The 113542-nt window shown below is 49.9% G+C and overlaps 2 protein-coding genes and 1 long non-coding RNA gene across 5 annotated transcripts; 1 reads left to right on the forward strand and 2 right to left on the reverse strand.

Moving 5' to 3' along the window:
• Positions 1-3743: 3743 nt before the first annotated feature.
• LOC105613245 (uncharacterized) lies at positions 3744-17918 on the reverse strand. Its single transcript, XR_001044458.5, has 2 exons — positions 17678-17918; positions 3744-6345 (listed from the first exon to the last, which is right to left on the reverse strand). It is a non-coding gene; the product is annotated as an uncharacterized LOC105613245 (long non-coding RNA).
• Positions 17919-18341: 423 nt separating this feature from the next.
• On the forward strand, positions 18342-44097 carry DSTN (destrin, actin depolymerizing factor). The gene is made up of 4 exons (XM_015099645.3): positions 18342-18436; positions 38183-38490; positions 41011-41087; positions 42898-44097. Exons 1-4 carry the CDS (start codon positions 18434-18436, stop codon positions 43005-43007), a joined length of 498 nt encoding a protein of 165 aa, XP_014955131.1. The 5' UTR covers positions 18342-18433; the 3' UTR covers positions 43008-44097.
• Positions 44098-47937: 3840 nt separating this feature from the next.
• On the reverse strand, positions 47938-95376 carry RRBP1 (ribosome binding protein 1). 3 transcript variants are annotated; one of them, XM_042230660.1, is made up of 25 exons: positions 95165-95376; positions 88682-88893; positions 72671-75026; positions 63446-63594; positions 62286-62408; positions 61580-61732; positions 60893-61011; positions 59891-60044; positions 58347-58485; positions 56702-56871; positions 56555-56589; positions 53921-54011; positions 53477-53569; positions 53020-53112; positions 52853-52936; positions 52642-52731; positions 52103-52195; positions 51692-51763; positions 51119-51214; positions 50622-50705; positions 50057-50143; positions 49461-49544; positions 49216-49314; positions 48746-48889; positions 47938-48475 (listed from the first exon to the last, which is right to left on the reverse strand). In XM_042230660.1, the coding sequence occupies exons 3-25, from the start codon at positions 75003-75005 to the stop codon at positions 48440-48442; spliced, it is 4623 nt and encodes a 1540-aa protein (XP_042086594.1). In that variant the 5' UTR covers positions 75006-75026; positions 88682-88893; positions 95165-95376; the 3' UTR covers positions 47938-48439. The 3 variants fall into 3 exon arrangements, with proteins under 3 accessions (XP_042086594.1, XP_027832519.2, XP_027832520.2); XM_027976718.2 differs by lacking the exon at positions 88682-88893; XM_027976719.2 differs by lacking the exons at positions 51119-51214; positions 88682-88893.
• Between the last annotated feature and the right edge of the window lie 18166 nt (positions 95377-113542).

Genomic DNA, 113542 nt, shown 5'->3' on the forward strand with positions numbered 1-113542 from the left:
TTGCTTTTTTCCAGGCAACCTGAGTTTAAAGGGAACACACACATAGTGGACCTGAAGATGCCACTTTGCCAGGATTTGCTACATGAAGTCGAGAGACCTCTAAGACCAATTCCAGGACACCTCAGAGCTAACAAGCCAGTGGTCCCAAGCATGCATTTGAGGCTGCCTCTTAAGAGCTAATAAGACCCAACTGTCAGATTTTCAGGAATTTGAGGAGCAGGGGGACACCTCATTAGTAGATTGAAATTAGCCAGATGGGAGTGTTTACACCACAGTGTGGAACCCTATACCAAGGTCATGGGTGTAAAGCCTTGTATCAAGGTCAACTCTGGACTGAGCCCCATAGCAACTGTTGCCATGAATCCCTCCCCACCTAAACCAGTCAGCTCCCTGATTCCATCTTAGGTAAAAATACCCATCTTATTATCCACCTATAGCATCCTAACCAGTCACCTAATGCCACCCTTCCAGCAGGAATTTTGTCTTGAGGCTGTAAAAATTGGTTACCAACCCATAAAAGTCGTTGGCTCTCGCTTGAGCCAGCCCGCTGTACTAACAGCGTCTCTCGCTCTAATAAACTCTATTCTGAAATACTCTGTGTCTGGAAATTCTTTTCCAACCCACTCACAGACCATGATGCACAGGAACTGACCAACACCATAAAGACACTCAAGGCACGTGCCCCCTGAAAGTCAGGTGTTCAACATTTACTCTATCACATTACCTGTGAAATAATACAGACCCAGCTCTCCAGTGGCAGAAATTCATGGGGAGAAATTTTTAATGTCCTTTCTTCTGGCTCTGCCAACTCAAAGAAGAGAATCAGTCTTCCCAAGTATGTAAAGTGGTACCCTAACTTGAAATGCTCAGTTTAAGAAACAATTAGACCAGAGTATATAGCCTGAGAAAATGGCTTGTTTTCATGTCAAGTTGGCTCAAGAAGTTTCTGAAAATTAATTTACAGTAAATTGCCTTATAGAGTTAAAACAGCTTCCAAAATGTTATGGGGCCATTAAAAAAAACTGGGGGAGTCAGCCAGTAAATTAAAGTGTAGCTCTATAAAGGAAGAAAAAGATAATCTCAAAAATAATGCAGGCCCAGCTGGAGGAATCAGTCTCTATTTTAGTGGAATGGTAGATAGCGATCCTTAGCTAATCTCAGGATTTTTTTCCCCCCTGAAATAATGGCTGACCATTGACTCTGTTGTTTTTGGCCAGATTTTCTAACCAAACAAGAATTTTGCAGCTGCAATGACCTAACTTGGGAAACAATTTGATAACATTTTCTAGAAAACACACAACATTTGTTTTACTCTTTCTGAAGACCAACAGAGGGACTGAGAAGAGAGCATAGTATTTTGCCTTGAAACAAAGAAAAACGTTAATAAGATCAGTGGCTGGAAGAATATTTCAGTTCAAATAAAGGTCATCCGAAGCCTGTGAAACGTTGTCTTTCAAACCAGTAATGAACATGCCTCACACAACCAGCTAACATCCTGGGTCCATTGAACTGGTTATTAGGGCATAAATGGAAACCCTTATCATATGATAAATTGTAAGCTTGGTAGCTAGGTTCGACAAAAACAGCAGGAATGGTGATTAGCTAAAAAAACAGACATGTTTTAGAAAAACCAGGAGAAAATTTATTGTTGTGGTTGGGGGAAAAAAAAAGCAGCTTGCAGTGACTCAGATTTCAGTTGGATGGTAAGAGAGTGTAAAAACACAAACTGTATCAGCTCATCTATCAGCAAAATGCCCTCCCAAAGCTGATTGAGTACTCACGTGCTTCATCCCTAAGCTGGAGACGATATTAGCTCCCAAAAGATGTTGTTAGGGTTAAGTGATATGCTTACAATTGTTGTTACTGTTTAGTGGCTAGGTCATGCCCACCTCTTTGCAACCCACATGGACTGCAGCCTGCCAGCCTTCTCTGTTCATGGGATTCCCCAGGCAAGAGTACTGGAGTAGGTTGCCATTTCCTTCTCCAGGAGATATTCCCGACCCAGGGATTGAACCTGTATCTCCTATGTTGCAGGTAGATTCTTTGCCACTGACCCACTAGGGAAGCCCTTTTGTGCTTACAATGGTAAGTTCTTAATAAATATTAGCCATTATTGTTTGCATGTAGCTGACTTACTTTAAGCATTTGTCTTGGCTTCAGTTCAGTTCAGTTTAGTTGCTCAGTTGTGTCTGACTCTTTGCGACCCCATGAATTGTAGCACGCCAGGCCTCCCTGTCCATCACCAACCCCCGGAGTTTACTCAGACTCACGTCCATCAAGTCAGTGATGCCATCCAGCCATCTCACCCTCTGTCGTCCCTTCTCCTCCTGCCCCCAATCCCTCCCAGCATCAAAGTCTTTTCCAATGAGTCATTTCTTCGCATGAGGTGGCCAAAGTACTGGAGTTTCAGCTTTAGCAGCATTTCTTCCAAAGAAATCCCAGGACTGACCTCCTTTAGAATGGACTGGTTGGACCTCCTTGCAGTCCAAGGGACTCTCAAGAGTCTTCTCCAACACCACAGTTCAAAAGCATCAATTTTTCGGCGCTCAGCCTTCTTCACAGTCCAACTCTCGCATCCATACATGACCACTGGAAAAACCATAGCCTTGACTAGACAGACCTTAGTCGGCAAAGTAATGTCTCTGCTTTTGAATATGCTATCTAGGTTGGTCATAACTTTTCTTCCAAGGAGTAAGCGTCTTTTTATTTCATGGCTGCAGTCACCATCTGCAGTGATTTTGGAGCCCAAAAAAATAAAGTCTGACACTGTTTCCACTGTTTCCCCATCTTGGAGCCCCCCAAAAGCAGACCCTGAGGCAAGGATTCAAATACAAGTATCATTGGCATTCTGCGTCCACGGGCTCCACCAACTGCAAATTAAAAATATTTGGGGGAAAAATTGGAAGGAATTCCCTGGTGGTCCAAGTGGTTAATATTTTGTGCTTTCACTATTGCAGGGGGCCAGCTCAATCCCTGGTTGGGGAACTAAGATCCTAAAAGCCTTGCCATGTATATCATGAAAAATTATACATATTTGTATAGAAAAAATTTACATATATATGAAAAAAGTTCCAGAAAGTTCCAAAGAGCAAATCTTGAATTTGTCCACGTTCAGGCAATTATTTACATAGCATTTGTATTGCATTTACCACTATTTACATAGCATTCTATTAGCTACTATAAGTAATCTGGGGATGATAGAAAGTGTAAGAGAGAAGGTGCATAGCTTGTATGCAAATACGACACCATTTTATAAAGACTTGAGTGTTTGGGGAAGGGGGTCCTGGAACTGCCCCCACCATGTATATTGAGGGGTGACTGTAGTATACTGGGGAGAGGGTCCTGAGGCACCAGTAGATGCTTCTGAAGAAGGGGGATAAAGAGAGAAGGCAGCAAGTTACAGGGATGTTCCCACAGTGACCACGGAGGACAACTGGAGCTCAGTGTGACTGTGTGCTCCAGGAGACTGAGCAGGACCCCCAGAAAGACACCCCACCGAGGGGTGAGGGGGTTGGGTTCTTACCCACCAACTCCCTGTCTCTGGTTGAAGGCTGCTCCTGAGGGCAGCCTTCAGGTTTAGAGGAACAAGTTTAGGGACACGCGAGGCAAGGGTGGGGGCGGGGGGGCCTGGCAGAGCTTCTGGAATCCGCATCCTTGTTTTCTGATCATTAAATGAGCTGAAGTTCCTCTACATATTCAGTGGGTCGATCCTATAGCGATAAGAATGCAACAAAACAACTGTGTTCATTCTCTGCTGGTTTTAATGGAGATTCTAAATAGGAAATAAATTATGTAATTTAAAAACATGTACAAGTTTCCATCAAGTCAATGCAGCATTGAGAATAATATGTGGAGTTTAAACTCCAACTCTGCCTTGAATCGCTTAACATTTCCTCAGTACTTATCACCTGAAGCTAGAAAGTGTGGCTAATATTTTTTCACATTGCTGGGGAATAGCTAAGTTTTCATGAAAAAGAAAAAAAAAATCCCTCTTTCCCCCCCAAATCACCAAGCTTTGCTGCTGCTGCAATAACATGCTTCCCCAGTAACTGAAACCACTCAAGTTTTTAGGAAAAATAACATAAGTTCCCAGGACTTCCCTGGTGTTCTAGCGGTTAAGACTTTGCCTTCCAGTGCAAGGGGTGAGTGTTCAATCCCTGTTCAGGGAGCTAGGATCCCACATGCCTCGGGGGGCCAAAAAACCCAAAACATAAAACAGAGGTAATTTTGTAACAAATTCAATAGAAACTTTAAAAATGGCCCACATCAAAAAATCTTAAAAAAAACAAAACAAAAAAACTTTCCCATGCATCCAGGAAAAGCTTCAGATACTAGAGCGATAATTAACACTTATGAACTCCATTCCTAAACTGAGAAATTTATGTTACATAATCTGATCATTTGTGTCTTTTCCATGTGAAAAGAGGAAAGTAGCTGACATTTCCAAAATAAATAACTGCCTCAGAGAAAAAGAATGAATGATTTGGCCACATAAAATATACTCTTTTGTGCTACAGAAAACCCAAAAAACACCCAAACAAAAAACCTAACGGCAACAACCCCAAAACAATGTTTAGGGGCTAATCAAAAGGGGGAAAGTTTGCATAGTAGATAAATGACAAAGTATTATATAAAGATTACAAATCAATCGAAAAGGACAAATATCTAATAGAAAAGTAGACAAAGATCAAAAGCAGTTGAGAATTTTTTCTGTTACAGAGTCTGACCATTTGTGATATTTTCGAATGAAAAGGAAAATCATATATAAATGGCCTAGGTTTCTAAAGGAAATAAGTATAGAGTTTGATATGGAATGTTAAAGTATAAGGAGGAAGGTGCATGGTCAAAAATATGAAAAGATGTTCAAGCTCATTATTCATCAAATATTGCAAATTTAAAATGAGAAAGTGGCACCTCCCAACAAATTGGTGAAGGTTAGAAAGATCATTGAGACCTACCTAACACTGAAGTGGGGCCAGGGACCCAGACATCCTTACACTGTTCCTAGGAATGTAACAGTTCTAGATGGCAAACTGACAACACGCTTCATATTTCTTTAGATAGCTCAGGAATTTCAACCTAGCAAGTTCTACTCACAGGAATTCAGCCTAAGGAAATAATTGGACAAATGTCTGAGCATATTCTCAACAGATGCTGTGTCAGTCAGGGCTTTTCAGAGAAACAGAACTAATATTATATATATATATATATATGTTTAGAGAGAGAGAGATGGATCTATTTTAAGGAACTGGCTTATGCCATTGTGAGGGCTGGAAGGCTGGCAATTCACCTAAGAGTTGAAGTGCAGTCTTGAGTTTGAAATCCATCAAGGCAGGTCAGTAGGCTGGCAATTCGGGAAGGATTGCTACCGTTACAGCCTTGAGGCGAATTCCTTCTCCAGAAACCTCAGTTTTTGATGTTATAGCCTTTAGCTGATAAGGTCCATCCAAATCAGTAATCTGCTTTACTCAGAGCCAACTGATTACAAGTGTTAACCACATTATTTTATTATATGTTATATCTACAAAATACCTTCACATCTACACCTTCAATACACGAGTATTGAACAAGCAACTGGGCACCACAGCCGAGCCTCAGAGACACATAAAGTTAACCATCGCAGATGGTCAAGACTGACTTCACAGATTAATAGGAGTCAACAAAAGATGCTCTTAGTTCAACACCCCATTTTCCCTTCTTGTGTCTCCTCACTAAAATTTGGGTGTTGACCACATGCCCTTACTTTTTTTCTTTTTAATTTTTAATGGAATATAGTTGACTTACAACGTTGTGTTATTAATAGTCTCAGGTATACAGTACAGCGAATCAGTTACACATGTACATTTATCTACTCTTTTTTAGGTCATTACAGAGTATTGAGTAGAGTTCCCTGTGCTATACAGTAGGTCCTTATTAGTTATCTATTGTATATATAGTAGTGTGTATACACCAATCCAATCTCCAGTTTCTCTCTTCCCCCTTACCCCCTGGTAACTGTAAGTTTGTTTTTTACATCTGCAACTCTATTTCTGCTTTGTAGATAAGTTGATATCTGTCTTTGTCTTCACTCAGTATGATAATTTCTGGGTCCATTCGTCTTGCTGTAAATGGCGTTACTGCACTCTTTTTCATGGCTGAGTAGTATTCCACTGCCTATATGTGCCACATTTTCTTCATCCATTCCTCTGTCCATGGACATCTAGCTTGCTTCATGAACCACTCTTTCTTGGGTCCAAGATACCACGTGCTTCTGGACTTCCCATTTCTTTACTCCTTCTTGGCCTCTTGAAGATATCCTCTTCAAATTCACATCTTTGAATTACTGGAGCTCTTGCATCCGGATACCTGGAACAGGCACCCAACAATAGCTTAACCAAATACAGTGGGGTGTAGAAGCAGGCAGTTTAGGGCTGGCTTGGTGGACCCCAATTCCTTCCCACTCTCATTGTGCTGACCTGGGTTTGTGGCTCTGGTGCCCATGCTCACAAGATACCTGCTGCCCTCTAGCAGTGTCTGCACCCACAGGGTCTACACCAGCAGTGTCTCCCTACCAACTCTTTGGAATCAGATTCATTTATTTACTCAACAGGTGTTCTTCACAACCTACGATGTGCCAACACTCTCCTGGCACTGAGATGACAGAAGTGAAAAAATATATAATGATCCTCGTTCTTGGGGAGCTTATGTTCAAATGAGGGAAACAGAAAGTAAAGAAGATAAACAGATGAAACCTGCCCTGTGTCAGATGGGGGTAGGTAATATGGAGAAAAATAAAACAGGGAACTGCGGCTTCTTGCTGTGCATTTTCACCTGTCACACACAGGTTTAGGGGTGGATTGGACCTAACATTTTGGGGGGAACCTATTTAGCCATATTGGGTCTCTTTTAGCCTTGCTCAATGGCACCCCACTCCAGTACTCTTGCCTGGAAAATCGCATGGATGGAGGAGCCTGGAAGGCTGCAGTCCATGGGGTCGCTGAGGGTCGGACACGACTGACCGACTTCACTTTTCAGTTTCATGCACTGGAGAAGGAAATGGCAACCCACCCCAGTGTTCTTGCCTGGAGAATCCCAGGGACGGGGGAGCCTGGTGGGCTGCCGTCTATGGGGTCGCACAGAGTCGGACACGACTGAAGTGACTTAGCAGCTAAAGCCTTCAGTACTCTCTACTCTTTTTATATGTATATATTTTTATCTCTGAATTTATAAAAGCCCTCCAAAGTGGGTAAAACCACTCCCAGTGAATGGTTTAGAAGGTGTGTTAAGAAATGGAGATGCTCAGAGCTCAACCTCATTGTTTAAGCAGCAAGACCCATCTCCCTACAATCCTCTGAAGGTTTTTACCTGAGTCCTTTTGCCTCTCCAGAGCTCTTTCCCTTCACATGGACCTTGGACATAATTTCTTGGACGTGACTAGAGACTCCCAGGCAGTTAGATCAGTATTAACCAGCTCTCACAGAGGTGTGTGGACATGCTTCTCGTACAGTTTTCGCCCATTTTAAAAAAGGATAATAAAATGTGTTTTTTCTGTAGAATTAAATAATATTAAAATGGAAAAAAACATTAAAAAGCAGAGGGGACAGGAAGGCTGGGGTATGCGTGGTAACTTCACACAGGGTAGTCAGGGAAGTCCTTTCAGAGGAGGTGACATCTTAGCTGAGAACTGAGAGAAGTGATAGGCAAGGATCGGGGTTCTCCCCTGTACTGGGGTACTCGCTGATGATAGAATATGATGCTGGTCGTGGTTTTGAAAAATCATAGGAATGCAAAACTATATCTATCGAAAGATCAGTCGTGTGTGTGTGGTTGTGTAAGTATACAAACTGGAAGATACATTCCAAACCAATGCGAGGGCCTCATCTTGGTAAGGGGCAAAGAACTGCAGGAGAGAGAAATTGAAATTTTCTGTGTGTGTGTGTGTGTGTTTTTTTTTTAATGAGAGAAACTACTCCAGGTAATTTGTATAATTAATTTTTTTTTTTAAATCACCTTCTAAAATTACTGGCTTAAGGCAATGGGGCAATGAGTGGGGAACATTTTCTAATACATTTTCAGAACTAAAAAAGTAAGCCTGCATTTTTAAACAATCAGGAAAAAAATGCAACAAGGTGATTTCTGACCTGTAATTATTTTTACAGTCTTTTGGCCCAGCCAGCAGATGACCCAGGGAAGCTCTTATCAGACTGCCTCCCTCCCACAACGTCTGGCTCTGTGTGGCCAGCATCACCATGGCTAGCTACGGGCACTCCTGCCACAGCCTCAAGGGTGGAAAGAGCTTCCCCCCAGCAGGTAACAACACTTATTAATATAAGATGATGGAGACGCAAAGGGAGAAAGAATGCAATGGGCTGGGCCTCCGGAAGGCAAAGTCCCAGATCTTCAGCACCCATACCCAGCCCGGGGCTCATGTGCCTGATAACCTGGTTCTCACAGCTTCCCTCCCTCCGGGAAACTGGAGATAAGCTTCCTGGACACCGGGGCAAAGGGCAGTCAGATGCAGTGTTTGGCTGCCCTCTTGCTGTGGTCCAGGCCGGTCAATGGCTTCCCTACCAGAGCACAGATAGAGTCACTTCATTGTCTCTCTGCCCTCTGACCTCCGACCTCCCTTACAAACTGCTCCAGGTTCTCTGTCCTGCAGGTCCGCATCAATCCCACCATGGTCTACTCTTCCCAAGGAAGCCTTCGTGCTGGCCTTGCAGATGGACACAGACATCTTTTCAGATCTGTGGCCTTGTCCTGGGTCCCTGGCTCAGGACACTCACATGCTTGACAGTCATTAGTCCATTTTCTCTGAGGCATGGAAATGTAGCCTGAGCTTTTTCTCACTGTTTTTAATTTTGGCAGCACCACATGGCTTCACTTTATTTCTTCATGCTATGCTATGCTATGCTATGCTAAGTCGCTTCAGTCGTGTCCGACTCTGTGCGACCCCATAGACGGCAGCCCACCGGGCTCCCCTGTCCCTGGGATTCTCCAGGCAAGAACATAGCTCCTCCTTATTATGGATTTATGATGACTCCAGACTGTAAAGTATGTGTGTATGTGGAAAGCCAGTCCTGAATAACACTGTTGTTCTTGTTTTTAGTCTCTAAATTGTGTCTGACTCTTTGTGACGCCATGGACTGCAGCCCACCAGGCTCCTCTGTCCATGGGATTTCCCAGGCAAGTATACTAGAGTGGGTTGCCATTTTCTTCTCCGGGGATCTTCCCAACCCAGGGATCAAACCCGAGGCTCCTGCATGTCCTGCACTGCAGGCAGATTGTTTACCACTGAACCACCAGAGAAGCCTCCCTGAAGAACACTATTAGTAAGTAAAGCTGCTCTGTTAATAAACTTACTTTGGTCCTATAGGATAAAGCAGCTGAAAGGAAGATTTAGGCTACTTATTACCAGGTTTTGGCAAGCTGTGACATCAGCCTTTGCACTGGGTATGAATATTTGTATACTTTCTTTAGAAAATATGGAGAAGGGAATTACTACCCGCTCCAGTGTTCTTGCCTGAAGAATCCCAGGGACAGAGGAGCCTGGTGGGGTTCAGTCCACAGGATCGCAGAGTCCGACACAACTGAGGGACTAACACTGTAGATCCAATCAGCTGATGGAAGTTACATAATGCTGACTTTGTTTCACGAGAAATGAAAATCCTACTCAGGGGGAGTCCAACCGTTATTTATGGCTCAGACTTTCTAAGTTTTCCCTGAAACGAGTTGGTATTCTGGATTCCCAACATTCTTCCCAGAATGCTTCGCTGCTTCTACGCTGAGAGATGGAGGAATTTTTACTCAGGAAGGAAAATATTTTTCTTTTTTTTCTGAGAGGAAAATATTTCCAACTGTACCCACATCAATTTTTATGGTTGGTAACGTATTTTCATTATATTAGTCACAAACAGTCAGGCCTAAAGTACAAAACCAAAGGTATCTGAAATGGCTTCCTAGTCAGGAAGGTATCGCAACAGCTCAGTTTCTGGACTCAGGAAAAACACACGAGGTCGTGGCTGGCCAGGAAGGCCACCTCACAAGAGGGCTGACTCTTTTTTTTCTCTGAAAGCTTGGAAGAGAAGTCCCAGTTTATTTGTTGACTACACTGTTCTTGTTTCTTGTAACCATAGCGTCTGGTTTGGTTGAGTGTTTCTTCTGTCAAGGCTCCTGCTGAGCCAATATTTATCATTTTAGAAATTTCCGTGAGTCATAAAATAAACCCAAACTCTACTGTACCTTCTATGGGTATTTCTTTGCTAGAATTATTTAAAATAAAAAGAAAATGCTGGAATCCAACACAGCATTTACCAGACCATATACACACTTTCTTCTGCATTGAGGGTCCTTCTCTGAGACGTCAAAGCCATTTAAGGTGTGCGGCCTGCTGCCTGGACCCTTCCTGCTCACCAGTTCAGAGCCCTGGCTCGGGGGTTGGGGGGGAGAGATTGGTGGGAGGGAAGGGGGCCAGGCTGGGGCTGGGAAACAGAGGAAGCTGAAGTTTGAAGCCAGGAAGTGACTCACTGGCTCACAGCACGAGAAATACAAATGAGCAAGTGATTCCTTCCAGCTCCAGGGTGGAAAACCTTGCCAGGGGACCACCTCTCAAAGACTGAGCCTGAATTTACTGACCAAAAAAATAAAAGTAAACAAATGACTGTATGATGTGACATGTCAGCCTCTCACTGACATGGATGAGTATGTGGACATTAATGCTATTTTCTCCCTTCGTGCCAATCAGCTCCTTCCCCCCAGGTGTGGCTGCCTGAGAGAGGCCCATGAGCCTGGACAATTATAACAATTTATTGATTTTGCTGTAAAAATAGGCCCTGTGTCAAGAGCTCAAGGCCCAGAGTTTCTCAACCAAAATTCAAGGGTCTGCCTTAGTAACACTAGAACAGGATGCTCTACAAATGGCTGATACTGCACCAGATGCTCAATAAATCTTCTGTTTAGTGCAGGTATCACATTTTTGAGCTAAATAAGTTAAACTAATCAATACCTTCAGTTTGCAGGTGAGGACAAGGAGGCCTGGAGAGGGGCACTGTGCAAGGGGTTACACGGCTGGTCACAGCCGGAGCTGGTGACAGTGGTATCAAACACCTCATTGAGAGACTGATGGCAGAAAGACTGGTGTCTTACAGTAAAAGGCCCTCGAATTTCACATCACAACCACGGTCCCTTGGCTGTTTCCTGTGTGGGAGCTGTCATAGAGCCTGCCACAAGCTCCTCGTTGGGCAGACCTGGGTATCTTTGGCTGAATTATCATCTGGCATCCTTCCTCCCATCCCCAAAGGAAGGGAAAACTAGGAAGCACAGCAGAGCATCCCCTCAGAGGGGGAAAAAGTCACATTTCTATCTATCTAGGTATCTTGGTCTGTGGAATCTAACATTTTGGTAGAAAGGCTTGGTGTTCTTTCCTTCCAAACATCAATCTCTGAGCGTCCCCTCTGGACTCGTGTTCCCTAACCTCAGTAAGAAATCATGTTGGGAACAAATGCTTTCTTCATCTCTCTCCTGATGCCTCGCTCATTAAGCTCCAGTAACATCTCCCTGCTATGATCTGCCCCATCAGTGGGAGCTTGAGAATTCCCAAGAGATCCTGGGCGGAGTTTATCTTGGCATCGATCAGTTCACACTCGTGATCTCCTTGTGGCAGGGCCCATGACTTATTCATCTTCTTGTTCCTGGTGGCAACACAGCCACAGCTGGCAAAGAGTAGGATCCAGCTGTCAAATCTAACTGAAAAAAAATTGCAAAGTGGTGTCCTGCTGTGAATGCAATGTTTTGCTTCCAAACACAAACTTTCATTTTTTAACACCTCTTTTTCATATGAGAAATTCGGGTGGTGAAAACAGATGGGATGGTGCAAACATCCTTTCAAAAGGCCAGGCTGCTAGGACTCCTATTTGGTTGGTGTGTATTAGACTGAGCCATAAGAAAGTCCTGTTTTTGTAAGTCAGAGGTAGTTGAGTGCTGCCCATTTTCTTTGTTTAGACTTACAGAAGTAAAAAGAATATAACTGCAGATACATTGCTTTTTACTTTTCACCAGACTCTTGAATGGAGAAGGCAATGGCACCCCACTCCAGTACTCTTGCCTGGAAAATCCCATGCATGGAGGAGCCTGGTAGGCTGCAGTCCATGGGGTCATGAAGAGTCCTACACGACTGAGCGACTTCACTTTCACTTTTCACTTTCATGCATTGGAGAAGGAAATGGCAACCCACTCCAGTGTTCTTGCCTGGAGAATCCCAGGGACAGAGGAGCCTGGTGGGCTGCTGTCTATGGGGTCACATAGAGTCGGACCAGACTGAAGCGACTTAGCAGCAGCAGCAGACTCTTGAAGGGAATGTATAGGCCAAGAGGGATGAAAACTCACTGGTCAGAATAATTGTGTGACATTCTACCCCATTTTCTCTAGTAGTACACTATCACCTGAAAAATACATGCCATAGGTGTTCAAATTTTATGTTATATAGCAATATATGACTTTAAGGATTAACAGAGAAATTGATAGTGTTACCATGTGGGACTATTCTGTTCTCATGAATACACTACAATATATTTAGCGCTTTTCTAAAATAGGCCCTTGGGGCTGCCTGGACCCATAGAACTAGGCTACGATAAAGGAATGCCCAGAATGCCATTTGCCTTGGTTTGTATACCTACCACCTGCTGCGGTATTTCAGTTCAGTTCAGTTGCTCAGTTGTGTCCGACTCTTTGTGACCCCATGAGTTGCAGCACACCAGGCCTCCCTGTCCATCACCAACTCCTGAAGTTCACTCAAACTCACGTCCATCGAGTCCATGATGCCATCCAGCCATCTCATCCTCTGTTGTCCCCTTCTCCTCCTGCCCCCAATCCCTCCCAGCATCAGAGTCTTTTCCAATGAGTCAATTCTTCGCATGAGGTGGCCAAAGTACTGGAGTTTCAGCTTTAGCATCATTCCTTCCAAAGAACACCCAGGGCTGATCTCCTTCAGAATGGACTGGTTGGATCTCCTTGCAGCAGCAAAGGGTCCCCAGTTCTCTTGTTGGCACCACTGTGAGTGATGTCATGTGGCCTGATGATAATAAGCAGACGACTTACTCCTCTGGGCTCCTAAAGACCATCTCCTTCCCTCACCACATCGGTAGAACAGGACTAACAATTGTTTCTACCTGTGCTCATCACCACTGTCACCTCCCAATAGCCATGTTCCCTTCTTCCTCAGGAAAGGAATCCCAGGTTCTTACCCGAGCGCATTGCTGCTAAAAGAAAAGACCACACTTCCAGACTCCCTTGTAGCCATACGACTGAGTTCTCGTTGGTGAGATAAAAGGAGAAGCCCCGCCTGGCACTTCTGGGAAGTTTCTTTAGAAGGCAGAGGTAGATGTCACATTTCTACTTCTGCCCTAAGGAGCCTGGAGGCTGCCACTCTGTCCTAACCACAAGTCAGAAGCTGAACAGACTACTCTCCTTGGATCCGTAAGAGAGAGAACTCAGGGCAAACCGCTGCCCCTCAATGTGGAGACAGACAGAAAACACAGGGAGCTGCGGCTTCCAGATCAGAAACTCACAAGGGGAAACCGCCGTGGGAACCAGTGCCTGGTGGGAAACTCTGAACTGTGATGGCCACGTTGCTGGAGGCTCAGGGTAGACAAGTCTGACAGTGAAAAACTCCAAAGAAACAGTCGCAGGGGGACTACCGCACCCTCTGTTTACCTCCTGGAGCTCCACCAGATTCCCACAATAAATACCAGAGAGAAATTCCCTCCTGCTTGCAGTTGGGGATGGGGAAAGGAGCCACTCTGAAATTCTTCAGAGCAGCGGTCTCCGACCTTTTGGGCACCAGGGACCAGTTTCATGAAAGGCAATTTTTTTCCATGGACTGGGGAGATTTGAGGATGCTTCAGCACACTACATTTATCGTGTGATAAATTTATTTATTTCTACTATTATTACATCAGCTCCACCTCAGATCATCAGGCATTAGATTCCCCAAGGTTGGAGCAGACCCTTGCTCAAGAGCATTTTGTTCTTCTTTTTTAAAATACTTATTCATTTGGCTGCACTGGGTCTTATTTGCAGCATGCAGCGCAGGGGCTTCTCTCTAGTTGCCTTGCGGCATGTGGGATTCCAGTTCCCTGACCAGGGATCGAATCCAAGTCCCCTGCACTGGAAGATAGATTTCTAACCAATGGACCACCAGGGAAGTCCCACTTTGTTTTTCTTAACAAGGCCTACCCTCAGGGTAAACTAGTTAACCAGAGCCCAACCAATCAGGATTGTACTGAAGCCTAACTCCTCTGGGTTAGGGAAATACCTAACTGGACACAGTTAAGCTAGAGAACATAGCAACAAAATCCTCAAAAACAAAAAGGAAAAAGAACTAAGACTGGAAAATACAGAACAGATAATTCAAGGACAGAGGGACAACAGCAAAAGGTAACATACAGGTAATGGGAAAAACCAGGAGAAGAAAAAGAGAAAGGAACAGAAGAAAGAATGGAGACTGAGAATTTCCCCTAAGTATTTTCACCAAACCACAGACCCAGAAAGCTAAGAAAACACTAAGTGGGGTGAATAACAACAACAAAAAACAAAAACCTACATCTAGGTCTATCATTTTCAACTTACCGAATATCAAAGACCAAAAAAAAAAAAAAAAAAAACCACTGAAAGAAGCAAGGAGGATAAATCTGATCTATAGAGGAAGAAAGATAAGAATTACTTTTTCCACAAAACTCATTCAGGCAAGAAGAGGGTGAAGGGAAATATGTAAGTGTTGAGAGAAAAAAGCCCACCAATCTCAAATTCTGTACCTTGCAAAATCATCCTTCAAAAGGGAAAGGGAAGGGATTCCCTGGCAGTCCAGTGGTTAAGATTCTGCACTTTTTCACTGCTGAGGGTCTGGGTTCAATCCCTGGTTAGAGAACTAAGCCTGCAAGCCACGCTGCTGCTGCTAAGTCACTTCAGTCAGTCATGTCCGACTCTGTGTGATCCCATAGACGGTAGCCCACCAGGCTCCTCTGTCCCTGGGATTCTCCAGGCAAGAACACTGAAGTGGGTTGCCATTTCCTTCTCCAATCCATGGAAGTGAAAAGTGAAAGTGAAGTCGTTCAGTTATGCCTAACTCTTAGCGACCCCATGGACTGCAGCCTACCAGGCTCCTCCATCCATGAGATTTTCCAGGCAAGAGTACTGGAGTGGGGTGCCATTGCCTTCTCCTTGCAAGCCATGAGACACAGCCAATAAAAAAGAAAGAAAAAAAGTTAAGGAGAAATAGACTTTCTCAGGCTAACAGAATTTAAGAGAACCTGTTTCCAGTAGACCTGCCTTGAAAGAAATGTTACAAGAAATTCTTTAAAGAGAAGGAATAGAATAGAGGTCAGAAACTTGGATCTATATGAAAAAAGAACATCAGAGAAGTAAGTGAAGGGAAAAATAAAAGGTTTTATTTTTCTTATTCTTAATTTGATCTAACGATCGTCTGAAATAATAGCAACAATGTATTCAATTAAACATGCTTTTGTATATATTATACGCATGCCTATCTGTGAGTATATACAGATGAGATGAATCACAGGAACAATATAAGAGGCAAAGGGCAGCAGGGTTGTTAGTGCCAGGTGCTCCCACTATCTGTCAAGGGGTGTGACTTTACTTGAAAGAAGACCTCACTGTGTGTCTTCTGAGGACCAGTTCCATGTGAATCACCTGGGGCATATGAGACCCCACTTCTAAACACCTGAACTTGCATTTTAACAATATCTTCAGGTGGTCTGGATGCTTATCAAGATTTGAGAAGTGATGAACGGTGGTACTAAGGAAGGACCCTCTTTTTTAAAATTTTAATCTTTTAACACCAAAAAACATTTTGTGTTGGGGCATAGCCAATTAAGAATGTTTCAGGCAAATAGCAAAGGGACTCTGCAATATGTATATGTGTATCCTTTCTCCCCCAAACCCCCCACCCATCCAGGCAGGCACATCATCACATTGAGCAGAGTTCCCTGTGCTATACAGTAGGTCTTTGCTGGTTATCCATTTTAAATATAGCCGTATGTCCATGACCGTCCCCAAATCCCTAACTATCCCTTCCCACTGGCAACCATAAGTTCATTTTCTAAGTCTGTGAGTCTCTTTCTGTTTTGTAAGTAAGTTCATTTGTATTACTTAAGAAGGACCCACTCTTGATCCCTTGGAAAGTGGTCAGAGATCTCCAGACTCCTAGAAACATTCCAGGATGAGACTGGCAGGCCCGTGATCATGACAGAATAAGAAGAGTTCTGGAATGAGAAGTTTAGTTGGGAAGGAAATCGGGAACTTTGCAAGATGTGGGAGACAGGACAGAAAAGGTAGGCTGAAGCCAGAGGCAGGAGGGCCGGACTGACCTGCTGAGATTTCTGGAGGAAGTCATAGAAAATTTTAAGCACTAAAGAAACAGGATCAGATTCTTATTTCTGGACCGAACTCTGGTGGCAGCGTGGAGGACAAAAGACGTAAGAGAGGCCAGAGCAGGCCTGACTTGTGTCCTTAAATGATTCCGTTTGGGACTAGAAAGGAAGTCTTTGAGGACTCAAAGGTGGAGGGTGACTACAAGTCCCAGGCCAACACGGTTCCAGACACAGGCTCCAGTTGCAGGTGGATACAGGTGGGTTCTTTCATCTCAAAGTGCTAATACCCAACAGCCACATCAGCATCACCCAAGAATCCTTAGAAATTCCTGGGTCTCACCTGAGATATACTATCAAGAAACTCTGGGGTAGGGTACACAAATCTGATTTTAAGTTCTCGTTCACGTTGAAAACCACTGCTCTAACCTGCCAAAAATTCTGCAGTCGATGCTAAGACTTAAAAATTGCCACTTTTAAAAACTTTTCCTTAAAAACGAAACAAAGAAAAAAACAGAACAGTGATGAGAAATGGGTTTCTATGCCGAGTGGCCAGAATAAAAAAACACATATAATCTAGACCTTATATAGTGCCCAGGAAAAACAAAAAGCGTATTGATTATCTCGTCCAAAAGCCTAACATTGGGAGAATTAAAATAGTTCCGGTAGAGGCCTGCTGGGGCTTCTCTTGTAGCTCAATGATAAAGAATCTGCATGCCAATGCAAGACGTGCGGGAGCCTCGGGTTGGTACGACTAAGCATAGCACAGCACATAGCTTCCCTGGTGGCTTAGATGGTGAAGACTACGCCTGCAACGCAGGAGACCTGGGTTCAATCCCTGGGTCAGGAAGATCCCCTGGCGATGGCAATGGCTACCCCCTCCAGTATTCTTGCCTGGAAAATCCCATGGACAGAAGAGGCTGCTGGGCTACAGTCCATGGGGTCGCAAACAGTCGGTGGCGACTGAGCACAAAGCACAAAGGATAGGCGTGTTATGCTATGGGGAGCCTAAATTAAGTAAAACGTCATCATGCCGGTTGTAAATTCTCTGTTCCCTTTATCCTCCACTGAAACGCCCTCAGAAAAAAACGTTGAGATTCCTGCTGGCCCTCTGAAAGTGTGTTTCTGATGCAACCGCCCATGAAACAAACGCAATCCCAAATTAAAAACCCCCAAAGCCGGGCAGCGGGGCCGGCGCCACCCTCCCTAGGCGAGCAGGCCGTTTCCAGCCGCACCCTGAGGGCGGCAAGGCCTTCCTTCCCCGCGCTGTTCCCGAAGATAAATAAATCGCTCCTTGTTTTTTTTTTTTTTTTCCAGACCTGAAATTAGCGGTGACTCAGAGCACTCAGGGCTGCCACAGTCGCCTTGGGAAGGAGGAAAAATGCGCAGACTTTTCCCCTCGCCCGAGGGCCTGACATGCCGAGGCTGGGCCAATCACTGGAGGTTGGCGGGAATCGCACCAAAGTAGGTAAAAAATGTGGGATGCGCCCCCCGCGAGGCTGGCGCCGGGCTTCAGCGGGCCCTCCCTGCAGTCTCCTCTGCCGCGGGCCCCGCCCCTCTGCCTTCCTCCGCCCTCAGGCCCCGCCCCTCGGCCCTCCTCGGAACGCCCCCGCCCCCCCGGCCTCGGCCCTCGCCGCAGCGCACACCTGGCCAGGTGGCTACTTCCATGTAAGGACAACGGCAGCGCAGTGGGCGGGGCGCCACGTGCCCCGCCCCTCGCTCAAGCTCCGCCTCCTCGTCCGAGCTTGGGGAGGACCTGGCCCGCGCCCCTATCTGATGAGGGGTACTGGGTCCACTCCCCCGTCTCCGGAAACTGAGGAGGACCCCGCCTGCCCGGAGTCAGAGAAGGATGGGGGATGGAGGTGGGGGAGTGGGGCGGGTCCGCGGGGTCGGGGCGTTGCCAGGCAGTCCGGTTGCCTAGCAACGGTGGGCAGCGCGTGACGTGCGCAGCCGCGTAGGGGCCCGCGGCGCCCGCCCACCCCCGGGAGGCTCGCCCGGGCTGCGGTGAAGAGGACGCTCCGTAGACTCGGCGCCAGCCGGCTCCCTTTCCGCGCTCTGCGACCGCCGCGGCGAACATGGTGAGCGGGGTTCTGGGGCTCCGCCAGGTCAGGGCGGCAGGGAAGGGAAGAAGGGACCCCGGCTTCCGCCGCCGCGACCCACTGGGCCGCGCCCCGGGGCGAGTCGCCGGCCGCCACATTCTCGCTGTCGCCGCCGCCGCGAGGCCTCCCTCGCGGCCTCGGCAGCCCAGCCGGGGCCGATCCCCTGGCGCCCCGGCTTCGCCGCCAGGGCCCGCCTGCCCTCCCTCCAGTGGGGGCCTCGTCGGCGCTGATTTGGCCGAGGCCGGGCGCGGGCGGTCAGCGACTCGGGTGGTTTTGGCCCGGTAGGTCTGTGCACCTAGGGAAAGGAAGGAGGCCTTGATTGAGCCACCTGGGGCCGGGGAGGGGGGCGCGGGATGACCACCCGGCCTGACCCGGGCGATTCCGAACCTGGCCTGTGGCACTTAGCTGCCGCCCCCGGCGGTTCGGTCCGCGGCTCTCCCGTCCGGCCGGGCGGTGGCCTGTCTGGCCTCCCCGTGTAGTCACAGATTTTCTTTTACCTGCAGACAGGTTGGCTCTGCCAGCCCTTGGCGTACAGCAGGGTGGCCCTGACGCTGGGATGCTAATAAAAATAAACGAAAGAGCTTTGTCAAGTCTATCAAGTTATCCGAGTTGCTTAAGAGTAAACAGATGTTCCGCATATTCTAGATGTTGGACCTTTTGCTTAATGTACCTATTTTCCCCTCCAAAGTAGCATTCTAGTTTGCTGTAGAACCGTGGTATTAACTGGACAACCAAGAAGAACATTTAGTCAATTTCTTTAGTCCGCGCACACTGTTACCATTTTTGGTCAGTGATTTGCAGGCGAAGGCTTACCAGACTTTGCTAGAAATATTACACTGTTATTGCATCTGTCTGCCTGAAAGCTGCTAGTACCAGTTCATCTGCATACAAATGTTTTCACTGAGTAACAGTTTGGGTTTTCTTAAGGTATTCTTTCATAGTTATGCCGACTGGCTCATTAGTGGAAGAAAAAAGATTAATCTGTAGTTTCATGATGACTGAGAATACGGAGTAAGAATTTGCTGTTCGATTTTTGAATCTTCTTTGGTTTAATTCTGTGAGCTACAGAGAGGATCAGCATCTTGCAACTTTTTAACTGCTTTAAGATTATACTACTTTATATATTACTCTACACTGAAAGACTTCATCCAACGGCTTTGAGCTTTCATCAGTTTAAGACCATCCACTCCAGTGAAAGTGCTTTGAATCAGATTGGAGCCTGCTTTAGTGCCTTTCGATGTGACATAATTTCATTTTCTGTTTGAAAAAAGAATCAAGCCTTTTTACTTTAGTTAAATGCTTGAATTTTAAAGCTTAACTTCTTTATTTCTGTACATTCAAATAAAATGAACAGTCGGTTTTATTTATGGCTCAGGAGGAGGAGAAATAAAAATCAATCAAGATGGGTGGAGTCTGAATACATTTCAAACTTAGGAAGAATTTATGAACTACTCTTGTTTTGATGCTTTCAATGTGAGTTCAGAATGCAGATGACCATTTCTATTTTTTTAATTGATGTGTAGTTGATTTACAATCTGTTAATTTCTGCTGCCCAGAAAAGTGCTTCAGTTGTACATATATATGTATATACATACACACGTATACATTCTCTTTTTAAATATTCTTTTCCATTGTGGTTTGTCACAGGATATTTGAATATGATTTCTTTTGCTATACAGTAGGACCTAGTTGGTTATCCATTCTCTATATAGTAGTTTCCATCTGCTAGTCCCAAACTCCCGCTCCATCCCCTAACCTCCTCCCCCTTCACAACCATGAACTGAATTTGTTCTCTGTGCCTGAGACTCTTCTGTAGATAAGTTCATTTGTGTAGATGACTATTTTTAAAGGTTACTCTTCTGTTTAGCCTTATGAGCACAAGAGCATCCTCCCTGTTAAAGAATATAGTGAAGATTGAAAAGATTGAAAGTTATTCCAGACTATAGCACTTTACCTCTGTGTTTGAAACTATTTAGATCTGTTGATTAGATGCTTGCTTCCAAGTTTCTTAGCTTTTTTTTTTAAGGATTAAATATTAACTGCTGATGAGTTTGTTCTACATTAACAAAATCACTTCCTGGTACTCACTAACTTCTAGAAGCACTTGGGAATAAAGTAACTTGAAATCAACTCCAAAAATCACCCTGGGCACTTTAAAATGAGATTTCATGTTTGCATAGTCTCACTTTACAGTGCCAAAAAAACCCCAAAAAACACCCCATAAGCCTACCCTTCACAGGAACCATATACACACTCCAAACAGAACTTTGGTGTGCGTGTGTACTGGGTGTGCCAGCTTCCTCATACGAAGATTATTTACCCGCCTACCATCAAATTCCTAGGGTTATCTGCTGAGTAGTTCTTCCTGTTGGGTATGGATCGACACATCACAGGAGACTGGCCCAGCTACTCTTATGATAGTGTAAATGCATTTGCAGCATAGCTGTGTGGCTCTCTGGGGAGTCAGTGTAGTCTTGCCTCCAAAACAGTAAAGGTCTGCATGATAATCGCACCCTTCAGTCGCTTAGTTGTGTCTGACTCTTTGCAACCCCATGGACTGCATGCAGCTCGCCAAGCCTCCCTGTCTATCACCACCCGGAGTTGACTCAAACTCATGTCCATTGAGTCCGAGATGCCATCCAACCATCTCATCCTCTGTCATCCCCTTCTCCTGCCATCCCCTTCTCCTCCTGCCTTCAATCTTTCCCAGCATCAGGGTCTTTTCAAATGAGTCAGTTCTTCACGTCAGGTGGCCAAAGTATTGGAGTTTCAGCTGCAGCATCAGTCCTTCCAATGAATATTCGGGACTGATTTCCTTTAGGATGGACTGGTTGGATCTCCTTAAACAGTCCAATGGGACTCTCTAGAGTCTTCTCCAAAACCACAGTTCAGAAGCATCAATTCTTCCTTAACCTCACCCTGATCAGAACTCGGCTCTAACAAACTGAGCTGTTGGCTCAGAATGAATTATAAGTGTATCCTGCCACCTGATGATTAGCAAAAACGTTTTTACTTACAGCCGTCCAGTAGAAAAGGCTGGTCATGTATTATTCCTATGCCTATTTAACATATTTGAAAACAGTCTGTAAAGGATTAATTGACTTGGGGCCTTTTCTGCTCCATATCTGGTTTTAAAATAATTTAAAAATTAATTTTGAAACATTTTAAGCAGGAAGGTACACAGAATTAACAGGTTCCCTTGTACAAAAAAAGATTAACTTTTTGCCATATTTCAGGTTTTTATGTTAGGTAAATTATACATCTTCTTCATCCCATTTCCTTCCCTCCCTAGAGGTAATGTCTCCTTGTCAAAGAAGTAATACACTTACTGGCCAATTAAGGAGATGATTTTTGCAGGCTATTGCAATTGAGAACATTAATTAAAATGAGGAACGTCTGCAAAAAGAAAGAAACCTGGGGCTGATAAACTGAGGAGTCTTGAGAAAGCCTGGGGGTGGGTCTTAATCTCGGGGTAAGCAAGGGCAGGGTCATTTTGTTACCCTGAACACAAAATGATGGGAGTGGATTTCTTAATCGTCTCTGCTTTCCAGGAGCACAGGGCTCAGGTACAGTTCAACATAGTCACCTGCAGCTGATTCATTTGATTCTCATTGATGTTCCACACTTTGAGCTGTACATGTGTGTATCTGTATTATGTTTCCTTGATGTATTTTTAGTTTTTATATAAATGTTACCATGCTTCACGCATCCTTTTGCAACTTTGAGAAAAAGCTTTGTGAGGTTTAGTTCTAGTTTGCATCCCATCAGCCAGTTTCTCTATTTCTTTTCATTACTTGGCATTATGTGACTTTGAAAACCAATCCAATAGGTGTGAAATAGGTTCTCAATCTTTTAATTTGCATTTCTCTCATTAGCAATAGTTGAGTATATTTTCATTTTTTACATGCATACATTCTCAGTGAGGCTGACATTGTTTAAATACTCCTCATGTCTTCATCTCAGCTCATTTGTGGATCCATAAAGTAAATCCAACCTTAAAAGAATATTAATGAGAGAGTGTCAGAACCAGACCTGCGTAATGAAGACTGATGTCCCTCATCTCTGGCACCTGCTTTAAGCTCAATACTCTTAATTCTAGCCAGCTGCCCTTGTGAGGCTCTGGTAGTGGTAGAGTGATCTAGAAGAGAGTTCCATGTTTGACTGGATGTGGAGATTAACATCCTCTGCTTTATCCATATCCTTTTCTTTCTTTTTTCCTAAGCAGTATATTTAGCCAAGATATTTTAAAAAGAAGAAAGAAAACAAACACGGGGATAGATGGAAAATCTGTACTTTCTGCTCAATTTTGCTGTGAACCTAAAATGTCTCTTAAAAAGTTTATTAAAAACAAGTAAAGCAAAAATAACCATTATCATTTTTCACAAATAGAACTGGTTTAAGTCAAAATGATGTTTTTAGTATATAGGAAGGCTAAACATTTGTGTTTTTGTGACAGTGTAGCTATTTTCTTTCAGTAATAATTGAGCTGAACTCAATTTGAAATTTGAAAAAAAAGGTGAAACTCCTTAAAAACTGTTGTTTTAAAATGTACGTTGTTTTTATCTACAGAGTAAGGCTCTAGTCTGAATAGCCAGGTCTAGTCTCTGCTGGACTCTGGTATTTGCATACCTAAATAATGCTTATCATTTCAGCATCTTGAGCTTCCTACCCACATAGCATAATATTCCTCTCCAGGTTGTCCATGAGAGACATGCCCAAAGATGTGTATTATACGTTGCACTCAGAAATGTTTTAATTCGTTTTTCTTCTGTCCCTACCTCCTTGCCTCAGTGATACAAGTGAGTTTTCACTTGGAATTGTCCTTCTCAAAGCTGTCCCCTATTCATCTTGCTTGAAATTTTACATTGGGAGAAGCATAGAAGAAGAGACGTCAGATTGGTCCATCTCAGTAATGCTTTGACAAACTTGTTGCTTAATTCATCATGGACTCTTCTGTACAAGGGACCCCATAGAGTTAACTCTTTTAAGATTGCCTTCTAGTAGCTGACATTGTAACGCTTATGTGCTCTTTACCCTATTTCATGATGTGTCTGCTGTGTTAAAATTGAAGAATCTATTTTTTGGTAGATCTTTAAAAAATAGCTGATTTCAGTAAAAATGCAATCAAAATTCTTAAAATTCATATTTTAGTTTGTATTGTGAAATAATGAGACTTTGGCTTTATTTATTTTTGACTTGACAAGGGACCATCAAAGAACTCTTACACTGTTACAACAAGGTTGAGGATGAGTGCTTGAAAGGTAGAAACTTCAGTGCATACTATAGCAGGAAACCTAATTTAAAACTAATTTATCTTTGTGTTTGTGCTTTTGGACCACGTTAAGGGAAGACTGTTTACTCCTTTCAACATTTTTGTGTTACTTTATGAGTTGTTGCTCCTCTTTGTCTTATCACAGGAAAGAAAGATGAATTTTCTACCTATATTCCTATCTTGATCTGCTTTCAGGAGATTGCCAACTTGTAAATGTAATTAGTGTTTATTTTTAAATTGTTTCATGTAGCCCATTTTTGCTCATAGTTGTTTTTTTTGGTAGTAATAGAGCTGAAAGTAAAGCATAGGCAAATATGGGTAAAACTTCTCTAGGTTGCTAGGGAGCAATCATGCAAGTCAGTTGTCGAAGCTCTGAGGAATTCTCAAATCACTGTGTTGAGAATGTTTTAAGTCATCTTTAGACCAGTGTTGTTGAATAGAAATAAAATGTGAATTACTTACATAAATAAAATGTGAATTTAAATTTTCCAGTACCTCCATTAGAAAAATAAAAAGGGAAGATGAAATATATCTGAAATATGTCAACATTTAATCAATGTAAAAATGAGACATTTTACATTCTTTTCTCATACAAATTGTTTGAAATCCAGTATATATTTTTATACTCAACACATCTCAATTCAGACCCTCAGTTTTCACTGGACACATTTGGTATGTATTTAGATATAAACTTTACAGTTGAAAAAGTAGATTCACATGCCTAAGTTGCCCCAAGCATATTTAGTTTTCCAGTAATGGAATGGATAATTGATTTTAAATTTTAAGTTAAAGAAAGTAAAAGTGAAGTCACTCTTTTTTGTCTCTTTGCGACCCCATGGACTGTAGCCTGCCACTCTCCTCTGTCCATGGGATTTTCCAGGCAAGAGTACTGGAGTAGGTTGCCATTTCCTTCTCCAGGGGATCTTCACGACCCAGGTATCGAACCCAGGTCTTCTGCATTGCCGGCAGACTTCTTAACGTCTGAGCCACCAGGGAAGTCCCTAAGTTAATTAAAGTGAAATACGATTAGAAATGCAGTTCCTTACCACACTGGCCACATTTAATGGACTCAATAAACCACGTATGGTTAGCGGCTACCTTGATGGACCAGCGTCAGACTTTGTGGATTGGCTTGTTTAATTTGTAAGGGGAAGTTAATGTGGATACCAGCACTTTTGTTAATTCTCTGCATGTTTGCATATGACTGTGCTGAGATAGCACTGTTACTGATTGCACTGTTTTATGGGACTTGTTAAGATTTTTTGTGGAACTGGACTGTTGAGCTCCATAAGATAAGATTTGTGTATTTCAATAGCATGAAGTCTTTGCTAGTAGGCCCACAACAGATGTTGCTGAATGAAAGTGAACAAGAGGAATTCTTCGTTGTGATGGGGCAGGTTCCCATAGAGATGGACTGCTTTAATTTTTATGCTTTATATTCTTCCTTACCTTTTTTAAAAAAATACAGTCGAAATTGAGTTTTAAGTACCTTCTCTTTGTATAGTGTTATAATGTAATTTGAGTCTAAAGTGAAAATCCTTTGAGATAAGGCAAGTATTGTCAGAGTGGCAGCTTTGAAATAATTCTGGCATACAGAAACCCCCTCAGCAGTGCCAGTTCCCTTCTCTTAAAAATGAAATGATATTTGATGCTCACTGAGGCATCTGGAACCATAGAAAAGCACTTGAAAGCTTACCAAATGAAAGAACGAGAAGTAATGCTGTCTCAGATAACTTATAAGTATTTACTGTGTGTCGGGCATTGTGTTACTGTATCTCACTCATCCTTACAGCAGCCCAGGGAAGGGGTATTGTATCATAGCTGTGAGACTACACCGGTTCTGGCTGTCTAGGTGTTTTGACTCTTGCCACTTATTAACTATATGACCTTAGACACATGACGGACTGTGCTGTGTCTCCAGTTCATCATGCTCCCAGATGGGGATGGTGATAGTACCTGCCATCACAGCATTCTGGGTGAGGTGTGTATGTAATAAACTAAAGCATACCTGGCACATGGTTAAGTGCTGCTTATCAGCATTGGCTAAAATAGTCATATTAAACCACCTTTGATCCAAATACACGGATAGTCTCATTTCTTTATATTCTGATTACACTAGTGCATACTTAAGTAATTGTAGATAAAATGCAAACAGTGGGTGAGTGCATTAAAACAGTCTTTTTAATTATTTAAATTCATGTTATTTTACTTGGAATCATTATACATGATCATTTTTTTATAATCAACTTTTTTATTTGACTTTTCAGGTGACTTTGATTCTAAATATAAAAAATCTTGTCTTCCACTCATATTTTTCCTGAAGTAATTAATGGAGATTGAAACACAGTTCTTCTTGGCCCTCAAGGTTTACAATGGAAGTGGCAGTGTTCGTTGCGCAGTCATACCCAGCTCTTAGCAATCCTGTGGACCGTAGCCCAGCAGGCTCCTCTGTCTGTGGGATTCTCCAAGCAAGAATACTGGAGTGGGTTGCCATGCCCTCCTCCAGGAGATCTTCCCGACCCAGGGATTGAACCCAGGTGTCCCGCATACCAGGCAGACTCTTACCATCTGAGCCATCAGGGAAGCCCCAAGGTTTACAACACAACAGTTTATTCAGTAAATACTTGAGAAATTATATGCCAAGAACTGACCTCAGCACTTAGGATACCGTCATGGGTAGAGGGGGATTGTGTTAGGCAGAGGACATTGACAGAAATACCAGAGTTAAGGTGGTGTGTCATTGTGGTTTTGTTTCCCTGATGTTGAATACCTGTTCATGTGCCTCTTGGCCATTTGTATGTCTTTGGAAAAAACGTGTATTCAGAGCCTCTGCCCATTTTTTAATTGAATTTTTTGTTGTTCCTGAATTGTATGAGTGAGTTCTTTACATATTTCAGATACTAACCCTTTATCAGGTACATGATTTGCAAATGTTTTCTCCCAAGAGTTCAGTTGGATGGTTTCCTTTGTTGTGCAGAAGTCTCTTCATTGATATAGTTCCACTATTTTTTGCTTTTGTTGCTTTTTTTCTTGTAGTCAGATCCAAATAATCATCACCAAGACCTTTGTCAAAGAGTTCGCCATCTGTGTTTTCTTTTAGGAGAGTCACCATTTCACATCTTAAATTCAAGTCTTTAATCCATTTTTTGAGTCACTTTCCTTATGTTGTAAGATTCTTTTGCACATGACTGTCTGCTTTTCCCAGCACCATTTGTTAAAGCACTGTCCTTTCCCATTGTACAGGTGACCCTTGAATAGCACCAGTTTGGGTCCACTTAGCCACAGATGTTTTTCAATAGATTTGTGCTGCCACACTACACAATGTGTGGTTGGTTGCATTCACCAATGTGAAACAACGGATTCAGAGGGCTGACTGCAAAATTATATGCTGCTTTTCAGCTGCACTGAGGGTCGGGCCCCCTAACTCCCAAGATATTCAAGGGTCAACTGTATATTCTTGGTTCTTTTGAGGTAAATTAATTGACCATATATACATTAGAATATCAATTATAAGAAAAAAATGTTAATAACAGATGTTGGTGAGGATGTGAAGAAAAGGGAACCCTTGTGTACTGTTGCTGGGAATACAAATTGGTGCAATCATTATGGAAATCAGGCTTCCCTGGTAGCTCAGACGGTAAAGCATCTGCGTGCCATGCGGGTTAGGTCCCTGGGTCAGGAAGATCCCCTCAAGAAGGAGATGGCAAACCACTCCAGTATTCTGGCCTGGAGAATCCCATGGACGGAGGAGCCTGGGAGGTTATAGTCCATGGGGTTGCAAAGAGTTGGACACGACTGAGAGGCTTCACTTTCTTTCTTTCTTTTATTTTTTTCATTATGGAAATCAATGTGGAGATTCCTCCAAAAGTTCAAAAAGAACTACCATGTGATCCACTTCTAGGTATTTATCCAAAGGAATAAAAGATGTATACAAGCCCTTGTTCGTTGCAGCATTCTTTACAATAGACAAGACATAGAAGCTGCCTGTGTTCATTGATGGACGAGTGGATAAAGAAAATATGGCATATATATGTGCACTTATAAATACATAAGTGTAATATTATTTAGCCATAAAAAAGATGTTTTACCACTTGCAACAACATGGATGGAGCTTGAAGGCAACAAGCTAAGTGAAGTAAGTCAAACAGAGAAAGACAAATACCATATGATCTCAATTATGTAAGGAGTCTAAAGAAAAAACCCACACTCACAGATAAGAGAGCAAGCTGATGGTTGCCAGAGAGGATGGTGAGCGAAATGGATGAAGGTGATCTAAAGACACAAACCTCCAGTGTCCCTGGGATGTCATGGACAGCTTGGTGACTGTAATTAATAATACTTACTGAATATTTGAAAGTTGCTAAAAGAATAAATCTTTAAAAGTTCTTATCACAAGACGGAAGATTGTAAGTTTATGTTGATGGAAGTTAACCAGACTTACGGTGACTGTTTCACAGTGTATACAAATACTGAATCATTACGTTGTACTGTACACCTGAAATTAACAAGTTTATCTATTATAGTGCAAAAAATCTTTCAGTTTCACCATCTTTACAAGTACTTTCATGGATCCTTGATGTGATACACAGTGAGTTGTCACTTACAAAATGAAGTAATGTGAAATTTTTCCTTCTTTAAAACTGTTTTTTTTTTTGGTCAATCAGTTATGAGGAACCTCAAAAACATAAAATTTTGCAAACAGCATTCAGAGGACTGAAGTTTTGTGTCTTTAGGAAAAAGGCAAGAATAGCATGTCTCATCAGGAAAAAAACAGTCTAAGGGAGATGAACAGAAATTGCTAGAAGTGTTCTTAAAGTGAAAGTGAAGTCACTCAGTCGTCTTCGACTCTTTGCGACTGTAGCCCGCCAGGGACTGTAGCCCGCCAGGCTCCCCCAGCCATGGGATTTTCTAGACAAGAATACTGGAGTAGGTTGCCATTTCCTTCTCCAGGAGATCTTCCCAACCCAGGGATCAAACCCAGGTCTCCCACACTGCGAGCAGACTTTTTACCATCTGAGCCACCAGGGAAAAGGAAATTTAGAAAGGAAATTCCTTTTTTAAAAGCAAATTTAAAACAAAAATTATTTATTTGGCTGCTCTGGGTCCAAGGTGCGGCAGGTAGGCTCTAGTTCCCTGACCAGGCATGGAACCCAGACTCCCTGCGTTGGGAGTTAAGAGTCTCAGCCTCTGGACCCCTGAAGTTCTGCTTACAAGTTTTTTGCTTTTCTTTTTTCCTTCAGGAGACCCTAAAGTTTTGAGATGCAATCTTTTCATTGGTATAAGAATTGTACTATAAAGGATGGGGAAAAACATCTTGAAGGGCATTTCATGAAAATGGAATGATCGTTTTCCAGAACCTAATCAAGTAGATGATATTGCTTAGGTAGAATAGTTAGTTCTTCCCCTTAAGGAGTGCAGTCTGGAGAAAGTTGATCCCGTCCTTGGTGATGCTGTGCTAGGAATGATAATCCTCTGCGTTGGCACATGGAAGCCTTGAGTCACTCAGGTTCAGATGGTGGTTGAGGGACCAGGTAAGCCTTAGCTTCCCAGAGGAGATGCCTGAGCTGAGCCCTGGGGGCTTTGCCAGAGGAGAGGAGGAAAGTGAAGCACCACTGGTGCGTGTGATGCATCCAGGGAGTCACAGTTGCGCCCGACTGCAGTTATGGGGTAGGTGTCGGGGAGAGGTGGGAAAGGAGACTGGAAAGATGCGGCATAGAGGACTTGGCGTGGCGTGGGCTTATCCTGACGGGAATCAGACGCTTGAAAGAGAGCAGGAAAGCCCCAGGACTGTTTGCCCGTGTGCTCCCGCTCACCTGTCTACATTTTGGGAGTGGGTAGGAGGGGGAACGGGGACTTTTATTTTCTCTGTCAGGTTTATTGTTACTGTTTTTTAGTGTTGTTTTTGGTTAAAGTTTTTGTTAATTATATTTATTTTATTATTGTTAGGTTTTATTTCTCTGTCCGGTTTGTTGTTCTCCCCACCCTCTCTGACTCCCTGCCTCCCAGGTGGGGTGAGGAACCTGTTAAACCTAGTCAGATTGTCTGTATGAGTGCAGGCAATCCGATTAAGAGAGACTGTCTTTTAGCAACTGGGCTTTTATTATGATTAGTCTACTTTGGATGTTGAAATAATTTTTCTGTAAGATTTGTTTTTCTTCTGGTGGGGTTATGGCTGGTGGTTCAGAAAATTTAGGTTTTTGAAGGAGAGATTTTTTTTTTCCCCCCAACAAAGTAAGGTATACCCATAAACTCATTTTTGTGCACCTCTGGACTTTGCCATATGGCCGGTAGAGTTGCTGTTTGATCTCCATAGACTGTCTCAAGGACGTGGCTTGTGTTTTGCTGTAAGCTGAAGAAGGACTTGTACAAGTGGTAATCAACTTAACGCTGTTTGGTCGCCCTGGTTTGGGGGAATGAAGCAGTGAGTTAGGGCAGGGAGTTAACTTGGAACGTTTTCTGGGTCACTGATAGTTTGTGTAGTGACTGTTTAAATGACAGAATGGCCATCCCTTGGGGTGGGGTGGCCTTGGGAGACAGGCTCTCCCACATCGAGGTCCTGTGGGCACCTACCTGTCTTGGCTAGTGGGGCAGGAACTTAATTAGCTCCTCCTTGCGCCCTTGGTCAGGCCCCCTTGAGCAAGGCACAATATATAAAACCATCCTCAGCAGCTCTGGACAGTTTGGACTTAACAAGGGATCAAGGGATAGAGGATGCTGTGTGTTTGCTGGTCTGATCGATACTTACTGGGCAGGGACAGACTGTAGGACAGAAACTGTTAGCTCACCCCACAGGTCCAAGTTTTCACCATTGTGAATTGTGGTTTATTGCTGCAGGTCAGGTTTGTAAGTTTTAAACTATCTGGTGGTTTTGACTTTTTCCAAATTAACACAAAGAATACACCCCTCTCAGAGAGTCTATTATCTAAATTCCGCCCCTGCCCCCGAGATTGCCACCTCACCTCCAGCTAGTTGGCTATAATTACTGAACTCCAGTTGAAATCCTGACCTTTGGAGGCATTATTTTACTGCCTAGTAGAGTAACTGAGGTTCCTGATGACAGGAGGCATCTATAAAGCAAAATAGTTTTTACAAGACAGAAAATGACATAATAGGCTTTATAAATTTGTTTACCCGAAGTGTACTGTTTTAGTACATATTGAGTTAATTTTTGTATGTTGTTTTATATTAAGCTATTTAAAGTCCTCAGTTGCATCAGCCGTAGTTCACACGCTCAGTCACCCCGTGTGGTTAGTGGCTGCTGCGTTGAACAGTGCAGATGGAGAACACTTGTGTCATCACAGAAGGTGCTGTGGCTCAGCACGGCTCTCTGGAACAGTGGACTGCAGAGTTAGAGATGCGTGGTCAGGCTTCAGGGCCTGGTGGTAGAGTGACACGTACACACGGCCACCTGTTTTCTTGTTTTCAGCGTGATAACTGAGCCAGAAAGACTCTTCTGTTGACCCTCGCCAGAATTCCTGGAATGTGGGGTGGCGGCAGAGTGGCGTTCAGGAGGAGACCTGAGGACCTAACTGCTTCTCAGACTTTCATTCATATTTATTTGAACATTCAGTGGCATTTTGGTAGGGAGATAGATGTATGTGTTCAGCACCCTTCTTGACCCAGAATCTGTGAGGCTTTTAAACCTTACATGTAAAAATGTCCCTGACATACTTGTCACTCTCATTTGTTATCTCAACATTATTGCTCTGAGGCACTGGTTGTAGTAGGCAGACGCCTAAATATTTTGTAGTCGGTAATTTTCTGTTTCTCCTGGCCCTTGTGCAAGGATAGTGTAGGTAAAGGATATTCATGAACTCATTTTAAAACTCCCCAATTCCTTTGATTAGCATTTATGCTGGGTGTTAAGAGTTGGCAGGTTGAGAAAGGACGTAATTAATGCCTTTTTTTCTGCCAGGATTTTGTAAATTTGAAATTGTATTTGTCTGCTGTGCAATATCCTACTTTCAAATATTTCAGACTCTGAGCTTAGAGAAATAATTTTTTTTTAATACAGTAATTTTCGGAGGTAGGACAGCTGACATCAAGTTTGGAGCCAGTCAGGCATCCTCCTTGCGTTTGGTGGTGTAGGCATAGACCACTGTGATATTTTGGGGAAAGATGGGCTGCTGTGAACCATCACATTTTAGCTGGTTCAGTTGTTTACAGTAATTGAATCAGAAACTTGAGCTTCTTTTGAAGCTTACCACCCCTCCACTAGAATGGAGAGAATTGATGTTTTAAATGTGTTCACTCATCTGCAACTTTAAAATACCCAGTGTTTCACAGTCTTTGTAGCTTTTCCTTCCCTCTCTGTTAGTAAAGATAAGTTTTTAAAAAGAAGTGTACACTGAGTGAATGTTGAGTATAAAAGGCAGTGCCTCCATGTATTCATCTAGTCTCTGAATCAGTGTTTTACAGAAGCTCTTCTAGAGATGACTCAGGTTTGAGATCCGTTTCAGTTGGTAAAGAATCCACCTGCAATGCAGGAGACCTGGGTTCAATCCCTGGATTGGGAAGATCCTCTGGAGGAGGGCATGGCAAGTCACTCCAATATCCTTGCCTGGAGAATCCCTATGTACAGAGGAGCTTGGCAGGCTAAGCACTCCCATGCTTCAAGAACAAGTTAAAACTGGTAGCCACGTGAGATAAAATACAGTGAAGTTAATCACTTAACAGCAACTATTTTGACATGGGGGTGGAGTTCTAAGAGCAACTGCTAATTCTCCAGTGGTCACTGATACAGAACAGAGAGAAACTCAAATCGTGGATAACATATCTTTTTAAGGTAATCACAAGGCTCTTGTAATAGCAGATCTATTTTTGCTCTCAAGATTTTCTTTCCTAACTGCAGCAGATTTTGGTCCTATTTCAGAGTATCCTTTAAAGGTCTTTATTGTTAAAACTTTGCAGTTGAATAAAAATAACTCTAGAAATAAATTTCCCTTTTTTTTTTTTTTTGGCCTTGCTGGACATCATGTGGAATCTTAGTTCCCCAACCAGGGATTGAACCGGTACTCCCTGCGGTGGAAGCACAGAGTCTTAACCCCTGAACCACCAGAGAAATTAATTTAGAATCCCAACTGAGCTTGGTTTTCCTTTAAAAAAAATAGACTTAGGATTTTTTTTTGACAGCTGAGCAGTTAATATGTTAATAATTAACATTTTAGAAAAGTACTGAAAACTGATACTTATGGGAGAGGATCTTTTCTGTTAGGTAAAAACACAGTAAACAAGAGATTGTGTGTATCAGGGTTACACCTGTTTTGAAAATTCCTTGTAATGTCTTTTTGCGGTACCAAATCCACAGGACTTACTAGTTACAGAAATTCTTAATCATTATGATAGATGAGCCATATTTTAGAATAACTGGCTTCTTTACTGCTGTGTCTTCTGTTTGCAACACCATGTTGAGAAGAGACCCCTTTAGGCTTTACAAAGAGACTGTGTTCCCAAAAATGCTTTGACTTTGGGCCTATTAGTTTTTGTAATGTACTCTTATCGCTACTGCTTCATTATAAAAATTAAACTTGTAGGCAGAGAAGTAAAATAGCAATGAGTGCTAAGATTTTATCATGTTTCTTGAAACTTAAAGCAACAGTGTAGCGATCTTCGCCTGGAGTTTATTGGACATGTAAGAATCTCAGAGTCTGCCGCAGATACAGTGAATCAGAATCTGCACAATCTGCATTTTAACAGGATCCCCAGGTAATGATACTGATCTAGTGCTCGCCCCTGAATAAGTCAGCTGAGGGACTCATTTACTTTGGGGATGTTGAATGGCATGCCCGAGGTGACACAGCTGGTTCGTGGGGAAGCTTGGGTGGGCCTGTTGCTCTCATCATTCTGGTACTTTAACTTCAAGTTAGCTTCTTTTGGCCTCTAAAAAGTTAGTAAACTAGAGTTACTTAAGGATTAGTTTTCCTTTTTTCCATCCCACCAGTCTTTACCCCAGCTTTGCAGTTGGCTCCCTGTTGTCTGCTGATGGAAGGCGGAAGAAGAGCCCTGCTGGTGCCCCGAGGCCGTGGGGAGTGCAGGTGGAGGGCGCAGGCAGAGCTGGTTGGGCTGGAGGAGTGGTTCCCTTGCCTTCTCAGTTGGCCCTTGCGGCTTTTGTTTTAGTTCAGCTTCATAAGAGTCATTATCAGGGGTCTAGGGACCAGTTGTTTAATCTTCCATACCAAATATATTGCAAGTATATGCTAAGTAAACCAAAGTCTAACACATTGAAGCATATTTTATTCATTACGATTGAATCTAATAAACACGTTGCCTTGTGCATTTTTAAAATTACTTTCAAGGGCAGAGGTTGGTGTTACAGCGTCACAAAGAGGTGGTAAGGCGATAGCACCCCACTCCAGTACTCTTGCCTGGAAAATCCCATGGACGGAGGAGCCTGGTAGGCTGCAGTCCATGGGATCACGGAGTCAGACAGGACTGAGCGACTTCACTTTGACTTTTCACTTTCATGCATTGGAGAAGGAAATGGCAACCCACTCCAGTGTTCTTGCCTGGAGAATCCCAGGGATGGGGAAGCCTGGTGGGCTGCCATCTATGGGGTCGCACAGAGTCGGACACGACTGAAGCGACTTAGCAGCAGCAGCAGCAGCAATGTCAGGTTAGAGAAGATGAGTGTTTCGTGATGTTAGTCAGCCTCCTGCTGACTGAACACTTGATTCTGACTCACTCCTTCCGACCCTCCCTTCCCAGCCAGGGTGTGGTGCACAGGTGACTGTCCTCCTCTGTGTGCGCTTCCCCTTTCCCTGATGAGGTCTTCATCAGCTTTTGCCTTGCTGACAAAATCGGCCTTGCAGGTGACGGTCTTGCCACAGTTCTCTTCCTGCTTGGTTGTTTTATGCGTCATTTCATTATTTTCCAAAAGCACAACTCTGGTCACCTTTACTTTATGTTGAAAATATCCAGTGCCTCTCCCCTCCCCCCCACCCATCCTCATTTCAGTCCCCTCTTCTCGTGTTGTGCACGCTGGGTCCTGTTAGTCAGAAACTGTCTTTTCATCCTTCCAGTCCCTCAGAAAGAGTGACTCGAAAGAGTGGAAACGCTCTGTGACTTTCCTGTGTGCCCACCTCGCCCCCAGTTTGCCTTCTATAAACGCCCTTCTGTTGGAGTTTATCAAGGAATAATGAGTGTTTTACCCCTGTCTTCGCCTTCTCCATCAGTGCATGTCCTTGAGAATCTGATTCATCTTTCAATTCAAGGGAATATAAAAGTGAACAAGACTTGAGTGTTAAGGCACTTACCACCCCTTTGGGGAGACAGTCAAATAATCTTACAGACAAGACTTGAAACTGTAGTGAGTGTCATGGGTTAGAGACACATGGAAGTATGTGGTAGTGGTTTTAACTCAACTTGGTTTGAGAGAATTAATCTGAGGTATAAAGAGTGAATGAGGCAGAGAAGGATAAAAAAATCAAAATAAAGATTCTTAACTTGCTTTACATAGATGACCGTGACGACTGGAACAATATTTCTCCTAAAGCGGTAACAGAAGGTTTAAGAAAGTAGTTTTTAGAAGTGGGAAAGTGATACTTGCAACTTTTGAGGTAGTTTTCTGGCCTTAATTTTCTGTATCTATGTGGATTAGATTAGTTAGGATTGAAGTGAGTATGATTAGATTTGGATTAGATCAGGTGAGATTGGAGGTGAATTATGGCTTCCCAGGTGGCTCAGACAGTAAAGAATCCGCCTGTGATGCAGGAGACCTGGGTTCGATCCCTAAATTGGGAAGATCCCCTTGGAGAGGGGAATGGCTACTTACTCCAGTATTCTTACCGGGAGAATCTCATGGACAAAAGAGCTTGGTGGGCTACAGTCCATGGGGCCACAAAGCGTGGGACACAACTGAGCGACTGACACGTTAACTTTAGTGATTGGATATGGATTAGATTAGGTGGGGTTGTGGTTCAGTCGCTCAGCCATGTCTGACTCTTATAATGAATGAATGATTAAATGGCCCAGTTACCTTAATACATACTAAGTAACTGCTAGGATCTTTGTGTATTTTAACCCCCAGCATTCTTGCATGCAGTTTTAAGTAACAGCTTTACTGAGATTCAGTCCATAGATCGTAAAGTACAGTTCACAGATTTTCAGTTTATCTCCAGAGTTGTGCACCCATCACCACTGTCAAATTCCAGAACATTCTGTCTCTACAGAAGGAGGCTCCGTAGTCACTCTCCATTCCCTCTCCAACCGCTCATCTACTGTCCATGGGTTTGCCTGCTCTGAACATTTTATGAAAATAGAATTGTGAGATGTGTGGCCTCTTACATCTGGTCTTTCACTTGTTCAGTTGCTTAAGTCGTGTCTGATGATTTGCAACCCCATGGACTGCATCATGCCTGGCTTCCCTGTCCTTCACTATCTCCCGGAATTTGCTCAGACTCATGTCTATGGAGTGATGTCATCCAACCATCTCATCCTCTGTCGTCCCCTTCTCCTGCTGCCCTCAATTTTTCGCAGCATCAGTGTCTTTTCCAATGAGTCGACTCGACTCGTCACGTCAGGGGGCCAAAGTATTGGAGCTTTAATATCAATCCTTCCAGTGAATATTCAGGGTTGATTTCCTTTAGGACTGATTAGTTTGATCTCCTTGGTGTCCAAGGGACTCTAAAGAGTCTTCTTCAGCACCCAGTTCAGTCTTTCACTTAGCATAATGGTTTTCAAGGTACAGTTTGAAGTGTAGCAGGTGTCAGCATCTCATTGTTATGGTGAGTGATATTGCATTGTATGGATTTGCCACGTTTTGTTTATCTGTTCACCAGCTGATAAACATTGGGTTCTTTCTACTTTTTGGCTGTTAGGAATAATGCTGCCATGAACTTTCAAGTACAGATTTTTGTATGGACATTCATTTCCTTTGTATATACAACTGAGAGTGGCATTGCTGGGTGTTAACTCCATGTTTAATGTTTTGAGGAACTGCAAGATGGTTTCCTGAAGCATCTGTGCTGTTTAACAGGTTCTTTCAGCAATGTTTAAGGGCCCTATTTTCTCAACAGCCTCACGAAAATTTGTCGTCGTCATCTTTTTTGTTAACAGCCATCCTAGTGTGTGTGCAGTATTTTTTCATTATGGTTTTGATACGCACTTTCCCAGTGACTAGTAATGTTGAACATTTTTTCCAAGTGCTTCTTGGCCATTTTTAAATTTTCTTTAAAGAAATGTCTATTCAGATCGCTTGCCTATTTTTAAATTTGGCCTTTTTTTTTTTTTTTTTTTACTGTGGTTATAAGGTTTCTTTTTATATTCTACATACAAATTTCTTATTGGATGTATCATTTGCAAATATTTTTTTCATAGTGTGCAGGTTATTTTTTCATTTCACATGCATTTTAACTTCTTAAAAAACTTGATGTTAATTTTGGGTATCATTAACAATTGGTATTGTTCAGTAGTTAAATTCCATTAAGTTTACACTTCTTGTTTTAGAAAAGCTAACATGCAAACCAAAGTAGTTAATGAAGCATGAAAAATTGTAAATAAAGTTAATGAGAATAGCATTCCTTAAGATGAAAAGGTCAAAACCTAGTTTTAGATCTTCTCTTACCAACATCTTGTGTGACCACTTCTTCATTTGGGGATGGCAAGTATATAATATGATAAAAGGTTGTGTGTGCGTTTTTATTTTATTCTGGTCATAGAATCCCGAATTAAGCTAACCTCTTTGTTATAGCAGTGAATATCTACTTTTGATTAAGATAGCATTGACATGTACCATGCAAGCTTAGGGCCTCCAGGGTGTTGGTTTTGATGTGTTTGTGTGCTGCGATACAGTCATCACTGTCAGCTAGCTAAGACCTGTGCCACATCACATAAATACCTCTTTACTCGCGGTGTAAATAACTGAGGTCTAGTCTCCTAGCAGTCTTACTCATTCTAATTTTCATTTAAAACTTGGTGATTTTTTAAGTGAAATTTTAAAGGTATGTGACTGATACATTACTGGATATTAATCATAATTTTGGCATGTGAATAGAACAAAAACCTTTAAAATATTCTTATATTAGCAAAGGGTGTGCTGTAGAAGTGGAGTTTTCCCAACCCAGCCACTCTGACCGTCTGTTATTCATTATGAAAAGAATTTGGGAGGGGGTGTTAATGCCTGAACTGGAGAGATAACTACCCACAGTCTGGGCTCTGAGCAACCTCTGTGAGAAGAAGCTAGTCTAGCACCCCAGGAAGCCCTGTCTCCAGGTTCTGGGGTCAGAGGAGCCGCTGTGGCCACATCTTCCCTTACTCCCACGTAATGTGATGAACGGCTTTGTACATGTCATCTTTTTAAAGTTTAATGACTGAGAGTGTTTGCAGCTCAGATTTTCTAGTCTTCCTAGTAGGTGACATGTAAGTGCATACCAGTCTATAACCAGAAGCCATAGTGTTTTTTATTTGGCATGATAAAAGTTGTACCCCTTTATGGCATTCTTCTCTTCTCACTCTAGGCCTCAGGAGTGCAAGTTGCCGATGAAGTATGTCGCATTTTTTATGACATGAAAGTTCGGAAGTGCTCCACGCCAGAAGAAATCAAGAAAAGAAAGAAGGCTGTCATCTTCTGTCTCAGTGCAGATAAAAAGTGCATCATCGTGGAGGAAGGCAAGGAGATTTTGGTGGGAGATGTTGGTGTCACCATAACCGATCCTTTCAAGCATTTTGTGGGGATGCTTCCTGAAAAAGATTGTCGCTATGCTCTATATGATGCAAGCTTTGAAACAAAGGAATCCAGAAAAGAGGAGTTGATGTTTTTCCTGTGGTAAGCATTGTTAAAAATATCAAGCTTTCATAAACTCAGAGTTAATCTCTTGTTGTCAGCTTAGCTCCTCTCCAGAGTCTTCAACACACTGTGCCCAGAGCCAGCCCTCTTCCAGTTGATCTGTGCTTTTGAAGTGGGTGCGGTCATCATCTCTGATTGGGATTTCTTCTTTGTCCACACTCTCCAGGAGGGTTGCTGCTGGCCTCTTAGGGCTATTGACATGAGACAAAATCAGAAGTTCGGCTTTAGTTTGAGTCGCCACATTTCAGATGCCCCGTAGTCACATGTGATGAGTGGTCACCTCATTAGGCAGCACTGAGACAGAACATTCCTGTCACTGCAGAAAGCTCTGTCAACAGTGCTGCTTTACACAGTGGAAAAGAACTGTAAAGCCATTTACATGGCCTTTTTCCTGAAAGGCTGTTTAAATTATTCTGGTCTTTTCAAGTAAGTTCATACTTGAGATTAAGTTTGACTAGAACATCACCCTGATCCTCACTTAATCATATTACTGTACATCCCATGATATGGAATTGCCACGTAGTGAGAATCTCTCTAGCTTCTAAAGGGGCAGGTGGTAATGGCCTGTGATTTGAGGAGCAGGGGTGGGCCCTGTGGGTCCTCTTGATCCTTTGGCCTGAGCTGGGCAAGGCAAGCAGGGGTTTAGCTCTTAGCTGTGCGCCAGGGAACTGGGAGATCAGAGCATTCTGGTTTCAAGGAATGTGACTCTAGGCCACCCCTAGTCCCCTGCAGCCCTTGGCTGCACCTGGGGGAACAAAGATGCCATGGGGTTGCAGAGATGCCTTGGGGTTACAGATGTGAGGTCATATTGGGCTCTTACTGTGGAACAGGCCTGGTAGCCACAGACACATGCTTAAAGATAATACTGAGTCTTAAACCAAGCATGTTGAATGAAAGTGCGTCTGTTAAACTTTTATTTCTGCTACATGCCAGGTGTTGTGTTAGGGCTGGGAAAGTAGTTGTGAAAAAAGCAGGGAGAGCCCTGGCCTCTCTGGAATTTACTCTGAGCCGCAGATAAAGCAGGTAAACGTTTAAGCTTTTATATTGGTGAATATTTCCTTTATTTGCACTATTTTTATCCTGGTTTTTTATCCCTTCTTTTCCCTGCTAAGAAAATGATACATCCTCATTAAAGAACATTTGGGAAATGAATGGAGAAGAGAAAATTCCAGTGTTAGTGCTGTGTTTTATTTTGCATTGTTACTTTTTAAAAGATAAAACCTTATCTTAGGAGTTTCCTATAAAAGACTCTGTTTAGGGCCCAGGGAATGGCTCTTCAAGTATTTTAAAGATCTGGTTAGAGTAAAATGAGAACAGCTAAAGCTTTTTTTTGTCCCTGACCTATTTTGCATAAGAAAAGTACTCACTTAATTTTGTCACTTGTGTATCTGAGGTGCACGTTGTAGCTTTGCCACCCTCCTTGGACCCTAGAGTTGGGAGGAATGCACATTTTGTTCCCAAGAACAGACTTCACCTACTGTTGGCGGGCATCAGACTAGGTGAGGGCCACACAGGTCCATGGTGTTCATGACTGTTGATGTCCTGGAAATGTGGCCACTAAATGGGGTTGTTAAGTGCTTAAAAGTGTTTAACTACCCTCCTTTTACCCTTTGGTGTCGTGTGGTATAGAATGCAGGCGGGCCTGAGGTTTGGTGGTGCGGTGAGAAATAATGCATGTGTGGATGTGCAGTTTGAGGAGATGAGATTTTTCTGTGCGTTGTTAATATATCTGTTTTTCAGTATTGCTGCTAACAAATGTGGTAAAGTGTATGCCGTATTTTTTTCAAGAGGGGGCGGCACTGAAAAGTTTGTGAATGTAACGTAATAGTAATATTAGCAAGACGTCATTATCACTGAACTTCCATTAAGCTTAGAACAAGAAATCTTTGTGCTGTGTCTTGTGATGCTAGACCGAGATGGAAAACAGGTGCGCATGGTCAGAGTTTGCTGCTGGAGTGGGCCTGGGTGCGAGGCTGGCCGGGAGGGCAGTGCGGGGGCTTGGGCTTCACTGACATTCTTCTCCTGAAAACAACCTGAAACAAAAACTGGGAGCATTTCTTAATTCTGGGTGGCAGATTCTTGATTTACAGATTATTCTCTATACTTTCCTGTACTTTGAAAGTTTTTCCCACCAGAAATTATTAAAAAACCTCTCACGAAGATGGTGGTTATTAAGCCTAAACTCAATCCTTAATTGATACAAATGATAAAAAGTTATTTTCAAGAAGACAATTGATAATACAGTGAATTATCCGGTGTTTTTTGCCCCATTAACTGAATCTGATCATTGGTCCCTGACTTTTTTCCTTGGTCAACGCAAGTTGCTCTATGTATGCACGTCCAGCACAGTCTCAGAGGAGCGGAACTGGAAAACTTCAGTTAGAAAAGTTCTCCCGGAAGGTTGAGGGCCCTCCCCCACCTAATGCAGATGCGTAACGCGATGTTAGCTGTGCTTTCTCTAAACTGGTTTTCTTCTTTTTGGGCCCCTCTCCTCTCCAGGGCACCAGAACTAGCTCCTCTAAAGAGTAAAATGATCTATGCGAGCTCCAAGGATGCCATCAAAAAGAAGTTCCAAGGTAAGGTCTAGCCTCCGCCAGGTGTCAGGGGTGTGGCAAGCCAAGGAGCCAGGGCTTCGTTTCAGAGCGGCGCCTCATCTCCTTGGCAAACCTCCACACAGAGCGAAGGGCACTGCTTGTTCTGAGGAAACGTGGAGGCAGAGCCGGCTCTTAGCACGCCTCTGCCTCCTGCAGGTCCTTGGGCCGGAAGGCCTGTACCTGATACTGCCCTCTCAACATTGTGTGTGGGGGTGTGGCTTGTTCTGTCCGATTTGAAACTAGTTTCAGACGTTGCCAAGTTTCTCTCAGGGCAGGTGGAGACAAATTGGTTTACATCAGTCATAGTAAGTGATAAATCTGCTGTTGCCTCTGAACGTAGCCAAGTAGCAAAAAGGACGTGTTCATAAATGGGAAGAGACGCTCTTATTGCTGGCTTTTCTTTGGAATGGTATGATTTTTAGGTTATTGACTCACCTGTGTCCAAAGGAGACTGGCCAGGGCTGGCCTGTTATATGTGACTTGCTGCTAGGTCACAGGGATCCTGAGAAGATGGCCTGGACCTACTTACTGTCTTCAACCAGGTGGAGATGCTGGTATGATGGACAGAGCATGGGGCCAGTGCCCATAGCCCACTGAGGGCTAAGCTTGTCATCTAACTGCTGTGTGGCTCGGCCCAGACTGCATAACCTCTGTGGGCCTGGGTCCTCCCAGCTGAGAGTGGAAGGCGCCTGCCTTCCTGCTGTGACTGGCTTCAAACCAAACCGCTGGGAGAGCCAAAGTCACAAGGGCTTGGCCCAGGGTCATGTTCATTTGGTTTCACTGTGACTGGTTTTATATTCTTGCAGTAGAGCAGATTTGCCTTAGCTTGTTTTACGTGAGGAAACAAAATTCTCGCTTCCTTCCCTGAAACCTGGTGCCGCCTCATTGCGTCTCTGCCTGGCTCCACATGTGCTTGTTTGGCATGGAGTGTGTCCCAGCTCTGTGTCGCCGTCCCCCCCCCCAGAGAGGAGCTGCTCCGTGGACGCGCTCTGGTGACTTGGAGGCGTCCCCCTCCTGCCCTCCTCCCCAGTGAAAGCATCGCTGGCTTTCTCCCAGCAGTCCCGCGTGGTCTCGAAGCTGCCCCGCTGTGCTGAAAGCAGCTCAAGAAATGGTCTCAAAACTACGGAAAACCAGAAAGCAAGGCAGCTGTTCGGAAGCGAGCAGCTGTTTCCAGAGCCTCTCTGTACACGGGACTTGCAGTGCCGTGTGCTGTCCTCCTGAGAAGGCTGTCACTAGGCCGTCTCTGAGAGGGCTGCCCGGGCGTGGGGTGTGCAGCCACCGGAGGGCTGCTTTCTGGGCAGAATGATCCCCTTTGTGCTCTTACTCCTCAATCCAGCCGACTGAATCAAAGTATCAAATTCATGTATTTCCGTATGTTTCCAAAACCAAGAAAAAGGATTCCTACTCCTGCTTTTAAACTTTTTTGTTGAAAACAGCGTACCTGTAGAAAGCATAGGTGAAGCATGGTTGTCTCCTGATCTGATGCCCAGCACCCCAGCCTCACTGCTGCCCCTAACAGCATAGAGTAGTTCTGGCTGGTTTTGTTGTGTGAGTGGAAGCGTCTGGAATGTGCGCTGCTAGGTCTGGCGCCTCTTTGTCAGCACTGGTTCGTGCGAGTCTCTCTCGCCGGTGCCCGTGCTTTCAGATGACTCCTCACTGTGTACTCGTCCGCGGTTTGTTCTGCCACCGCTGTCCCACCCCTGTTTGAACCGGCCTTTTAAAACGGTTTGCTGTTAAAGAAATAGGTAAACTGCTGCCATAACTAAACATAATTGTTTTCTTTCCTCCCTAGGCATAAAACACGAATGTCAAGCAAATGGGCCAGAAGACCTCAATCGGGCTTGTATTGCTGAAAAGCTAGGTGGATCCCTAATTGTAGCTTTTGAAGGATGCCCTGTGTAGACCATCATCTGGTGCCACAAATCGAAAGCTTCCGTGTTTAATGTTATCCTCTTGCTATATATAAGTAAAGCAGATAATGTTTAGGCTAGGGACTCACTGAAGGGGAGCTGTCTTGTCATTTGTGGGGGTAAACTATTCTATGAACATGTGCAAATGGCCCTAAATAAATCTACACTCTAAAACTTTATTGGTGTGAAATTAACTTCTTACTGGCCAAATGCCTGTTTGGATGAGTTGGCTTGTTATAAACATTTTTGTTAAAGCTCATGATTTTTAATATTTAATAGTGCAGTTCACAAACCAGTAGAAGGCCACATGAAGAGAATTACTGCATCTTTGTTAACCCCAGCAGGTATTTACTTTTTTCTTGTTTGCTTAGAGATTTGGTCATAATCTGGTTGTAATTTTGGCCCAAATGTCTTTATTCCTTTGAGATAAATTGAATCATGGAAAGTAGTTCTCCTCACAACATGTAACAACACTGAAGTACTAACTTGGTGATTCTACTGGATGCATGGTGGAGACCGCCTTGAAGGGTGTAGGCTTCAAACCAGCGCTGGCCTTGCACTGTTGCAGCCCGTAGTTGGCAGAGGAAGCCGCTCCTGAGCCTGGGGCCGCTCACTCACAGGTCTGGTCAGGAGGCTGTTCTGAGAGAGGCCTCGCACCCTGGATTCAGGAGAGTGTGCACCATCTTGTAACAGCAAATTGTAAAGCAGATCTGGGCTCCAGCGTAACCCACTTTGTTAATGAAAACGGTGAGGGTGATGTATTGACAGACTGCGACTCTGTACTGTCTTTAGTTAATTATGTCTCCTTCAGAACTCTGTTGCTTCTGGTATAATAAAATATGGAAGAATGTTTTTTACTCTAGGGCCCGGGAGAACTTCTTCCTCTCCTAGAGTAGCTTGCAGCTGTACATGCAGTGGGGAGCAGGTATGATGGACAACACGGGAGGCCACGCTGAGCACCCCTAGAAGTGACTGTCCTTCACATCACAGGCATAACACTGAACAACCTAGATATGCACAAACAGTGGAATTTAGAAGTAGCAGTACTGGCTTTATGTAATAAAGGAAGCATTTGTAACTTCTCTCCTGTGTAATTATTCATGCGTGACTTGGGAATAAAGGATTTTGCCTTCCACATGTGTGGTTAGGTGGGGAGGCTTGGCTGTTTCAGACAATTACAGTTAAGATCACAGCTCCCTCCTCCTCTGATTGAATGAAAAGGTTGGTGTATATTTGGAAGCTGTTCTCTTATTCCAAATGTTTATCTAAATGCCAGGCTGTTAATCTCTTGTTTGGGAGCCAAAAAAAGGTTATGCTTTGATCAAAATACTTCTTTCCAGATTGTCTAGAAAACAGTGCTAGCTACTGGTTACATACAGGCTGCTTGTCATTCTTTCATCCTGAATTTCTCTGCTGCAGAGCAGTGCTCTCAATATTGACAGGCGCCCAAGAAACACTGCAGGCCCCAGACAGCCCTGGTGAAGAGTCAGCCTTGCAGGCAGAGCCAGGAGGTTCAGGAGGAGACCGTCTTCTCGGTGGTTTCACCTTGTGACGTGTGGAGCCACTGGTATGAGCACCTGCCTCCGTGCAGGTGTGTGTGTGGGGTGCTGTGGGGAAGGTTTCGCGCAGTGCCCAGGGGTGTGACATGTAAATAGCTCCCGGCGCTCAGCTCCAGAAATTGGGAAATGCTAACAGCCACTTATCTTTCTGCCGGGGAGCTTCTGGATTCCTGAGGTTGGGGCCCTAGATTCTCGCTCACCAACACTACAGGTAACTCTGTTGCAAAATGAGAGCCTTAGACCTCAGCTGACCCTGGTGAGGAATAAAACTGCAGGTTTTCTCTGCTTCCAGCACGTATTACACTTTTACAGGTGTTCACACATTGCTGAAGAGTGGGTGGAAAGCTGACTCAGGGTTCATTGAATGACTGCTCTTCTGCCCCGAGGAAGCGGCAGCAGATACCACCACTGACGTTTAGAGCTAACAGACATTTAGAGCTGGGCTGTGAAGTTAGTTATTCTGAGAATATTAATCTCGGAGAAAACCATGAACACGGTGAACCATGAACACGGAAAGATGGGCCTTGGTCGAGTGGGTTCCTTTCCTGGAGCCCTTCACCCCTTAGAGTACGCCTGGTCCACGCGCACGTGTGGCTTCCGTTCTTTACCAGCTTGTCCTTGGACTCAGAGCCTGAATGGGCCTGAGGACAGACGTTGATTTGTCACGATTTGGGGTATTTTCAAAACGTGGAAGCCACCTCCAGACCAAGTTCCAGCTGGGCTGGGGCTGGAAGGTCACTACATGGTTGGGGAGGGGCATTGGAAGGGGACTTACTGAGCCAGTGCCTCAGCCAGTCCAGGAAGGTAACTTGTCCAAGCTCACACAGCACTCGGGTCTCTTCCCGCCCGCCCCTCCCGCCCCCCAAGCTACTCCCATCACACTCCTGGTGAGTTATTTGTGAAATCTGGAATTCTGAGTTAGATTTTGTTCCATTTGAGGCAGGAAGGAAAACAACTCTTCTTTTGGGCTCTGAGTCCTGTTAGGCATTTGTGGAGAGTGTCTGGTGGTTTTACTGCCTGAAGGCCAGGCATCCCAGGGGTTGTGCGTTTTACTGACCACCCCCCCCCCCCCATGCAAGTGACCAGAGGTGATCCAAAAAACTGCAATGGGGCTTCCAGATCTAGAGGGGCTGCTAATGGGCGGTGAGACCCTGAGCTTCAGGTCAACCCTGGGAATCTTTGAACGCAGATGTTTTCAGAGCTTCCAGCTCTCCTGTCACCTGGGGTCCGGGGTAGGTGGCTGCCTCTCCATGCCCCCATCTACCCCCGCCTCCCCCATCTTCCTGGGCCTGAGGGTGGACCTGGCCCCTGGACAGCAAGGTCCACAGGCTCCCCCTGCTGGCCGGGAGCTGCCGCTGCCAGGCCTCTGGCTGCTGGGCCCTTGGGCCGAGGCCCTCAACCTGCCCATCCCCAGACGTGGATGCTGAAGTCCACAGGCAGCAGCTCGGCACCCCCAGGGTCTTTTGAGCCTGCCTTCCCCAGAGGTGACCCCATTCCTTTGCCTTCAAGGGGCTTCTGCCCAGCCTAAGTTTATTCACTCAGTCACATCCAGCTCTTTGTGACTCCACGGGCTATATGTAGCCTGCCAAGCTCCTCTGTCCATGGGATTCTCCAGGCAAGAATACTGGAGTGGGTTGCCATTCCCTTCTCCAGGGGATTTTCCCGATTCAGGGATTGAACACAGGTCTCACCCATTGCAGGCAGAATCTTTACCGCTGGAGCCACCAGGGGACCCCTGCTTAAGGGTCCCCAGCTTTTCAGCTGCGTGGTTGGGGAGGGGAGCTTAGTGGAAACACAGACTATGCAGGACCTGCAGGAGGTCCTGCAGGTGACCTGTTCAGGACACAAGGCCGGCTGTTCACCAGAAAACGACCCTGAACCACTGCCCTCGGGTGAAGGTTCCTGTGTGTGGATGAGTCGTGAGCCCTGCCCTGAGTTGGGAGCTCACAGGGGTGTGGGGTGAGGGGCTGCTGGTCACGGCTTCCAGTCACAAGCCTCCCTTCCAGCCAAGGCAAGGCCCCAGGCCTCCAGACTCAGCAGGTATTACAGGCGGCCAGAAGCTTGCCCTGCCTTTCACCAGGTGAGCTCCTCCCACTTCCTGGGGATTCTTTGCAGGATGGGGGAGGTACCCCTTCCACGGGCACTTGAGATGTCACATGAGAACCTAGCCTGTGGCCTGTCAGGCATCGTCAGTAGCTTTTTCCCACTGAGGCTTCTGCCCAGAACCCATGGCCTGTGTCCCCCGGCCCTGGGCTTCCTTTCTCCACTTAAGCCGCCTGCAGGGGTCTGGAACAGGTTGGTCTCATCTCCCCTCCTGGGAAACCTCAGTGGCTCTGGTGCCCTGGCCGTCCAGACCCCTTGCCTTCATGACCCAGCTCCACGGGGCCCTCTCACCCACCCTCCTGGCCCCTCATCCCATTTCTCTGCACCCCTGTCCCCTTGGCCCTGACCCCTCCTCCCTCCTGGCAAACTCCAGGTCCTGCTCTGTCTCTGGAAAACCATCCGAGAATTTCCAGCACCATGATCCCAACACGGTCACCACACGTAAGTGCCACTCAGCAGTCAGGTGGCCCACGGACCAAGTGCCCTCTGCAAGCCAGCACCTGGTTTTGGTTGTGCAGCCTGAGGTCAGCACTGCCCAGCCCCTGGCCGCTACCTGTGTATGGTGCCGAAGGCAGCTAGAAGAACCTTCCCTCCCTGAGGTCTTGAGGTGCTGGTGACAACCATCCTGGAGGGCAGTCAAACCCAGCCTGGAGGTATGGGATGCTGAGGCTCTCAGGCAGGGGTAAGACCCCCACTCCCTCCCATCTGGGTGCACCTGCCATCCAGATGCTTGTCTTCCCCCAGCCACACTCAGTCCGTCAGACCCCTCTCCCAGGTTTCTGAGTCTTGAGACTGAGCTGGAAGTACCACCGAGACCCCTGGGGGCTGCTTCAGTTCACCGTTTCTGGGTTGATGTGACCACTCCCATGACCATGCCTCTAAATACACTTTTGGCTTAAACCCCAGGTTCCTTATGAAGCCCCCAACTCACCTCTTGACCAAAGACTCAGATCCTCGAAAACATGAGGGTCCAACAATCATGGCAAGTTAAGCTGGCCGCCCTGTCTCCATCCCTCGTGAGGAGTGGATGTTTCCGGCCAGGACGGAGAATCCCTTGTTCATTCCTGGAACTTACTTCACACCATGGCCTGGGCCACCTGCAGCCCTGTTCCTCAGGGTGGGGACCAGTCCATGCATCCATCAGGCCCCCAGGTATCTCAGGCCCTGCTCCCTCACCCTGCCCAGTGGGCACTGGGGACCAGAAACCACACTCATTCTCTCCCAGAAGGAGCCCCCAAGGAAGATGGGACGAGACTGGAGTGCCGGGCGACACGCGGGTTTTAATGGCATTAACACCCAGGAGTCACGCGTCGGTTCTGGGGGCAGCATCTTCCGGGGACTGGGGCTGCTGCCTCGCTGGCTGTGACCTTCCAGTCTGCTCTGCAGCCTTAGGGACCCAGCACCAGAACCACCCGACCCCCAACCCCGCAAAAGATACAATTGCACTGATTGATATACAGACCCCAGGCCCGCCTCCCAGAACAAGCCCTGGGTCTGTGGCACGGCTGACGAGGGCTTTGGCGTCTGCTGGCTGGTGGTCCAGGGCCGGGCCAGGGCGATAGTGTTTCTCGAATGTGACAAAGGTTCTTCTTGTACAAACTGGGTCTGGAAGATCTACTTCTGGTGCTAAGAAACTCTTGTCTTTATGGCTTCTCAGAGCTACCGAAGTTGGGCCCGGATAACGCTGTCGGTTGGTTTATTTGTAAGGAATGTGTAAGGCATTTTGGTAAGTTGAACAGTAACTTCTTTCTCTGCAGGAGACTCAGACAGAAGTGCCTTCTTTTGAGCTGCCGTCCTCCTGTGGACAGAGGGTGAAGGGGAGAGGCTGGCCAGGGAGTGGGGGTGGGGCGCTCATCCCCGGCTCCTAACCCACCCTAACTACGGTCTGCAGCCCAACACCAGAGTGGCCCGGGGCTGGAGAAGACACGGAGGGCTTGGCAGGGGACCAAGGGCAGTTTTCAGGAATCTCTGTTCTCACCCCTCCAGCCTGAGTCCATGTCTCCTCCTTGCTGTCCTTCTCCAGGGTCCTGGGCACCCCTAGCCCCTGCCCCATGGGGTTGGCACTCACTGGTCTATCCAGCCGCTCCTGCAGCTTCTGCACCGTGTCCTTCTCTTTCGCTAGCTGCTCCTGGGTCGTCTTCAGAAGCTCCTGCAGCTTGGTGGCCGCACGTCCCAGGTCACCGGTTAACTTCTTCTCTTTCTCTAGCCTCTCCTGTGGTTGGAGGGTTGAAGGGGATCAGCCCACGCATGACATGCAGCAGGACCGCCCCCCTGGTTGTACCTGTGGGGCCACACCAGGCCCAGGAGGACACGGTCTCCTGGCCACAATCAGGAGCGTTTCTACAGGGCTGTTCGAAGCTGTAGCCCCCAGGGTCACTGGCTGCTGAACACTGGCCTTAAATTCTACTTGATCCAGTTGTCTGTGTTACTGGAGGCTCAGGAATACTCCTCCACCTCACCCACCCCTAAACTAGGGTGGACTATGCCCAGGGGGCCTCCAGGGATGACAGGGAGCGTGGAGTGACGGTGCCCCAGTACCTTCAGCTGCGCAGCCTCCTCCACCTCCGAAGACCCAAGGGCGCTGGTGCAACGGAGCTTCTCCAACTCCGCCTGCAGCTGACTTGCCGCGAGCTGAGCCTGGGGGGTTGGGGGGGGGCGCCGTGCATCAGGACCCATATAGAAAGCGAGTGACAGTCCCCCAGGTGGACTGCAGCTGGCCCAGCCCTGCCACCCTGACCCACGAGGGCCCTGATGGACAACTATTAGCTGAGCAGCACCCTGACCTCCTCAAACTCGGCTGTGAGCTTCTGCCGCCGCGTCTGCTCGTCCCCCAGCAGGGCTTCTGTCCGCTCCAGCTGCGTCTTCAGCTGCAGGCAAACACGTTTGGAATCTGGGGCAGGCGGGACCCTCTTGAGCACCCAGGGCAACCCCACCCTGCCCTTGCCATGGACACACGGGGTAGCCTGGGCCCTATAGCCGGTCCGACGCTCCCCTGGGGGAGGCAGGGCCCAGCCGCTGGGGAAGGGAGCTGGGTGATGGGAGAGAGATGCCGATGGGACGTGGGGTCCTTTGGTGAGACCTCAGGACAGAGAAGCCTCAGCCCCATGTGAGCCCCGGCCCAGGAGGCCATCCCACCCTAAGGCCGCCACCACCACGGGGAGGCTGTTGATAGCTGGCTGGATCAGGGGTCTGGAGGGCGAGTGCCCCACCAGACACACCAGCCCTCGCCCTTCCTTCTACTCTGCGTCTCTTCAGAAGCGGGGTGTCTGGGCAAAGCGGGGCTGGCGATCATCAGGCGTCGGGGCTGCCGTCCCCGGCCTGCACTGGGTGGAGGAGCCCGTACAGTGTCAGTGGCCAATACCCGGCTCGCCCCTCTAACCTCGGCAGGGTCCTGCTCTGCTCGGGGGGCCTCAGCCACATCACCGTCCTCCACGTGGCTCTTCATCTCACTCAGCTGCTGCCTGACCTGGAACAGGGAGACTGGGTCTGTGTTGAGGCATGGCTGGACACACGCAGCTCCCCAGGAGGACCGCAGGCATTCTTGGCAGCCACGGCCCCTTGGGGGACCTGCTCTGATGAGCGTGGCCTGTGTGGGCTCCCCTGCAAGTTCTTGGCGGGGCAGGAGGCCAGCACCAAGACCCTTTGCCCAAGTCAAACTGCAGCTGAGGGACCCCCAAGGGGCCCAGACTGGCCTTGTGCACACTCTCCACTCACTGCAAGGCCAGTGGCATGGAGCCCAGCAACTCCCGGGGAATGTGGCACATGCGGCACTGAGGTGCGCAAAGCGAGGGGGGGGACCTTCCGGCCCACACTGTGGTCCCAGCAGCCACAGGCCCAGGGTCGAGCAAATGTGCCAGCAGCCCCTCCAGCACCCCACCCACACCCCCTCCGACTGGGCGTGGGAACATGCATACCCGGCCCCCATAGCATAAGCGGCCACTCACCAGGGCGAGCTCGTCGCTTTGTTTCTGGGCTTCGCTTTTGGCTGCATCCAGCTGAGACTGAGATTCTAATAACAGCTGCCTCAACTGAGAAAATGGAGCCAGGTGGTGGGAGAAAGAAGAGAGGACCAGTTCTTGTGAGCACCTCTCAGGTAACCCAACACATGCAAGCACCCGCCCTGGGAACCTGCAGGGGAGGGCGGGGGGGAGGCAGCCTCCGGCAACTTCTGCTCTTTTTAAGACTTGGGAAGCATGGCGTTCAGGACATGGCTTCTCCCAGGCCTTCACAAGTTTACGGAGTGTCTTACAAAGCAAAGGCAGAAGTCTTAGATCACATCAGAATTGGGGTGCTGAGCTTGTCCTCTCTGCTGCCTGAATGTCACGTTTCAATGCCTGCCCATGAGGATGGTGTCGCTGCACCAGGTGGAGGAATTCCCGCGCTGCCAGGCTGGCCGGCCTCACCCAGCCCTGCCTTCGGGGCTGCCGGGGACGGGACTCACCCCCGCCACCTCCTGGGCATAGCTCTGGCACTCGGCGCTGGCAGCCGCCACATGCTTCTCCAGCTCGGCCTCCAGGCGCCAGGTGTGCTCCCTCACCTGGACAGGACGTGTGTCAGAGGGCACAAACGGGTGGAATGAGAACGGGACGACCACAAGGACCAGGGCTGGCCAGCCCAGGGACAGGGGCTGAGGGGGGGCGCCTCTGCGGCCTGACGGTTCCAGGAGGCACCCAGGCTCCTCGGCACCTCGGGGACACACAGGAGGCACACGCAGGCACCCCGGGACAGGATGAGCTCTCAGGCCTCGAGATTTACTTGCAAGGTGGGTGCTGGGGGACCTGCTCCAAGGTCAGGGTGGGTGGACAAGCATGGCGGGGCTACTCCGCACCCTCCCCCCACAGTTCCTGAGGCCACGGCAGAAGCCACGGTGCACCACGCTGGGCGTGCTGCCTCCAGCCACCCCGAGGTCGCAACCGCTCAATAAGGGAAAGCAGGGACATGTGGACCAGGAAAGAAAATGACCACAGGAGCCTCCGTCAGAGGACGGCGCTCTCCGCCCAGAGCCCCCACGCACCTGATCAGAACTTTCGAGTTCCCCTTTGAGCTTCTCGACAACCTCTTCGAGTTGTTTCACGGTGACCCGTGACTACAAAGCACAAGGAAGGGGCAGTCAAGCATGAGCCCTGGGGGATCTGACCAGGGACGCGCTGCCGCGGCTCCTCACAACTGTCCTAGGATCCATCCCAGGAAGCCCATGGTGCCCCTGCCCCGCCGAGCGACCCGCCCCTCTTCCTGGGGGTGGGGTCTCCTGGAGACCAGGGTTCAGCTGTCGAGTCTTTCTGCAACCACAATTCATGTGGCGTCACCAAAACTTGACCTCCCCAAGTGACCCAGATGACCCTGTGGGCGTCCCCCAGCACTGAAGGCATTCCGCCCTGGCAGCCTGGCACGGGCAGGCGGACCCTGGGTGCCTCGGGCAGCGTACCTCCTGGAGCTCCTCCTCTGCGGCGCTCACCCGGGCCTTCCACACCTGTTCCTCCTCCTCCACGCTCCTCTGCAGGGCCTTGAGCATGGCCTCCTGTTGGGGCAGCCATGAGCACGGCCTGCAGACCCCACATACATCCCCCAGCTCCCTCCCCACCCCAGCGGCCACCCTGTTCAGATCCCAGCCTTGCCGGCCATGCAGCGGGGAAAGGGCGGCCCTGGAGAGGCCCCCCCAGCCCCCGCCGCCCGGCCAGCATGCAGAAGACAAAGCCGTCGGGACTCTCTGATGGGTCTGCAGCAGGTGGGCCTGAGCAGCCCAGGAAGAACCGGCCTCAGGGCAAGGGCTGGACTCCTGGTGTCATAGAAGAGCCAACCACTCCCCTCCCGCCTTGGACTCGCCCCAGACCTTCGCCCTGAGCACCCCTCTTCACCATTCAGCCACAGGAACAGGGCCCAGAGCGGGGCCGTGCCCACCCAAGGTCACAGAGCCAGCAACCCGGTCGGGACCCCCAACCGCTGGGCTTCCCCGCCGGGCCTCACCGTCTCAGCCAGGATGCTGCGGTACTGGTCGCACTCGGCCTGCAGGCCGCTCTGTGTCTCCTCCGCCTCCCTCAGCTTGGCAGCCAAGTCCTGAGGGTGGAGGCAGAAGGGGAGGGGTGGGGGAGGCTGGTGAGCCAAAGCCTGATGACCGGCTCCAGGCACCCCCAGGGGACAGTGCAGGCTGCGAGGCTGGATGGCTGTCCGTGCTCACCAAGGGTTCCGGGCTCGCCTGCGGCTGCTTCAACAACTCCATGCAAGCGTTCTCTTTGAGCTCCTGCAACCACTCAGTGTAACTCTGCAACAGAAATGTTTTGCTGTTGGATGGGATACACCTCTCCATGGGCGGGAGGCACCCAGAGAAGGCACCCCGCCTCCTACCTGGTTGGTGGGGGTGGGGAGCCCCGGGAGCAGGGCCAGCAGGGCCTCCTTGGTCTGGGCCTCCGTCAGGCTGAGTTGCTTCTCCGACTCCTCCTGTGGGGAGTCCGGGCAGGGTTAAGAGGGGAGTGCGGTGGTCAGCCCGGGCACTCAGGGGGACCGCTCAGGGACAAGATGTCAGGGCAGAAGAGCAACACCAACAAAGTCCACGCAGACAGACCAAGCCTGGTGCCCCTGTGGCCTTGGAGGGCAAGGCCCAGCTGAGAAGCAGCACAAAGGACTCACTGCTCCCCACTTCTCCAGGGGAAACAGGCGGGAGGGTGGGCAGAGGGCACACAAGAAGAGGCAGGGTTGGGCCCCGGGTGGACTCTGGAGCCGCTCTGAGCCCAGGGCTGCCCTGCACACGGCTGCAAGCTCTGCTGACCAGCTTGACCAAGGCCAGCCTGGAGCCCACACTGACCTTGGCCTGGGTCAGAGACCGCAGCTTCTCCTCGCAGCTCTTCTCAGCCGAGGCCAGAGCCTCCATGGCCTTCCAGTTCTTCTCTCGGAGGTCCTGGGAGGAGAGGGGCATGGTCAACAGCCAGGCTGGTCTCTGCAGGGCAGGCGAACCTCCCTGACCTGCCTCCAGACCCCACAGGGCATGCTGGGCAGCACTGGCACCAGACGGCTTGGGGTGACCCAGTGCCTTTTAGGGAGACTTGTCCGCAGAGCTGGGGGTGGGGAGAGGAGGGCAGTCACTGGCTCCTCAGAGAAGAGCTTCCCGCCACCCGGAGGCCGACTCTGGCCCAGCCAGGCCTCGGGAGGCACACGCAGAGGCTCTGGGAGAAGGCCTGGGCCAGGGACGCGGCCAAGGTCCCGCAGACGCGCCCTGTCTACACAGCAGGCGCCCCAGCCCCATACTCACGTTGTTCTTCGCCTTCTGCTGCTCCACCGTCTCCCTGAGCTCTGTGGCCTCCTTCTCCAGGCACCACACCTGCGACTCCAGCTCCATGAGGCTGGGGACAGATAGCAGGTCACTTTCTGGCTCTCAAGGCCTGCAGCCCCCACAGGACCTGTCTTGGGGCCCCTCCTTGTCCCAGGCGCCCAGGGGCACACACGGGGTCTGGGACGAGGGTCAGGCCCCTCCCTCACAAGGCACAGGTTTCAGAGGAGCCTGGGCAACTGCCTAGGCCCCTTCCCCGAGAGCCCAGAGGCCACCAGAGTCCCACTTGGGGACAGAACTGCTTGGACAGGAGAGGTCAGAGCAGACGCCTAGCCAGTGCCAGTACAGGCCCTGGACCGTTGCTTTTTGGGGTGCTCTTTCTTCTGCTAAGGGCTTCCCTAATAGTTGGTAAAGAATCCACCTGCAATGCCGGACACCCCAGTTCTATTCCTAGGTCGGGAAGATGCCCTGGAGAAAGGAAAGGCTACCCACTCCAGTATTCTGGTCTGGAGAATTCCATGGACTGTACAGTTCAAGAGGTCGCAAAGAGTCAGACACGACTGAATGACTTTCATTTCACTCCTGCTGCTGCCTGGTCCCGTTCTGTCCCACAGCCTGCAGCCCTGGCCCTTCCATAGGACCACAGCTGCCCTTGAGAGACGTGGCTGGGCCTCCTCGGAGGACACTAGGCGGCACCGTCGCCTGCAGCCCATCAGGAACATTCCTGCTCTTGGCGGTGCCCGGCAGGCCCTGGCTTCCTGCCGCGACCACCCTGTGTCCAAAACCTGGCTCTGCCGGGACCCGAAGGCTCCCCCTCAGTCCTGCACCCAGGCTCTGAGACGTTGGCCCAAGAAGACCCCAGACACCAGGGGAGCTAGCAGGACTCAGCCCCACTTCCTCACGCTTCTCTCCAGACTCAAGGCCGCGTAGTTCTGTCTGCCCCCATCACCCAGACGGCTCGGGGTGGACGCTCTAGAACGTATCTGGCTGTCCTGAGAAAGAGGCTGCAAATGGACACTTTAACATGTCATCTTTTGAGTCTCAACTTAGAACAGTACAGGAAGCCACTAGCGCTGACCTGAAGTAGCACAGTCAGGACGGCTCAGGGTCAGGAAGGAAGTCCCTCCGAGGACGCCCCCAGTGGGAACACGTGTTCTGATTTTCTCACCAGGGCCACAGTGAACAGCTCAGGACTGCCAGCCTAAGGAAGTGTGTGAAGACTCAACACCCTCGGGAGGGCTGTGTGCTGCCTGCCCTGACCCTCACCTTCATTCTAAGTACAGTTTGCACCCAGCCTTGAAAATGGCTGGTGTGGACTTCTAAGATGCTAGTTTCAGGCCACAGAACCTGACCCCACCCTCAGAGCACCACTGGGACTCCTGAGAGCTTCTCCGTCAAGCCGCCAGCATTCTGTAGCAGCTGGCCCCCTGTAAATCCCTGCAAGAGCGCCCCCAAGGAAGAAGACACAGCCAGCGGGTGACGAGGACATGCTGACAGTCACCCCGCTTGGTGGCTACTGCCTGAGGTACGTTTTAGAATGTATGGGGTTGGATCACTCACCTCCACCCCAGAATAGGATAGCCTGGCCTAGTCACAACTTCCAGATAAACAGTCTGAGAAGAAAATTTTTAAAAACCCCTCATTCTGTCAAACATCTGCAGGATGGAAAATACTAGAATTGATCCTATTTGCCACATGACCCAAGTACCTATAAATTAGCTGTGTGGTCCAAGAACCTGATCCTGAAATACAAGAACAAAACGCTAAATAAACACAACCTTTCTACCCCCACAAATGCCAAGAGGAACAAAGCTGCCCTGAGCTGTCTGGAAAGCCACACGGAGAGGGTTTGCTTCTGAGTCTCCAACAAGGCGTTGTGGGGCCTCCAAGAGGCCAGCTTCCTTCCCCAGCCTTCAGATCTGAAGCCGGGAATGCGGGCCGTGGCCTGGAGGAACCAGGGAGGTGACCCACCAGCAGTAGCAGCCAGAACAAGGGAGCCTGGTCAGCAGACAGCCCAGGACAAGGCCGACCACCTGCACAGGGATGGAGGACATGGCCAGGCCTCACCCCACGTGGCTGCCCTGAGGGCCCCCGGCTACAGCAGCCGGGACCACCCCGTGAGCCGGCAGGTACCTGTTGAGGGCCACACACTCGAAGGTGACGGTCGCTCCAAGGGATCCAGCCCCCTGGCCTGGGGCGCCTCCCCCAGGTCTCAGTAGCCTGGGGCTGGCCGCCAACATCACCCAGCACCAGCCCCCGCATCTGGTCAGCTGGGACCCTGCACCACGGCCAGAGCTGTGCCGAGGTTTGGGCAACCTCCCAGGTTCTCCACTCGGAGTGCGTGACCCATTTTCTGTTTGAGTTATGACTTCAAGCCCTAAAATCCCTCCTCCCATAGACATGGAGAGAAACCCCCGACCAGCCAGCCCTTCCCGTCCAGAGATGGATGGAAGGATGAACAGATAGATAGCTGGAGGCCCGGCCACTCTCCCCACGGGCTGGGTCCTGCCCTCTTTCCTGCTCCCCACAGGCACTGGAGGAGGGGTGGGGAAGACAGGGCTTCTCAGGGGTCCTCCCCGGATCCTATACCCAGGCTGGGCCCCTGCCCCCTCTTACCGGGCCTGCTGCTGGTCAGCCTCCACTCGACTGGCCTGGAACGAGAAAAGAGACCCGTGGTTACCAGGACACACGCCTCGGACGGTAGGTCGTCGGGTAGGGGGCCCCGTGGGGTGGGTGGAGGGCCCCCAGGAGAGGGGTGCTGACCTGGGCATCCTGGGCCTGGCTGGCCTCCAACAGGGCCTCGATGGAGCGGATCCTCTCTGTGAGCTGCGAGTTCTGTGCCCGGGCCTCGTCTAGCTGCCCATGGAGACTACGCAGCTCCTCACACTTGCCCCTCACCTCGGCCTCGGAGGACTGCAGCTTGCCGTGCAGCTCTGCAGAAGGGGCGGCCGGTGGGTCAGGGGTGGGGGGTCGCCGGCACAGATGCTCCCAGGCTGCCCAGCACACACCCGTGGGCTCGAGACACACACTGCACCCGGGGCAGCCCACCAGCTAGCTGGTGGAGAGTCACCACCAGGCTTCTGCACACCGGGGAACAACAAAGCGCCCCCACCACTTGGCAATGATGGGATCTGAATGGGTGTCTGCTGCAGAGTCTAAACCCTGCTCCTGGGAGACCGGCTCACGTTGCTGAGACAAGGGCGGGGGCTCCTAGCATGTCCTCTTGCCTTGGCGACTTCCACAACATCCCACCAGGGCTCAGAACGCCGGCCACGTTCTTCTGACTCTGCACAGCCCCTGGCCCAGGGCTCGCCCCACACGTATGGGGCTCTGCTGAGGGCTTCCTCCTCATGCCCACCCCTCACTCATCTCTGAGGCCTGGGGATCCATGCCCACTGCTGGTCCAATCCCCCAGGGCACCTCTGTGGCTGCCTGGCCCAGCCCTGGTCCCCGGGCCACTCTGCCCCTCGGTCCTTTCCTGGGCCAGAGCGGGAGCATCCGGAAGGGCAAGTGGGGTCGGTCCAGCCACCCCCACCCATGCTCCCAGCCCTCATCACTCCACAGGACAGTCACCCAGGCCCGCCTGTCTGCCCCCACACTGGCCACTGATGCCATCTCCAGCCTTGAGCGCCGACCTCCTCGGTCTTTCTTGTACAGTCTAAGTTCAAGTTTGTCCCCATTCCTCAGGGGCTCCGTGCCGGCCACTTCTGCCCTTTCCTGGCCTTTGTGAGGCAGGCCTCTTCCCGTCATCCAGACCTTTCTCCCCAGAGGCCTCCCCTGACCACCTGAAGCCACACCAGGCCCATCACAGCAGGGGGCGGCAGCCTAGAACCCTGAGCCATCCCGACCCATAGCCTGTTTTTGTCAATAGAGCTTTCCTGGCCCACAGCCAAGCCTGTCTGTCCTGGGCTGTGTGGGCACTGTGGCAGCAGAGCTGAGCAGCTGTGACAAACACCATCTGCCCTACAAAGCCGAGATCACTACTGCGTAGCCCTTCACAGATGCTGCTGGCCACTTCTAGGACCTGCTCCAGGTCACAGCAGCCACTTGGAAGTCTGTCGAGCACAAGGCTGTGCGATCTGGTCAATGGACTGCCTGTCCTGCCTCTCCAGGGGCCCACAGTGCCCTGGGCGTTTCACCACCTCCTGAGGGGGCAGGTGCCCTGAGCACGGGGGACCATGGCCCACTTCTAGACCTGGCTCTGGGCCTTACTGAGGAAGGAGAAGGCCAGCAGCGGCCCTCGTGGTAGTGTCTTCTACCGGAGCCCACCTCCCACATCCAGCCCCCACGGCCAGTCCTCCAGACCCCAGGCCTGACCCCAAGCACCCCCGTGCGTCCCCCAGCAGGTGCAGGAGTCCAGGGTCCTGGGTGCTCTTGCCCCGCGGGGCCGGCCCCTCACCGCCCTCACCGGCCATCTGCTGCTGCTGCTCCCGGGCCTTCTCGGCATCTGCCCGGAGGCTGGCGTGGCTGCTCTGCGCACGGCACAGCTCCCGGCTGACCTCGTCCAGGCGCTTCTGCAGGGCCTCCTCGCTCTCCTTGTGAGATGCCTGGGGACCAGCCGAGGGAAGGGGGCCATGAGGGTGTGGGCGGGAGGTTGGGCTCTCGGTTCTGCCATCCAGAGCTCTTCACTCCCTGCCACCCCGCACTGACAAAGCAGAGAAGCTGCCTGGATATCCGGGTCAGTTCACCCCCTAGACAAGGCCAGGCGGCCATCCTGAGCCCTGAAGAGTGGGCACCCAGGGAAGACGCTGCAGGTGAGACCAAAAGTCACCCCATTTTCACTTGAGTGGGACCTGGAAATGGTCACAGCTGCTGAGCATTTCTGGGCAAGGCGCTGTCAAGGCACCCACGTGTCAGCGTGGTGAGTCCCGGCCACCCCAAGACACAGGCACCACCATCACACCCACGTTACAGCTGGAAAATCCGGGGCCTCAGGGTCAACACTGTGGGGACTCTGTGTGACCGAGGATGGCAAGACTGAGCGGGAGGAGATGCACAGAGCCTGGGGCTTCCTGACGAGAGTGATGATGACAACTTGGTATGGGAGTGGTGGCTCCAGCCCTGGAAGCATCCGGGCACACGCACCAGGCCCTCCCCAGAGGGCCTAGTCCCATCTCACTGCTCAGGCCAGACCCCATTTTGCATCAAACTATCTGCCTCAGTTCCACCCAAACAATCCCCCTGTTTATCTGTGCCTGTCCTGGGTCCCCTGCGCACACAGCAGTCTCAAAAGACTTCTGGTCCTTTCTGTGACACAGTGCAACGTGCTGCAGCTGAGCTTCAGTGACTGAGCAGAAACAGCAGCCAAGCCGTGTGGGTCTCCTGGGTTCATGTGTTTTCCCGAGAAGTCACACACACAGCGGGTGACAAACTGCCCTGAGACAGGCCGGCTGGGGGGTGTGAGGCTCGTTCGGCCGATGGGGAGCTGCCCAGTGCCCTGTGGGGGTTCCTCCCTTCGGGGCACGGGTGTCCCCCTGGGTAACTATGAGCTCCTGGCCACACTCAGGGCTGAGAAGGAAGAAGCCCCACCAGGTGCTGAAGCCAGAGGCTGTGTGGGGACCTGTGATGACACAGGGTGGGTGATGCCTGGGGGCTCGTGTCCTGGCTCCGAGTGAACTGGGGGGCCTTGCTTAACTCTGTGCCTCCCGCTCCCTTCTGGAAAAATGGCACATAATACCAGTATCTACCCCATGGGGTTACAAAGGAAATTAGCTGAGAATTAACGCTGGGGCGTGTTTAGAACAAATGCCAAGCACACAGATGGCACCCACTTGATGCTGACCAGGCATCACCAGTCACAAGACCAAGGCTGAGGGTTCCAGTCCCAGCCCTGCCTGGGTCTCCGGCAGCCACAGTTACAGCTGAGGACAGACGACCCCGGGTGGCCGGATGGGCCAGGTAGAGAGGCCTGGCGGGCGGGGTGCACGGCACGAGGGGGCCGCCGCCCCTCACCTGCAGCTGCAGGACCTGCTTCTCCACAGCGGCCGCCTTGGCTTCCAGGGCCTTGCGCTGCTGCTCCTCCTGCCGCGCAGCCTCCGACTTCTCCACCAGCTCCTTGCTGACCTTGCCCAGCTCCTGCCGGAGCTTGGCCAGCTCTGCATTCTGCCTGCAAGACAGTCACCAGCCCCCGGAATGACGGACAGGAGAGGGCTGAGTCGGCTCCTGTGTACCCTGAGAGCTGCCTGGGGTGTTGGGGACAGGCAACCCTGAGCCCGTCCTCCGGGGCCCCCGGCTCTTTCTTAAGTCGTTGCCCGAGTCTTGGACCCCACCCCGCTGAAGCCCCTCTGTATCGTTAGCCACGTGGGGTGGGATGTGTTTTGTTGAAAATGGTATTTCACGAGCAGGGTAGGTGGCTCAGTGAGAGCAAAGAGCAACACAGGCCTGAAAGCAGCCCACTGAGCCGACAGCAGCAACTGATTCCTCACGGCTGATCTGGGCCCAGACGAGCCCTGGGAGCCGGGGGGACAGGCCTCTCCACCCCGAGGGCAGGGCTGCTGGCAGGCTTGAGTCCACACACAGGACTCACCGGCCAGTGGGACCACGACCAGGCTGGGAGGCTGTGCCATTTCACAGGAGAGACCCCCTCAGTGCTGCACAGAAGCTGGCTCTCGGGACCAGGCAGGCAGTCCAGGGGGGCAGGAGAGCTGAGGGGGCAGGTCCAGGCCCACCTTTTCCAGCGCAAGGAGGTTGTCAGCCTGCCACCTCCTTCCCTGGCACAAGAGACACTTCCTCATGGCAGGACTGACTGTCCAGCCAAGCGACAGTACCAGACCAGGTGAAGTAGACAGACAAAACCGTCCCCCAACCCTGGGAGGCAAGAAACCTGGCCAAGACCAGCTCTGCTCTGCTTCCCCGGGGGGCAGAGACTTGGCCCCCAGCCCCCGGGGCTGGGGTGGGAGGCTGGCTGGCGGGCCCTGGGAGCCAAGTGCAGCTTGGGGCGCACGCAGGGCTTACTTGCTCTCCACCTGGCTCGTGGCCTGGTTCAAGGCGTCCCTCAGGATGGAGTTCTCCTGCTGCAAGCGGGCCAGCTGTGCACTGGGGCCGTTCTCCAGCTGCTCCTGCAGCGTCCGGATCTAAAAGGGCATCCGAGGGGCATCAGAACCTCGCAAGGACAGCCACTTCGGGAACAAGGTCGGCAAGCTCACAGCTCACAGACAAAATCCCCAAGCAGAGCGCTCAGCCCAAAGCCCAGGCGTGCTGGTTCACTCGGCTGCTGACCAAGGTCCTGAGACAGCACAGAGCCCACAGCCACCCCAAGGACGCCTGTTTCCTGCTCTCTGACCCCCTTGGCACAGCCCCTGCCACCCCGGGGGCGGGGGGTAGAGGAGAGAGAGCAAGGCTCCAAGTCCTCAGGGCAGAGCTAGCCAGGCCCTCCACTGGGACAGTGCAGATTTCAGGCCCCTTGTTTTGCTGGGTCCTCCCAATCTCGTAGGGAGAAGGCAGAGCTAGCAAGACTCCAGGGTCATGGAGAGGCTGCAAACTTGACCGACAGGCCCCTAGAATAAGGGATGGTCATGTCCCAACGTGACCACTTGGGACTGGAGTATTTTCAGAAAGTGCTCTTTAAACACACGCACATCTCGCCAGCCAGACAGAACAGCCCCTCGCCCCGCCCCCACCCCGCCCCGTGACAGTGCCCACCTTGCCCTGCAGCTGCTGCACCTCCTTCACGTGCTCCCGGTAGCTGGCCTGCATGCGCGCCTGCACGGCCGTGATCTCCTGCTCCCGGGCTACCAGCTGCTTCTTCACTTTGGCCTCCCCGGCGGCTGCCTTGGCCTTTTCCGCTGCCAGCTCCTGGAGAAAGCAGAGGGCAGGGAGGTAGGAGTGCATCAGGTGAAACCAAGGCCAGCACCACCCAGAGCATTTGATAAGCCCCCCACTCCAGCTGTCTGTCCGTCCATCCCCCACCAAACACACCATCCCCCCTGGCTTGGAGCCAAGGCCCTAACTCAGGACAGAAACTCAGACTCCTCGTGAATGAAAGGATCCAGGGCTCAGGGCCAGGGGTGTCCTGAGGCCCAGGCCACCTCCCTGCACCTGCTGCCCCGCAGAGAGGCCGGGCACAGAGAGGATGCGACAGGCACACACAGCGCTTTGTTGGGGAAGCACGGCTGTCTCAAGACAAGGGATGTCGCCAGCCCTCAGGGACCCGGGCTTCCTCCCCAGGAGAGACGAGGGCAAAAAAACCCCAGATGAGCTGTGACAGGAGCAGCCGTGTGCCAACTGCCCCTGAGCAAGACCCCCCCACCAATGTCGGGGTGGCCCGGACCCCCAAGACGGGAGCTCATGGGCACAGCCCAGGCTCCTGGAGTCCTGGGTCTTCACTGGGCCCAGACCCCGGCCCCACCTTGTTGAGCTCCCGCAGCTTGCTCTTGGCGACGGCCGCGTCCTCCTGCTCCGTGGCCAGCAGCTTCTCCTTCTCTTCCAGCTGGCGTTTCAGAATCACCACAGGGTCGCCCTTCTGAGTGGCCTGGAGAGGCCCACAGAGCCACATTTAACAGGAGGTGAGCAGACACAGGATTTGAGCCCCAGTCCAGCCCTCAAACCCTGACCCACGAGCAAAGCCCTGGCTGGATAGTGCGGGAGTGGTTCCTTGCCGACTGCACACACACGTGGAGGGGAGGCCCCACCTCAGCTGCCCAGCCCGTCAGGCCTCGGGCCCGCAGGTGCAGGAGCTGCTTGAACCCAAAGCTCTGGACCCCGGGGGCAGTTGTGGGGAGCATGGTGTTTCCCTAACCCAGGTTGATGGTGGTCAGGGCCTCTCCTTGGCCTGCTGGGGGCCATTGGCCATCGTTCCCGGCTCAGTGCCCAGCCCTGAGCGGCTGTGTGGGGCCAGCTGAAGAGTGGAGGCCGGGCTGGGGGTGGGGGAGGGTGTATTCTGGGTGTACTGGCCTGAGGCCACGCCTCTTATGGGGGTGTGTGGTCAGCATGACCTCCAGCCACTCAAGCCCAGGAGACGGACAGAAGCTCACTGAGCAAAGAGCTCCTGAGACCCCAGGGCCCGTCCCCCTTCAGCAGGGGCCAGGGCTGAAAGAACCCAGTGGCCTTGGGACAGGGGCCACCAGGCTGGCTCTCAGGACACTCCCCAGACATCTCTCACCTCTGAGGCACCACAAAATCCTCTGGCAAAATTACCTATGATGCAGGCTCTGTGTAAGGAACAAATGTGCCCCACAGCACTTCCTGGGGGCAGCTCATGGCCCTGCACCAGAGGCGGGAAATCCAGACAGGCAAGCACCTTCCCTCCTGCCCCAAGCCCTGGCCACAAACCAGCGGGCCAGCTCCTGCACCCACCTTGATGCCCCTCCTATAGTAGCGGCCGGGCTGATTTACCCAGCCATCCCAGGAAGGGGCGGCGAGGAGGCAGGTGGAGGGGTTTCAAGGACCTTCTGTGCAGCTGGGCAAGCCCCAGGGAGGCCGGGGCCCTGGGACCAGGTGGGGTGTGGGGGTGGCCCCTGGCCAGCTACCCGCAGCCGCAGTGGCACCAAACATGGCGGAGGGGCCCACCTTGTGCCATGTGTCCTGCATGATGCCCGCCTTGTCGGCCAGGATCTCCATGAGCCGTTGGGCTTCTCCCTCACTGAGCACCATGCTTCCAACAGCGGAGACCAGCGTCTTGTAGGGCAGGTGTAGAGTGCCATTGGCATCTGGGGGCCCTGTGCATGAAGGGGAGGGTGGGTGTCACACACAGGCACAACAGCCAAGCCCAGCATACCCCGGAACGGGAGCCAATTGGGGTCCTGCCCAGACAGCGCAGAGATGGTCCCCAGTAGAGAAACATTGAGTGTCCCTGGGCTGGAGGAGACAACCCCTGACCTTTCCATCATCAGGAGCAGACATGGCAAGGTACAGTCTCCCCAGCCAACAGCCCAGTCCAGCTCTGGCTCGCACCACCCAGAGAGGCTCACAGCCCTGCCAAGACCCAGCCCCGTGGCTCTCGGGTCCAGACTGACCAGCGAGCCCATCAGCCCGATGGCTGCAGCCCCACATTGAGGAGGGGGAGGCCACCTCCCACGTGTCCCGGTCTAGACCCTCTATTTGCAGCTCTCCCCGGATGCAGAGTAAGGCAAGTTCCAGGAGGGATGGCTGGGCCAGTCTCATCCAGGCCTGGCCACCTGCTGGGCCAGGAGCACCTAACCTGCTAGAGGACACAGCGCCAGGTGCCAACAGCCAGCTGTCACCCCTGGATACCCCCAACATCCCCACAAGAGCTCCGCTCTCTCACAGGCCCTCATGCAGCCCCAAAGGCAAGACGGAGTGAACAGGGACGCCCCTGTTCTCATACCGCGGCTCTAACCTGCCCTCAGTGGAAAAGAGGGCCCCAAATAAGCCAAAACAAAGCAGAGCAGCTGCCCGCAGCAGCACCTGCCGCCAAGCCCACCTCGCCGAGGATGAGCGAGGGGGAGGTTTCCATGGCAACACGAAATTCTCTGCCTGTCACAATATTTTCATCACACATGAAAACACTTGGCAGGATGCCCTTGTAAAGGGGACGAGGGAGTGGGGGTGTGTGGTTGCTACAAGCACCTTCACTTCGAACTCCTCGACCCGCAAAGCTCGGGAATGAAAGATAACCAGGCTAACGTTCAGGCCTAGAGCGCAAGGTGTCATGAAAACTGGGGGTGGAGGGTGGGGGGGAGGCGGGGTAGCGCCCTTCAGCCTTCAGTTGTCACTGAGATATGCATATTAAATAACTTTAATGGAGAACTTCTGCACCCAAGGGGCTTCCCTTGCGGCTCAGCTGGTAAAGAATCCGCCTGCAATGCGGAGACCTGGGTTTGATCCCTGGGTTGGGAAGATCTCCTGGAGAAGGGAAAGGCTACCCACCCCAGTATTCTGCCTGGAGAATCCCATGAACAGTAGAGTAGTCCATGGGGTAGCAAAGAGTCGGGCACGACTGAGCACCTTTCACTCACTCACTCTGCACCTAAGAGACAGCTCAAGGACAGCTAAGCCCAGAGAGAAGGAACCAGACGGACGAAGACCCCACAGTCAGCGCCTTGGTCTCTGGGCTTCCTCTCATCCAGTCAGTCGGACGAAGACCCCACAGTCAGCGCTTTGGTCTCTGGGCTTCCTCTCATCCAGTCAGTCGGACGAAGACCCCACAGTCAGCGCCTTGGTCTCTGGGCTTCCTCTCATCCAGTCAGCTGGAAGCCCGATGTTCCTGCCTGGTTTCTCCAGAAGAGGGCGCCCGCTGGGTCAGACCTGCCAGAAAGGCCTGGCTGAGGCCAGCCACTCAGACCTCCTTCCTGCTCTCTGGACTCAGAGAGGCAGGCCTGCCCCCGTGCTGCCCACACGCAGCCACCAGCCTCGTGGGCACCTGCCAGGGGGCTGGTGGTGGGAACAGGAGTGGTTCCTGGAGGGGCACACACCAGATTCTGAAACCTGGTATGAAAAGAATGTCAAGGATCTGCAATAATTTTTCATACTGATTGCAAGCTGATGTGATACAGCATTTGGGGTAAACTAGGTTACATGAAATACATTATTAAAGCAAATTCCACTTGTCTTTCATCCGCCTTTCTTAACGTGGCTCGCTGTATTTCTACTGGACAGACTAGCTACTCGGCCCGGGAGTGGTCTGGGGAAGGGGACTCAGCAGCTGGACGATGCAGCTGTGTGTCCATAAGGAACACCCCTCCCTTCACAGTGTCACCCCATGGGTCTCACACGTGCGTCTCTTCTGGAGGGCCTGCTGCACAGACCATTCCTCAGAGTATTCTGGGAGAGTGTCATCCTGATACATGTCTATTAAAACCGTCTCACATAATTACACTAAACTGTATTAGACTTCCTAATCAAACAAAGTAATATAAAACTTGTAAAGCTATGCAGTAGTGAAGTTTACTACCTCTTGCCCACCCCAACAGAAAATTTCACAGCCTTCTCCACCACCATATAAATACTTCAAAATTATTTTCAGAGACATCACGTTATATTTCTCCATTAAGGTTAAGGACGGTACCATCTTTAGTCTCCCCACATCAGGGAAGGTAAAACTGAAAGAAAAGAACCGAGAAGCAGGAACCTGAGCCCCACGTGAGTGGCATTTATTTCTGGGTGTCAAGGTCTTCTGGCCAAACCCCCAGCCCTAAGCTCAAGCCCACAGGGGCCGGGGACCAGGTATGGGGGGCGGGCGGTGGGCAGCACGCTGACCCACTCATGGGACTAACATTCCTCCAGCAAACACTCCCAGGCTAGAAAGAATCCTTGGGGCTGGGAAATCTTAACGCCCTGAGATAAATCTCTCGAAGACTCAACATCTGTTCTGTGAAGCCATGGGCCTCACCAAGACCATGTGGCCGTGAACTCCCTGAAGACAGGAGCAGCCAAGGCTTTGCGCACGACGGTCCGTCTGAAATTCCAGGTGTGGACAGGCCGGGAGGCCTAAGGGAGGGAGCTGGTGGCAGGAGGGCACGGTGGCCAGGCAGGGCCAGTGTCTCACGGCGTCAGCTCAAGGCTGAGCCTGTCCACGGGCCGGTTTCAGTCTGCAGGCCTGCAGGCAGTGGGCACCCTGTCAGAGCAAGGACCCTGGAGCCCTGGGCTTGAATTCCGGCTCAAATCCGTGCCAGCTGGGCATCCTAGGGCAAGCAGCTTCACCTCTCTGTGCCGATTTCCTCATCCATGAGGCAGGGTGACAATCACTCCTCCCCGACACGTGACAGGTTAAATGGCAAGGCACTGGGCACAGGGCAAGCACCACAGGGTCCATGAGCAGGGCCAGGCGCACCCCAGACCCAGCCCCTCCCTGAGCAGACAGCACCCCAGCAGGGAACTTATTGGAAGGGGTCCCCTTCCTCTGTCCCCCCACGATCGCCACAGACAAATCATGCCAAGCCAGCGCCAGGCACCTTCCCGGGGACAGAGCCCCATGGCCTGTGCCCCTTTAGCCCCTGCCTTGCACACAAGGTCACGGGGGCAGCACGTTTAGAAAAGCTAAGAACCTGTGTCTCCTCGGGCCCTCAGCCCCGAAGCACACACTGTTCGGATAACATGCGCTAGCCTCAAATTCCAGAACTGCACTCCCGTCTGTGACCACGCTTGGAGGCTTAATCACCCAACATCACGCCAGTCCTGCAAAGAGGGCATGGGAGTTTCCCTCTCGGGGTCCCTTGGGGAGAAGCCCGTGAATGGTCTCAGCCAGTGGGCGCTCGGCGGGCTCCCCGTGCTGCTTCAGTCCCTGGAAGCTCTGCCCTGCTCATGCTCGGCTCAGCCCATGACAGGGTGACGTCGGAGCTGCTCCAGGAATCACGCTTGCAACAGACGGCTGGGATCCAGCCGGGATCGTCGCCAGGCCCCAGGATGGGCATCAGGAGGTTCCAGCTCCACGCCGGCCACTGCTGCAGGTTCCTTAAGCCCTGCCTAAGGGGTCTCCCGACCGCAAGTATGCACCAACTATGTACCCTGCAGTCTGCAAAATGCAGGTGGGAGGGACTCCCAGGCAGGAGAAGGAAGGAGACCCCAGACACGGAATCAACAGAGCCCCAAGGACCCCTGGGAGCGGCCATGGCAGCAACACTGGGAGGGCCTTCATCGCAGGAGATGCTCGTGCCAAATGCTCTGGGCAGAGAGCAGCGAGGGCTGGGGCTTCAGGAAGGGAGGGAGCAGCAAAGACAGGCACCAAAGCTGGCAGAGCAGAGGCAGGCAGGGCTACAGGGGCTCCCAGGCGTCAGAGGCCCTGCTGGTCCAGGTGTCACCTCATGGGCAAGGGAGCATCACTTGGGAGTGAGCCGGGTCTGCACCTGAGGACCCCGGGGGACCAGGCCGGTCAGGGATGAATCCAGGCCAGGGGCTGAGTGTGCTTAGGGAACTGGGCGGCGACAGAGACCCCGTGTCAACCCTGGGGCTTGGAGGGCAGGACACAGGGTGCAGTCTCGGGGCGGGGGGACATCCAGACCAGCTCCCAATGCCTCTGCACAGCTGTCACCCCAACTGTGTGGTGGGGGGCCACACATGGTCCCCTGGACAGGGGCAGAGTCCAGCCTCGGGAAGCCCTCCAGGACATCCCCAGTCACCTGAGCCATACGCAGGCCACAGGCCCAGGACCCTGGGAAGGGCCCCCTGCCCTCCCGGAAGCCAGCACTTCTCGAGCAATCGTCAGACTCAGAGACAAGACAAGCTCCTGACTCCCGCTGACCCCAAGGGAAGAGGGCGGCTCCCAAATCAGAGTGGCCGGCAGGCCACCTGTCTCCAGAAACAGGAACCTGAGCCAGCACCACCACGGCCCCCAACCCCCAGGAGCACGGACAGTGGCCGTGAAGGATTCTCCTGAGCCTTCGGGAAAGGGGTCCCCCCAAGGCCCTCGATGGAAGAGCCCCCAGATGTGGCAGAGGCGCAGCTGTGGCTCCAGCCGGGTTGCGACTACAGCAGTGGAGGGCCCCGGGCAGCACACAGATGGTCAACCGCAAGGCCATCTCAGGCCGGAGCCCAGCACCGCCCGGGCCGTCTGCCCCCCGACAGGGTGAGGGCCCTGCACGGTGGTGCGCTGGCCCCAGGCAACTGGCATCTTGAGGGCACTGGAGCAAAGCACAAGCAATGTCGAGAGCAATCCTACCGGGGTTCCTGAGTTGGGCCTTCTCATCTGGTTAGAGACAAAAGTCATCTGTTGACAGACTGGGAGCTTGCCCATATAATGATGCCTCATGGGATTTTTTTTTTTAATTCTACAAATTGAATGACTTTATTTTTCTCTTTATATACTTTTGCTCCCCCCACACCAATTTTCATAAAATCCATTTTAGATCTGAAAAAAAAAAAAAAAAAAAAAGAACACATCACAGTATTTCTTAAAGAAATACAACCCTGGAGGGCCTGTGGGCAAGATCCTTCCTCGGGCCTGAGACAGCCATGAGGTCTGACCTACAGCCGGCAGAAAGGACGGGGGACGACAGCCTTGGGCCCCTGTCCCGGCAGCGACGGGAGACCCGGTGCTGCCACGTGTGAGAGGGCTGACCAGGAGTGACCGGGAAGTTCTGGAAGAATGTCTTCCAGCGGCTTCTCTAGCCGTGACAGTGCTGCACTGACTCGAGACTCTCTTCCCCAGGGGATGTTTTGTTCTTTTGAAAAAGAAGAAAAGGAAAAGCTGGGTTTGAAAAACTTACACAGAAAGTGAATTAAATAAAGGCTCATGAGCCGGTAGTTTTCTTCAGAGCTTCCAACCCTGAGAAACCGAGTTTAGTTTGAAAGAGAGGCTCAAGCATGGTCTCACCGGCCCCCGTCTCCTGGGGAGAGGGACAGGCACAGACGGAGACCCAGGCCCAGGGTGCCCCGCCCCCCACCACCCCTTCTGGGAAATCTCAAAACAGAGCTGAACTCTAGTTACTGCTGTCAGAGAACAGGCAGAGATACAAGCCCACCTTAGAGAATGCTGGGGGGTAAACGCATAGAAGGACGCCTGTCCTCACCCCAGGCTGGGGTGCAGCAGGACCCCGGGGTGCAATTCCCGTCCAGTCATACAGCCTGAGATGGGGCCCTGCAGACTACACACACCCAGCGTGATGTTCTCCTGGCCACTCTGGGTCACAGAACACGGCTCCACTCCTGCGTTTCTCGGGGTCTGGCAGTGGCAGGAGACCTCTCACAACACGGAGTTCACGGCCCCAGGATGCAGAAACCTCCTTTCTCTCTCATCCGACCTCAGTGCCCACCATCAGCTGGGTGCCCAGGGGTGGGGACACACTGAGAAGGACACGCTGCTTCCTTCCTCACCCTGGGCCCCCAAAGAAGCAGGAGGCCCTCTCGCTGCTCAGAGGCCACTTGGGGTCCTGAGGTAGGGCTGGGCTGCCTCCTGACACGCAAAGGGGTGCAAGCTCCACTGTGGTCCAATGAGGGCCTGTTTCCTCAACTCACAGACAAATGCGGAGTTTTTCTCTCCCACTAACAAGAATACATGTTATAGAAAAACTAGAAAGTGCAGAAGGGTGAAGGGAAGAAAATAAAAGTCACCCACAGACCTCCCCCTAAAGACGGCCTTTCCCCACGTAGACCTGTGCACATCTGACTCAGCCATCGTGGGGCCTAAGGGCACCTCCACCTCCCAGAGGCTGGCGGGGCCCAGCTGGGATGGTCTCTGGCCCAAGGTTTAGGCCCAAGTCTGCAGGATGGATGGCATTTGGCATAAAGCCAGGACACCGAGTCTAAGAGGAGGGCCGCCCAGTCGCCCTCCTGCCCCGCTCCCCGCCTCAGTGACACCCACAAACCAAGCCCCCTGGCAGCATAAGGACTCGGGCCCAACTCGGAAGGTGCCTCCTGTCCAGCCCAAACCCACATGTCCGGTTCAGGGGGCCTGGCCTGCGGCACGTTCAGGTGGACGCGAGTCCAGGAGCTGGAGAGACAGCCCTGTTAAGAGGGCCCCAAAGCACCCCCACGGCCACACATTTCCTGGGCAAGAAGCTGCTTTCCTGACCAACGCAGACGCTGGCTGCAGTGACTCTCAAGACAGCAAACCAGGGGAGGCCTGGACAGTGCCGCCAACGCTCAGGAGCTTCAATTCCAGAAATTTCTACTTCGCAAGGATTCCATGAATTCCCTCTTCTCCAGACACTGGGAAGGGAACCCAATCTTCTGTTTCATAACCAAGTGTTTTCCCCTCGTCCACACCTGGGTTCCTAACGGCCTCCAACGTCACCGCCATCTCCACACAGCCACGTGAGATGCTCGCGTGGGCTCACCACCCAGGGGACCGTCTGCCGCGCCAGGCCTTTGGTGGGCAAGGTGGACGGGGCTGTCTCCCTGAGTTAGAAACGCACCTGCCTTCTGATGAAGCAGCAGCACGTCTAGGGCCTGACGCTATGGAGGCCCTCACCTGGTGGGACACGGACTGCAGCAGTTAGTTCTAGCAGCAACAGAAGGGCCCGCCGCTTCAGAGCATTTAAATACACTACGTTACGCTCAGGCCAAGGACGACCGCGCAGCCTACTCAGGACCAGCCTTCTTCCCGACCTGCTGGCCTCGGGCCAGCACCCTATTGTCATTCTAACAGTTTGGGAAAGTGTTCACATATCAGACAGACCCCGCCTTCCAACAGTCACTTAAAAATCTATTCAGTATTCTTACTTGTTTTTCCCTCGAGAGGTGACTTTCAAGCCCACTGAAATTTTGGCAGGAAGAATAATAAACTACTAAGTTAACCAGGGAGTGATAATCATTCTATCACGTATAATCTTTCTTGTCCTGAACCGCGGTATTTTTTTCCTGTTCAAATTTCCTCTTATCCTACACCTCAGGTGAGCGGCCTTGTGGGTTCACACAGGTCGGAAGTTAGGTCTTCCTCCCAACAACGCTTTTTGTTACCTGCCAATTTAGCCTTCCTTTCTAATGTGAAGTTTCTGTTTCATACCTTATTTCAAATGTCTAAGGCCTTATAGGGTCATGACAATCCCAGGAAGCTCTGATACAGGAGAAGCCAGAAAACAGACCGGCTCTCACCTACATCCCTGCCGTCTGCCTCCAGGGCCCTTAGCCCTGGGTCAGGTAGAGCATTGCCTTGAAGACAGGGAGGTGTGCTCCCTCCACCCGTGGGGCCAGGGCCAAGGCTGAGTGTCTGGGTTTTCAAAGGCCTGAGAGGTTGTCATGACCTGTGGGGCAAACGTAGGCTGGTCCCTGAACCTCACACAGAGCACAGTGTGGTCTGAGAGAATGTTCCCCCAGCAGAAAAGCAGATACAGCTTCAGAAAAAGACAAGAGAGGGGAGCCAGCTATAAACAGAGGGCCTGTCTACTTGGCAGAGGCCCCAATATTTCAGGCCCCTAAGATGCCTCACCAAGACAAATGCAATTAATCTTCCGAGTCGACTAATGGCTAACCTAAGAAAGAAAGAAATCTAGCAAGAGAAAAAGAGAGAAAGGGACGGAGGGAGCAAGGAAACACTGGACTACTCTATCAAGTGAGGGGTGGACATGAAACAGGAACTCACAGGTCGAGTTTCTACAGTGATCTGCTCTGAAAAGATAATGGGAAATCCATGTTCTATGCATTATCTAACAACATGTATATCTGATACATAATATCTATTTTAATGTTCTATAATGCTTCCTTCCACAACTGGGGTGGGAAGTAGCAAAGAGGGAAACCTGGGAGGCAGGGGGTGTGGACACCACGGCTTCTTAGGAATAGCATCCTGCTGTTATTCACTCAATAAACATCGAGAAAAGAACAAAGCTATGCTAAAGCACCGCGGGAGGCAAGAATGCAGAACAGGTTGACAGATCACGGCCAGACATTCAAGAGAGACTGCAAGACACAGAACCGCTCTCGGCTGTGTGTTGGAAGGAATCATCACCTCTTCTGAACTCACACCTTTCCCCACTGGACTTCCTCTTGTTGACTCAGCCTCAGTCTCACAACTTGCTCTGGGCAACAGGACCCTGGTTTGAGAAGTGCCTTTTTACAGCTCTGCCACAACCATGAGAAGGTCCTCTGCCCTCAAGAGTCACTGATGCCTTGGCCTGGGCCCCAGAATGAACACGTGGAAGGTGACCCAAGAGTCAACCTCTGGCAGGAGCCAAACTAGTTAGAGGTAACACAGACCAGTCAACCTCCACCCAAATCAACAGAAACATGAGCAAGATCTTGAATGACTGGCGCTGCAGGACCCTCAGTTCTGGGATGTTTGTTATGCAGCCTTGTTGCGGCAATAGCTGACTAATACAGACGGCTTCCCCAAAGGGAATCTACAAGCCACTTAGAGACAGCTCGTCTCTCTACATTCATAAAGAAACCAAAGCTACTTACCAGGCTCACCCTTCTTCTTTGACCCAGACTTCTTCTTTGCAGGAGCCTCTTGCTTTGGTGCTTCCTGGCTCTGGACCATGTCTGCATTTTTGCCCTGGGTAGCTGACTCTGCCTTTTTACCCTGATTGGCAGATGCATCCACCTTCTTGCCCTGGTTGGGGGACCCTTCTGACTTTTTGCCTTGGTTCGAGGTTCCCTCTGCCTTTTTCCCTTGATTGGGGGTCCCATCTGCTTTTTTCCCCTGGTTCGCAACACCCTCCACCTTTGTGCCCTGATTAGCAACTGAATCTGCCTTTTTGCCCTGATTCTGGCCTGCCTCCGCTTTTCTGCCCTGGTTCTGGGCCCCCTCTGCCTTCTTGCCCTGGTTCTGGGCCCCCTCTGCCTTCTTGCCCTGGTTCTGGGCCCCCTCTGCCTTCTTGCCCTGAGCGGGGGTCCCTTCTGCCTTCCTGCCCTGGTTCTGGGCCCCCTCTGCCTTCTTGCCCTGGTTGGGGGTCCCGTCTGCTTTTTTACTCTGGTTTTGAACCACTTCTACCATTTTGCCCTGGTCCAGGGTACTCTGTTCTTTCCTGCCCTGATTCTGGTTCCCCTCTGCCTTTTTGCCCTGATTCTGGTTCCCCTCTGCCTTTTTGCCCTGGTTCTGGGCCCCCTCTGCTTTCTTGCCTTGGTTTTGGGCCCCCTCTGCCTTTTTGCTCTGGTTCTGGGACCCCTCTGATTTCTTCCCTTGGTTCTGGGCCCCCTCTGCCTTCTTGCCCTGGTTGGGGGTTCCCTCCGATTTCTTTCCCTGGTTCTGGGCCCCTTCTGCTTTCTTGCCCTGGTTTTGGGCTCCCTCTGCCTTCTTGCCCTGGTTCTGGGCCCCCTCTGCCTTCTTGCCCTGGTTCTGGGACCCCTCTGCCTTCTTGCCCTGGTTCTGGGCCCCCTCTGCCTTCTTGCCCTGGTTCTGGGCCCCCTCTGCCTTCTTGCCCTGGTTCTGGGCCCCCTCTGCCTTCTTGCCCTGGTTTTGGACCCCCTCTGCCTTCTTGCCCTGGTTGGGGGTTCCTTCTGCCTTCTTCCCTTGGTTCTGGGACCCCTCTGATTTCTTGCCCTGGTTCTGGGCCCCCTCTGCCTTCTTGCCCTGATTCTGGGCCCCCTCTGCCTTCTTGCCCTGATTCTGCACCCCCTCTGCCTTCTTGCCTTGGTTCTGGGCCCCCTCTGCCTTCTTGCCTTGGTTCTGGGACCCCTCTGCCTTCTTGCCTTGGTTCTGGGACCCCTCTGCCTTCTTGCCTTGGTTCTGGGCCCCCTCTATCTTCTTGCCCTGGTTGGGGGTCCCCTCTGATTTCTTGCCTTGGTTCTGGGCCCCCTCTGCCTTCTTGCCCTGGTTCTGGGACCCCTCTGCCTTCTTGCCCTGGTTCTGGGCCCCCTCTGCCTTCTTGCTCTGGTTCTGGGCCCCGTCAGCCTTCTTGCCCTGGTTCTGGGCCCCCTCTGCCTTCTTGCCTTGGTTCTGGGCCCCCTCTGCTTTTTTGCCTTGGTTCTGGGCGCCCTCTGCTTTTTTGCCTTGGTTCTGGGCCCCCTCTGATTTCTTGCCTTGGTTCTGGGCCCCCTCTGCTTTCTTGCCTTGGTTCTGGGCCCCTTCTCCCTTCTTGCCTTGGTTCTGGGCCCCCTCTCCCTTCTTGCCCTGGTTGGGGGTCCCCTCTGATTTCTTGCCTTGGTTCTGGGCCCCCTCTGCCTTCTTGCCTTGGTTCTGGGCCCCCTCTGCCTTCTTGCCCTGTGTAGAGCTAGTGGCAGGGGCACTACCTTTGGCACCCACTGGGGACACCACCACCATAGGCACCTCCTTGGGAGCAGCTTCCAAGATGGCAGCCTTTGAGGCAAGAACCTGGATGGAGTTCACTACAGAGCTGACTGCTGGTTCCACCTTTGCCACTTTTTTCTCCTTCTTCTTTTTGTCCTTTGGGGAAGAAGCCAGCTTCTCTTGGGGAGTGGCTGGTGCTGTGGCCACAGGGGCAGTGGCCACAGGGGACTGGACTGCGGTTGGAGCCACCGCCACTGCTGGCGCCCACACTGGGTCCTTGGGGACGATGGTCACGCCAGGGGTGGGCTCGTGGTCAGGTATTTTCCCGTTGGGCTTCTCCTCCTTTTTCTTGGTCTTGCCTTTCTTCTCCACTGTCTTCTCCTTCTTCTTCTTCTCCACTTTCTGGTGGCTGGTCTTCGCCATTTCCTTGCGCTGGTTGGCCAGAGCTTCTTCATATGACGTCTCCTTCATGGAGAAGGTTGAGACCAGGAAGATGCCGATGGCAGAAACCACCATGAATCCACCAAAGACCACAACCCCCAAGGTCTGAGTGTCGTAAATATCCATCCTGGCTGGTTTTCCTTTCACCTGCCAAATACATACATGGCAATTACTTTCTGTAGAAACTGAGGCATTTGACAGTCACCGTCCCCACTCGCAACACCTAACATATGGCTCCACTAATCCTTCAGACTGATAAAATCAAAGAAGAAACAAACCAGGCAATCTCTGCTGTCACCTGTTCTCCCTGCCCCCTCAGAAGCGAGCAACTTTTACACAAGCTGGGACACACGAAGCCACAGAGAGACGGCAGCAGGCAGCTCCATGATCAGGGCATGTGGCGCCCATGCAACTCAGAAGCCTGACCCCAGGTCAAGATGTTCCCCACCGCAGGGTCAAAGATGCACATGAACACAAGCACAGGCCAGTGTTAGATAACTGGAAGTGGCAAGGATGGGGTAAAAGTGCCAACCACATCAGGAGCAGGAGTCCCCCGGTCATAGGGGATGACTGTAGAAATGGGAGCACTAGGCTGACGTATCTTCTGCTTTCTCGTATCAGGACAGATTTCCCCCACCGCCACCCCAACTCAAGTTGGCTGATATTAACAATACCATGTGAGTCAAATCAAACAAAGCTGCTGGCTCTCGCTCAGTGTGCGGGCCAGTGGGTCTCATGAGCGCTCTTTCTCTGCTGCCCCCTCTTCCCCTGGGCTGATAAACACAAGTACCCACCTAGAGGCAGAGATGAGAACCTACACATTACAATCCCAAAGGTGATCAACAGGTGGTGAGGAAAAACACATGAGGAAACAGGACGTATCAGTTCTGGGAGGCCGACCAAGTAAGGCCTCAGGTCTGAATTCCACAACCAGAGGCTGCAGTGAGGGAGGGGGACAGCGCCACCAGGCCCACTCCTCACCCTGGGGAGGACCCTTTGTCTGATGACACACTCCCAACCACGAGGATGAACCACTCTTCTCGCTGGCTGGGGACCAAAGTCCACAGGGTTGGAGGTGGCCAGGTCCACACCCAACAGCTGTCAGCCGGGCTACACTTGACTTCAGTGAGGAACTCAAGGGGTCCATTTCTTGGATACACTCAACGCTTACCAACTAATTTTGCTGCTGCTATCGCAGTTCCAGTCCCCTGACCTGGGGAGGGACAGACAGAGCCCAGCTCCCCCAGGAGGACCAGCAGTGCAGCAACTATGGGAACCCGTGTGTGAGAGGCTGGGGGAGGGCATGGGGAAAGGAGGAGAGCTAAGTGGCCCCCCAAATCTCTGGAGCTGGGGTAGGCCAGGCCCAGGCTTCTCAGTGGCTTAAAACTTGAGATTTCTCTTCCTGCGCGAGTGGGGGCTTCTAAACAGCCATGGAATCCAAATTTTGACATTAGGGGGTTTGAGAGGAGGGACTGAGCTCAGCATCCTATTCTAAGGAAAATCACTCTGATCATAGGAAAAACGTATGACTTTGCTGTCTTTCTACAAAACCCCTGCAGGAGGAGGGCGGACTATGCCCTGCTCTCCAGGGCAGCACCTTCCTCAGGGGCAGCTGGACACTTACTTCTCCCAGATTGTTGCCGGGGGCTGCAGCTCTGGGTTAAACTCCACATTCTGGTCCGCAAGCCCGAGGGGGCTCATGGAGCCTCCAGGTCTTGGGGCAGCAAGTTCTGACCTCTGGCCGTGGGTGCCACACACACAGAAGTCAGGAGCCTTCAGGACCACACTCACAGTTGAGTGCAAAAACCCTGGAGGGAGGGGTCCAGGAGGCGGGAGGGTGGGGACAAGAAGCTGGAAGGTTCCACCATCCCCTTCTAATCCCTGCTGCTCGGCATCCACAACTGAAACGCTGGGTCCTCACAAGGACCCCTCAGAACTCTGTCAACACAGACACGTTTCAGGTACAAGGCGACAGCATAATCATGACATCCATCCTATTCAGGTGACAAAATCCTCCGACCTACTCTGCAGCACAGGAAACTCTACTCAATATCCAGGAAAAGAACCTGAGAAAGAGTAGATACAAAAACCCTCTGCATTGCCCTTCTCCAGAGGCAGCACCTGGCCAGGGGCCCGGGTCACCCGGCTGCAGGTCTGCAAGCCCTGGGTCCCCAATGTGCCCTGGAGGGCAGGTCCCATGGAGGCCCTGGGCCCCCAGCCCCCAGAACAGGCATTGCCCTGCCCCATCTCAGCTCCCCCCCGGCACCCCCAACTTCATCCCCTTTCTAGCACCATGGATTCTGCAGCCGAGTGGTTTGGGCAGAAAAGCCATGGATGGAAAGCTGGCTTTGGCTCTCAAGTTAGGCAAACACAGGATGCAAGGTATTCTCTGTGGGGCGCAGAGTGGAGAGAAGCCAGCTGCGAGAGTGTTTCCCTCTGCACGGGCAGACGGACATCTGAGGCCATCACTTCCTAAGCCTCCAAATACGCTCAAGGTCAGTCTTCAAGGTTAGCCTGCCAGGTGCTCCACACACAGTCAAAGCCCTGGCAGAAACCTCCCACAAGGTTTTAAGACTCTGCTGTGTGCCACTGCATCCTGAGTGGGCTGACCACAGAGAATCTGTGCTGTCGATCCCAGAAACTTCTACGAAATGTACACGTTTATTTACAACAGCGGATCTGCTTAGAGTGTGAAGCAGAAGGCCAGCCAGCACAGGAAGCAGATGGCCGGCCCGAGGCTCAGGAACCACTCCCGGGCTCTGTGGCTGAAACTCTGGGCCCACCTTGGAGGTGCTGAGGGCATGGCTTTCTTCTGCTCCTGGGAGTAAGGACTGGGGAACAGAGGTTGTGTGGACACCCCAAGCATGGACTACTGCTGCTGAGTCACTCGGTCTGACCAGGCTAGTGCAGTTTGGTGAGGTCAGTCCAATCCGGCAACAGGGATTTGGGTTGTTTTTGCAAAAGGACTCTCAACAGCACTCCTCGGGCTGGGTCGTGTCAACACCCAGCTGTGCAGCAGGGGGCCATGTGAGGGCACTCTGAGAAACTACAGCAGGGGGTAGGGAGGGGGGTGTCAAAGAGACCCAGCCCCATTTCCTGGGTGTAAGGTGACTTACCAGGAAGGCACAAAACTAAAACAGAATGACAACAGAATAAGGACGTTAGCAGATATGACTGCATCATCAAGTATTTCAAATATACAGAAGATTAAGAAAACCATTCTGAACAGCCATTTATCCACCACCCAGGTTTAGCAAATCAAAAAGTCTCCCCCATTTACTTTAGATAAACATTCAGTGTCTCATCTTTCCTTCCACAGAGGACCAACACCCAGTGTGCCCCCATGCTCAGCCATGAGTGCCCACCAGACAAACCCAGGACCACCCTGGCAAGGGCTGCATGGGACCAGCCCTGCGAGTGTCACTGGGCAATGTTTTATCCTCCAGAACACACCACTGGCCCAGGGTGGGCACTGTGCCACCAGATGCTGCCAACTGCTCCCTGGGGCAGCACGAGGCCCCATCCTCTACTCACCCTCTGGACATGTTCCCACCAAATGCCAGTGATGCTGGGCCTCCCACAGAGATGAGCACTTCACACCTCTCCTATGATGTAGCCTGCTCACATGCTTGGCCTGTCTTCTGAAGGGTTGCCTTTTTCTTTGATTTACAGTTGTCCTTTACATAGCTTGGATACGAACCATTTGTTGTTTTCAATGTATCCAAGTCTGTGGAGCTGACTCCTTGGGAAATACCCTGATGCTAGGAAAGACTGAGAGCAAGAAGAGATGGCGGTGACAGAGGATGAGACGGTTGGATGGCATAACTGACTCAACGGACATGAGTTTGAGCAAACTCCAGGAGATGGTGAAGGACAGGGAAGCCTGGTATGCTGCAGTCCATGGGGTTGTGCCAAGAGTTGAACACAACTTAGCAACTGAATAGCAAGTCTCTGGTTTCATTTCCAACCATTGTTTGTTTTTACAGTGTCTTCTTGTATCACAGCTTTGCCCCAGAGTCTGGGACTGCCCAGGTGGCACTAGTGGTAAAGAACCCATCTGCCAGTGCAGGAGATGCAAGAGACTCAGGTTCGATTCCTGGGTCGGGAAGAGCCCCTGGAGGAGGGCATGGCAACCCACTCTAGTGTTCTTGCCTGGAGAATCCCATGGACAGGGGAGCCTGGTGGGCTACAGTCCATGGGGTCACAAAGAGTCTTACACGACTGAAGCAACTTAGCACACAAGCCACAGAGTCAAAGGTAATCTGTTTCCTTTTTCTTTTAAGGAAAAGACTTTTGCTCTCCTTTCAATCTAAATAATCACTCAGTCGTGTAAAGAGGCAACGCAGTCCTAGGGGTCAAAACTTAAAAGGCACAAAACGGCTGATACAGGGTAAAAACCTCCCTATACCCCTGTCTTAGCCACCCAGGTCCCAGCCACTGGGAGAGGAGTCCTTTACTGTTTATTTTCTTCCACACACTTCAGAAAGCTTTTCGTAGTTCGGTTTAATCACCTGGGATTTACTCTGGCATATGACAGGAAACACTGTCAGCTTCTCTCACGGCTTAAATTACCTGGCACCCCTTCTGAACTGGTCCACCCTCCTCCCTTCTCCTCCTTGCACAGTTGCCTCTGCGCCACCAGGTTTGATGAACTTACACTCTGTCCCACCTGCATATTTATCTGTGCCCAGCATCAATACCATATTTTGGCCCACGCATCCCCTCCAAATCCCAATTCCATCGGGATTTTTGAAACAGACTGAATTTACAGATGAAGGTGGGGACAGTTGACTGTACACCATGGGAACTGTCACTGAACAGAGTGTGTAGTTGTATAGCACTCCATTTATTTAAATGTCCTTTTATATTATACTTGCAAAGAGCTTTAATGATCTCTATAGAAAGTCTTACATGTCTTTTTTTTTGTTGTTAAGGTTATTGCTATTTTTAGGTGTACAAGAAAAAGATACCTTTTTCTATTTCTAGCTACAGGCATCCAGCAAAGTTATTCATATTTACACATGTGTTGTTTACCCAGATAATTACGCTAAACTTTCCTCAAATACAGGAGTTTGCGGATTCTCTTCAAGAAAAAAAAAAATCACCTATGAAAAAAGCCAGCTGTTTCTTGCTTCCTAAGCCGTATCATTGCATCTCTTTTTCTCATGTCCCTGAGCCGGGCAAGAACTCTGAACAGGCCTGCTGGTCTTGTCGCTGAGTCTCCATTTCTGGTGTGTCACTATTAGATGCTGTGTTGGTAGAAAACTTTTTATGAGTATCAGGTTAGGCTGTCTTATATTCCTAGTTACCTTTCCTTTTTAATAACTGTGCATTAAGTTTGAGCAAGTGCTTTTTCTTTATCAGTTGACATTTTCTCTAGTCTGAAATGGGTTGAACTAAAATAACATACATTCTAGTGTTAACTCACAGATGGTTCTGAGTGTGCAGACACTTCTTGATGGTGGGTCTTTTCCTTCTTAATCTCTCACTAGATTTGGCCTGTTGACATTTTCCTGGGGGATTCGGGGCTGTGAGCTCTCAAGTGAGGGGAGGCAGAATCATCCTCACACTGTGGTTCCACAGTCTCAGCAGCAAGGTCGCCTCAGTCTCATAAGCTAAGGGTCACCCCTTTCCCTCTGTTCTTTGCAGATTCAGAAGAAATGGCCTGTAAAACCATCAGAGTCTGGTTTTTCGCGATCTGTTCCTAGAGGGGGAGGAGTGGGTATAGAGCTGCTTTTTTAAAAAAGTTGAAATATAGGTGCTGTATAAGATTATATAAGTTACAGATGTACAACATAGTGATTCACAATTTTTAAAGGTTTTTTAAGTATAAAACTGCTCCGTCCATAGTTATTATAAAATATTGGTTATGCTCCCCATGCTGTACAATATACTCTTAGGGCTTGTTTTATTTCATTTTATTTTTGTAGTTAAGGCAATGGCACCCCACTCCAGTACTCTTGCCTGGAAAATCCCATGGATGGAGGAGCCTGGAAGGCTGCAGTCCATGGGGTCGCTGAGGGTCGGACACGACTGAGCGACTTCACTTTCACTTTGCACTTTCATGCATTGGAGAAGGAAATGGCAACCCACTCCAGTGTTCTTGCCTGGAGAATCTCAGGGACGGGGGAGCCTGGTGGGCTGCCGTCTATGGGGTCGCACAGAGTCGGACAGGACTGAAGTTACGTAGCAGTAGCAGTTATACCTCTTAATCCCTTCCCCTGTCCAGCCCCTCCCCCTTCCCATCCCCCCACTGGTAAACACTAATTTATTTCCTATTATCTGTGAATCTGCTTCTTTTTTGTTATATTCACTAGTTTGTTGTATTTTTTAGATTCCACACGTAAGTGATATCGCGCAGTATTTTTCTTTCTCTGTCTGACTTATCTCACTTCACACAATACCCTCTAGGTCCACCCATGTTGTCGCAAATGGCAAAATTTCATTCTTTTTTTAATGGCTAAGAAGTATTCTATTAGTATTTCACTATATACATATTATATATGCATCTGACGTCTTCTTTATCCATTCATCTGTCTGTGGACATTCATGTTGTTTCCACGTCTTGACTACTGTAATTAGTGTTGCTATGAACACTGGGGTGCATGTATCTTTTTGAACTAGTGCTTTTGTTTTCCTTCTGATACATACCCAGGAGCAGAACTTCTGGGTCATATGGCTGTTCTATTTTTAGTTTTTTGAGGAACCTCCATACTGTTCTTTTCCACAGTGGCTGCACCAATTGACATTACCACCAACTGTGTATGAAGGTTCCCTTTGGTAGAGAGCTGACTTTAACTGCTATTTCAATTTCAATGATGATTCCAGGACCCGTTTATGGGTTTGTGATTCAATCTACATAATTAATTTTCATCACTCCTTCTTCTAACTTTCATTGGTTCATTCTGTTCTTTCTAACTGCTTGACATGAACATTTATAAACTTTCAGGCCTTTTTTTCTTTTTTCTTGCAGCAAATACTTAAGGTAATAAGTTTTCCTGTGAAGTACTACTGTAGCTTCATCCTCCAAGCTACAATGCACTATTTTCATCGGTGCTCAGTTTGAAGTATCTTCCAGTTCCCAAAAGACCTGACTCACACAGTGGCAGCGTTAACTCAACATTCCTAACATTCTTAACATTCCTAACATGTGAGGGCTTTGAATTACCATCAACAATCCTAATTCAACTGCACTGTCCATCAGAGGATTTATTCTGTGTGATACAGGTCGAAGCTTTTACACTTGTAACCATGAACCAGGAAGATAACTTGACCCAGGACACATACATGCACCCTCTTATATGCACAGTATGTATGAAAGTCAAAGTGAAGTTGCTCAGTTGTGTCCTACTCTTTGCAACCCCAAGGACTGTAGCCTGCTAGGTTCCTCTGTCCATGGGGTTCTCCAGGCAAGAATACTGGAGTGCATTGCCATTTCCTTCTCCAACAGTATGTATATGAACATGTAAATAATAAGACTTTCATGAAACAGTAACTCAGTATTAGCATGTGTCCTGCACTGGTATCTCCTAAGCCATCAACATTTTTTTGAAGTTTTTCACAACAAATTAAATTGACTTTGAGGGTCACGGCATGCTGGGCCTGCAGTCTGACAAAGCACTGGCTTGGATTATAATGTTGGGGTGTTTTGCTAGATTGTGGTCAGCTTTTACAAACATGTACTATGGGAGAGATTGCAGGCAGAAGGAGAAGAAGGTGGCAGAGGATGAGATGGCTGGATGGCACCACCGATTCAATGGATGTGAACTTGGGCAAACTCCAGGAGATGGTGAGGGGCAGGGAGGTCTGGCATGCTGCAGTCCATGGGGTTGCAAAGAGTCGGACACGACTGAGAGCGACTGAACAACCACAATGTACCCTGTGGACTGAAGACTGCATGTTCCGGTGCATAACCTTCTGTAGAACCCCATTCATTTTCTGTCTATTTAACCTAACAGCTATTGAGAGCTTTAAGAATCTCCCTCTATGAGCATGGATTTGTCAGTTTCTCCTGGGAATCTGTCAATCTGTGCTCTATCAGGAGGGCATCTTATTAGAATATAAAATCAGAACTGCAACATCTTCCTGATAAAGTGCCTACTATTTTATCCTCTATTATAAAGTGATCCTCTTTATCCCTAATGATTTTCTTTCACTTCATTGTCTGATTATTTTAAAAGTTACATCAATTTCTGGGGGGGTTAATATTGGCCCAGAATCATTTTCTGTTCTTCACTTGCAACCTTTCTGGGGTCATATTTTAAGTGGAACTCTTAAAAATAGCATATAGCTGGATTTTCTTTTAAGACTAGCATGGCAATTTGTCTTTGTAACTGGTGGGTCCAGTTCATCAACATCTACTGTGATTCCCTATGTATTTGGACTCATTTACACCTCATCTTGTTATTCTTGTTTACAGTACTTTTTCTTTGCTTATTCCTCATTTTCTTATTTTATTTTGCATTCCACTAGACATCTTGTCCTCTGCGTTTGAAAGTTACACTCTTCTGTTTTTGTGTGTCTATGTGCAAGTGCTTTTTTAAAAAATTGTGATTAATCAAAAAAAAATTGTGATTAAAATGCCTTTTCCCGTTACATTCTCTTAACACACACACCTGACAGCAGACACTTCCCAACAAAGGAAGAACCACAGAAGCCTTGGGTCTGGGGCCTCCATGAAGGGGGGTTCCTTTCCTCCCCACCTGCTTCTCCCTCACACACACCTGGACCACCTGCAGGTACTCTGCAGTTCCAGACACTCATGCTTGTATTTCCCAAATGGTCCCCCGTCTGTCTGCCAGTCACTGCTTCCTGCGTTGAAGGCCTCCTGCATCTCTGAGTCTCCCCAAAGCACATCCTTGATCACCTGTTTCAGCAAGAATCTCCTCTTAGCAGCATTCTCAGTCCTTGCAGCCCTGAAAGGATTTCTTTTCTTCATTGTCATTCAGCATGAATGGTTAGCTGAGTACAGAATTCCATGCTGAGAGCTACTTACTCTCACCGCTTTGAAGATACTGTTTTATTTCTCTGGCTTTTTTCTTTTTTTTTTTTGGTGGGGGGGTGGGGCAGGAGTGCTTAGTATTAAAAGGCCTGTTGTCAATTTATCATTTATAAGACCTTGAAAAAAAAGATCTCATTACTTTTAAGATCCATCTTTTGGGTTCTGAGGATTCAACAAAACTTTTAGGTGTGTAGTTATTTTTATCATCTAATTCAGGCTCACCATGCTTTCTCACATGTTTCATGGGTTCTGGGAAGCAATGCTCCTGCTTTTCTGCAGTAACTCCTAACTGCACCTCAACCTCTGCCACCACTCAGGAGAGATCCTTAGACCTGTGTTCCACTTCACCGATTGTCTCTTCAGCTGAATCTAACCAGCTCTGTAATCAATCAGTCCTTTGAGGTTCTTCTTTTTTTTTCCAAGTTTGCCTTGTTTTTTCCCTGGTGCTATTTTTTCCCCATTATTGGTTTTCAGTACTTTTATACCTCTTAATAGTGACTCTGGGGGGATTTTATCAGTGGCAATCCTGTCTGGTCTGAATTTCAGGCTTGTCTCCAAAGAGCTATTTTATCTCTGCTTCAACAAGGCCTTAGGAGAAAGCAACAGTGAGGACAAATTTTTAGAGGCAGTATCATCTCCAGTCAAACATTCCCAGCCTCTCCTGCCTCAGGACAAACAGTCCTATCATCTCCACGCCCCCCCGCCCCTCAACTAGCAGCCCTTTTAGCGCAGGTTTTACATGGGAATATGGAGGGGGATTCCATTCCCTTCACACACCTCCCACCTGGGCATAAAAGCCAAAGACCCAAGACCCAGACTGGATGGTGACACGCACTCCACAGGGCCAGCTTACATCTGTGTCCCTGCCACTTACCCCCCTCCCCGGGGGCTTATGGCCTCTGGCAATCTCTTTTACTACCCTGCAAGCCCAGCTATATTTTTTAGAGAATGCTTATTTGGGCTTCCCTTGTGGCTCAGCTGGTAAAGAATCTGTCTGCAAAGCGGGAGACCTGGGTTCCATCCCTGGGTTGGGAAGATCCCCTAGAGAAGGGAAAAGCTACCCGCTCCAGTATTCCGGTCTGGAGAATTCCATGGACTGCACAGTCCATGGGGTCACGAAGAGTCGGACACAGCTGAGCGACTTTCACTTTTGGAGAAGGAAATGGCAACCCACTCCTGTACTCCTGTGTGGAAAACTCCATGGACGAAGGAGCCTGGTAGGCTACAGTCAATATGATTGCAAAGAGTCATACATGACTAAGCAACTTCACTTCCCTTATTAACTCCATCTAACATGAAATCTTCAGATCACCTCATCTTAAATTTTAAGGGTAACCTCTAATTCTTTTTTTTTAAACCAGAAAAACTAAGAGAAAAATTGGTAACTGAAAGATATATTCAGAAATAATATATTTCATGTTCTAAGAGGATGGAAATAACTGACTTCCTATTTTCAAGAAACAATGCTATTCATTTTAAAGAAAGCTAAAACACCAAAAATAGAAATGTACTCTATTCCAAGCCTTGGCTTATTCATTGGCCATTTCAGATTCAATTTCTTTGCCTAAGGAAAAAGAAATAAATAAATAAACCACTGACATGTTTTTGTGTTTCTCCAAAATAATAGTCTTTGGAAAAGTTAGGTACATAAATAGACCTAAATTTTCTTGCCTCATCAGTGAAGACCATACCCCACAAGGTAGGAATCAGGAACCCCGACTCCTCAAGACACACACGGTCCATTCAGACATGCAGAGTTCTTCCTGCAGCGGACACGGGGCTCCCAGGGAGTGGGATCAATGCTTTCCCACTGCGCTCAGTCTGACCCCAGCACATCCCTGATCCTGAGCATCTCTGAATGCAGGTTCTGTTAGGGGAAGCCCACTGACTGAAGCCGCCCACCCTGGCCAGGCCCTTCAGTAACCATTCGCATGAGTTGTTTTATGACAGGAGATCCTGGTAAGGAATATGGAACTAATAAGCCACCACCATCCAAAAGAGTTCGGGAAAGGTCAAAAGGAGACATCGCCTGTCCGTCCACTTGCCAGAATCCCTCTCGCTAGCATCCATCTTGGCTGAGTGAAGTGAGCACCACCAGGAAAGACTCGGAATTACAATGATTGGCCAAAGACCACCTGGAAACTAATCCCATCACCACAAAACCCAAGACTGTGAGCCTTGTGGCAGAGCTGTTCTCCTGGGTTCCCTTACCCTACTGCTCTCCACCCGGGTGCCCTTTCCCAATAAAATCTCTTGCTTTGTCAGCACATGTCTCCTCGGACAATTCTTTTCTGAGTGTCAGACAAGAGCCGGCTCTTGGGGCCCTGAAGGGGGGCCTCCCCCTTCCTACGACAGTTCCGCTAAACATCGGTCAGGTGGGAACCATTGATACCACATCGCAAAAGCACAGGTACCTTGGTGGAGGAAGAAAACGCATGCCATGCAGTCTTACTGGGGAAAGGTATTTTTCTTGGTTTTTCCATTCTTACACTATTGCAAACATTGCCTCTCTTAAGTTTCATTCTCTGTTGCTGGTGACACCGACAAGTAATTGATCTTTGTTCGGTGATTCTTGCCCACCCCCCCACCCCGGGGCAACCTTGCCTGTTTCTACTAACAGTGTAGATTAAAACATTTTTTCTATACATGTAAGCATATTGCCTGTAGATCCTGTTCCTTTCTTTCCCATCTTTCTATCTTCAGCTTCACTGTTCTTGAGTGTTGGCACAGGGCAGGACCGCCAACACTGTGCATGAGAGGAGTGTCAGCAAGCACCCCATTCTTTCTCATCTCAAAGTGAAATACCTGAGTGTCTTGCTGTTTAGTATGATGCTCAGTATAGAGCTCCTGAAGTCACCCCTTTCATCAGGTTCTTGGTTGTCTTCTTAGCTCAGTGTTGTTAAATTACATTTTCCTAGAAATTGACTTATGTTGCTAAAAGTTGTAAAACCATTGCCACGTTGGGATGAAAAAAGATGTCTAATACGTACAGTGCGGTGCAGCCTCCTCCCCTGGATCCTCCAGGTTCTAATAAACACTTAGGACACTGGTAGACTCTTATTGAGCACAAGTTGTTCATGAAAACCACTCATCTTTTCAATGTCACCACATCTGTAGTGAAGTCCCATTTGACACTCAATATTATTTTCCCTTTCCATGACCAATTTTGCTTGATACATGTCACCATGACTCATCTTTTTTAAAAATGAAGCTCTGGCTTTGTTGAACTCCTCTGCGAGCTTCTCCCACATTTACAGCGAGGGGCTTCCTTTCTGCTGGGACAGCATTTGCTTGTGGGCAGAAATGCCATGGACAGCGGAGCCTCGTAGGCTACAGTCCCGGGGGTTGCAGGAGTCAGACAAGACTTAGCAACTAAAACACCACCACTGGTAAAATCTGACCCTTCCACAAGCCTTTTGCAAAGGCTCATATTTGATGAAGAACTCGGCAGCCAAGGACTGCCACCTCTAGGACAGGGCGAGGGTGGCGGGAGAAGTGGTAACTCAGCCTCGCCTGGTTCCCTTCTACAGTCAGCCACTGTGGACTACAGTCCAGGCTCTACAACGCTGGCGGGGGTACAACAGAGGATCAGCGCTGGGGGGAGAAGTCCGCGCTGTCAGTCATCAAAGTCAGGGGCAAGACTACACTTTACAATGTAACTTATTATATATCGTAACAGAAGCCCCAAGTTGGAAACTACCTGAGTGCCCCTCCAGAGCGACACGTGGAGAACACAGAACACAGGGATGACCCACCACAGCCCCAGAGCACGGACAGACCTCACGTTCACATGCAATGTCAAGTGGAGACCCAAAGAGCAACACGCGTGTGAGTCCACTCCCCCCGAGTTCACCTGGGGTCGGAGGGACCCGCAAGCTAAAGGTCAGGAGGGCAGTGACCCTCCAGGAGGGGCAACCGCTGAGGGGCACCAGATGAACTGCTGGGGGATCACATTTCTTGGTCTGCTGGTTAAACAGGGTGCCACCCCCATGCACCTTTACTAAGCTGTAGACACAATGGTACATTTTGCGATATCTGTATTTTACTTTAGTAAAGAGTTTTACTTTAGTAAGGACTTTCTGGTAGCTCAGACAGTAAAGCGTCTGCCTACAGTACTGGAGACCCAGGTTCAATCCCTGGGTCGGAAAGATCTCCTGGAGAAGGAAACGGCAACCCACTCCAGTATTCTTGCCTAGAAAATCCCATGGACGGAGGAATCTGGTAGGCTACAGTCCACGGGGTTGCAAAGAATCGGACACGACTGAGTGACTTCAATTTAGTAAAGAGTTAATGCATATAAATATACGTATGCCAACTTGGTAGGAAAATAAGTCCAGGTGGCTCTGGAATGAGCATCTGTGATGCCTGGCGGGTCTGTACCGGCTCAGCCACTCCTATACCACTCAGGTTGCTCACATGCTCTGACCACGCGGCTCCCATGAGAGGGGAAGCGGAGACCAAGGTCCTGCGGGCGGGCACTTCCTGCCTTAACTCCCCACAGCCCACACTGTCCCTGGTGGCTTCTGACACCAGGCTGTTCAGAGCAAGGCTTGGGGTTTCCAACCTAAGAGGGAAGAAGTGGCTGGGCCTGGCCATGGGTACTGCTGCCCCGTCCACGCCCGACATGTTGCTGAGACTGCCGGTTCGGCGTTGGTCACCCAGTGACTCTCCTGTACTGACTCCCTCCCCCGATCACTGTGGTTACTACAAAATTCCCCACAGGATTATCTTTCTTTCTTATGACTACAACTGGTCTAGAATTCCCAGGAAATGAAAACATACTCAACAGAAACAAAGTTACCTTTAATTCCTATGCAGGGTGAGTCTTAATTAAAAAGGAAATCGGTTTTGCCACAGTTGAGTTGACCCTTTTAACCACTGAATGAAAAGTGCCAGGAAAAGGTACCACCTGGGCTGAGGGCCAGAACCTGATCTCTCACGTTCTTCCTGAAATGACTGGGCCAGTTCCTCCCATCAGAAGGGGTTGGAGTGTAGGATCGAGTGTTCCTCTGCCTAAAAGCAAAGGCAGGAAGAGACGAGGGCTGTGGACTCAGCCTGGAAGGGGCTACGACCAGCCAGACCCCCTGCTCAAGCACCCCCCTCTCAGCTCCCATGCCCCTACCTCAAGGACGCACGGTCGGGGAGGCAGGAGGTTAGCCTCATCAAGCCCTCTTGCTCCTCGGCCCCACAGAGTCTGGCTAAAAGGAGCAGGGATGGAATGCCAGTTACCTTCCTGCCACTAAGGAACGCTCTTGCTCACAAAGCACCAAATCCACCTCTTTTCGGAGGCAGCACATTGTTCAAACCAAAGAGAGTGTTTTGGCTCCTGGTAAGGGCGCGTCACCAATATGCTCAGCTGCCCCAGGAGCCAGTCTAACTCCTCAGCTTGGCCGGGAGGTAAGGATGCTCATGGCAAATTCTCCTCCCAGAACAGGCCGGTCCAGCGAGGCCCCACGTGGGTGACAAACAGCAGAGAACAGGTGGCACCGAGGCCAATCTAACAGCCTGCGGGCGAGGGTGCTGAGGGGAGAACAGATGCCCGAGCCCACTGCCGAGGGTCACTCCAGAGCCCTGGGCTCTGCTGACCAGAGGACAACCCACATGCGGCAGCGTGGCCACAAGGAACTATCAGCTCCCAGCGGGAGCCAGGCTGAAGGGAACCCCACCATCCCTTGGCTTTGGAATTTTATTTTTCACACTCGAGGAATCCAGGCTACTTGAGACAGAATCATAATACACTCACAAAACTCGCGCACTAGAAAATCACCTCTCCATTAGCCCGGCAGGACAGGCATCTACCGTGCGCTGCTGTTCTAGGCGCCAGGGCTGCCTGGGGAAACCGAGCAGACACATCCCTGCACTGGGAGAGCTTATGCTCCGGGGATAGAAGTGACAAAGTCAGTCACACACGCAACACATCGGGTGGTGATTGTGCAGAGAAGGGGGACGGCTCATGGGGCTGTCACTGCACAGACCTGAGGACAGTAGGTGGAGTGGCCATGTGGCCGTCTGGGAACCAGTTCCCCTGGGAGAACCACAGTGCATGCAAAGGCCCGGTGGCCAGAGCACGCCCAGGAAACAAGAGGGCAGTGGTGTGACCTGAGCGGAGCGGAGGGTGGGGCCAGCAGTGAAGCAGAGGGAAGGCGGGGCTTTGGAGCGTCTTAATGCAGGGTGGCACGACCTGCCCTGGGAACAGACCAGCAGGCGAGGGTGAGGACAGAGAAGGAAGACCACCCAGAGCCAGTGAAATACACCAGGGGATGAGGGTTCCACACCCAGCCAGCCTGGGGGGATGGGGTGAGTGGACGGAGCTGGTAGGTTTGCCAGCATGAAGGATACACATATGAGAAAGCACGGAGTGAAGGATAAACCAAGGTGTGTGGCCTGGAAGATGAAGCCACCTGGCCCAGTTTCATTTTACATGAGGAGGAAACTGAAGCCCCGGGAAGGCAAAGTCATGTCCAAGGTCATACCACTTACTCTGGGGATTAGAGTGGTAAGCTGCAGCTCGGGGGAGACCCTGGTGGACTACTCAGGTCACAGGCAGATGAGTAGCTCTCAGAGGTGGGGGGCAGACAGTGCCCCCAGGGACCCAAGCAAGGTATAGTGAGGGGTGGGGGCTGGGAAGAGAGCACAGGCCCTGCTCAGGGAGGCGACTGCAGTCCACGGCTGCCACCAAGAAACAGATCCAGTGGGCCCGGAAATCCCCATTGTCCCCAAGAAAGCTTCAAAATCTAGATTTTTAACAACAGCTTCTCCAATTTTAAAAGGTGGCTCAGTGGTTTAGCAACATGGGGCTGGACAAACCTCATGCGCTGGCCAAGTGCCCTCCATGCAGGTGTGGCCCCAGCCAGGAACCAGCCTCAAGTCAGCCCAAAACACACCTGGTTCACTCACACCTCAGCCAGGGTCAGGGCACAATATTAAAGCCCTGAGTCTAAGATGGGGTTTTATTCCAACTTTGAGGCCAGTAGACGATGTTCACGATCACAATAGCTAGCTGATCACTTCCAGCATGGCCTCTCCGACCAACACGAAGGCAGCTACCAACACGAAGGCAGCTGCCAGTCACTCTGGGATCTATCTCTGTTAACTGGGTTGATGCTGCTCTACGTGCAGTACTGACATGAGGCCACTAACTCAGAAAAATTCTCTCCAAATACTAACCAATGATCCTTTCGAAGTCACATGGAATATAACAAAGTGCTGCCAATAGCCAGGGCACACCTGATGCCAGCCAAGCATCAGGACACTGGACCAGGCAGGGTTCGGAGACCGACTGCTAGTGCAGCCTTGCTAAAATAATCCAACGTAGAAATTGCAAAACCTTCTTTATAAATTACAGTTGCTCTGAGTTGCTGAGCGAGTGGGAGAGACACATCACCCATGGCACTTAAAGGAAACAGGCCATATGTGCCTGGCCTTTGGCCATGGGAGTCAGCCTGCCAGTCTCAGGAAACTCACTTGAACTTTTGAGCCTAAGGAAACAGCCTCCAAGAAGTCCCCAGGTTAATTTTCGGTAATGTCAAATGGCACTGAACTCTTGCCCAGGTTCTCTGACTTAGAATGAAATATTTACTTTCCCATATGCTTTCTGCCCAATATCTATTTTCCATGTCTGTTACACTGGGCCATTTTGATGGTGCTGCTTTTAGGCAGGAATCTCTCCAGAGCAGGACCCTGCTTCCTGCTTCTTGCACCCTAGTCAGTCCAAAAGTACTTTCTAAGGTGACATGTCAGTAGATGGACATGCATGAACTGCCATTAGTCAACTGTTCCTGACCTACAGAATGGGCACTTCACAGGGTTCAACACAACACTGTCTCTAAATGATCAGGAAAAACAGAGGCATCAATGTTCGGGGGGAGAAGGCACTGGCACCCCACTCCAGTACTCTTGCCTGGAAAATCCCATGGATGGAGGAGCCTGGTAGGCTGCAGTCCATGGTGTCGCGAAGAGTCAGACACAACTGAACGACTTCACTTGAATTTTTCACTTTCATGCATTGGAGAAGGAAATGGCAACCCACTCCAGTAGTCTTGCCTGGAGAATCCCAAGGACAGAGGAGCCTGGTGGGCTGCCGTCTAGGGGGTTGCACAGAGTCGGACACGATTGACATGACTTAGCAGCAGCAGCAATGTTCAGGGAACACCAGCCACCTTCAGACCAGTGCTGTTCAGGACTCCCTGTGGCAGAGGAACGGATTGAAATCTGCGCTGACCATGTGGCACTGGGCACTGGGCACTGAAATGTGGCTTTGTGACTAAGAAATGAACCTCCGTTTAATTAAAGTTTGAATACTTCTGTGTGGCTACCCTACTAGACAGTTGTAGACAGGAGCTTTTGCAGACACGTGTGAGATTCACTCGTCTGCAGGGTATGAAGGCCCAGCACACAGGAGATGGTGAAGAAAGATGTGAGATGAAAGCATGGTCTTCACACTCACTGCCATGCTTCACACTGACTCCCCACCTTCCTTCCACTGAAACTCTTCATGTCCAGATCGAGGTGCTCCCTTGGAGTGTGGAATTACAAGGCCTGTTGGTGAACATTCAGAAGGCTGTGCCCACATCACCCAGCAGCTGAGCAGCAGGAACTAGCCTAATGACTGCCTGACCTGCTGGGCCTCCACATTCTCACCCACTGGATGGACGCCCAAGATGGAGATCAAAGTTGTGAATCCATTTCTAAACAGTAAACCTTAAAAATCAAGTTGGGCTGAGCTTCAGTTGTCCAGTGAGACAGCTGGAAAAAATGCACCAGGTTGCTGGTCTGCCTCATTTCATCCACATTTATTCTGTTATGTTCAAAGTGTTAGTTGCTCAGTTGTGTCCTACTCTTTGTGACCCCATGGACTGTATAGACCAGCAGGCTCCTCTGTCCATGGGATTTTCCAGGCAAGGATACTGGACTGGGTTGCTGTGTCCTCCCAGCTACTAAATAAACCAGTATTCCAATCATCAAATTGTTTGCATTCAACCACTTACATGGAATTTGGTGCTGTATCATCACTATAGCCTATTGACCTAGGGCTCCCTTTAGCAAAGAGCATAATTGCTCAAATGTGACTCAGTGATTCAGGATTTATTTAAAACTCTCCCATCACCAAAAAATACTCATGCACCAAGATACCAGTCTAATCCCTTACTCTCTGTAGAGATGTTCAAAGGCACACTCCTAACTCTGAAAGGAAAGAGTTCTGTCACAGCACGGTACCTCCGGCTCTGCACACAGGACACAGTTTCTAGTCCCAGAAACACCCTTCTCATCCCCCTCTCTGGTCCTCCCCCCAACCCAATCTCAACTGGCCCAGAAACCCTGCATGGCTCCACCATCTGCCTCCAGCTTTCCTCCTTCACTTAAATAGAGAGGGATGTGGCATGTTTAGGACCTTAGAACTGGAAGCTTCTTCCTGGAAGGAACACGAACTGGCTGGCTGTGGCAGGGCTGACCTCTGGAGAGTTCACAAAGGAGTGGAGACGTCACCAGGACTTCCTGGTGTCGCGTTAAATGGAAGTCAGGACGACCCAGCACAAAGCACAGCATCAGGGGACGCAAGGTGCTCCCCAGCCACGTAGGTCGTGAGTAAAGCACACAGCTGCCCTTCTGGAAAGGCTAGACCAAAGACTTGAGTCTGTGGGGACATTCACCAGTCAAAAAGCTCTGTTAAGCTCTCTGGCTGTCCCCAACTCCAGAAAATGCCCAGACAGTTTCAGCACACCAGGCAAAACCTGGGAGGTTCCCAAGAGCCTGCAAAGTTTCATTTCCTTGGTGCTTCCTAGGCTGATGACCTCCGACCTCCAGGAGTTATTGCCAAACTGCCTTCGTTTGCACAAGGTCCCCGTATGTCACAGCACCTACCAGGAGCCTGACTGACCCCATTGTGAGTGGGTGGTTCTATCTCCAGGCCACAGATAAGGAAATCCGAGTTCAGAGAGGTTGAGAACCCTGAGCAAAGGGTCTGTGGCGTGGCACGGGGTGGGACCCAGATTCTGGGACGTGGCAAGGCTGCGTCTGCAGCGGGCTGGTTTGAGGCAAAACCAGACCCCACCTCCCTCCCGGCCTCTGAACACTCTAGAAACTCATGCAACAGTAACCTCTCACACCTGTGGCCCACTCCCACGCGTGCTGGGTCTCCACGGCTTCTCTCTTCAGCAACCCCTCTTTCCGACGTGGACCCGCACCCCGAAGTTTAAACAGCCTGGCCGACTCTCCACCATGCGGGCTTGCGGAAGCCAACCCCTTGACCATGATACCACCCAAGCTACCGATTTTTATCTGCCATCGGGGGAGGGCTCCCCGAGGCTTCCCAGATGCTGCACTGGAAAGCACGGACCGCAGCCCGCCCTCCCCAGCCCAGAGCGAGGCTGGGTGCCCCGGGCAGGAGCCAGACCGGGTGCCAGCGCCGGGCGGCCGCGCCAGGGATGCCGCTTCCTCTGGGCCTGGCACTGCCGGCCCATTCATCGTCCCCGGCCGGGCGCCCTCGCGCCGGGTCCGCGCGGCCAGCCGGGAAAACGGCGCTCCCCGGCCCCGCCGCCAGGGGGAGCAGGGAGTCGCCTGCCACCCCTCCGGGAAGTTGCCACCGCGGCCCACCGGGCGTCTGGCCCTGGACGGTCCAGGTCCCCGCACGGCGGGCCACCCCCACCTCCGCGGCCCCGCGCCCGCCCCGCCCCGTCGGCGCCGATCGGCCCAGCGGAGTCGGGGCCGCAGCCCGAAGTGGGAGCGCTCAGCCCCGGCCCCCATTCAATCCCGCCCCCTCTCCCCGCCGGCCTCCGCCGCCTTCCGCCCCCCCACCCCCAGCCCGGACTCCAGCCCGGCAACGTCATCCGGCCGCTTCCCAAAGCTTAACCCCTTCCTCTGCCAGCTGCGCGCCGCCCCGCCCCGCCGCCAACTTTCTTCGCCCAACTTCGGAGCTCGCGGGCCGGCCCGACGGCCAGGCAGAGACGAAGGGAAGGAGGGAGCGGCGGCCACGTCGCGCCGCGGGGCCGCGGCCGGTCCCGCCGACGGCGAGGACGTGGGGTTCACACAGCGGGCGCGCTCGGCCGACGCCCCCCCGCATGGGGTTCGGGCCCGGCACACGCCACCCCCCACCCCGGGGCCCACCGGGACCCCCCCTCGCCCAGGTCCGCGACCGCGGCGACGGCGGGCGGCACCGCCGCCGGGGGAGGGGCCGCCAAGGAGACGTGTCACTCCCGGCGCGGCCCGGCCCGGCCCGGCCCCGGCGCCCCGACGGCCCAGCCCGCGCGCCGCCGCCGCTGCTGCAGGGCCCGGCCAAGTTTCTTACCTGCAGCCGGAGACGCGGGAGGGAGAGCGAGAGGGCAGGAGCCGCCGCCGCCGCCGCGGAAGCGGGAGAGAGAGGAGCCGGCCAAACCTCTGCCGAGAAGCCGCCCCCTAAGCAGCAGCAGGCGCCTCGATCCCGACGCTGCCCGCCCCGTCCGCCGTCCGCTCCGGCCGCTCGCTGGCTGCGTGCGCGCGTGTGGAGTCGTGGCACTTTCTGCCTCGGAGCTGGCGAACGGCCCCCTCCGCAGGGATCGCCGCCTCCTGCCTTCCCCACCCGGGCCAGCCATTCATCGAGCCGCCTTTCCCCATTGGCTCGCACCCCGCCACTCCGTCGGCCGTTGGCCAGTCAGAGCGCCGGCGGCCGAGCCGCGGCGGCGCCCATTGGGCTAGGAGGCGGGCCTCCGCCTCGGCCAATGGGAGAGGGGAGGAGCTGCGGGGCGCCGCGGGGGCGGGGCCGGGGTAGGGGGCGGGGCGGGGGCGGGGCCGCGTGGTGCGGCGCTCGGCCCTGCGCGGGGCCGGGGCGAGGCGGGGCCGGGACGCTCGGCCACGCGCAAGGGAGGGGGGCCCGGCCGGCCCCGCCCACCCCGGGCGCGGGCCCCGCGCGCGGGCGCCGACACGGGCCAGGCTCTGGGCCGGCGGGGCCATGGAGGTTCGAATCCAGGCGGCGCTCCGCCCGCGCCCCTGGCCCGCTCCGGGCTGATGTGGCGGTGGGTGTCACCCTGAGCAGATGGTTGCGCAACACGGGAACCGTAGGGAGAAATGCTTCGTCTAAAAACCAGCTAACTTACCCCCGCAGCAGCGCCCCCTCCGGGCGCTGGATGAGAGGACAAGCCCTGCCGGCGGTCAGTCCCGAGAGGGCTCGTCCCTATGTTCATTGCAATTGGCCCCAGAAAGAATTTTCTCGAGTAAATGGAGGATCGAGGGCGGAAAGTCCAGACCACGCGCAGAGAAATGGAGGGCGGGCCTCATTTGCACCCATTTTCAGAGTGGTTACATCGAGGCACAGTCCAGACCTCAGCTGGCAGCAAGGCCGCAATTGCAGTTCTCTTTATGACTGCAAGGAGATCCAACCAGTTCATCCTAAAGGAAAGCAGTCCTGAATATTCATTGGAAGGACTGATACTGAAGCTGAAACTCCAGTCCTTGGCCATCTGATGTGAAGAACTGACTCATTAGAAAAGACCCTGATGCTGGGAAAGATTGAAGGCAGGAGGAGAAGGGCACGACAGACGAGATGGTTGGATGGCATCACCGACTCGATGGACATGAGTTTGAGCAAACTCCGGGAGTTGGTGCTGGACAGGGAAGCTTGGCGTGCTGCAGTCCATGGGGTCGCAAAGTCGGACACAACTGAGCGACTGAACTGAACTTAACGACGTTTACGCCCGAGCTATGGGGAGGAGAGAGGTCTGAGCCAAATAAACTCGCCCACTTCCCAGAAAACTGAGCAAACCGGCTTCCTTTTGGGACTTCCTCCCTGACCCCCATCCCAGCCCCACCCCCACCCCACTCCCAGCCCCATATAAGCCAAAACACTCTCTTCATACCAAATTAATCTTTCAATTAAGATAATTTTAGGCCTGGTGTTTAACCATGATATCAGGGCCGCTTAAAAGCTAACTCTTTAAACTTGGGCCAAAGCCAGTTTCTTTGAAATTAAGGTTTCTGAGAGGCCAAGGTCTGCTGCAGGCTGTTCTGCCCCTCACTGCTTCCCCTGCCTTCCCCACCCCGCATACTCTTCACAATATCTGTTTCTTGGACAGTTTCACATACTCCCTCCCCCTTTGTCACTGGTACTGTACCCGTTGTTAGAAAGATGTGCAAAGGTAAGCCATCAGAGAATAAAGAGGGATTGGGTTGAAGTTAAACCGTTCATTCCTATTTTTAATCTCAGCAGTTCCCTAGCATATTAATGATTAATCAAGGGGAATTAACCTGGATTAGCTTTGGACAGTCAGTCTTTTTTCCAGTGGTGAACTCCGCTCTACATAAAAGTCAAAAATTCCAGTTTCCTGCTGTTGTATGTTACCAGATAGTTCTAGTTGACCATGGGTAAACCAGTTAAGCTCTCTGAACATGGGTGTATCTTTTAAGACAATCACTATCCCCTCTGGGTTTTGGAGGTTCATTCTTCCATTCTTCTGTTCATTCATTCATTCATTGGTGTTTATTGAGTGCCTGGAATTCATTACCAGGCTGGCAAACAGCCAGGAGTGATACACAGACCCAGTAAAGACCCCATTACCCTGGGAAGCCTTGCTGTGGGCAGAGATCTCCTTCTTAAGACTCATTCATCCTGTTTAGATTTTCCCAGAAGCAGATCCTGACTGGGAGGGTTTGGATGCAAAGGAGTCACCTGGGAGATGATCCCAGGAAACACTAGTAGGGACAGCAGGATGGGAAGGGCTGATGAAGAGTGCAGTGTCAAGCAAGTGACCTCTGCAGGCAAGCAGGGCTCAGCTGGGCACATGGGTGCCATGTGGAACTCGCCCAGGGGTATCCCATCTACAGGGTGGGACTCCCATCAGTCCTTGTGGGTAGAGGGCTTCTTCTGGAGGGACTTTAACTCACCCAGAGTTAAAGCCAGAGACAGCCTTTCAGCAGAGAGAAGCAGCTGTTTGCAGCAAGAAGCCCTTGGCAGAGTCTGAGTGCCTGGGGCATCTGGGGTCCAGACGAGCGTCTTCTACTAGCTGTGACCCCAAGGCTGACACAGCGCCTGCACAGAGGAGGGGCTCCATAAGTGCATGTTCCATAAACGTTGTTAAATGAACCACAGGGTTACAAAGTCCTTGCGAGTCAAGGGTATTTACAAATAAAAGAGCTTTCTGTCTGCTCCCTCCTGTGATTGACGCCTGGTTTGGCCCCAGTGCAACATATGGTTTAGCATGGACGAGTGGCCCGGCCTTTGCCTTCTCCTTTCTTCGGTCCCTGCCCCTTGTCCAACCTCCATAAGGAGGTCACCCCCAACCTCCAATGCACCCCTCGTCCAGCCTGACCTTCCTTCACAGCCACTGTTGTGCCCATGGACCTAGCCTCAGCCTGGTCCCGCCTCCGCAGTACATCTCAGCCCAGTGCTCGCCCCAGGCATGTCTGTGGAAAAACAGGAACTGAGCCAGGACTTGATGGACGGGGGTGCTTGTGAGGGAGCCAGGGGCTTCCCCAGGCTCAGAAGGCCCTGCAGCAAACCCAGAACTATCAAGTCGTTCCGATTGCACAGCACAGCCTCCAGGGTCTGTCTGCTCAGGGCAAGCACCAGGCCAGAGCTCAGGAATCAGGTCCCTGCTACCCCCTAGGATGACAGTCCAGTGAGGGGCTGTCACGTGCAAGCAAGTCAGAGAGATGTCAAGGTGCACTCAGGCAGAGGAGAGCAGAGGGTGACAGCGGTAGCTTGAAAGAGAACGGAAAGCCAGCCTGACCAGAAGGTGGGAAAACAGGACAGAGGCCTGTGATCTAGCCTGGCACAGTGCACGATGGGTCTTGTGAGCTGTGGTGTTTTGCCAAAGCCTGGAGGGTGAAGGAGAGGGTCAAGAGAGATGCGTCTCAAAAGGGAGCATCACAGGCCCAAGGGACCCGTTTAGAGCTCATTCAAACATGCTGCACCTTGGAGATAGTGACAGTTATGCCATCAAATTATGAGCTCCTGAAGAGGGTGAATTTGGTTTGTAAGCAAATTATTCTGCCATCAGCCTAACTCTAGGGAAAAAAAAAAAAAAAAGTCCTTTTGGATCTTAGTTGTATATTAAAAACAAACATTCTTATTAGGAAAAACTAAACATACAAGAATAATAACCTTGTACAGCCCATTAACTCACCACAGGGCTTTGCTTTCTAACTTGCAAGGAATTATTTTTTTACGAGTAGGCAGAAAGAGAAGAAGATACCTTACAGTGTAAAAAAAGGTTTTTACTTTATCAACAACTATAAAAGGGTGATAAATGACAAACAGAAGGAAAATGTCATGTAAAAAATAAAAAAAAATGCGGCAGAGCACGGTCTCTAAGGGCATTCGGGCTTCAGGAGTTGCCATTTCTGGGCTCTAGAACACAGGCTCGATAGCTGTGGCACCTGGGCTTTGTTGCTCTGCAGCACGTGGGATCTTTCTAGACCAGGGATGAACCCTTACTGCCTGCATTGGCAGGCAGATTGTTAACTAATGGACCACCAGGGAAGTCTCCAGGTTCCTTATTAGAGCTCACATGTCTATGGGTCAGCTGAGGCTTGGCTGATCTTGGCTGGTTCCTGTGTAGGGTGGGCTGTGGGGAGCGGTACACCTCTTGTCTGGGTTTGATTGGAGCATCTCAGATGCTGCTTCACTTGGCTCACTCCTTTTTTGGGATATCAGAGGCTAGAGGGGGGTTCACTTCTCATGGTGATGCTGAGAAAGAGAAAAGGAAAATAAGCAGGAGTACACAAGGTCCCTGGAAGGCTGAGAGCTGTTTTGTTTTCTACCTCATTCTGTTGATCAAAGCATCTCACGTGGACAAACCCAGGTTCAAGGGAGGAATAAACACGAACAGGGTGAAGAAAAGGTGCCACTGGTGCAACCTACCACTGAGACCAAGAAACACGAGGAAAAGGTGAATCAGGAGAGGGAGGGGTTGCAGAAGAGAGAGTTTTAAAAAGTGAAGAATGGTTAATGCAGCCTGGAGATTCAGCAAGATGAAGGCTGAAGTGTGTATCAAACATGGCAACTCAGGAATCATGAGGGACCTTCACAAAACAGCTTTAGAGGAAGGGGCAGGTGAAAAGGTGGCCGCCAAACTGTGGGGGCTGAGAAACGAAACGGGGGATGAAACATGATCCATTCATCCAACAGATGAATTCAACGCGGTACCTATTACATGTCAGTCCTGTTCAAGGTGCTGGGGAGACAGCCTAGAATACAGCAAAGGGTTCTTTTCATGGAGTCCACATTCTAGTAGGAAAAGAAAAAGACAACTGATAAATAAGCAAGGTGAACCAAGATGGTGCCAAGGGCTGCAAGGAAGGAGAGGGGGCTCATGTAGTAGAGGGGTGGGCCTTTGGGGGTGGGGGTGCCGAGGATGCAAGAGGCTGGTCAGAAAAAATGCTTCTGGGGAGGTGATGGTTGAGTTGAGAAGAAGCTGATCTTATGTAAAGAAGGAAGAATAAGTGAAAAAAGCCAGTTCTGTGCCCTGAAACAGGAGCTTGGCAGCTGTTTCAGGGGACAAAAAGAAGGCTGTGTGGGGACTTCCCTGGTGGTCCAGAGGCTGAGATTCTGTGCTCCCAATACAGGGGGCCTGGGTTCAGTCACTGGTTAGGGAACTAGATCCCACGTGCTACAACTAAGACCCAGTGCAGCCAGATACATACATACATACATTTATTTAAGGCTGTGTGACTGAAGCTCAAGGAGGAAGGGAGAGGAAGGCAAAGGCCAGGAGGCAGAAAGGTGCTAGATAGGATAAGGGGCCTCAGGATCCATCCAGCCAGGGGGAGTGGGAACCTGGAGCAAAAGAGTAAGGTCATCTGATCTGCATATTAAAAGGGATTTTCCTCGAAGTCCTGGAGGTTAAGACCCCACTTCCAATGCAGGGGGGTGCTGGTTCCATCCCTGGTTGGGGAGCTAGGGTCCCATGTGCCTCTCGACCAAAAGCCAAAATATAAAACAGAAGCAGCCATACCATAACAAATTCAATAAAGACTTTTTTAAAGGTCCACATTAAAAAAAAAAAAAAAAACACTCTAAAAAAACAAAAAGATCTACTTTATCCATGGAGGGCAGAATTGTTAGGATGTGTGATAGAGGATTCAAGAACCAGTTTGAAGGCTTTTGTAAGATTCCAGGCAAGATACGGTTGATGTGCTGGTAAATATTTAACAGTTGGCAATGGGAGGTGGGGGGTAGGGGAACATTCCTAATTTGTAGCATTTGGCAGTTTCTGGGGTGTGAATACTCCCATCAGATAATCTCATAAATCATCTTAAATGCAGTCAAATAATTAGGATATGATGAGGATGAGTATCTATTACTTTTTAAAATATAATATATGCCATTGTAAGTTTATATGATAAAAATGTTTAATAGTGACTGTATTTAATGAACTGCTTTAAAAATTCCTGAAAATGCAACAATCAGCTCTTACAAGGCAGCTGACTCCTTCACACCACTGAATATGACAGTAACCTGGGGACTTCCCTGGAGATCCAGTGGTTAAGCCTTCACCTGCCAATGCAGGGGGTGCTGGTTTGATCCCCTGGTAGGGGAGTTAAGATTCCCACATGCCTCCTGCGCCCCCCCACAAAAGAAACATAACAGAAACAACAGCAAAATTGTAACAAATTCAGTAAAGACTTGAAAAATGGTCCACATCAAAAAATCTGAAAAAGAAGAGTCACCTGGACTGGAATGGAGGGTATGTGTGTGTGTGTGTGTAAGACAGACTCAACAAGATTTGAAAATGTCAGAAAACGAAATATGGCACGTGCTTATGGTGACATTTCAACACACGTCTCACACCCTCTCTGGACAGTGGACTTGTTGGAGGCAATAGCTTGTTCTGATGGATCCTTGTGTGCCCTGAACCCCTAACCCAATGCCTTGATTCTAGTTTAAAAAAAAAAACACCTTAGGTTGGCTTTCCTCTAAAGAAGACCTTAAGAAGATGTGAGTGAAAGCATTTTATGTGGAAGGTGATCCCAGGAATCACTAGGAAGGGTATGGAGAAGTGAGCTGGTGAAGGAAGACAGCCAGTAAACGGTGTGTCACCAGCAAGTTTCCACCATGGGCAGCTGAAGCTTAATCCTGCTGAAGAGCCCTGGGAGACAGGGAGCTTTATGCCTCAGAGGTACCCAATCTGAGAACTGAGGAAGCCAGAATACTTATTCACCAGCTCCCAGCCTTCGCTGGTTGAAGACTGCTCCTGGCGTTTCCAGCCCATGCCCCTAGAGAAAAGCCCGAGAGAGGTTGCTGGCGTCTGCAATCAGAGGCTGTGAATATGCAAAGGAGTGGCAGAAGAGAGGTGAACAGCACACCAACTGAGTTGATCCAAAACTGATAAATGTTTCTTGAATAAACAAATGCATGTAGGGCCCTATGAGCTCCTTTAAACACGAATTTAGGATTTAAAGGTTTTGAAACAGTAACACTCCACAGTCAGCACATTTATCTTATAGTTTTGCAAAATCTCGAGCGGGGGACCTACAACATCCCAGACGATTTAAATTCTGCAGCAGCATTACTCAAAATCAGAATAATGTTGTTGTACACTTACAAAAAACCCTCAGTAGATAGATTACGTGTGCATACTCAGTCACTTCAGTCATGTCTGACTCTTTGGACCCTATGGACCATAGCCCGCCAGGTTCCTCTATCCATGGGATTCTCCAGGCAAGAATACAGGAGTGGGTTGCCATTTCTTCCTCCAGGGGATCTTCCCGACCCAGGGATCAAACCTGCATCTCTTACATCTCCTGCATTGCACGCGGACTGCTGAGCCACCGCTGAGCCGCCAGGGAAGCCCGTAGATAAATTATAGCAACTGGCAAAAGAAAAAAGAAAACTCACACAAAGAAAATAGATGGCAAGAGAGATCCCAAATTACTAATTTTTATGCTGGCTAGTGGTAGTAAAAGATAACTTGAGTCAAAAATGTTTGGTTTGTTGTGTGGCTGATGTTGGAAGTGAGCTTAGAGATAGAAGCTTTTGTGAAAATGAGGACTGTCCCGATGCCGGCTGAATCCCCAAAGAAAATATGGAGGGGAAATAGATGGATGATGTTTGCCTGGTACTTTTCTATTTCCAAAGTGCTTTGCAAGCAATCTTTACTAGAACCATGAGGAAGAAGCGTTACTATTACTACCTGCTTACAGTAAGGCAGCTGGTGTTCAGAGATGTGTTAAGTAGCTCACTCAAGACATTACACTTATAAATGACAAAGTTATTGCTGTGGAAAAGCCAGGGGGATAATGAGCAGGTATAACAGACTCTACAGGAATTAATGAAACCTTCCTCCTGTCAACTATTCATCTGGGATTCCATGCATTCCCCGTTAAGCTTGCTCCTCAGGTAACAGCAAGCATTTGGTGAACTGCAGACACTGCTCTATCAAGCTGCTCAGGCCCATTGTCCTAGGAATCCTGGAATCATACCCCTCCGTCTCAGGTGGGATGCACCAATCATAAGCAATACCTCGTGGCTCTGAGGTCACCTGGCTTGACTAGATGCCTCACACTGGACATGCAGATTCACAGTCTGAGGCCCATCAAGTTGAAAGGCTCTCCCTGAGCAGAAAGCCTCCTTAACTAGCCTAGCTCATTAGACACCTTGACTCTTTTCTTCTAAGATTACCAGCGACAAAGAGCTCAGGATGTCAGAACTTCATCCCCGCTACCTGATTTTGTTGCTTTGATAAACATTTACGGAGCCCTGCTGCACACTAGAGTCTATGCTCAGGGCTGAGAACTCAATGGAGAACAAGAAAAGCAGGATCCTATGCTCAGTGAGCTTGTGGTAGGTGTGGGGCAGGCAATCAATAATTCATTAGACTAACGTCCAGCTTGAGGTAGATGCTCCAAAGTAAACAGCATGAAATGTGTACAGAGCCAGGAAAGGCCCAACTGTGTTCTCTCTCTTTCCAATCAATCCCCTCACTTTGAGCAAATGCAACCCTCCAAAACCACTGTCTCCATCTCACACCTGCTTCACCTTCGGGAGACTCAGATGGTTCTCATGATGTCAGGTCTTCCTTTCTCTGCCTGACTGCTGTGGATTCCCCATAGCCCGGTGCCCCAGAAATTCAGTAGGCCCTGCCCCTCGCCACCTGTGCCCACGCCGTGCCTCTGCACAGTCTCACACCCTCCCCTCCTGCCCCCTTTCAACGGCTATCTTTGCTGCTTCATTCTGGAGCCATCACTGCATTCTCCAGACCCTGCTTCGTGGTGGGAGCAGAGCTGGATCAACTCTGGTTTCTCTCTTCCTTTGAACAGCTCATAGGACTAGCTCCTCCACCAAACTTCTGAATACATTTTCCCCCATCACTGGCCCCTGGAGAGGCTGCCCAAACACAACTGAGCACTAGTTTGCTGGGAGATTCTGTGTACAGGAATCTTTACTGTTAGTAACTTATAAAAGGCCCAAGTCATGTATTGGTCCTGCTGAATCCTCTGTGATTTCTGGTTCTGCCAAGGATCTGCTTTTCGCTTTGGGAAGTCCTTTCTCGTGTCTGTCTACTTCCCTGTGTACTTTTGTCTAAAGTCTTATTTCTCTTGGCTTTAGGGCACAACTAAGGCATGCCCACACGACTCCAGTGTCTGTTCAGTGTTCATGGAGTGCATATTGGTTGATTAGTGACTTCCTGGCACTTAGTAATCATTATTCCATCCCCTTCTCTGGGTTCTTTTCTCCAGGCCTAAAAACTGCAGCTCCTTAAGCCTTTTTTCCCCTGTGTCTTTTCCTGAATCTCTTAATCATCACGTGGCTCTTCTTGAACTCTGTTAATCAGCTTCTTCTCCTTTTTTAATCATTAGTGAGAGTTTTGAAGAACGTCTTTAAACCAGAAGCAAAAAAGAAAAGAAAATCCAGAAAGGGCTTATGAGGGTGACTGGGCTCAGCTCTCTGCCTCTGGCCTGGCAAGCCCTTCCGCCAGCTAATAGATCAAGCAGACTGTCTCAGATCAGCCCAAGCATCCAGTCTCCGATCTGAATGTGAGCAGCAGACAAATTAGATCTGCGGGGATGAGGACAGAGCCCGTGGCCCCATTGACACTCTTCTTTAGACTGCTGCTGGCCACTGCGGGCAGAAAAATTCAGTCCTCAGCAGAATTTCATTAGCCAGTTTAATTTAGGCAACTTTTATTCCTTCTTCCTTTGTAAGTTCACAGACTCTCACAAGAGTTCTGGGTGCCACCTGTGGTATGTGTGTGTCTGAGTGTATGCCTGAATGTGAGAGAGAGAAAAAGAGAAGGAGATGAACTCAGAGTAATTCACACTAAAGTATTACTGACTTACCATGCAATGTCCCTAAAGGCAGAGGAAAGTGAAGGCAGGCAGTGAGAATGGGGCACCAGCCTCTAACCCATCTGCATCAGGAAGGCATTCAAGTTTATATTAAAGATCCGTGTGATTTTTGCATTCTTCTTCTCCACAACATATACACAAAGGCAGATTTTCTAAACAAAAATATCATTTCATTGAATGCTTAAAAAATCACCTGAAGAGACTTCTGTAGTGGTCCAATGGTAAAGAACCTGCCTGCCAATGCAGAGAATACGAGTTCGATCCCAGATCTGGGAAGATGCCACATGCCATGGGACAGATGAGCCCACGTGCCCGCACTACAGGAACCTGGGCGCCCTGGAGCCCGCGCTCCACGACAAAAGAAGCCACTGCATTGAGAAGCCCACACACCTCAACTAGAGAGTAGCCCTCGCTCTCCACAACTACAAGAAGCCCGTGCACAGCAACGAAGACCCAGTGCAGCCAAAAATTAAATTAATTAATTAATCAAAAGTAAAGCTAGGCACTTAGGAATGGAAACTTCTATTAAAAAGAAAATCACCTGAATTCCCAAAAAAATCACCTGAATATACAGCCCTCGCCATGTGACATTGTCCACTTTTCCCCTTCTATGCTACTTTCTTTTATTTTTAAAATTGTATTTATAAAAAAAAATAAAATAAAATAAAATAAAATAAAATTGTATTTATGTTATTTATTTTGGGCAGTGCTGGGCCTTCATTGCAGTGCACTGCCTTCTCATTGCAGTGGCTTCTCCTGTTGCAGGGCCCAGGCTCTAGGGCACTCGGGCTTCAGTAGTTATGATGCGTGGGCTTAGTTACTCCATGGCATGTGGGGGATCTTCCTGGATCAGGGATCAAACCATGTCCCCTGCATTGGCAGGCAGATTTTCTACCACTGAGCCCCCAGGGAAGCCCCCTTCTATACTATTTTCTATTAATGAATACACATAGTTTGTTTCAATACATATTAAATATTTAACATTATAATATACATTTCATCTATATATAAATAAGATAAAGTTTTACATTATTTACTGCTATGTAAAAAGATCCTGGCAGTTTACACAGTGGTGTCAGGTCCAGACAGGGGAGACGGCTCACCTGGCCTCAGGTATGAGCCTTCCAGGAACTGTGCACATTTTAGAAGAGGAAGGAAGAGAGGGCAGAGGACTTTCTGGAAATGCACTGGGTGGGCACTTGCTCAAGGCCATCAGGCCACTGCAGTGGCAGCCTCTGGTGTGGACAATGCCCGGCGCTGGCCAGCCTGTGAGCTCTGTGGGTCCACTGCGTTTTTCCCTCTAATGACCCACCTATAAACCTAGATTCATCTTTCTTGCAGAGATGCCTCACTCTCTAGCAGAAAGCAAAATCCACCAATTCCTAAAGAAGTGTTTTCTTGCAGACACGAAAGTTAATGAGCTCCATCTTTGGCCTGGGTTAGAAAATTTCACCATGGCCTTGGCAAGGCTCGCACCAACACCAAGTCGTTAAAGAAAGCCCACGTTGAGAGCCAGGAGGAACAAAGGTAAGGCTGGCTGGCCTGGTTTCCTCGCTCACAGTCGGGAGAGAGAAAAGAGAGAGGAACAAAGCACCTGGCTACAGAGGTGCTTCCCCAAACTGTTCTGGAACCATCCGTCTCTGCAGGCAACACAATGCCCTCCTTATTCCCCGGTCATCACCACAGCTGACGTGGAGCCTCCCCGGCAAATGTTCAGACCTGCGGCAGCCAGCACGTCTCAGGCAGATTCCTTCAGCCACTGGGGTGGTTTCCACTCTCAGCAGAGGAGGAAAAAGCCATGTTTGCCTCACAGTCTTTGGTTTTCGGAAAACAGTTGGCAGACTGACTGAATAAACACGACATGTCGCCTAGTTATCAATAAGTATTTGTTCATTCTCAGCATGTGGTTTTTGAGCACCACCTATGCTCCAGAGGCTGGAGACATAGCTGTGAACAGAACAGACACAGACCCTCCGTGAAAGGAAGTTTGGGATGGCAGGGGTGACCATCGGCATTAAACAATCAAAATAATTTCAGGTACTAATAAATAGCACAAGACAGTGAGACAGAAAATGAGAGTGTGCGGGGGGAGCTTGTCTCAGGATTCTCAGTGGAAGCTTCCAGTGACACTGTCACTAAAATTAGAATCACCTGAAGGAGCAGCTAAGGGAAGATGCGGGCACACCAGTTTTCCAGGCAGAGGTTGTGCAAAGGCCCTGAGGCAGCAACATGTTTGACAACTTCAGGGAACTGAGTGAGAGCTGATGAGGAAATGGTGGTGATGAACACCAGGCAGAGACCAGGTTTATTAGAGGAATCATCACGTCTAACATTGTAGAGTGTGTTACAGTTTGCAGAGGGCTTTAAACATATACTATCTCCATTCAGTCGTTTTCCTTATTAATATTCCTTACCAAACACATGAAGAAACTGACACTGAGGGGGTAACATCCTCAAGGTCACTAACTAGGAAGTGGTGGGACAGAATTCTGACCAAGGACTCTGTTTGCACAACTCCAGAGGGCGCTATCCACACAGCCGGGGGAGCCGTCTGTATCATTGCTTGAAGCTTGTGCAGTGCACGGCCTGTGCCACTGTGCATTGTGACCCTGTGTCAGCTCAGGTCTATTTTCTCCAAATTTCTGTTCTTTTTTTTCTGTGCTGATGCTATTGAAAATACAAAGAATAAAAAATATTATTTTAGCTCTTGATGAGCATAGGATGTAGCTGAAGAGAAAGAACATAAAAAAAAGGTAGTGGGTAATAGACAGTATTTGTTCCAGCAAAGACATTATGAGTGATTTGGTAGGGGCTGTGAGGTTTGTATCTGGTTTGCAGATTTTAATTGGTGGACATATAGGCAAAAAAAAAAAAAAAAAACTCATACAACTTCACCACAGGAACATACAATGAAATCTTGGTCTGTTGTAGACCATCACAAGAGCCTGTCTCCAGCAGCTGCCAATTTTTAAAAATGAACATTTATTATTCTATCAACTGAAAAATGAACCATACAGACAAAATTTTGGCAAACCTAAGAAGAGGAAAACAATCATCTATAATCTCATTCATGAAACAACTACTTTTCACATTTTAGTGTAGTTCCTTCTGTTTTTGTTTTTTTTTTTTTTTGCCCAGGGAAGTAATTTGTGTGTGTCTATTTATGTATTTATACATATACAGAGAGAATACCTATATAAGAATGTGTGTATGTATGCGTGTATGTGTGTGTGTGTGTGTGTGTGTGATAGGGACTTCCCTGGTGCATCAGATGGTAAAGAATCCACCTGCAATGCAGGAGACCTGAGTTCAATCGCTGGGTTAGGAAGATCCCCTGGAGGAGAGCATGGCAACTCACTGCGATATTCTTACCTGGAGAATCCCATGGACAGAGGAGCCTGGCAGGTCACAGTCCATGGGATCGCAAAGAGTGGGACACGACTGAGTGTCTAAGCACATTATATGTAATATGTGTTGTATATACACACACTACAAGTACAAATACACACATAGTCTCAGCTTTATTGATGTATAATTTATGTACTTTAAAATTCACGTATTTTAAGTGTGCAGGTTGATAAGTTTTGACTTTGTCAGGTGTGCACCTGAGTAACCACTGCTGTGCTAAAGACTGGAGTGCTTTCCTTTCCCCCAAAGTTCCCTTTACCCTTTAGCCCATTCCCCCCGGGGCTCCCTCCCTCCTTCGGGTAATCACTGACTCACATCTATAGCCTTGAACTAGTTCGGCCTGTTCCAGAATTCCACATAAATGCAGTCAAGTGTGTGCTCTTCCGTCCCTGGCTTCTGTCACTCAGGGTGCTCTTGAGGATTATCATGTTAGCATGTATGCACCAGTAGTTTATTCCTTTGTATTGCTGGTTAACATTCCGTTTAAAGAATGCACAAGAATTTGTTCATTCATTCACCTGTTAATGGGCATGTGGGTTGTTTCTGGTTTCTGGTCTGGAGATATTTTGAATCTAGCAGCTATGAGCTTCTTGTGCATCTCTTTGTGATGCTTTCCTTCCTCTTGGGGAAATACCTGGGAGTGGACATAGGGTAGGTCTGTATGTATCACTTTGTGGAAAACTACCCAACAATTTTCCAACTGGTGCAGCATCTACAATGGATGGAATCTAAGTGCTCCACATCCTCACCAGCACTTAGTATGGCTGCTTTTTGATTTTAGCTCTTTCTTGGAGTGTGTGGTGATGCCAGTTTAGTCGCTAAGTCGTGTCCAACTCTTGCAACCTCATGGACTGTAGCCTGCCAGGCTCCTCTGTCCGTGGAATTCTCCAGACAAGAATACTGGAGTGGGTTGCCATTTCCTTCTCTAGGGGATCTTCCCGACCCAGGGATCGAACCCAGGTCTCCTGCATTGCAGGTGGATTCTTTACTGAGTAAGCTACAAGGGAAGCCCCCTTGGAGTGTGTGGTAGTTTTAATTTGCATTTCCCTGATCACTAATGACGTCGAGCGTTATTTCACAGGCATGTGTTTTCATAGTTGTAATTCTTTGTGTTCGCTGCTTTTCTGCTACCTTATAGTGTTCATGATCACTGCATTACTGGCTTCTAATCTTTCAACAAGGGAATTCTATATAACTGATTTAAACATTCCTCTCTTAGACATTTATGGGCTTTCCTAATAGCTCAGTTGGTAAAGAATCTGCCTGCAATGCAGGAGACCCCAGTTCAGTTCCTGGGTGGGGAAGATCTGCTGGAGAAGGGATAGGCTAACCCACTCCAGTATTCTGGGGCTTCCTTTGTTGCTCAGCTGGTAAAGAATCCACCCGCAATGCGGGAGACCTGGGTTTGATCCCTGGGTTGGGAAGATCCCCTGGAGAAGGAAAAGGTTACCCACTCCAGTATTCTGGCCTGGAGAATTCCATGGACTATACAGTCCATGGGGTCACAAAGAGTAGGACACAACTGAGAAACTTTCACTTTCTATTAGACATTTATAGGACTTCCAGCATCCCACATTTCTGAATAACACTGAAATTAATGTATGAGTACATAGATTTCCCCCATATTATAGATTATTTATTTTATATTAATAGCAAAATAAAATGACCAGGTCCAAGGCATTTTTGTGGCTTTGGGAGCATAAAATATGAACTGAACATCAAGACTAATGTCTTCAAAGGCACAAGCTAAGCCCCCTTCCCATCTCAGCTCTGGGCTGGGGTCTCACAAGGGGGCCCCTTTCATGAATGCAATCCTTCTGTAGAAAGGCAGAGCTGATGGCAGCTTTGTAGGCAATTTAAAGAATTTTTTTTATTGGAGGATAATTGCTTTACAATACTGTGCTGATTTCTGCCATACATCAACATGAATCAGCCACAGGTATACACATGTCCCCTCCCTCTTGAACCTCCCTCCCATCTCCCACCCCATCCCAGCCTTCTAGGTTGTCACAGAGCACTGGATTAAGCTCCCTGTGTCACACAGCAAATTCCCACCAGCTGTAGAGAACAGTGTGAAGATTCCTTTAAAAACTAGGAATAGAAATACCATATGACCCAACAATCCCACTACTGGGCATATACCCTGAGAAAGCCATAATTGAAAGAGACATGTGTATCCCAATGCTCATTACAGCACTTTTTACAATAGCTAGGATATGGGAGGAACCTAGACATCCATCGACAGATGAATGCATACTGAATTTATGGTACATATATACAATGGAATATTACTCAGCTATAGAAAAACAATGTGAGTCAGTCCAATGAGGTAGATGAACCTACGGCCTAGTATCAGAAAGAGAAAGTCAATTACATTTTGAGTCCTGGGTGATGCTGAGAAGGTACGGACTCATTGACCTCACATGGCAGTACAATGGGCTTCATTCTCCCTCCAGCCACAAGGAAATGTGAGACAAGAAGAACTCTGGGTGCCTCGTTTCCTAAGAATCACCTGTGCAGTTGCCCAGCCAAACAGCCATTGGGCTCCTCAGTGGCAGTTCTAGAATTTCCATACATGAAGCGTTCGACTGAGGGGGTGAGAACTTGCCTTGAAGGATATTTTGATGCCAGGCACAGTGTTTTCATTCAAGCTACATGTTTGTTTGGGGGACCCTGGGAGGACTGGTAACGATGTGGAGGGGTGAGAGAAAGGAACTGGGGGGACCACAGCCCCCTGCAAAAACAGCCGGTTGATCCTGCCTCAGTGTAGACATGAGGTGGGCACCCGGGAAAGCATATTCATCCCATCAGGTCAGCAGAGACTCTTATCAACTCCCCTCCAAGCATTCGAAAGCTGTCCAAACCTAACAAGAGCTATATTTTATATGGTTCCAGGTCCCCCTCCAAATTCTTCTTTCAGGAAGAATTGTCCAGGAAGGTGAAAGCAGGAGGAATTTACACAGCAACTCAGTCCCCTGTGGGTACCACATTCAGGCCTCCTGGGTGGAAAAAAAGGCCTCGGGCCAGGCTGCCGAGTCCTTGTCTCCACTGGCCTCCCCCGGAGAGTCTCAGCTGAGCTCCTGCGCTTCCTTGGGGCACCCTCATGACGCCCCAAAGGGCCACCAGCAGACCACCTGTCTCTGCCCTGAGACCCGACACCTGCCAGCAATTCCCAAAAACTCCCGATGCTACTCAGCCAGTTTGTCTTTCCTCCTCTAAACGTGACCTTATCAAGGACAAAAACCATTTCTTGTTCATGATGTTCTAGTCTGGGTTCCCCTCAAGCAGACCCTGAAATAAGAATTCAAGGGCAAGTCATTTATTTAGGGGGCTGGTCCTGATGGGGGAGGGTGGAAGTGAGCCAGGAGAGGGAGCAAAAAGACAGGGTGTATAGTCAAAACGGTTCCCTGTAGGCTGTAGGCACCAGGGGCTTCGTCCTGGGGGACCTGTGGGGGATGGTACACAGCAGTCCTCCAAATGACCACACCTAAGCAGAAGGGTGCCAACCACCAACAGTCATTGGTTGAGAATGTCCCCTGGGAGACTTTAATCCCTGGCCTTGCAGCTGCACCGCCCACAGGCAGGGTGGACTCCAGCAGCTGGAGAAAGCCACCCATCAAAGAGACACAGGTGCTAGCAGCTGGAGGTCAGGCTCCCTCAGGCACTGAAGGGGTAGAACCAGGAGGCCACGTGGCGCTGTGCCTCCCTAGTACAGCTCAGCACCAGTGAGGAACAGGGGCAGGGTGGCTGAGTCCAGAGGGCTGAAAGCTACGTGTGCTGTGCTGTGCTGTGCTTAGTCTTTCCATCGTGTCCAACTCTTTGCGACTCCATGGACTGTAGCCTACCAGGCTCCTCTGTCTATGGAATTCTCCAGGACAGAACACTGGAGTGGGTAGCCATTCCCTTCTCCAGGGGATCTTCCCAACACAGGGATGGAACCCAGGTCTCCTATATTACAGGCAGATTTTTTACCATTTGAGCCACCAAGGAAGCCCAGGAAGCCCATGAATACTGGAGTGGGCAGTCTATCCCTTTCTCCAGGCAATCTTCCCAACCCAGGAATCGAACCATGGTCTCCTGCACTGCAGGCGGATTCTTTAGCAGCCGAGCCACGAGGGAAGCCCCTCAAAGCTATAGCTCCTGTCCATTCTCCTGGAGCCCCTCAGTATGGCCAGCAGCCAGCAGCACTCCTTTAGGACCAGACCCCAGAGATCAGTAGTACCCTTTACATTTTTGAGCAATTGATTCTCAAAGTGTAGTTCCTGGACCACCAGCAACACCCAGGAACTTGTTAAAAATGCAGATTCTTCGGCTCTACCCCAACCCTGCTGCATCAGGATCCTCAAGGGTGGGACCCAGGAATCCGTATTTAACAAGCCCTCCGCCGGGGCTTCCCTGGTGGCTCAGAGGTTAAAGCATCTGCCTGCAATGCAGGAGACTCAGGTTTGATCCCTGAGTTGGGAAGATCTGCTGCAGAAGGAAATGGCAACACACTCCAGTATTCTTGCCTCGAGAAGCCCATGGAGAGAGGAGCCTAGTAGGCTACAGTCCACTGGGTCGCAAAGAGTTGGACATGACTGACCGACTTCACTTTCACTTTGCAGCTGATTTGACTCCACTCCCCGCCCCCCAGTTTGAAATCCACTGTTTGAGACTCTAACATCCAGGACAGTCTCTAAGTCAAGGCCATTTGCCCTTTGGTTAGACTGTTCCCCACTCCCAGCCTCCAGCAGCAGAGGCAGAAGGAGATGGTATCACTAGAAAACTTGGAGACTTCGGCCCCTTTTTTGTGTGTTTTCCTTTTCTCTTTGGGCTTATCAGACAGAAGTTTTACCTGATTACCAGTGACCTCGAAAGGAAAGCGGTGAAGGTTTAGTACTATGGAAGTTAAAGGTCTGTGCTTGATTTGACAAGTGACAGAGAGGGTGGGGGACACCTCTGCTCCTGTTTGTCTTCCTGAGCTAATATTTAAATTCCTCTGCTTGTCCTCTGAACACAC

Source organism: Ovis aries, chromosome 13, assembly GCF_016772045.2.
Source record: "Ovis aries strain OAR_USU_Benz2616 breed Rambouillet chromosome 13, ARS-UI_Ramb_v3.0, whole genome shotgun sequence".
In the NCBI taxonomy this organism is placed as follows: Eukaryota; Metazoa; Chordata; class Mammalia; order Artiodactyla; family Bovidae; genus Ovis; species Ovis aries.

Excerpts from the sequence above, each read along its gene's own strand:
- DSTN (XM_015099645.3), top strand. Across the intron at positions 38,491-41,010 it reads GAGTTGATGTTTTTCCTGTG|GGCACCAGAACTAGCTCCTC; the intron begins GTAAGCATTGTT and ends TCTCCTCTCCAG. Across the intron at positions 41,088-42,897 it reads CATCAAAAAGAAGTTCCAAG|GCATAAAACACGAATGTCAA; the intron begins GTAAGGTCTAGC and ends TTTCCTCCCTAG.
- RRBP1 (XM_027976718.2), bottom strand. The coding sequence starts at position 75,005 with ATGGATATTTACGACACTCAGACCTTGGGGGTTGTGGTCTTTGGTGGA. Across the intron at positions 50,706-51,118 it reads ATGCCCAGGAGGTGGCGGGG|TTGAGGCAGCTGTTATTAGA; the intron begins GTGAGTCCCGTC and ends CCATTTTCTCAG. Across the intron at positions 48,890-49,215 it reads AGGAGGCTGCGCAGCTGAAG|GAGAGGCTAGAGAAAGAGAA; the intron begins GTACTGGGGCAC and ends CTCCAACCACAG.